This window comes from Cherax quadricarinatus, chromosome 56 (genome assembly GCF_038502225.1).
Source record: "Cherax quadricarinatus isolate ZL_2023a chromosome 56, ASM3850222v1, whole genome shotgun sequence".
Lineage (NCBI taxonomy): Eukaryota > Metazoa > Arthropoda > Malacostraca > Decapoda > Parastacidae > Cherax > Cherax quadricarinatus.
This window is the reverse complement of record NC_091347.1, coordinates 4835577-4979755: the sequence shown is the minus strand read 5'-3', so window position 1 is coordinate 4979755 and position 144179 is coordinate 4835577. Positions and strand designations below refer to the sequence as shown.

The 144179-nt window shown below is 39.4% G+C and overlaps 2 protein-coding genes across 4 annotated transcripts in view; one reads left to right on the top strand and one right to left on the bottom strand.

Moving 5' to 3' along the window:
• The window catches only part of LOC128700668 (Histone acetyltransferase Tip60), a 92968-nt gene extending 63674 nt beyond the window's left edge, over positions 1-29294 (top strand). Inside the window, exons 8-10 of the mRNA XM_070096979.1 lie at positions 25655-25748; positions 26481-26643; positions 28871-29294. Of these exons, the coding sequence (XP_069953080.1) occupies positions 25655-25748; positions 26481-26643; positions 28871-29087 (474 nt within the window). The 3' untranslated portion in view covers positions 29088-29294. The remainder of the gene's footprint in view (positions 1-25654; positions 25749-26480; positions 26644-28870) is intronic.
• A 45027-nt stretch (positions 29295-74321) lies between these two features.
• Positions 74322-143760, bottom strand: Caper (RNA-binding protein 39-like protein Caper). Of its 3 annotated transcripts, XM_070097033.1 has the most exons (12): positions 143591-143688; positions 121554-121615; positions 120853-120932; positions 119579-119920; positions 118969-119033; positions 110828-111319; positions 107564-107762; positions 82253-82519; positions 76101-76263; positions 75244-75412; positions 74870-75054; positions 74322-74749 (listed from the first exon to the last, which is right to left on the bottom strand). In XM_070097033.1, the coding sequence occupies exons 4-12, from the start codon at positions 119813-119815 to the stop codon at positions 74655-74657; spliced, it is 1872 nt and encodes a 623-aa protein (XP_069953134.1). In that variant the 5' UTR covers positions 119816-119920; positions 120853-120932; positions 121554-121615; positions 143591-143688; the 3' UTR covers positions 74322-74654. The 3 variants fall into 3 exon arrangements, with proteins under 3 accessions (XP_069953134.1, XP_069953135.1, XP_053649933.1); XM_070097034.1 differs by lacking the exon at positions 120853-120932 and having other exon boundaries at positions 143591-143675; XM_053793958.2 differs by lacking the exons at positions 119579-119920; positions 120853-120932 and having other exon boundaries at positions 143591-143760.
• Between the last annotated feature and the right edge of the window lie 419 nt (positions 143761-144179).

Here is a 144179-nt window from a genome sequence, read left to right as displayed (position 1 = left end):
ATTAACTCCACACCTTCTAATTTCCACACTCCAAATTTTCTGCATAATATTTACACCACACATTGCCCTTAGACAGGACATCTCCACTGCCTCCAACCGCCTCCTCGCTGCAGCATTTACAACCCAAGCTTCACACCCATATAAGAGTGTTGGTACTACTATACTTTCATACATTCCCTTTCTTTGCCTCCATAGATAACATTTTTTTGTCTCCACATATACCTCAATGCACCACTCACCCTTTTTCCTTCATCAATTCTATGATTAGCCTCATCCTTCATAAATCCATCCGCTGACACGTCAACTCCCAAATATCTGAAAACATTCACTTCTTCCATACTCCTCCTCCCAAATTTGATATCCAATTTTTCTTTATCTAAATCATTTGATACTCTCATCACCTTACTCTTTTCTATGTTCACTTTCAACTTTCTACCTTTACACACACTCCCAAATTCATCCACTAACCTTTGGAATTTTTCTTTAGAATCTCCCATAAGCACAGTATCATTAGCAAAAAGTAACTGTGTCACTTCCCATTTTGTATTTAATTACCCATAATTTAATCCCACTCCTCTCCCAAACACCCTAGCATTTACTTCTTTTGCAACCCCATCTATAAATATATTAAACAACCATGGTGACATTACACATCCCTGTCTAAGACCTACTTTTACCGGGAAGTATTCTCCCTCTCTTCTACACACCCTAACCTGAGCCTCAGTACTTACTGAGATATGAGGCTGCAGAGTTGGCACTTAATGCTCAACTGACGGCAACATAGAATCCTGCCACTTGCAGAAGTGTTGCCTATATACCATTTTTTCTCATTTTTACATTATTTTATATAATTTTTATACTCTGATAATTATAGTTTATTGTAGTTCTTGTCATTTCATAACCTTTTTCATAATCTTTTTTCTGACACTAATATTAGGTACTGAAATTGTACTCAGATTGTCACAAACACATTGACAGGTGGACATTTACACCTGCCTTGGTCATTTACTATTGTCTAGGAATATATACAGTGGACCCCCGCATAGCGACCTTAATCCGTGCAAGAGGGCTGGCTGTTATGCGAAATGTTCGCTATGCGAATGAATTTTCCCCATAAGAAATAATGGAAATAAAATTAATCCGTGCAAGACACCCAAAAGTATGAAAAAAAATTTTTTTTACCACAAAAAAATGTTAATTTTAGTACACACAAACTGAAAAAGGCATGCACAATTACATGACACTTACTTTTATTGAAGATCTGGTGATGATTGATGGGATGGGAGGAGGGGAGAGAGAGTGTTAGTGTTTAGAAGGGGAATCCCCTTCCATTAGGACTTGAGGTAGCAAGTCCTTTTCTGGGGTTACTTCCCTTCTTCTTTTAACCCTTTGAGGGTTTTCGTCGTACTAGTACGTCTTACGTGTAGGGGTTTTTGACGTACTAGTACTCATAAATTCTAGCGGCCTCAAATCTAGTGGGAGAAAGCTGGTAGGCCTTCATATGAAAGAATGGGTCTATGTGGTCAGTGTGCACAGTCTAAAAAAAATCCTGCAGCACACAGTGCATAATGAGAAAAAAAAAACTTTGACCATTTTTTTTTAATAAATCAGCGACTTTGCAGTGTATTTTCGTATGGTATTTATTGTTGTATTCTAGTTTTCTTGGTCTCATTTTATAGAATGGAAGACATATTACAGAAATTGAGATGATTTTGACTGGTCTTACAAAGAAAAGTGCCTTGAAATTGAGCTCAAAGTAGCAGAAATGTTCGATTTTTACCAAACTTCAAAAGTAAACAAATTGTGCCAAGCGTGCAATACACGTCAACTGGTGAGTCTAATATTCTTTCACAAGTGCACCAATAATATTTATACCATTTCTTACACTAATGCAGTAGTCTGCATAACAGTAAATCTTCAATTTTTTGTGAGAATAAAAATTCAAAGTGGAAAGCAAAAGAATATAAGAGGGGCCTTGAGACGTGACTAATGACCAGAGGAAATGTCATTTTAGTGCCAGGAATGTCTTTCTTGTTTATTCTGGACCCTATTCGGAAATTGGCATCTTTTGAAATTTGTGTGAAATTGGCAAAATTGCTATATTCTGACCACTGTATTGGATAGTTGAATTTCATAAATGAGTGGTTTCTTGCACCCATTCGATAGAAAAAATGGAGTTCTAGCGAAATATTCATGTTTTTTGTCGACTAGTACAGTGAAATTGGCCGAAAATGGGGCTCAAAGTGGGCAAAATCGCCGATGCGTAAACATCGCCGAGACCGTTAACTTTGCGAGAGCATAATTCCGTAAGTTTTCTATCAAATTTCAAACTTTTGGTGTCTTTATGATCGGGAAAAGATTCTCTATCTTTTCATAAGAGAAAATAATTTTTTTTTTTTTTTTAAATTTGGCCGACCCTGAGAACGAGTTTCGGAGAGGGCCTGTCGACCCTCAAAGGGTTAATGCCACTAGGACCAGCTTCAGAGTCACTGGACTTCTTTCGCACAACATATCTGTCCATAGTGGCCTGTACCTCTCGTTCCTTTATGATTTGTCTAAAGTGGTTCACAACACTGTCATTGTAACAGTCACCAGCACGGCTTGCAATAGCTGTGTGAGGGTGATTTTCATCAAAAAAGGTTTGCACTTCAAGCCATTTTGCACACATTTCCTTAATCTTTGAAGTAGGCAATTCCTTCAATTTCTCTCTCCCCTCCTTTGAACCAGTTTCCCCAGGTCTGGCCTCTTGCTCTTGAAGTTGATCTATCAGCTCATCAGTGGTTAGTTCTTCATTGTCCTCCTCCACCAACTCTTCCACATCCTCCCCACTAACCTCCAACCCCAAGGACTTCCCCAATTCCACAATTGATTCCTCAACTGGTATACTCCTCTCAGGGTTAGCCTCAAACCCTTCAAAATCCCTTTTGTCTACACATTCTGGCCACAGTTTCTTCCAAGCAGAGTTCAAGGTTCTCTTAGTCACTCCCTCCCAAGCCTTACCTATAAGGTTTACACAATTGAGGATATTAAAGTGATCCTTCCAAAACTCTTTTAGAGTCAATCGAGTGTCTGTGGTCACTTCAAAGCACTTTTGAAACAGAGCTTTTGTGTACAGTTTCTTGAAGTTGGAAATGACCTGCTGGTCCATGGGCTGCAGGAGAGGAGTGGTATTAGGAGGCAAAAACTTCACCTTAATGAAGCTCATGTCCCCATAAAGTCGCTCTGCCACGTCTGTAGGATGACCAGGGGCATTGTCTAACACCAGGAGGCACTTAAGGTCTAATTTCTTTTCAGTTAGGTAATCTTTCACATTGGGGGCAAATGCATGGTGTAACCAGTTATAGAAAAATTCCCTAGTGACCCATGCCTTACTGTTTGCCCTCCACAGCACACACAAATTATCCTTGAGGACATTCTTTTGCCTGAACGCTCTGGGAGTTTCAGAGTGATACACTAATAAAGGCTTAACTTTGCAATCACCACTAGCATTGGCACACATCAACAAAGTAAGCCTGTCTTTCATAGGCTTATGTCCTAGGAGTGCCTTTTCCTCCTGAGTAATGTAGGTCCTGCTTGGCATTTTCTTCCAGAACAGGCCTGTTTCATCACAATTAAACACTTGTTCAGGTTTCAGTCCTTCAGTTTCTATGTACTCCTTGAATTCATGCACATATTTTTCAGCCGCTTTGTGGTCCGAACTGGCAGCCTCACCATGCCGTATCACACTATGGATGCCACTACGCTTCTTAAATCTCTCAAACCAACCTTTGCTGGCCTTAAATTCACTCACATCATCACTAGTTGCAGGCATTTTTTTAATTAAATCGTCATGCAACTTCCTAGCCTTTTCACATATGATCGCTTGAGAGACGCTATCTCCTGCTAGCTGTTTTTCATTTATCCACACCAATAAGAGTCTCTCAACATCTTCCATCACTTGCGATCTTTGTTTCGAAAACACAGTTAAACCTTTGGCAACAACAGCTTCCTTGATTGCCGTTTTCTTGCCCACAATAGAAGAGATGGTTGATTTTGGTTTCTTGTACAACCTGACCAGGTCGGTGATACGTACTCCACTTTCATACTTATCAATGATCTCTTTCTTCATTTCAATAGGAATCCTAACCCTTATTGCTGTAGGGTTGGAACTAGAAGCTTTCTTGGGGCCCATGGTCACTTATTTTCCAGAAACAGCACCGAAAACACTGTAATAATACGAAATATTCCGAGTGTATGCTTGAATGTTACCGCGGAGGCTGGCTGGTAAACAATGGCACAGGCGGCACATGTGAGGCTGGCTGAGGGCGCACATTGGACGCGTCTCGGACGAAGGCCGCTGAGCGGGTTTTTGTCCACTATGCGGGGCAAAATTTTAGCGAACAAAGCGTCCGCTATGCGGATTGTCCGCTATGCAAGGCGTCCGCTATGCGGGGGTCCACTGTACAAAGTATTTATAGATCCCAGCAATGTTTTGGATACATGGGAGTATAGAAGAAGAAGGAAGAAGGAAAGAGGAGGAGGAAGAAGGAAGAAGGAAAAAATTGACTTGAAGCAATGTGTAAGACAAGTGTTCAGTGACAAGCATCCGGGAGGGCAGTGATAAGATCAAATATGAGATGACATTTGATGGGTGTCAGCGAGAGTGCAGAGATAAGATGAGATAATGCAGAGATAAGAGGAGATAAGCTATGACATTTGATGGGCGCCAGCGAGGGTGCAGAGATAAGGGATGACATTTGATGAGCTCGTATCTCTGATTATCTGTCTCTCTGTCTTATTTCTCTGTCTGCTGTCTCCATCTCTCTGTTTGTCTTAGAGAAAGCCACTGTGAACCAACAGGTATTCTTATGCATTATATCTACAAGCACAGTATAGCACTTCGGATTTTTTAGGTTATTCTAGGTAATTTACACTATGTATAATTGTATTTGTGTGTACCTGTGAGACAGAGACAGAGATAGACAGAAATAGACAGAGACAAATAGACAGACCCTAAACTTGGGGTTAACATCACTTTCCTCTTAAAAGGGGAGTATTAATATAACATTACATCAGAGAATCCTTGGTGTTTGCCCCACTGTTTGCTCTAGCTGGCGCTCAGAATAACTGGTGCTCCCACAAGGTACTGAGTGGTCCCAGATTTTTTTAATACTGCGCACACCGAGTGTTAAGATCCATTCTTTGCTGACCAGGCATCTCAGGCCAGTCATGCCAAATTTGGAGGCAGGAAAATTAAAACGTATGTATACGTTTGGGGTGCTATGCGTAAGAACATATATATACGTTTGGACCATTTAGGGGTTAAGGCACACGGAATAGGAGAAATTTTTTCCTGGGTAGAGGCATGGTTAACAAATAGGCAGCAGAGAATTTGCATAAATGGGGAGAAATCAGAATGGGGGCACGTCACAAGCGGTGTTCCACAAGGGGTCAGTGTTGGGCCCGTTGTTGTTCACAATTTACATAAATGACATAGATGAGGGAATAAATAGTGACATAAGCAAATTTGCTGATGACACCAAAATAAGCCATCCAATTCATTCTAATGAGGACACTAGAGCACTCCAGGATGATTTGAATAGACTGATGCAATGGTCGGAGAAGTGGCAGATGCAGTTTAATATAGACAAATGCAAAGTTCTAAATGTTGGACAGGAAAATAACCATGCCACATATAAACTAAATAATGTAGATCTTAATACTATTGATTGCGAGAAGGATTTAGGAGTTCTGGTTAGCAGTTCAATTCAATTCAATTCAAGTTTATTCTCTATAATGGTTACAATGTGGGGTTTACAGGTTTTGGGTATTTTGTGGTTTACATGTTATAAAATACTAATTACAGAGGGGGCCACTAGGACACCTAGCATGGCTAGGCATTTCAAGCAGACTTAGATTAAATCTTAACATTAAATCCTTACAGATTATGGTATTAAGGCTAAGTGACTACATCATAATTTGTGAGTTTAGCAATGTGAATGCTTTTGTTTTGGCACAATACAAGGTGTCTATATTTGAGTATCATAGGTAAACTTGTGATTAGTTAGAATTTATTATTTTAAGATTAAGATTAGTATTTCTGGGTTTATAGTCAGTGGGTGAGTGAGTGTAATTTTGAACCACCAGTTAGTTGTTGGGGTGGATCAGGGAGATAAGATGTTTTCTAACTGTAGTTTTGAAAGTGATGAATGTGTCTGCAGTTCTAGAGTTTTCAGGTAGGGTGTTCCAGATTTTAGGTCCTTTGAAATACATTGAATTTTTGTAAAGGTTTAGTCGAACACGGGGAATGTCATAGAGATGTTTGTGTCTGGTGTTATGCCTGTGGGTCCTGTCACAACTATCAAGAAAGCATTTTAGGTCAAGGTTAACATTGGAATTTAAGGTCCTGTAGATATAGATTGCACAGTAGTAAGTGTGGATGTTCTGAACAGGGAGTAAGTTTAGATCTATGAAGAGTGGGGGGTGTGTTGCCAGGGATGGGATTTAGTGATTATTCTTACTGCGGCTTTTTGTTGGGTTATTATTGGCTTTAGGTGTGTTGCTGCAGTTGAACCCCAAGCACAGATAGCATAGGTGAGGTATGGATTTATAAGTGAATGGTATAGTGTGAGAAGGGCAGTTTGCGGTACGTAGTATCGTATCTTGGAGAGGATCCCCACCGTTTTGGATACTTTTTTCGTTATGTGTTGGATATGGGCGCTGAAATTTAGGTTGTTGTCGAGGTAAAGGCCAAGGAATTTGCCCACATTATGTCTGGCAATTAGAGTGTTGTCGATCTTAATGTTAAGTTAATGACAACAGTGCATTAGAGTTCGCAATAAAGTTAACAGAATCCTTGGCTTCATATCTAGAAGTATAAATAATAGAAGTCCTCAGGTTGTTCTTTAACTCTATATATCCGTGGTTAGGCCTAGTTTAGATTATGCTGCACAGTTATGGTCACCCTATTACAGAATGGACATAAATGCACTGGAAAACATACAGAGGAGGATGGCAAAGTTGATCCCATATATCAGAAATCTTCCCTATCAGGACAGACTGAGGGCCCTGAATCTGCACTCTCTAGAAAAAAAAATAGAATTAGGGGGGATATGATCAAGGTGTATAAATGGAAAACAGGAATAAATAAAGAGGATGTAAATAGCGTGTGCTGAAAATTTCCAGCCAAGACAGGACTCGCAGCAATGGTTTCAAGTTGGAAAAATTCAGGTTCAGGAAGGATGTAGGAAAGCACTGGTTTGGTAATAGAGGTGTGGATGAGTAGAACAAACTTCCGAGTACAGTTATAGAGGCTAAAACATTGTGTAGTTTTAAAAATAGGTTAGATAAATACATGAGTGGGTGTGGGTGGGTGTGAGTTGGACCTGACTAGCTTGTGCTACTAGGTCTGATGCCGTGCTCCTTCCTTAAGTGGAAGTGACCTGACTAGGTGGGTCATTGGGCTAATCCGGGGGTGGGGGGGGAGGCATGGACCTGCTTTGCATGGGTCAGTAGGCCTGCTGCAGTGCTCCTTTCTTATGTTCTTATTATGAGTCCAAAGAAGGATAATGAGATGAAAGCAAAGAGAAAAGTTGTAAAACAGCTCTGTTGAGTTTAAAAAAGAAGTTATTTGAAGTATGAAGATAGGCTCTGTGTGGTCAATATAGTAAAACTTTTTGATAAATCAGCATCTACTATCAGCATGATACTGGGCCAAAGGGAAAAAAAATAAGGCAGCTGACCTTGTGAAAGCCGTGAAAGTGATATCAAGGCAAAGGCCGCAAATGGTTAAGGAGGTTGAAAAACTCTTGTTGATTTGGATAAACAAAAAAGCTACAAACTGATAGTGGTTCAGAGGCCATTATTTGTGAAAAAGTGAGGCAGTTGCATGATGACCACCTGAAAAAAAATGAAACAAGTGCTGAAATGCAATCCTTCAAGGCTAGTAGGGGTTGGTTTGATAATTTTAAGAAAAGAAGTGGCATTCATAGTGTGACTAGGCATGGGTGGAGGGGGCTGCCAGTGCTGACAAAGTGGCTGTTGAAAAGTCCGTTACTAAATTCCAAGCGTGCGTAAAGGCTGAGGGATTTCTCCCCAAGTGTTTAATTGTGATGAGACAGGCCTCTTCTTGAAGAAAATGCCCAAGAGGATTTACATAACTAAAGAGGAAAAGTCAGTGCCAGTACACAAGCCAGTGAAAGACAGGCTCACTCTGTTATTGTGTAGTAATGCAAGTGGGGACTTGAAATTGAAGCCCTTACTTGTTTATCATTCCAAAAATCCATGAGGTTTTAAGAGGAACAATGTTATATTGTATCCCTGGGGAAGACCTTGGGCCTAGAGGTGACTGAATATGATGTGTAGGAGCTGGTAAAGGAGCATAGAGCTGAACTCACCACAAAAGAACTTGTAGACCTTCAGAAGGAGCAGCAACAGATTGCAGCAGAGGAGCTGTCATCAGAGGAAGAGGAGGGAAAGGATGATGTGCCCATTGCACTTGTCAAGGAAATGTGTGCTAAATGGCATGAAGTGCAGGAGTTTGCTGAAAAATACCATCCAGACAAAGCAGTGGCCATCCGTCTCTTTAACATGTACAATGACAGTGTAATGTCTCAATTTAGATAAGTGTTAAAACAAAACATAAAGCATACCTCACTGCACAGGTTTTTAGTGAGACGAAGATTCAGTGAGCCAGAACAAGGTGTTAGTGGTGAAAAGAGACAAAGAAGAGAAACAACACCAGAAGGACATATCAGGTGACATATCAGGTGACTCTCCTTCTAATCAATAACATACCCCCCTTCCTCTCCTACACCACCTGTTTTCAGTATGCCATTAGCTCTTCTCTGACAGGTAAGAGGCAGTTAAATTTTCATTTACTGTGCAGTTATCAGTTAAAGTTTCTTTTAGTATTCATTTTTACAGTTTTATATAGTAGTTAGTACATTTTTAATAAATTATATTGTCATTTGTGGTCTGGAATGGATTAATTCTATTTACATTATTCTTGCTGGAAAAAATTGCTTTGGATGTCGAATTGACCTTTGAAACAAATTAAATTCGACAACTGAGGTTTCACTGTACGACTGTTACGCAGAAAGTGGGATCCCCTGGGGGCTAAGGCCTTGTCTGTGGGCAAAGGCAAAGTTACACACATCTCAGGCAGAAACAGGCCACCCAGGGCTATCTCAGTCAAAACAGTAAGCACTAAACCAGCATTTATTACTTCAGTGGATTGGTTCACAGAGGGTTATGCAAAATTTCTAGTTAGGAAAATAGACGTTTATTAGGCATAACACTGTATACACTCTCTAGAAGAACATCTTCCTGTATCTCCTATCCTCAACGCCCAAATAATGGTACACAAGGAGCAGGCGGCTGGAGAGTCCAGCAAAACATAAACACTTAGCCCAGCGAGGCCCGTCCTTCTCTTCTCCACTACCGACCCCATTTCCTCTTATGTCCTCACTCATCCCACAGAACCCTGACCATATCAGAGCCTAGGGAAGCATAAAGGTGAACCATAGAAGAGCCTATGGCTTGAGTTAGCTAAACAAAAGGGGTACACAACTACAAAACTTAGCTTAAATACACGGCATCCCAGACACCAGCCTTCAGTCTATGCTGCCTCCACATGACTGTCCCAAGCCACGCCACTCAGGCTTACCCGCTCACCAAACACAGTTGGAAAATAAATCCCTGGCAGGATTTCCTTGCATTTACCATTTAAAGTACTTTACAGTACCCCCAAATGCACATTATGAATTATAAAATTGAGCTCTACAATTATAACATTCATACTATTATGGCACACTTCTCACTATATATACATACGGTGTCATGCAGAACCCTGCATAACAACGACTAAATGCACACACTTACATTTTTATTCTTTCATGCCAATCTCACCATAAGTTTTCATCATAAACACAACTTCTAAACATGTCTTGCTCTCATTTTCTTCAATAGTCATAGACTCACACTTATTATTCTTGTACCTCCATCATCACTCTATGTTCCTCTTGGGTGCCATGGTAAATGTCAAGAGACCCATTAGTGAAAAAAATATCCAGATTTACTTGATAAACAGAATGGGGTGGAAGACTTCCATAATGCAACTCTAGGTGGTGTGGGTTATCAACAGGAGGGAAGTCATGTTCATGATTTGCAGTGCTCAAATTTTTGCATGCAACTTGATGATATAGCATATGGTACCATTATTTTGTGTTAGGTGATTATTTTATCCTAGGTAGTAGGTTGGTAGACAGCAGCCACCCAGAGAGATTCTACCATCCTGCCATGTGAGTGTAAAATGGAAACCTCTAATTGTTTTACATGATGGCAGGTTTGCTGGTGTCTTATTTTGGTCTCATAAACATGCAAGGTTTCAGGTACATCTTGCTACTTCTACTTACACTTAGGCCACATTACACATGCATGTACAAGCATATATATACACACACCCTTTTGGGTTTTCTTCTATTTTCTTACTAGTTCTTGCTCTTATTTATTTCCTCTTACCTCTATGGGGAAGTGGAGCAGAATTCTTCCTCTTAAGCCATTCATGTCGTAAGAGGCAACTAAAATGCTGAGAGCAAGGGGCTAGTAACCCCTGCACCTGTATACATTACTAAAGTTAAAAAGCGAAACTTTTGTTTTTCTTTTTGGGCCACCCTGCTTTGGTGGGATGTGGCTGGTTTGTTGAAAGAAGAACTGGTATACAAATCCTTGGCTGTCATATTACCTAAGGGCAAATGGTACAGAAGTGTGGAACAGTCAGAGCAACAAGGAAACATATGCCAAAATAATTTTTCTTCTTTCAACACACTGGCTGTATCCCACTGGGGCAGAGTGGCCCAAAAAAGAAAAATTAAAGTTATATGCCAAAATTAAGAACACTAAATAAAGAAAAAATGCTGGTATTTGTTGATGACTACTTCATGTCAATTTGTTGGCATAATAAATGTAATGTGACAGTGTTGACAGCTATTCACAAGAATGAGTTGCAATGGATGGGCAAGAAAAACAGAAACGGGTGAAGACACAATGTGCATTTGGTAGACAAATGTGATATGCAGATTCGTTATGTTGACTGTGAGCGTAGGAGTAATGAGTGGTACCTTAAACTGTTCTTTCACCTTCTTGATATTGTCATGTTGAATGTGTATATGTACCTGATGAAGAGCAGCAGTAGACCAGCCTACCAGAAATTCAATGAAAACATCATGCATAAAACTTGCAAAAATTCCACTGTATATGGAACCTTATTATGAAGAGTTTCATAAACTCTAGCAACTGTAATTGGCATAGTAAACAGTAAGTATAGAGTGAGTGTGCAGTGTCTAGTGCATATATACAGTAGGGCCCTGCTTTACGGCGTTCTGCTAATACGGACATTTCAAATTATGACCAAAACTCGCTATACGACTACCCTCCTCTAATATGGTCACTGCACCCCACCCGGTTTGTTTACATTTTCCATGAGCTTCTTAAGCACCACGTCTCTCCATTATGTATGGAAACTCCAAAATTTCAAGTTTTTTAAAAGTTATTGTAGAGGAGAGAGAGAGATTTTGGGAAATGTTGAGTGAATGCGTGGGGAGTTTTGAATCAAGTGTGAGAGTAATGGTGGCTGGGGATTTCAATGCTAAAGTGGGCAGAAATGTTATGGAGGGAGTAGTAGGTAAATTTGGGGTGCCAGGGGTAAATGTAAATGGGGAGCCTTTAATTGAGCTATGTGTAGAAAGAGATTTGCTAATAAGTAATACATATTTTATGAAAAAGAGGATAAATAAATATACAAGGTATGATGTAGCACGTAATGAAAGTAGTTTATTAGATTATGTATTGGTGGATAAAAGGTTAATGGGTAGGCTCCAGGATGTACGTGTTTATAGAGGGGCAACTGATATATCGGATCATTATTTAGTTGTAGCTACAGTTAGAGTAAGAGGTAGATGGGAAAAGAGGAAGGTGGCAACAAGAAGTAAGAGGGAGGTGAAAGTGTATAAACTAAGGGAGGAGGATGTTAGGGTGAGATATAAGCGACTATTGGCAGAAAGGTGGGCTAGTGCAAAGATGAGTAGTGGGGGGGTTGAAGAGGGTTGGAATAGTTTTAAAAATGCAGTATTAGAATGTGGGGCAGAAGTTTGTGGTTATAGGAGGGTGGGGGCAGGAGGAAAGAGGAGTGATTGGTGGAATGATGAAGTAAAGGGTGTGATAAAAGAGAAAAAGGTAGCTTATGAGAGGTTTTTACAAAGTAGAAGTGTTACAAGAAGAGCAGAGTATATGGAGAGTAAAAGAAAGGTAAAGAGAGTGGTGAGAGAGTGCAAAAGGAGAGCAGATGATAGAGTGGGAGAGGCACTGTCAAGAAATTTTAATGAAAATAAGAAAAAATTTTGGAGTGAGTTAAACAAGTTAAGAAAGCCTAGGGAAAGTATGGATTTGTCAGTTAAAAACAGAGTAGGGGAGTTAGTAGATGGGGAGATGGAGGTATTAGGTAGATGGCGAGAATATTTTGAGGAACTTTTAAATGTTAAGGAAGAAAGAGAGGCAGTAATTTCATGCACTGGTCAGGGAGGTATACCATCTTTTAGGAGTGAAAAAGAGCAGAATATAAGTGTGGGGGAGGTACATGAGGCATTATGTAGAATGAAAGGGGGTAAAGCAGCTGGAACTGATGGGATCATGACAGAAATGTTAAAAGCAGGGGGGGATATAGTGTTGGAGTGGTTGGTACTTTTGTTTAATAAATGTATGAAAGAGGGGAAGGTACCTAGGGATTGGCAGAGAGCATGTATAGTCCCTTTATATAAAGGGAAAGGGGACAAAAGAGACTGTAAAAATTATAGAGGAATAAGTTTACTGAGTATACCAGGAAAAGTGTACGGTAGGGTTATAATTGAAAGAATTAAGAGGTAAGACAGAATGTAGGATTGCGGATGAGCAAGGAGGTTTCAGAGTGGGTAGGGGATGTGTAGATCAAGTGTTTACATTGAAGCATATATGTGAACAGTATTTAGATAAAGGTAGGGAAGTTTTTATTGCATTTATGGATTTAGAAAAGGCATATGATAGAGTGGATAGAGGAGCAATGTGGCAGATGTTGCAAGTATATGGAATAGGTGGTAAGTTACTAAATGCTTTAAAGAGTTTTTATGAGGATAGTGGGGCTCAGGTTAGGGTGTGTAGAAGAGAGGGAGAATACTTCCCAGTAAAAGTAGGTCTTAGACAGGGATGTGTAATGTCACCATGGTTGTTTAATATATTTATAGATGGGGTTGTAAAAGAAGTAAATGCTAGGGTGTTCGGGACAGGGGTGGGATTAAATTATGGGGAATCAAATTCAGAATGGGAATTGACACAGTTACTTTTTGCTGATGATACTGTGCTTATGGGAGATTCTAAAGAAAAATTGCAAAGGTTAGTGGATGAGTTTGGGAATGTGTGTAAAGGTAGAAAGTTGAAAGTGAACATAGAAAAGAGTAAGGTGATGAGGGTATCAAATGATTTAGATAAAGAGAAATTGGATATCAAATTGGGGAGGAGGAGTATGGAAGAAGTGAATGTTTTCAGATACTTGGGAGTTGACGTGTCGGCGGATGGATTTATGAAGGATGAGGTTAATCATAGAATTGATGATGGAAAAAAGGTGAGTGGTGCATTGAGGTATATGTGGAGTCAAAAAATGTTATCTATGGAGGCAAAGAAGGGAATGTATGAAAGTATAGTAGTACCAACACTCTTATGTATATGTGTGAAGCTTGGGTGGTAAATGCAGCAGCGAGGAGATGGTTGGAGGCAGTGGAGATGTCCTGTTTAAGGGCAATGTGTGGTGTAAATATTATGCAGAAAATTCGGAGTGTGGAAATTAGGAAAAGGTGTGGAGTTAATAAAAGTATTAGTCAGAGGGCAGAAGAGGGGTTGTTGAGGTGGTTTGGTCATTTAGAGAGAATGGATCAAAGTAGAATGACATGGAAAGCATATAAATCTATAGGGGAAGGAAGGCGGGGTAGGGGTCGTCCTTGAAAGGGTTGGAGAGAGGGGGTAAAGGAGGTTTTGTGGGCAAGGGGCTTGGACTTCCAGCAAGCGTGCATGAGCATGTTAGATAGGAGTGAATGGAGACGAATGGTACTTGGGACCTGACGATCTGTTGCTTAGACCACTGTACGATCTACACAAAATGTGCTTCAAATTTTAAACTGTCTGCCTGCTGTACAGTGGAACCCCAGATTTCGGTTGTAATCTGTTCCAGAAGGTTGGCCTAAATCTGAAAAGGGCGAAAACCGAAGTAATATTTCCCTAAGAATTAATGTAAATACATGTACATATAAAGGTAGTAGGTTGGTAGACAGCAACCGCCCAGGGAGGTACTACCGTCCTGCCAAGTGAGTGTAAAACAAAAGCCTGTAATTGTTTTACATGATAGGATTGCTGGTGTCCATTTTTCTGTCTCATAAACATGAAAGATTTCAGGTACGTCTTGCTACTTCTACTTACACTTAGGTCACACTACACATACATGTACAAGCATGTATATACACACCCCTCTGGGTTTTCTTTCTAGTTCTTGTCCTTGTTTATTTCCTCTTACCTCCATGGGGAAGTGGAACAGAATTCTTTCTCTGTAAGCCATGCGTGTTGTAAGAGGCGACTAAAATGCCAGGAGCAAGGGGCTAGTAACCCCTTCTCCTGTATATACTGTATTACTAAATGTAAAAGGAGAAACTTTCGTTTTTCCTTTTGGGCCACCCCCGCCTCGTTGGGATACGGCTGGTGTGTTGAAAGAAAGAATAATAATAATCACTGAATCTCATTAAATGTTATATATTATGTTAATATACACATTTTCATTGATCCATCTATGATATTTTTTTAAATTATATAATGAGCACGATATGTAACACATAAACATGGTAAATACACCCACAGTAGAATAAATTAACATAAATATGAGATGTGGTAGGCAGACGACTTGTAAAAATGACGGCAAGAATAACGTTTTCTCTAGCCCAACATCAGAAGATTATTCCTTTCGTACGCCTTCACTCAGAGTGTCATTTCTTCTAAAAATGGTGTTACATGAGAATGGGAGTGTTCCTCTTTATTTATTGTACTGTATCAACGTAGAGACAACTTGTACACAATGTAACTTGTACACAAACATACTCATCTTATTACTTTTCCTTTTATATCCACGGGGAAGTGGAATAAGAATCTTTCCTCCATAAGCCATGCGTGTTGTAAAAGTCAACTAAAATGCTGGGAACAATGGGCTAGTAACCCCTTTTCCTGTAAAGATTACTAAAAAGGATAAGAAAATTGTCAAAGTGGGAAGTCTGAATGTGCGTGGATGTTGTGCAAATGATAAGAAAGAGATGATTGTGGATGTTATGAATGAGAAGAAGCTGGATGTCCTGGCTTTAAGTGAAACAAAGCTGAAGGGGGTGGGAGAGTTTCAGTGGAGAGGAATAAATGGGATTAGGTCAGGGGTTTCAAATAGTGTTAGAGCTAAAGAAGGAGTAGCAATAATGTTGAAGGATAAGATATGGCAGGAAAAGAGGGACTATAAATGTATTAATTCAAGGATTATGTGGAGTAAAATAAAGGTTGGATGTGAAAAGTGGGTTATAGTAAGTGTATATGCACCTGGAGAAGAGAGAAGTGTAGAGGAGAGAGAGAGAGATTTTGGGAAATGTTGAGTGAATGTGTGGGGAGTTTTGAACCAAGTGTGAAAGTACTTGTGGTTGGGGATTTCAATGCTAAAGTGGGTAAAAATGTTGTGGAGGGAGTAGTAAGTAAATTTGGGGTGCCAGGGGTAAATGTAAATGGGGAGCCTTTAATTGAGCTATGTGTAGAAAGAGATTTGGTAATAAGTAATACATATTTTATGAAAAAGAGGATAAATAAATATACAAGGTATGATGTAGCACGTAATGAAAGTAGTTTATTAGATTATGTATTGGTGGATAAAAGGTTAATGGGTAGGCTCCAGGATGTACATGTTTATAGAGGGGCAACTGATATATCGGATCATTATTTAGTTGTAGCTAAAGTTAGAGTAAGAGGTAGATGGGACAAGAGGAAGGTGGCAACAACAAGTAGGAGGGAAGTGAAAGTGTATAAACTAAGGGAGGAGGAAGTTCGGGTGAGATATAAGCGACTATTGGCAGAAAGGTGGGCTAGTGCAAAAATGAGTAGTGGGGGGGGGGGGGGTTGAAGTGGGTTGGATGAGTTTTAAAAATGCAGTATTAGAATGTGGGGCAGAAGTTTGTGGTTATAGGAGGGTGGGTGCAGGAGGAAAGAGGAGTGATTGGTGGAACGATGAAGTAAAGGGTGTGATAAAAGAGAAAAAGTTAGCTTATGAGAGGTTTTTACAAAGCAGAAGTGTTATAAGAAGAGCAGAGTATATGGAGAGTAAAAGAAAGGTAAAGAGAGTGGTGAGAGAGTGCAAAAGGAGAGCAGATGATAGAGTGGGAGAGGCATTGTCAAGAAATTTTAATGAAAATAAGAAAAAATTTTGGAGTGAGTTAAACAAGTTAAGAAAGCCTAGGGAACGTATGGATTTGTCAGTTAAAAACAGAGTAGGGGAGTTAGTAGATGGGGAGAGGGAGGTATTAGGTAGATGGCGAGAATATTTTGAGGAACTTTTAAATGTTGAGGAAGAAAGGGAGGCGGTAATTTCATGCACTGGCCAGGGAGGTATTCCATCTTCTAGGAGTGAAGAAGAGCAGAATGTAAGTGTGGGGGAGGTACGAGAGGCATTACGTAGAATGAAAGGGGGTAAAGCAGCTGGAACTGATGGGATCATGACAGAAATGCTAAAAGCAGGGGGGGTGGGATATAGTCTTGGAGTGGTTGGTACTTTTGTTTAATAAATGTATGAAAGAGGGGAAGGTACCTAGGGATTGGCAGAGAGCATGTATAGTCCCTTTATATAAAGGGAAGGGGGACAAAAGAGACTAAAAATTATACAAGAATAAGTTTATTGAGTATACCAGGAAAAGTGTACGGTAGGGTTATTATTGAAAGAATTAGAGGTAAGACAGAATGTAGGATTGCGGATGAGCAAGGAGGTTTCAGAATGGGTAGGGGATGTGTAGATCAAGTGTTTACATTGCAGCATATATGTGAACAGTATTTAGATAAAGGTAGGGAAGTTTTTATTGCATTTATGGATTTAGAAAGGGCATATGATAGAGTGGATAGGGGAGCAATGTGGTAGATGTTGCAAGTATATGGACTAGGTGGTACGTTACTAAATGCTGTAAAGAGTTTTTATGAGGATAGTGAGGCTCAGGTTAGGGTGTGTAGAAGAGAGGGAGAATACTTCCCAGTAAAAGTAGGTCTTAGACAGGGATGTGTAATGTCACCATGGTTGTTTAATATATTTATAGATGGGGTTGTAAAAGAAGTAAATGCTAGGGTGTTCGGGTGAGGGGTGGGATTAAATTATGGGGAATCAATACAAAATGGGAATTGACACAGTTACTTTTTGCTGATGATACTGTGCTTATGGGAGATTCTAAAGAAAAATTGCAAAGGTTAGTGGATGAGTTTGGGAGTGTATGTAAAGGTAGAAAGTTGAAAGTGAACATAGAAAAGAGTAAGGTGATGAGGGTATCAAATGATTTAGATAAAGAAAAATTGGATATCAAATTGGGGAGGAGGAGTATGGAAGAAGTGAATGTTTTCAGATACTTGGGAGTTGACGTGTCGGCGGATGGATTTATGAAGGATGAGGTTAATCATAGAATTGATGAGGGAAAAAAGGTGAGTGGTGCGTTAAGGTATATGTGGAGTAAAAAAAACGTTATCTATGGAGGCAAAGAAGGGAATGTATGAAAGTATAGTAGTACCAACACTCTTATATGGGTGTGAAGCTTGAGTTGTGAATGCAGCAGCGAGGAGGCGGTTGGAGGCTGTAGAGATGTCCTGTCTAAGGGCAACGTGTGGTGTAAATATTATGCAGAAAATTCGGAGTGTGGAAATTAGGAGAAGGTGTGGAGTTAATAAAAGTATTAGTCAGAGGGCTGAAGAGGGGTTGTTGACGTGGTTTGGTCATTAAGAGAGAATGGATCAAAGTAGAATGACATGGAGAGCATTTAAATCTGTAGGAGTAGGAAGGTGGGGTAGGGGTCGCCCTCGAAAAGGTTGGAAGGAAGGGGTAAGGGAGGTTTTGTGGGCAAGGGGCTTGGACTTCCAGCAGGCGTGCATGAGCGTGTTCGATAGGAGTGAATGGAGACAAATGGTATTTGGGACTTGACGATCTGTTGGAGTGTGTGCAGGGTAATATTTAGTGAAGGGGTTCAGGGAAACCGGTTATTTTTATATAGCCGGACTTGAGTCCTGGAAATGGGAAGTACAATGCCTGCACTCTAAAGGAGGGGTTTTGGGATATTAGCAGTTTGGAGGGATATGTTGTGTATCTTTATACATATATGCTTCTAAACTGTTGTGTTCTGAGCACCTCTGCTAAAACAGTGATTATGTGTGAGTGAGGTGAAAGTGTTGAATGATGATGAAAGTATTTTCTTTTTGGGGATTTTCTTTCTTTTTGGGTCACCCTGCCTCAGTGGGAGACAACCGACTTGTTGAAAAAAAAAAACTCACATGGTCATTGCACCACTCATTTTCTTACTGCACCTATTCTGACATGATAGCTAATACAGAGTTCTTTCATATTTGTTCTTTACTACTTTAGTAATCTCTGTGTTTTAGTTGGAGAGCAGTAGAGGAAATTCATATTACCCATAATGGTTTTTCTGCCTTTCAGTACCCACAAAACAGCTATCACAGACCATTGTCACATTACCTTCCCAGACACGCTAATCATTGTTTTCAGCCATTGAATCCTGTTTATCTGAGTTTTTCCTTTGGCCTTCTCATTCTTCATTCATATACAGGTTTGACCCCTCTCTTTATCCAAATTTCCTTTTATGAGGTAACCTCATTTCTGCTGATATTTTCCCATTTGTGGTATAAATTTGCTCTTATGCAATCACCCAAGCCCAGCGCCACTGAATATCACTAAATAGGTTTATATTGACATTTTAAAAAAAATTCTCGAGGGCGCTTCCTTCATGCGAGTGAGGGGGCTCTCGATCAAAGGAATTAGACCTGTGCTCTTATTCCATAAATCAGACCTAAATGCCTCACATTCTCCCAGGTCCTGTATAACCCCCATGAATGTAAGTAATAATATACAATAAATTTGGGAATGGGAAATCCAATGAACATATCTTTAATGAAATCCTATTGCTGGTTTTCAATTAAAATCTTGCACCAAGTCAGAAAAAAAAATTAGGTACATGCCTCAGCTGGTGCCATCACAAAGTCAGAGGAAGGAGGGATAAAAGATAAGTAGGGAGATCACCATTCACATGGTAATAAATGCACTTCAACCTCAACAAAGAGGCCAGTTGGTTGATGGAAGAAGGGAGGGTAAAGACAAGTGGATTGGGAGTGAATTTTAAATTTTATTTTTTCTCATTTGTTTTTGAACAAAATTAGCTTGTTGTTGTATAGCTATTTAATGCTTATGTGGTATGCTCATAATATTTTGGTAAAAAATAAGTCAATAAATATGGAAGCTTTTACCAATTCTGGCTGTTAATTTTGCATTATAGGGATTATGATTAAATTTCGGATTATAATTTTTTTCTGCTTTTTGACCAAGTTCATTTTTTATATGATCATTTGGTTCATGTGCAGTGATTTCTTTTTTTAAGCATTCGTCAAGAAATGTGGAATTTGAAAAGTCATTGAATGTATTTCTACATTGTACATGTTATATTGGGTTTGCTTTATGCACCATATTCCAATAATGTATTTATTGCCAAAATCGAGGGACTCCTGCACTTTATTTCAACAATCATCCTTATCATATGTCTAGGATTTTCAAGTTTCTCTTCTCTTCTTTTTTAAGTAAGTAGTAGATTAGTTGACAGCAATCATCCAGGAAGTGTTATTGTCCTGTCAGATGAGTGTGAAATGAAAGTATGTTGAATACTTTTTTTGTATACTTGTTGATCTTTTCTTTCTGTCTAATAAACATGTAGGATGACAGGTAAATCTTGCAAACTTCTACTTACATTTAGTATATGTACACATTTCTTTATTGAGGTAGTAGGTTGGTAGACAGCAACCACCCAGGGACGTACTACCATCCTACCAAATGAGTGTGAAACATAAGCCTGTAATTGTTTTGCAGATTGCAGGTATGTCTTGCTACTACTACTTACACTTAGGTCACACTACACATGCATGTACAAGCATATATATACTAACCCCTCTGGGTTTTCTTCTATTTTCTTCCTAGTTCTTGTTGTTGTTTATCTCTACTTATCTCCATGGGGGAAGTGGAACAGAATTCTTCCTCCGTAAGCTATGCGTGTCGTAGGAGGTAACTAGATGTCGGGAGCAGTGGGCTAGTAACCCCTTCTCCTGTATAAATTACTAAAAAGAAAGAAAAGAAGAACTTTATAAAATTGGGATGTTTGAATGTGTGTGGATGTAGTGCAGATGATAAGGAAGAAGTGATTGCAAAGGTTATGAATGAGAAGTTGGATGTCCTAGCTCTAAGTAAAACAAAGCTGAAGGGGATAGGGGAGTTTCAGTGGGGAGAAATAAACGTGATTAAGTCAGGAGTATCTGAGAGAGTTACAGCTAAGGAAGGGGTAGCAATAATGTTGAAGGAGTGGGTGAGATATCAACAAATTTTGTTGAAAATAAGAAAAAGTTTTGGAGTGAGATTAATAAGTTGAGAAAGCCTAGGGAAAGAATGGATTTGTTAGGCAAAAATAGTTGAGGAGAGTTATTAAATGGAGAGTTAGAGGTGGAAATATAAACACATATGCAGTATAATGTGATCCTTTATTGACAACATTTCACCCACACAGTGGGCTTTTTCAAGTCACAAACAGATCTACCTGGGGTGGAAGGTACGCGAGTATTTATAGTCATGTTCAGAATGCTGAGGTCAGGTGGAGAATGCTGCATCTGATGATGTACAGAGTGGGGTTATAGAGTCTAAAATCTTGGGTAGCTTGGAAGGGAGATTGGATAAGTTTGTGAGCAGACAATCTGCAGTGTTCTTCCATTCCTTTGTTCTTATGTGGGATAGCGATGAAGAAGTTTCTTGGCAAGTGGTTCAGCTATGTTATAGAAGCCATTATTCTGGTTGAAGTTGTCAGATATAGAGATAAGCGATGATTCCAGGATTCTTCGTTATTGAGTGTTGTCTTCTCTGGCGATAAGTCTTGAGTTTCTGTAGTTTATTAAATGGTTGTGTGAACTACAGTGTTGTACACAGGCATTCCTTGTATCGCCAGACCTGCTTGCGTATTGGTGTTCTAAAATACGTGTTTGGAGGTCCCTTGATGTTTCGCCCACGTATAATTTGCTGCAGTCATTACAAGGGATTATGTATATCCCTGCAGAGGATGGAAGCTTGTCCTGTCTATTACTGGTAATGTCCTTGATGGTCGTGGTTGTTGAGATAGATACTTGGAATGAGGTATTGGAAAAGATGTTGGAAATGTGTTTGGCAATGGAGTTGGTGGGGAGGACTGTGTATCTCTTCTCGGCAGTGTCTTCTCTGGGTGTGTTGAAGATGCTTAATGCCCGTCGTCTGCAGTCTCTGATGAAGTGACGAGGATAGTGGAGTTTGGAAAATACTTGTTCAATTATAGTGCATTCTTTCTCAAGAAACTCATTGCTGCAGATTCTGAGTGAGTGCAGGAAGAAGCCTATAATTACACCACGTTTAGTTTTGGTGTTGTGGTGAGAGTAGAAGTGGAGAAGATCATTTTGGTTGGTGGGTTTTTGATAGACTTGAAAACGAAGTTCATGGTCAGCTTTGCAGAGAAGAACATCAAGGAAAGGAAGAGTGTTGTCGACTTCTTCAAGTGTGAATTGGATTGAGGGCTCAACCTGGTTGAGCTTGTCTTGGAGAGCTTGAACGTTGAAGCGTCTAGGAGTTATGAGGAGAATGTCGTCAACATAACGGAGCCAGGTGACAGACGAAGGAATAATGGTGGAGAAACGCTCGGCTTCTAGATGTTCAATGTATAGGTTCGCCAAGACTGCACTAAGTGGCGAACCCATGGGTAGTCCAAAAGTCTGCTGAAAGAAGTGATTTTTGAAAGAGAAACATGTAAAGCCAACACATAGTTCAACAAGGTTGATGAAATCGCTGGCTGGAATAGGAAGGTCAAGTGAATCGTCAATTTTCCTGAGCAAGAGATCGATGGCTTGTGTAGTAGGTACTTTGGTGAATAGGGAAGTTACGTCAAGGCTGGAAAGTTTCTTGTTCCTGATGTTGATGTTGCAAATGCGATTGAGAAGATCACCCGAGTGTTTGAGATGTGCTGGACTGATAGTGCCCAAGAGTTTAGAGAGGTGTTTTGCGAGAATTCCTGAGAGGTGATGGGGAGCACTGCCTATTCCCGAGGATATGGGCCTCAGTGGGATACCAGGCTTGTGAGTTTTTGGCAGGCCGTACATTCTGGTAGGTCTGGTGTTGCTGGGTATGGTGTGCAGAAGTTTCTTCCCTTGTTCTGAGTCCCTCAGAATGTGGCGAGTCCTTTGAAGAAAAGTTTTAGTAAGGTTGTCCACTTGGTTAGTTGTGAGAGGTTTGTAGGTATCTGGGTCATTAAGTAGATTGAGCATTTTGTTCCTGTAATCGTCAGTGTTCATGATAATAACACCACCTCCTTTATCAGCGGTGGTGACCCTGATGGCCGTGTCTTCTGCTAAACCTTTAAGTGCATTGATGTAACGTCGAGGTATGACTGGGGAGCTGTGTGTTGAGATGGCTGCTGAGATGATGCCTTGAAGATAACCTTTTTGGAAGTCGGAGTCATTGTGTCTGTAGTTTTTGGCGATGAAATTGAGGTCTTGTTTTGGTTTCGTAATTCCTGTTGCGAATTTGAGGCCTAAGCTGAGGGCTTCAGTTTCTGTGGTTGACAGTGGACGAGATGGAAGATTTTGAATAATTTCAGGTCTTCCTAAACTTTTCCAATGACTATTATTGCAGAGGGTTTGTAGTTTCCTAGTAAGTCTGATCTTCTGTTGAACATTCGCTGTGGTAACTCTGCTGCGAATGATTTCGGCGGTGCGTCTGTTCATGTTGCCCCGGAGTGCTGTGCCTAGTGTTCTGGCTTGGAGAAAAGCTTCCTTTGTAGCATTGTTTAAGTCATCTGCACACTCTTCAAAGTAGGTCCGAGCTGTAGCGGATAAAGGAGATTTGATGTTGGCAATTTGAGGAGGAGTAGATCTTGGTAAGACCATTTCTTGGATGCAATCACGAAGAAAATTGTATCTGTTGCGAAGTGAGTAAGCTTTTAGAAGAAGGAGAGTTAGAGGTATCGGGAAGATGGAGGGAATATTTTGAGGAATTGTTAAATGTTGATGAAGATAGGGAAGCTGTGATTTCGTGTATAGGGCAAGAAGGAATAACATCTTGTAGGAGTGAGGAAGAGCCAGTTGTGAGTGTGGGGGAGTTCGTGAGGCAGTGGGTAGAATGAAAGGGGGTAAGACAGCTGGGATTGATGGGATAAAGATAGAAATGTTAAAAGCAGGAGGGGATATAGTTTTGGAATGGTTGGTGCTATTATTTAATAAATGTATGGAATTGGGTAAGGTACCTAGGGATTGGCAGAGAGCATGCATAGTTCCTTTGTATAAAGGCAAAGGGAACAATAGAGAGAGTAAAAATTATAGGGGAATAAGTCTGTTGAGTATACAGTGGTACCTCAAATTTCAACCGTAATTCGTTACAGAAGGCTGTTTGAGTGCCGTTACCAAGCGAATTTGTTCCCGTAAGGAATAATGTAAATTAGATTAGTCCGTTTCAGACCCCCAAAAATACACTTTCAAAAATACACTTACATAATTGTTCGAGTTGGGAGCTGTTCGAAATTCAAGATACCACTGTACCTGGTAATGTGTATGGTTGAGTTATTATTGAAAGAATTATGAGTAAGATGGAGAGCAAGATAGCAGATGAACAAGGAGGCTTTAAGAAAGGTAGGAGGTGTGTAGACCAAGTGTTTGCAGTGATACATATAGGTGAACAGTATTTAGATAAGGGTATAGAGGTTTTTGTGGCATATATGGATTTGGAAAAGGTATATGATAGGGTAGATAGGTTGGCAGTGTGGCAGATGTTACAGATGTATGAAATAGGAGGTAGGTTATTGAAAGCAGTGAAAAGTTTTTACGAGTATAGTGAGACTCAGGTTAGAGCACATAGGAGAGAGGGAGATTATTTCCCAGTAAAAGTAGGCCTTAGACAGGGATGTGTGATGTCACCATGGTTGTTCAATATATTTATAGATGGAGTAGTAAGAGAAGTGAATGCTCGGATGTTGGCAAGAGGTGTGGGGTTAAAAGATAAAGAATCTAACACAAAGTGGGAGTTGTCACAGTTGCTCTTTGCTGATGACACTGTTTGGGAAATTCTGAGAAGTTGCAGAGGTTGGTTGATGAGTTTGGTAGGGTATGGAAAAGAAAGAAGTTAAAAGTGAATATAGGAAAGAGTAAGGTGAGGAAGATAACAAAAGAATTAGGTAATGGAAGATTGGATATCAGATTGGAGGGAGAGAGTATGGAGGAGGTGAATGTGTTCAGATATTTGGGAGTGAATGTGTTAGTAGATGGGTCTATGAAGGATGAGGTGAATCATAGAATTGACAAGGTGAGTGGTGCACTGAGGAGTCTGTGGAGACAAAGAACTTTATCCATGAAGGTAAAGAGGGGAATGTATGAGAGTATAGTTATACCAACACTCTTGTATGGGTGTGAGGCATGGGTTGTGAATGTTGCAACAAGGAGAAGGCTGAAGGCAGTGGAGATGTCATGGCTGAGGGCAATGTGTTGTATTCTGGGCACTTCTGCAAAAGCAGTGATTATGTGTGAGTGAGGTGAAAGTGTTGAATGATGATGAAAGTATTTTCTTTTTGGGGATTTTCTTTCTTTTTGGATCACCCTACCTCAGTGGGAGATGGCCGACTTGTTAAAAAAAAAAAATCTGTAGTTTGGAGCTTAGGAGGAAGTGTGGGATTACCAAAACTATTATCCAGAGGACTGAGGAGGGGTTATTGAGATGGTTTGGACACGTAGAGAGGATGGAACAAAATAGAATGACTTTGAGAGTATATGAATCTGTAGTGGAGGGAAGGCGGGGTAGGGGTCGGCCTTGGAAAGGTTGGAGGGACGGGGCAAAGGAGGTTTTGTGTGCTTGGACTTCCAGCAAGCGTGCATGAGTGTGTTAGACAGGTGCAAATGGAGACAAATGGTTTTTAGGACTTGGCGTGCTTTTGGAGTGTAAGCAAGGTAACATTTATGAAGGGATTCAGGGAAACTGGCAGGCCGGACTTGATTCCTGGAGATGGGAAGTACAGTGTCGGCACTTTGAAGGAGGGGTGTTAATGTTGCAGTTTTATAACTGTAGTGTAAGCATGTCTCTGGGAAGACAGTAATGGAGTGAATAATGATGAAAGTTTTTCTTTTTCAGACCACCCTGCCTTGGTGGGAAATGGCCAATGTGTTTCTTAATCAGATTATATTTCCTATCCAACTTAATAGGTTTGGTCTGAGACCAGACTATGGAGAACATGTGTCCCAGAACTGCTAAAAGATAACAGATGACTTAGTTTAATTTTGTTTCCAGGAGAAAGAATCATCAGAAGACTACAATGTGGCCTGTATATTAACTTTGCCTCCTTATCAGCGAAAAGGTTATGGAAAGCTTCTTATTGAATTTAGTAAGTTCAAGTTTTTTATTTTGGATAACTCTTTGAAAATTAACAATTTCTCAAAAAATTGGTGCAAAATAGATTTTAAATATTTTCCACATAAAAGCACTGTTTTATCCATTTTCAGTTTACTCATAATTTGGTGTCAAATTTTCTTGAAAAAAAAAACAAAAAACAAAGTGCTTGAATTCCACTTGTACAGTGTTTTACACCTCACTCTCCTTTTAGGTAACAAAAATAACTAATCTAGCATAAGCCTCATATTGTGTAAATTTTTGATGCATATGTACATACATAGTGTATTATTATTTGAGATTATAAACTTCCATTTGAAAGTCTGTGGGGATTATTGTTTTTCTTTAAGAATTCATCTCTGTTGTAAATACAGCCTCTCCTCACTTAGCGACGTACTCGTTTACAGATGATTCAGTATGCATATTTAAATAATGTATATTAGAGCTGCTTTCCTCTATCCTGTTTATTACAATATACAGTACACTGCTGTATAAACATTTAAAAATATACCAGAAATGTTATAAATGCTGCAGAGGTGACATTAAAACAATATCAAAGATGGTTGACACAAACCCACTACCATTATAGTATGCTCCTCACTTAGTGACAAATTTGTTTACCAAAGTGGTCTTAAGAATGGAACTCCATTGTTAAGTGAGGAGAGGCTGTAGTAGGAATTCATTACAGTAAGGTTTGATTTCAATTTCTTGAAATTTATATTTGCAGGTTATGAACTTTCAAAATTTGAAGGCAAGACAGGGTCACCAGAAAAGCCACTCAGTGACTTGGGATTACTCTCTTACCGATCTTACTGGAAACAGACTATACTCGAGATCCTAATAGCACTCAAACCTCAAGAAGGGCAAGAAAAGCCGCAATTAACAATCAAGTGGGTCTGCTTTTGGTTGAAGTTAGTTTTATAATTGCCTCTGTTTGTTAAATGTTAGTTGCTGTTTTATATACTACATAGAAAGGTAATAGATACTCCAAGGTCAAGCCCCTGGTCTGCAAACTAAAATAACGTAGTAGGGTGAGAAATACAGTAGATGTAGAATCTAGTCAGAAAGGAATTAGAGGTTTTTAATCAATTGGGTTGATATCTGTGGGCCTGCAGACCACAAATGCATTCACCAAAGCATAGTCTTAGGACTAGATTGATTTTGATAACCATCAAAATTTAATTTCACAGATAATCTAATAAGCATGGAGAAAAGGTAGAATGTTGGGTTACACAGATGGTAATGATTATTGAAAATTTTTGCAAATTCCAGTGGCTGAAATCATTTATGATAAAAGCATTATTTTTGCTTATGTGTAGGAATAGTGTCAGAATTAATAGTGGATGTCACTGTCTTGTATGAAATTGCTGTGTTAAAAACAAAATACTGTAATGATAAATTAAAGGATGAATACCTGTTACTTAACAAAGAGTGACAGCACCTCATACTAGGTAGGGCTTACAACACTACTTGCAATGAGTTAAGAACATTACTTTTTAAAAAGTTCATCCCACACAAGAAATTTTTTAAAATTAGTCATAAAGTTACTTATTGTTTAAACAAAAATTAAGCAGTTTAAATATAAATCTGACCACTTTTGTGACGTGCAATTTTTTTATTTTTTAACTACACCAACCATCTCCTCCCAGGGTACGTTGACCCAAGAAGGAAATATTTGCTATCATTCATTCAAAAGCTGTCTTGCCGTAAGTGTATAGACATAACAGTTCAAATTATATGATACGTGAAATTGCAACACTCACACCTCGTTTAGGATACAGGCACTGCATTCAGCATCTCCAGGATTCCAATCCTTTTGTATAAACAATGGCATAAGCTGACAGGTAGTGAGAATGACAATGTTTTGACACTGACAATACTTTGTTCAGGGACTGAACTTTGAGTATTTCTTGATCAAGTCCAGTCCTGGGCGAAACATCTTAACCCTTTGACTGTTAGTGTCATATGTATACGTCTTACGAGCCAGTGCTGGTGACGTATTAATACGCCAAAATTCTAATGGCTTCAAATCAAGCAGGAGAAAGCTGGTAGGCCCACATGTGAGAGAAGGGGTCTGTGTGGTCAGTGTGCGCAGTATAAAAAAATTCTGCAGCACGCAGTGCATAATCAGAAAAAAGAACTCAAACCGTGTTTTTGGATTAAAACACTGACTTTGAGGTGTATTTTCATGTATTTATGGTTATATTCTCATTTTCTTGGTCTCATTTGATAGAATGAAAGACATATTACAGAAATAGAGATAGTTTTGATTGGTTTCATGATGAAAAGGACCTTGAAATTGAGCTCAAAGTAGTGGAAATGTTCAATTTTTGCCAATGTCCAAGAGTAAACAAATGACGTCACCGTCCAGTAAGTGTCCAACTAGCCATTCTTATAAGCAGTCACAAATGCGTTGACATTATTTATACAATTATTACAGTAATGTAGTAGTCTGCATAACAGTAAATCTTCTGTTTTTTGTGTGAATAAAAATTCAAAATAGAAAGCAAGAGTAATGTAAGAGGAGCCTAGAGACGTGACTAATGAACAGAGAAAATGTTATTTTAGTGCCGAAAATGTCTGCATTGTTTATTCTGGACCCTATTTTGAAATTGGCATCTTTTTTAATTTGCTTGAAATTGGCTGAATTGCCAATTTCTGACCATTTTATTGGGTAGTTGAAATCGGTAAATGGGCAGTTTTTTGTACTCAATCAATAGAACAAATGGAGTTCTAAAGGAAAAGCTATGAGTTTAGTCAACTGGAGCAATGGAATTGGCTAAAAATAGGGCTCAAAGTGGGCAAAATCACTGATGCATATATATCTCCGAGATCACTAACTTTGCAAGAGCGTAATTCCATAAGTTTTCCATCAAATTTCATACTTTTTGTGTCATTACCATCGGGAAAAGATTCATTTCATAAGATAAAATAATTTTTTTGTTTTCGAATATTTTGTGACACAGACACTTCAGGATTTGGGGTCTCGACAGTCAAAGGGTTAATAATGGTTTCCCTTTACACATTGTCTTGTATTAATATTAATGTTTATTGTAGTGTATATAAAAAAATTAAGAGATATTAACAAACATTTATAATACTTTTTCATATTTTCAGTGAGATCTGCGAGCAGACAAGCATCAAGAAGGAAGATGTTATATCGACACTAACTAATTTAGAATTAATAAATTATTATCGTGGGCAGTACATTTTAACTTTAAATAAAGATTTAGTTGAAAGCCATAGAAAAATTATGGAGAAGAGAAAAATCAGAATTGACTCGAAATACTTACACTGGACCCCGAAAGACTGGGCGAAGAGAGGAAAATGGTAATTAATAGAGGAATCGTAAAAAAAAAAAATTGCCTCAGTACAGTACATTACCTGAATTGCATGTATGCATACCAATAAATACATAGTGCAGTGATAATGTATATAAATATTGTAAACTTAGAAATAAATATATCTACATGTACAGTATTATACACAAGTGAAATAAAATATTGTGCATTTTTTAACCAATAAATTAAAATAAAAGTCAGTACTCTGTATATTTATTTACAAATAGTATGTCAGTACTAAACAGTCAGACTTCGTTAATTAAATACATATTCCACCAAAATATCCCAATACTGTAAATGGTTCAAGTCAGACCGAAATGTCGTCGTAAGCTCCTCTCTCCTTTGTGCGGGTTATTTGTGTACTGCTATAAGTACAGTGGACCCCCGCATAACGATCACCTCCAAATGCGACCAATTATGTAAGTGTATTTACGTAAGTGCGTTTGTACGTGTATGTTTGGGGGTCTGAAATTGACTAATCTACTTCACAATATTCCTTATGGGAAAAAATTCGGTCAGTACTGGCACCTGAACATACTACTGGAATGAAAAAAGATCGTTAACTGGGGGTCCACTGTATTTGTACTACATGCTTATTGGCATCTTTACGCCTTTCAGATCTTTTCTACTATTTTTTTTAACACACTGGCTGTCTTATTGCAATAGGATGACCCGAAACAGAAAAAACGCTTTCACCACTTTGTAACTGTTTTGTTGTAGATGTGCTGACATTACAGCTCAGATGCCTCTCCAGATTGCAATATCTCCACCCCTCTTTCAGAATATAGGCACTGTACTGAGGTGAGGAGGAATAGGTTCAGATAACTTTGCACCTGTACATAAATGCAGCTCAGGATAAGACATTATAATTGCTTGTGAGTTTTGAGAGAGTGGTCAGTCAGTTGCTTCCCCTTCTTAGATTTTTTTTTAAATATACAGGTTTAATGTGACACTTTAATGTCTTTGAGATAATTCCAGTGAAACTATAGGGAGACGAGTATTTTACTCTTGTACGTTATAGTGGGATACACATTTCACCTTTTTCTTTGTAAATTGTAGTAAGATGAACTTTTTACTTTTCTTTCTTGCATATTGTCTTTGACTGGACTAACTTTATGCTTGTTACAGGTGTAGCTCAATGACTGGACTAACTTTATGCTTGTTACAGGTGTAGCTCAAGGTTCACACAACTAATAATTATTTTTCCTGTAATTGATTTTGAGTAAAGTGATTAATATGAACTTCAAGCCACAACTTTGTGACACATCCAGTTACCCTGCATGCAAGGGCAAGGATATTGAGGTAACCCACAAAGCTTTTCCTATCCAGGAGAGAAACTAGAAACACAAACAGAAGGTGGTGCACTGTGTATAGCTGGGGGAGAGAGATCATCAATAAATAGAGCTGTTGCCCAACTGGAGACAGGAGATGGTCTGCAAGCTGAGAATGACTATGGCAGCTTACTTCCTCAGTTGTTGTGCAATTAAAATACCGTGTAAATTTTTTTTTTTTTTTTTTTTTTTTTTTTTTTTTTTTTTTTTTTTTTTTTTTTTTTTTTTTTTTTGCACATATTCAATTTCACTTTTGTCATTGGAGTAAAGGGCTACAACTGCCTGACAAGCTGTACGAACCCTACTGCTTTACGTCCAGAACCTTGGCTTATGTCATGTAACAGGTCAGTTTTCCTGCTTGGCTTACATACCCAATTACTGTAATATTAAAGGCCTGTATGTGTTTGTATTGCATCTTACACTACAGTGAGTGCTTCTCTTAATCATCCAATGATTAATTGGATGTCATTGTGACTGACCAATATGAAAACTTGACATGAAGACAGATATCTCTCGTAATTAGGCTATGTGAGGAGGAGGAGTTTTTTTTTTCCGTAGTTTAGTATGTTTATCTTTATTATGAGAGAAATATAAAATAATTTTGGATAACAGCTTTAGAAAAATATAATACAAAATATTTCACATTTCTGGAAAAAATTGGACCAAACCAATAGGAACCCACCACACCTATACCAAAGGATTATGCAGTGAAAAACCTCTGTATAATGGATTAATGGGGAAGGGGTGTCCATTGTAGTGAAAATCCATTATAGTGAAAGTTTTGATTAAGCAGACAGTCCACTTAATCAACTACTGGACAAACAACCAAGGAAGCAGACATAGTCGACTGTATTAATGAACTACTGGACATTGTAAGAATAAACCAGAGTACAGTATTACAATGCAATACTGTACAGTACAGTACCTGTACCAGAAAAGAAAAAGAGTTAAAAGTATTGTACAATGCATAGTGTACAGTAACAGTGACTTTTCTTACGTTTTCTGATTGATAGATGAGCTTACAGATGAACAGTATTCCTGTGTGATCTAGTGGTGACACAGAATAACTTATTCCAAGTCAGAGAAGTGTAAAACTCCAGTAGTAACATCACAGCTGGTGTGGAAGATATAGACAGTTCAGCAAATAGAGATGACTGAGGTTACATAGATGGCTTGGGCCTACTGGTAGATGGTTTGGGAGGTGTTGAATGAAGAACAAGTCTCAAAAATGAACCTAGCTTCATTTGTTTGGCATGTTGATGCTATGCCCTTATATGTTTCCCCAAAGTGCAGAAGTTCTGATAATAGGCCTGTGCTTCTCTTTTTGCAAGAGGACAGTGTATGTGATGAGGACATTAGTCACATCTCAAACTGTTGACAATTTTGGTAACCTTAGTCTCTTCTTTGTCATCACTATCCTGTTCATATGTGGAGTACCAATAGCTTTGTCTCTTTCTCTGTAATGTCTATATCTCCCACCCTCTGAAGGGTTTGATGAAAATCAGTGGCCTGGAACCCCTCAAAGTCCAACTTAATGTCAACATTATTTAACAATTTCTCCTAACCATTAGCTAATGTTTTCTTTTTCAGTTCCTTCCATGATGCCGCAACATTGAAGACAGCAGACTTTAGGTTATACTTGGTATTTTCCTATGTCCATTGGCCTCTGCTATCTCTTTCCAAATCTTCAATATTTCATCAAAGTATTCTGACTAGTACAAGATCTTGCAGGCTGCAATAATTCCCTGATCCATAGGTTGTATCAGGGAGGTGGTATTAGGAGGTAGCAACATGGTCTTAAGTCTATCATAACTACTGATTAATTTTTAGTCCTCGGATGAACAGATACATTATCAAACACGAGCTGACTGTTGACTCTGTCGGGATCAAGTGTAAGGTTCACTAGTTACTACTTGCTTATTTCAAAAACAAAATGTTTAAAAAAATGTCAAAAAATATATCCCTGTCAAACCATCCTTTCTTACTCTTGTAATACTGGACTGGCAACTCTCTCATTTCCTGTCAAGGAAGGTTCCTTGATGCTGGTGAGGGGCTCTTGATTTAGGGAATTGGATCTGTGCTCCAGTTCCCTGAATTGAGCCTGAATACCTTCCATGCACCCCCCTCCCCACAGGTGCTGTATAATCCCTATGGGTTTAGCGCTCCCCATGATTATAATAACTCATTCAGTTCCTTGAAGACTGTGGTCATGCTGATTTGCCAGTGACCTTAAGTTTCAAGCATTGCATACTGTCAGCATTACCACAGCATAATAATGAGAAGCAGTCCTTACTAAGTGTACGGCTTAGTATCCTTTCTGCATTCTTAAAGGCTGAGGTATGGAAAGGTAGTGAATACAAAGAGACCAGTATCATCAGCATTGTTCAGTTGAGATAGAAGGATCATTTCATTCTCCATCAGATCATTTAACAATCTGAATGAGTCATTTTTGTCTTGGTGTGCACTGCCAGCCTCACCCTAAGTTTTTCTGTTATTATTATTATAATAATCAAGGGGGAAGCGCTAAACCCATAGGATTATACAGTGCCTATGGGGGGATGTGGAAGGTATTCAGGTTTAATTCAGGGAACTGGAGCACAGATCCAATTCCCTAGATCAAGAACCCCTCACCAGCATCAAGGAACCTTTATTGAGGGTTTTTTTCTGTTAAGCCATATTATTTATGGAAGTGACTAAGCCAACTACAACTTGCCCCGAGCTCTATGCCCCTGTGACTTACTAGCTTCTTATCTATAGAGTGAAGTTCAACAGAGCAAACATTAACACAGCAGTGTGCTGTTGAGCATACCATTTATGCACTGCTGCTTCAATCTTTGTATCTTGGGCCATTGTTATATGTACTTCCTAGGAAGTAATGAAGAACCTTTTAGGTTTGCCTACACTGTCCTTTATAGCATATACTGTAAGTTGTTCCTTGCATCTACCGTTAGAGACTTGTTTTTTCTATATCATATTCCTCTCATATCTGGGCCACTAAAATACCTGCTTCCAGCTTCCTTATTAATTCAAGTTTCTGCTTAACAGTCAAGGCACTATCACTTGCTTTAGAGGCCATGGTTAATAATACTCAATAGAGTGCTTTAATAAATTAATGGAAAACACTGTAAATCAATGGAAAATTGGAATCAAAATGATGATAGTATGTGAGTGTGTGAGCAGACAATAACAAACACATGGGCTGAGTCACTGGTCCTGCTTCCATGGAACAATGAAAATGGACATGTCCATGGTGAAACTTGGACCGGACAAACTTGCAGTTAATCAGACTTAATCCAACTTATTGATGGTGTGACCAATCCAGACAGCTGTGCAATATGGCAGATTTGGTTTGCTGCATTCCTATTTTTATCAGATGCCTCATTAAGCAGACATGTTGAGCCTTTGGTCAATTTTTTTTGTCTGTTTTACCAGATAATCACTTTGTAGAGCTTTCTTTTACCAAGGTTTTACTGTACATAATAATAATAATAGTAACAATAATAATTTAATGTACTCTATATAGTAGAATCTCATATTTTGGGTATCCAGGGATTGCATTTTGAATTAATCACTATTGAAATACATAAAGTACTTAAGTTGTTAAGTAAAAGGACACAAATGCAACTAATGTGACATTTTATTGTGGTAACGTTTTGCTCTCCAGGAGCTTTATCAAGCCATTACAAACAAGACATGGACACAGGGGGTATATATAGGCTGAGAGTGAGGTGTAATACTAGTGGTAGTAGTAGTAATAATATTAGTAGTAGTAATACAATACAGGCTCTACAAATAAACCTATGGCATGGGAATGGGGTCCCCCATCAGTGCCGTCTTAGCCAACTTGTACATGGAACACCTAGAGGCTGAACACTTCACCAACATCATTCCATCAAGCGTCACTTGGTTACGTTACGTGGACGACGTCCTCGTAATAACTCACCAACGTTTTGATACACGGAATCTTCAAGCAAGGCTCAACGCAGTTGAACCAGTGATCCAGTTCACACTAGAGTCCAATGACAAGCTACCTTTTCTAGACATCCTCATCCACAAAGCAGATAATCTAAGATTTCAAGTTTACCAGAAACCTACAAATAAAAATGATCTCACACATTTCTATTCCAGTCAAGATACTAGGACCAAAAGAGGCATCATCATCAGATTTTTCCTAAGAGCTTACCAAATTTGTAGTCCTGAGTTTCTTGACAAGGAATGTACATACATTCACCAAATCTTCACTGATTTACATTTTCCTTCCTTTTTCATCAAAGACTGCAAGAAAGGAGCTCTTCAGATCATTAATTCTCCACGCACCAACACCACTCCTAACAAAGTTATAATTCTTCCCAACAGCCAGGTTGCACTGAATGTTTCTAAAGTACAGTGGTACCTCAGGATACAAACAGCTCAAAACTTGAACAGTTGTGTAAATGTATTTATGTGAGTGCTTTTGTAAGTGTATTTTTGGGGGTCTGAAATGGATTAATCTAATTTACATTATTCCTTATGGGAACAAATTCGTTCGGTATCGGCACTCAAACAGCCTTCTGGAACAAATTAAGTTAGTATCCCAAGGTACCACTGTACTAGCACAAGCTAACACTAGTCGCCATCACTTCCAACACTTCAATAAAGGATCTAACCAGGACAAAATCCAAGCACCATGAACCAGTCAATGCAGGGGTTTACACTATACCCTGTGGAGGCTGTGACAGGATTTATGTAGGCGAAACCTCTTCAAGGGGGGCTCCTTGGCGTGGTGAAGAGGCTCTTGGTCTGAGGAATTAGACCTGTCGGTCTACTTCCTCAGACCGAAGCTAATTACCCCCCAATCCCCCATTCCCTATCCCATCCTCCCCTTTTTCCTTTCCTCCTCCTCCTCCTCACCCCTCCCTTTTGCCCTTCCTTTTTGGCCTTTTTTTTTTTTTTTTTTTTTTTTTTTCCACAGGCACGCTAGTTCCTAGGTAGGGGAAAGGGCACCAGGGTCCATCCCATTCCGTTGAGGTTCTTGGCGGTGGCGTAGTTTGCCGTGGAATCTGGATTGCCTGGGGATGCCCCGAAATTACCTGCTGATGATATTCTCCACCTTTCGTTCTTCTCAAAAAAGATACCGTCCTTCACTCCCTTTTCCCCGCTCAGTTTCGACGCACAATGGACTAAATTCTTCCTTTCAACCGCTTCCTTTTCCCCTATCTTTCTCCCCACGTTTGGAAGGCACTCCCGCCATGTTGAAATATTTTTTTTCATGCTCTTAAAGGGCCCCGGCACTTCAGAAGCTCCAGGCTCTTAAAACCCTTTCTCTTCCCATTCAATGTTTTAAACCCTTAAAAAGCATCTTTCCCTCAATACTTGTGTGGTCGCTTTCCCCCCATACCATAGTTCAAAAAAATTTCCCGACATGGCACTACATTTTGAAAGTGGAACCCCAGATCTTAAATCCTCAGGTGAAACCCGTTCTTCCTCCCCATGGGGGAAATACCCACAATGTGGCTGTTAACCGCCCCGGAACTCCCATCCCAGTTTATGTAGCGGACATTTTTTCAAGTTAAATATCCCAGGTTAAAATTGGGTTTTGGCCACCCGCAAATTTTTGGACCCTCCCCGATCCCCAGTCTGGGGTCGGACCATTCTTCCCCAATGACCCCCCTTTTCCTTTTTGTAAAACCTCACCTTTCGCAGGTTTAAAGCCAAAAGGCGGAAATCAACCTAAAAGAGGCAGAAGGTCCCTTTATCCATGGCATTTTTCATCCCCGCCCCCAAGGGCCCCCTTTTTTTTCCCTTTTAAAACGCCCCCCTTTCCGGTACCCCATCTTCTGCACCCACCCTGGGGCCCCTCTCCCATGTCACCCTGTACTAATTCTTTGCTGTCCCCAGACACCCCACTTCCCTCAGTCGTCTTGTTTCTTTGTTTCTAAAGACCCGTTTTTTCCCCCCTGCCCTCTTCTCAAAGAAAAAAAGGGTTTCACCCCCACCCATCTTCCACCCCCTCTTTTTCCTTCCTGTCTCTGTCCTGGTTCCCTCATTGGCTCTTTACAAGTGAGGGTTCACCCCTCCCCCAAGTTTCCCTTTTTTATTTTTCCTCTTCTACCTCCCGGTTTCTGCCTCTTTGTCCTTCAGCTTTCCCGTTCCTCCACCCTTTTCCCCCTGGTAAATCCCTTACAGTTCCAATCCCTTTTCCCCTACCATTTAATTTTTATGGCTCAAAATTTTGAAAATGAAACCTGAATATTTGCAGAGACCAAACCATCAATGGGCACGTCACCCTCCCCCTTTTCTCCCTCTCCATCTGTCAACCCTTTCCCGCACCCCCTTCCTTCGGGAACGTTTCCCCCGCCCCTGCATCGGCTTTTCTCCCCCTATCCTGAACCCCCCGGATTTCAGGGATCTTTTATTCAATTGCCAACGGGGCCCATTTGGGGTTCTTTTTTGTTTTCCTTTTTTGTTTTAAGAAAAATTACATCGCCTTTTTCTCCATCTCAGGCCTAATTTTTTTTTTAATCCCTTTTTTTTATGGATTTTTTTGAAAGTGCCCTTTTCCCCCCATACCCTACCATCACATTTGTTGATTCCCGCATTCCACAGCCGATCCCCCTTTCATGGTGGGATCCCCTTTTTCTTTATTCTTCCTCCTCGGCATTATCATTCGATATTTTTCTTGTTTCAATACCCCCGATTCTTTTTTGGATTTTAAAGCCCCCCATTTCTTGGGGTACTGGATTCCCCTGGCATTCAGTTAGAGGGTTTTTTTTCCACCCCCCTCCGTTTTAAAAACATATCACCCCTTTTTATCCGGGTCACCTCTTCTTTATCTCTCAGTCTTTTTCCCGCATTAACTTACTTGGTCTGTTTCCGGTTAAAGGGAAATTCCCCCTCATTTTACTTCCCCTTCATTCCCCCCTCTTCGTCCCCCTTTTTTGATCAAAATTTGGAAACCCTTTTCCACCCAACTGTTTTGGTTCCCTTTTTCCCCATCGATGACTTTCCCCCTTTTCCTCGTTTAACCCAGCTTTCATTCTAACCCCAAGGGGAAGCATTCTCAAAATTTTTTGGGGGGGTTCTCTTTTCTCGTGATTGTTTAAACCCATTTTGGGACCGGCTTAAAAAACTTTTGTTTTTGAAAGCCTCCGATTTCGGGGGCCACTTTTCGGGGAGATTTTTCCACCATCCCCCCTTCCTCTAAATATCTGGAAAAAAAAAAACGGGGGTAAAATTTTTGACCCCTGTTCCCAAGGGGTTTCGGGGGATAAAACCAGATTTGCCCAAAAAAGGAATCATCTTCCAATTTTTCAGGGGCTCCCCCCTCATTTCTTTCAAAGTTAAAAATTCCCTGGACTTTCCTAGAAAGGCAGTATAATTGCCCCAAAACAAGCTGGGGGAAACACTCTCAGCTTGCCGATCATGCAGCTGGGCCGGGGGGGCATTCATTTTATGAAAAATTTCATGTAAAGTCACGCCTTTCTTTATTTGGTCAAGGTTCTTCCGCTGTGAAACCCCTTTTCTCCCTTTCCCAAAAACCAAAAACCCCGGGGCATGGCCCCCCCACTTCGCCCCCTTGCCAAAGCAGTTGAAGTGATGGGCCCTAGTAAAAAAGCGTTGTGTGGTTTAAGCACAAAATCTCTCACTTCCCAAAATCTTTTTTGGGGGGCCCCCATAGACCCCCACACCTTGGACAAATTTGTAATTTTTGGAAAAAACCCAGTTATTCCAAAAATTTTTTGGACCCCGGAAAAATTTTCCCAACCCCTAGTCCCCAGGGAATCCATCCTTCCTTTGAACTTTTCAACAGGATTTCCCCGTTGTTTTGCTCTCCCCGGTTATCCCAAACTGGGGGGCCCCGGATTTTTCTGAACCAAAATTTTTCTTTCTTTTGTTTTACCTTAGTTTCCATAAAATTTGGTACACTCTATTTGTGCTTCATTTTGCGGCTGCTGTCACCGTTTAGTTTTTCTCACATGCAGTCGCCCTGTTTCCAAAATTTTACACGTGGTTAAATTTTTTCACTAAACCCCAAATTACTTTTCCAGGCCCTTCATCTCGTCTCCCTTTTTTCCTCTTCCCCGTTCCCCCACTGTAAATCGTTTCTGGGCCTCTTTGATTTGGGGTTTCCGGCCCATTCCTCTGAAAGGGAACTTGTCGCCGTGAACCCTTAAAAACCCTTTCTCATCTTTCATGAGCTGATCGGGAAACCCCTTGCCCACACCACCCCTTTTTTTTTACAGTTTTTGACCCGATCTATTCAAACGGCATTCTCACTCTCGAAACCCCTTCATCACCAAGGGTTAGTTTTGTTGGTGTTTTCTTCCCGTCGAGCCCCTTGCGGGGAGCGTTCTACCATCGCAGTGCCATTGCCTTCCACTATTCTCTCTCATGATCTCTTCCCCATTTTGAATGGTCAGTATTAAGAGATTCTTTATTTTTTCGCCCCTGTTTTTTGCCCTTTCTCTTGCCTTCATTCTTTTCTTTTTTATTAAACCCTTTTGCATGATTATTTTCCCCTGGGGAAATTCCCGCTTTAGTCGTTTTTCTCTCCTCCCAAAACCAACTGTCTTGCTTTCCCCCTTTTTTTTGACCACTTTCACCCCATTCTCAACCATTTCTGGGTAAAAGATGGCTCTATCTTTTGGGGGGGATTGCACAGGTTTTTAGGACAGCGAACGGGCATTTACTTCCCCGTTTTTTCTCTTTGATCCATCCTTTCAATTTTCCTTTGATCTATGCCGGTCATCATTTGTGGTTGTTCCCCTTAGGTTTACAGGGATACAGAAAATTTTTAAACCCCCCCTTATCCTCCCGATTTAACTTTCCCGTTTTTTTCCCAAGCATAAAGATATTGTTTTTTTGGGGCCCCGGGCTTTGACGTGGGGGAATGAACAGGCAACCTGCTCGTGTCAGCAGCAGGCCTACCAGTTTCTGTAGAGGATTCCCTTTGGATATTTTGCTGTTTTTTCCCTTTCCCCCTTGGGAAACCGTTTTCTATAACCAACAAACTTCAATCTATTCCGGTATAGGGTTCGGCCTTTCACCAGTGCGAGGTTGGGGCTCTCTCTCCATCTTGCGATTTTCATTTCATTTGCTTAGCTAATGATGGGGTGTTAGGGAGGTAAGATGTTTTTGACAGTAGTTTTGAAAATGGTGATTGAGTCTGCAGTTCTAGTTTTCAGGTAGGGAGTTGCAGATTTTAGGCCCTTTTATGTACATCAAATTTTTGTAGAAGTTTAGCCAGACACGAGGAATGTCATAGAGATTTTTGTGTTTTAGTTCAGGCTAATATTAGAATTTATGGCTTTGTAAATGTAGGTTGCACAGTAGTAGGTGTGGATGTTCTGTACAGTGACTAAGTTTAAGTTTTTGAAGAATGGGGAGGTTGCCTAGGATTGGATTGCGAGATAATTCTTATTGCGGCTTTTTGTTGGGTTATTATTGGCTTAAGGTGGGTTGCTGCTGTTGAACCCCAGGCACAAATAGCATAGATGAGGTAGGGATAGATGAGTGAATAGTATAGTGTGAGTAGGGCTCATTGTGGTATGTAGTAACGTATTTTAGAGAGGATCCCAACCCTTTTGGATAATTTTTGTGTTGTGTGTTGGACGTGGGTGCTGAATTTCAGGTTGCTGTCAAGGTGCAGGCCCAGGAATTTGCCCTCATTTTGTTTAGCAATAAGAGTGTTGTCAATCATAATGTTCAGTTGTGCAACACCTGCTCTGTTACCAGAACGATAACTTGAACAACGCCTGCATACAACACCAAAATTCCGCTAATCATCTCATGAAATTCAGGGATGCCCGATTAGTGATCACAGAAACTAATTTCCGCAGATGCAAGTGCCTTAAATCAGCATTAATCACTGTTTCTAAGACAAAACAAAGGCAGCTTCATCATCTCTGAAGTCTTAGCAAGAATCCTCCTGAAACATAGTCTCTCCTGCTAATACTACACAAGCACATTACAGAGGAGGAACACTGAAACAGGCATTCTTTGATCCAACCTCCAACAGAAATATTTGTCTAACCTATTTTTATGTTGCCCAAGTAATAGCTTTTATAACCTTTTACTCATGTGCAAGTTGATTATTCCACCATATTGTATTACTACTTCTACAACTAATATTATTACTACTACTACCACTAGTATTACACCTCACTCTAAGCCTATATATACCCTGCATCCTTATATTGTTTAATGGCTTGATAAAGCTCCTGGAGAGTGAAACAGTGCTACAATAAAATGTCACATTAGTTGCATTTGTGTCCTTTTACTTAACATATTGTCATTAATTCTACCAATATTAATACATACTTCAGTTTTTGTGGTTAAGTGGCTGTGTGATTGTGCCATGAAATTTTAAAAAATAAGCACATGAGAGAAATTTCTCTGAGTTGTTGGAAACTGTTTCTAAGATGCTCCGTTATACTGGTAAATATGCAGACTTTCTGACAGAACAAGATGCTGGCACATTTAATAGCATTACATTTCTTAAAGAGCACTGTAGTATGCCTACTGGCCAATGATATGCAGATCCTACTTTTAGCCATTTATGCACATTATTATTATAATCAAAAAGAAACGCTAAGCCACAAGGGCTATACAGCCATTTATGCACAATATTGCTAAACCACTGCTTTCCTAAATAATAACAAAGCACTGCAGTAGGCATGTACTATGCAGATCCTGTTTTCATTCATACTCAACTTCATTGCTAAACTATTGTTATTATTAACACACTGGCCAATTCCCACCAAGGCAGGGTGGCCCAAAAAAGAAAAACTTTCACCATCATTCACTCCATCACTGTCTTGCCAGAAGAGTGCTTTACACTACAGTTTTTAAACTGCAACATTAACACCCTTCCTTCAGAGTGCAGGCACTGTACTTCCCTTCTCCAGGACTCAAGTCCAGCCTGCCGGTTTCCCTGAATCCCTTCATAAATGTTACTTTGCTCACACTCCAACAGCACGTCAAGTATTAAAAACCATTTGTCTCCATTCACTCCTATCAAACATGCTCACGCATGCCTGCTGGAAGTCCAAGCCCCTCGCACACAAAAACCTCCTTTACCCCCTCCCTCCAACCTTTCCTAGGCCGACCCCTACCACACCTTCCTTCCACTACAGACTGATACACTCTTGAAGTCATTCTGTTTCGCTCCATTCTCTCTACATGTCCGAACCACCTCAACAACCCTTCCTCAGCCCTCTGGACAACAGTTTTGGTAATCCCTCACCTCCTCCTAACTTCCAAACTACGAATTCTCTGCATTATATTCACACCACACATTGCCCTCAGACATGACATCTCCACTGCCTCCAGCCTTCTCCTCGCTGCAACATTCATCACCCATGCTTCACATCCATATAAGAGCGTTGGCAAAACTATACTCTCATACATTCCTCTCTTTGCCTCCAAGGACAAAGTTCTTTGTCTCCACAGACTCCTAACTGCACCGCTCACCCTTTTCCCCTCAACAATTCTATGATTCACCTCAAATTTCATAGACCCATCCGCTGACACGTCCACTCCCAAATATCTGAATACATTCACCTCCTCCATACTCTCTCCCTCCAATCTGATATCCAATCTTTCATCACCTAATCTTTTGGTTATCCTCATAACCTTACTCTTTCCTGTATTCACTTTTAATTTTCTTCTTATGCATACCCTACCAAATTCATCCACTAACCTCTGCAACTTCTCTTCAGAATCTCCCAAGAGCACAGTCTCATCAGCAAAGAGCAACTGTGACAACTCCCACTTTATGTGTGATTATCTTTTAACTCCACGCCTCTTGCCAAGACCCTCGCATTTACTTCTCTTACAACCCCATCTTTAAATATATTAAACAACCACCGTGACATCACACATCCTTGTCTAAGGCCTACTTTTACTGGGAAATAATCTCCCTCTTTCCTACATACTCTAACTTGAGCCTCACTATCCTCGTAAACTCTTCACTGCTTTCAGTAACCTACCTCCTACACTATACACCTGCAACATCTGCCACATTGCCCCCCTATCCGCCCTGTCATACGCCTTTTCCAAATCCATAAATGCCACAAAGACCTCTTTAGCCTTATCTAAATACTGTTATCTAAATATGTTTCACTGTAAACACCTGGTCCACACACCCCCTACCTTTCCTAAAGCCTCCTTGTTCATTTGCTATCCTATTCTCCATCTTACTCTTAATTCTTTCAATAATAACTCTACCATACACTTTACCAGGTATACTCAACAGACTTATCCCCCTATAATTTTTGCACTCTCATTTGTCCCCTTTGCCTTTATACAAAGGAACTATGCATGCTCTCTGCCAATCCCTAGGTACCTTACCTTCTTCCATACATTTATTAAATAATTGCACCAACCACTCCAAAACTATATTCCCACCTGCTTTTAACATATCTATCTTTATCCCCTCAATCCCGGCTGCCTTACCCCCTTTTATTTTACCTGCTGCCTCACAAACTTCCCCCACACTCACAACTGGCTCTTCCTCACTCCTACAAGATGTTATTCCTCCTTGCCCTATACACAAAATTTATTTATTTATTTAGAAATTTTAGCATACATACAGAGGTACAAAAAAATACAGGTATGAGCAGCATGCCAAAGCCACTTATATGCATAGCATTACGGGCTGGCTTAAAATTAACTTAAGATTAACTAAGCAATGATGAAATCAGTGATAAGACATTATTGTAAACAGATAACTATAAAGCACAAATGAGTATTACAAAGACAGGTCATATGGTTGCATGCATTGCTGTTCATTCAATAGAATGGAGTATTCTGTTAGGTAGTGTATTTAAAAAAATAACAAAGTTAGATTGGGTCCTAGGTTTAACATTTATGTGATATAATTGTGAGTAACATTTTCGATATACAATTTATAAGGTTCAGTTATTCAGTATTTATTTGGTTTTGAGTGAGTAAGTGAACTTTGAGAAGAGACTTGAATTTATAAACAGGTAGTGTTTCTTTTATATTTACAGGTAATGAATTCCAGATTTTAGGGCCTTTTATGTGCATTGAGTTTTTGCATAGCGTGAGATGGACACGAGGAACATCAAAGAGTGATCTGTGCCTTGTGTTATGGTCATGTGTTCTGTTGAGGTTGGCAAGGAGATGTTTGAGGGGAGGGTTAATATCAGAGTTAAGTGTTCTATGTATGTAATAGGTGCAATAATAAGTATGGATGTTTTGTATGGTGAGTAGGTTGAGTGTTTTGAATATTGGTGGAGTGTGTTGCCTGTAGTGAGAATTTGTTATTCTAACTGCAGCCTTTTGTTGGGTAATTAGTGGTCTGAGATGGTTAATTGTTGTTGAGCCCCATGCACAAATTCCATAGGTGAGATAGGGGTAAATAAGAGAGTGATAAAGGGCCAGGAGGGCTGACTGTGGAACATAGTACCGTATCTTCGATAGTATGCCTACAGTCTTGGAAATTTTCTTAGAAATTTGTTGTATATGTGTATGAAATTTGAGTCTATTATCGAGGTGGATTCCTAAGAATTTTCCCTCTGTTAGCTTTGTGATAGGTGATCCGTTTATCGTTATGTTAAGAGGTACATCTGTAGCTCTGTTACCAAACTAATGAAGTAGGTTTTGTCATTGTTTAGTGTAAGTTTGTTAGTCCTCATCCAGGTAGATATTTTCTGTAATTCGGTGTTTACAGTATTGGCTAGCGTGACTGGGCTCGGGTGAGAGAAGACGTATGTAGTGTCATCTGCAAAAAGTGTGGGTTTGAGTAATTGCGAAGCATTTGGTAGGTCATTTATGTATAGGAGAAAGAGAAGAGGGCCAAGGACACTTCCCTGTGGGACACCAACTGTAATTGGTTGTGCGGAAGAGCTTGCCCCATTTGCGTACACATATTGGCTTCTGTTGCTGAGGTAAGACTTGAGGTAGTTGAGGGAGTGCCCTCTAATACCATAGTGTGACAATTTTACGTGGAGCAAGTCATGGTCAACTGTATCAAAAGCTTTACGTAAGTCAATGAAGATCCCCAGTGGGACTTCTTTTTTCTCTATTGCAGTGTATATATGTTCTAGCATGTGTATAATAGCATCATTAGTATTTTTATTAGGCCTGAATCCAAATTGGCAGGGGTTGAGAATGTTTTGGGAGATGAGGTAGGAGTAGATTCGTTTACGAATTAATTTTTCGAAGATTTTTGAGAGAGGGTGTAAATTGGATATTGGCCTATAGTTATTCAACTCTGTTTGGTCTCCTCCTTTATGGATCGGGGTGACCCTTGCTATTTTGAGAACTGTAGGGAAGGTGGAGGATTCAATGAATTTGTTAAAGAGTGTTGTAATGATTGGTGATAGTACTTGTGACACTTTTTTGTATATAAAGGGTGGTAAGGTATTTAAATCTCCTGCCTTGTTTTTCAGTGCGTTGATAATAAGGGAGACTTCGTATGGGTTAGTCGGAGCTAGGAACAGTGTGTTCGGGTAGTTGCCAGTGAGGTAGTCATTTGGTGGGGTATCTGAGCTTGGGATTTTATTGGCAAGGTTTTGACCTATAGTGGAGAAGAAATCATTGAGTCTGTTTGCTGTTTCTGTTGGTGGGAGTTGGGGTTCATCTGATTTTGCTAATTTTATTTCGCTATGTCGTGATATCTTTTTTGTTCCCAGAATTTCTGATAGGGTCTTCCAGGTCTTTTTTATATCACCTCGTAAGTTGGATAATCTGTTCTCATAATACAATTTTTTTGCCCTTCTTATCAGGCTGGTTAGGATTGACGAGTAACAGTTTTGTTTGGTCTCTGGTTATGTGACCCATTCTGTACTGTTTTTCATATCAGTGTTTTGTATTTATGGATTTGAGAATGCTGGGTGTTAGCCAGGGACTGTTCAGTCTCTTAGCTGTCATCTGTTTAGTTTTTTTAGGGCAGTGCTTGTTATAAAGGTATTGGGTCTTTTTTAGAAAATTATTAAAACATTCGTCAATATCTGTATAGATTTCTAGCTCAGTGTGCCAGCCAATGTTTGTTACTGCTGTTGTGAAGTTATTAATGGCTGCCTCATTGTGAAGTCTGAAGGTGACTTTAGTAGTGTCTTGGGGTATTTTACCAAGAGTTGTTATGAGGAAAGTAGGGTAGTGGTCTGTGGTATTATCTGTAATTATGCCTGATTTTGAAGGGGATATGGTGTTGGTCCAGATGTGGTCAAGTAGGGAAACACTAGTCTCTGTAACTCTTGTAGGTTTTGTTACTGTTGGTAGCAGCATGCAGTTACTCATTGTGTTTGTGAATTCAGTAATGTGTGGGTCCTGGTCTTGCAGGAGATTTATACTGAAGTCACCTGAGAGTAGTAAGTGATCTTTGTTCATGCGTGCATCAGTTATCATACTTCCTAGGTTTTGACTAAATTGGCTAATGTTTGATTGTGGAATTCTGTAGATGTTTATCACTGTGAGAGGTTTTTGTAGGTATTTGGATTTGAATTTAGCTATTATATATTCCCCATGTTCATCCCTTGTGCAAGTATTAGTGATACATTCTAGTTGGTCTGAGTAGTATATAGCTGTGCCACCCCCTAGTTGGTCTGGCCTACAGTTGTGTATGGCTGTGTAACCAGGAATGGCATAGACATCTGTAGTATCAGGCTTTAGCCAGGTTTCAGTTAGTGTAATGATGGACATATTGGCATGCAAGGAATTTAGTAATGCTAGGAGGTCATCGTAATGCTTGCTTAAAGATTTGATATTGTAGTTAAAGATAGTTATGTTGTTGTTGGCTCTGAGAAGTGCCTTTGATTGTTCTGCTGTGTAGTAATTACAGTAACTGTTTGAATCATTTAAGTCTTTAAATAAGAGGTTGGTATCAGGATCAATGCTTGTAATCATAAGATTTGTAGTGAATCTATAGTTAGAATTAAGTAAAAAATAAAGTAAATATTCTAAAGCTAAAAAAAAAATAGCACCTGAATTATTTAACAAATGTAAAAATAATGAGCTAAGGTAGTTTTTTAAAGCTAAAATAAAGGAGACAATATAAAAGGGACTAAAATAATTTGTGGTGAACAAATAAAGTGATCAAATAATGGAGCTTGGGAATATGATAGTAGGTAGTACTTTAAAGGTAATTCTTTAAAGTTAGAATTATAATATAAAATTATAATATAAAACTGACTAATGTAAGTTGTGGTGAATAATAAAGTGGTAATCAAATAAATGAGCTTTGGAGTATAATGGCAAAATAGTGAACTTATTAACTTTAGCACCTGAGAATAGCACCTTGATTATTTTAACAATTGTGAATATATGAGCTAAGGTAGTTATATAAAGCTAAAATAAAGGAAAAAAAAAATATATAAGGGACTACAATTAAGTAATGGTAAACAAGTTAAATGGACAGATAGTCACTATGAAATAATATTGGTTTAGGAGTAAGATCTGATTTGTAATATTAAATAAGTTGAGCAGTTTATTGCACAATAAAAAGTAAAAAAAAAATGAGGTAGTTGGTACTAGCTAGCAAAAGATAGTTTTGGTACTTGCAAAAAAGTAATTGGAATATACACTAATTGCACACACAATAAAAAGTGACTAAAAAAACAAGTACGTAGTGGCAAACAAAATTAAATGGACAGGTAAGAACAATGAATAATATTAATTTGGAGTAAGATTTGACTTGTAACATAAAATTATGAGCAATTAATAGCAGTAAGAAAGAAGTAAAAAAGTATTGGAGGTAGTTTGCATTAGCTTGTGATGAAAAAAATAATAATGCACAATATAATAGTAAGGTACACTATATGCACCACACGTATATATGTATTAAGGGCACTTATCTAATCTGTTACAGAAATGACAGCTTTTCTAAGGAAGGTAGAGAAATCGTGTTCGTTTGAGATAGTATATTGTTGTCCTGTTGATGTTTTCCTTACTAGTATTTTCCCATCTCGCGTGAAACACTGACGTATTTTGTTTTCCTGTTTAAGTTTTCTCAGCCTGAACAGAAGGTTTTGATGTTTTCTTGTTAGACACTCATTTATGTACACTCCATTTTTCATTGTAATTGCTGATTTAATTAGGTCCTTTCTTTTATCGTATGAATGAAGTTTGATCATTATACTGTGTTACTTCCTGGTTTTCCTAACAAACGTGTTTCTTTGATTTCATTGTTTTGCACGATGACTTGTACGTGGTCCTGTATTATCCTGACAGCAGTTTCTTTGCACTGAGCTTGTGTTATGTCACTTGGAATGTGTGGACTGTTTATTATAACTGCATCAGACAACTTATCTTGTTCAGTTTTGTCGTCTTGGAAATCAAGGTATTCATTTAGTCGAGTGTGCATGTTCTGATTCCAGTCCTTGATTGCTTCTTCAACTTTCATATTTATTGTAGTTATTTGTTCGGTGTGACTGGCTATAGCTGCTTTCAGAGTATTTTCTGTGTATTTCTTTCTGTGTATTTTTTCACAGCTTTGCTATCTTCAACATTTAACAATTCCTCAAAATATTCCCTCCATCTTCCCAATACCTCTAACTCTCCATTTAATAACTCTCCTCTCTTATTTTTAACTGACAAATCCATTTGTTCTCTAGGCTTCCTTAACTTGTTAATCTCACTCCAAAACTTTTATTTTCAACAAAATTTGTTGATAACATCTCACCCACTCTCTCATTTGTTCTCTTTTTACATTGCTTCACCACTCTCTTAACCTCTCTCTTTTTCTCCATATACTCTTCCCTCCTTGCATCACTTCTACTTTGTAAAATCTTCTCATATGCTAACTTTTTCTCCCTTACTACTCTCTTTACATCATCATTCCACCAATCGCTCCTCTTCCCTCCCGCACCCACTTTCCTGTAATTACAAACTTATGCTGAACACTCTAACACTACATTTTTAAACCTATCCCATACCTCTTCGACCCCATTGCCTATGCTCTCATTAGCCCATCTGTCCTCCAATAGCTGTTTATATCTTACCCTAACTGCCTCCTCTTTTAGTTTATAAACCTTCACCTCTCTCTTCCCTGATGCTTCTATTCTCCTTGTGTCCCATCTACCTTTTAATCTCAGTGTAGCTACAACTAAAAAGTGATCTGATATATCTGTGGCCCCTCTATAAACATGTACTGTACATCCTGAAGTCTACTCAACAGTCTTTTATCTACCAATACATAATCCAACAAACTACTGTCATTTTGCCCTACATCATATCTTGTATACTTATTTATCCTCTTTTTCTTAAAATATGTATTACCTATAACTAAACCCCTTTCTATACAAAGTTCAATCAAAGGGCTCCCATTATCATTTACACCTGGCACCCCAAACTTACCTACCACACCCTCTCTAAAAGTTTCTCCTACTTTAGCATTCAGGTCCCCTACCACAATTACTCTCTCACTTGGTTCATTTAACATCTCCCAAAATCTCTATCTCTCTCCTCTACATTCCTCTCTTCTCCAGGTGCATACACGCTTATTATGACCCACTTTTCACATCCAACCTTTACCTTAATCCACACAATTCTTGATTATTATAATAATCAAGGGGAAGCGCTAAACCCGGAGGATTATACAGCGCCTGGGGGGGGGGTGATGTGGAAGGCATTCAGGCTTAATTCGGGGAACTGGAGCACAGATCCAATTCCCTAAATCAAGAGCCCCTCACCAACATCAAGGAACCTTCCTTGAGGGGACATAATTCTTGAATTTACACATTCATATTCTCTTTTCTCCTTCCATAACTAATCCTTCAACATTATTGCTACCCCTTCCTTACCTCTAACTCTCTCAGATACTCCAGATTTAATCCCATTTATTTCTCCCCGCCGAAACTCCCCTACCCCCCTCAGCTTTGTTTCGCTTAGGGACAGGGCATCCAACTTCTTTTCATTCATAACATCAGCAATCATCTGTTTCTTGTCATCTGCACTACATCCACGCACATTCAAGCATCCCAGTTTTATAAAGTTTTTCTTCTTCTCTTTTTTAGTAAATGTCTACAGGAGAAGCGGTTACTAGCCCATCGTTTCCGGCATTTTAGTCGCCTCATACGACACGCATCGCTTACGGAGAAAAGATTCTTTTCCACTTCCCCATGGACAATAAAAGAAATAAAGAAGAACAAGAGCTATTTAGAAAAAAGAGAAAAACCTAGATGTATGTATATATATATGCATGTGCGTGTCTGTGAAGTGTGACCAAAGTGTAAGTAGGAGTAGCAAGATATCCCTGTTATCTAGCGTGTTTACGAGAAAAAAAGAAACCAGCAATCCTACCATCATGCAAAACAGTTACAGGTTTCTGTTTCACAGTCATCTGGCAGGACGGTAGTACTTCCCTGGGTGGTTGCTGTCTACCAACCTACTACCTGCTAAACTATTGCTTTCCTAAATAAGAACAATGTAGTAGGCTTACTGGCTCATGCTAGGCAGGTCATCCTCAAACCCAACCCTTCTCACTTATTAGCCATTAGCTTTGATTCTACAGTACTTTGTCAGTCTGTCTCACTCATTAACAATACTTCAGTGTCAACAAGCACTGCAACCACTCCACTCTTAGGCGAGATAAGATTTCGTTCGGATTTTTAACCCCGGAGGGTTAGCCACCCAGGATAACCCAAGAAAGTCAGTGCGTCATCGAGGACTGTCTAACTTATTTCCATTGGGGTCCTCATTATTATTATAATCAAAAAGAAGCGCTAAGCCACAAGGGCTATACAGCGCTGCAGGGTAGGGAAGGAAGCAAGGGAATTGGATGGCAGAAGGGAGGGGGGATGATCAGCAGGTTACAGAAAACAGCGGGGCAGGGGATAGTACGGGGGTAGAGGGTAGCAAGAGATACAAGTAGAAAGGGCTGAAAGTATCAGAATTTGTGAAGTAAGTCAGTCGTTGTCAAAAAGTCAATGAGAGAGTCCGGATGAAAGGTGGGTCCATCAGCGAGAAGGGAAGGTAAAGAGAGAGCAGCGGGGCGAAGACGACGACAGAGGTAAATTCTGCGTGCTCGTTGATAAAGTGGGCAGTCCAACAGAATGTGGCTGACTGATAATGGAGCTTGGCAATTCTCACAGAGAGGAGCAAGACGCCTCTCCATGAGATATCCATGAGTAAGACGAGTATGGCCAATGCGAAGACGGGAGAGAGTAGTCTCCCAACCTCGACACTGGTGATAAGAAGACGGCCAGTAACCTATACTCGGTTTAATAGACTGAAGTTTGTTGCCGAGCATAGTAGACCAACGTTGTTGCCAACGGGTGTGAAGGTGGGAAGATATTACAGCAAAATAGTCCGTACATGGAATACCTCTATAAGAAACTGGTAGGTCATGTACTGCTGACCGCGCAGCAGTGTCTGCCTGTTCATTGCCCTGTACGTCAACATGACCAGGGACCCAACAAAAAACAATATCTTTATGCTTAGTAAAGATGCGGCGTAGCCAAAGTTGGATACGGAGGACTAAGGGGTGAGGTGTATCAAATTTTTGTATAGCCTGTAAAGCACTAAGGGAGTCTGAGACAACCACAAATGATGACACAGGCATAGATGCAATACGGATAAGTGCTGTAAGGATGGCATATAATTCAGCAGTAAAAATACTAGCTGAAGATAGTAAATGCCCTTGTACGACGCTGTCCGGAAACACTGCTGCGAATCCTACGCCGTCAGAAGACTTAGAGCCATCTGTGTACACAGCAATGGCATGAGAATGAGAGTGAAAGTGGTCAAGAAAAAGAGAGCGGGAAGCGACCGTAGACAGTTGGGCTTTCGAGCAAGGGAGGGAGAAAGAACAGACTCGAACAGCTGGAACTTCCCAGGGGGGTAGGGAAAAGTGAGATGCTACATGTACATAGAAAGGTGGTAGTTGAAGAGAAGACAAGAGCGAATGAAGGCGAAGAGAGAAGGGACGGAGTAAGCAGGGGCGGCGAACAAATAAAGAATGTCTACTAATATCAGTGACCATTCTATAAATGGAAGGATTGCGGAGATCATGAGAGCGTACATAGTAGCGCAGGCAATGGGCATCACGGCGATCGGATAAGGATGGAACGTTCGCTTCTGCATAGAGGCTTTCGACAGGGGAAGAGCGAAAAGCACCAAGGCATAAACGTAATCCTTGGTGATGAATGGGGTTAAGGCTAGAGAGAGTAGCAGGAGATGCCGCTGAATAGATCTGGTCACCATAATCAAGTTTCGATAAAATAAGGGTGGAATGTAGGTGAAGGAGGGTTCGACGATCAGCTCCCCACGAAAGATGAGCAAGGGTTTTAAGAAGGTTCAGCCGGCTGTGACAAGTTGCCTTCAGAGAGGTAATGTGAGGTTTCCAGGATAACCTACGATCAAAGAGGAGGCCCAGAAACTTGACTGTATCACGTTCAGGGATACGTGAGCCATAGAGGTACAAAGGATGATCAGAGATGACAGAGCGTCTAGTGAAAGTGATTTGGTGGGTTTTAGTGCTGGAAAATTTAAACCCATGTGTGGTGGCCCAATTGGAAACACGGTCGACTGCATGCTGGAGAGAAACTGTAAGGAGGTGACAGTCAGCGCCTGCACAGGCAATAGCGAAGTCATCAACATAGAGTGATGACCAAATATTTGATGGAAGACTAGAGGCCAAATCATTAATAGCAAGGAGAAAAAGTGTTGTGCTCAGAACACATCCCTGGGGGACACCTTCAGCTTGGACAAAGTCCGGGGAGAGCACATTATTAACCCGAACACGGAAATGCCTGTCAGTTAAAAAGTTCTTAAGGAAGGATGGTAGATTGCCTCGAAGGCCTAAGGAGTGGGCTTGGGCTAAAATATTATACCTCCAAGTTGTGTCATATGCCTTCTCAAGGTCAAAAAATATGGCAATAACTGAGTGGTTATTCGCAAAGGCATTACGAACATACGTATCCAAGCGCAGTAAGGGGTCTATGGTAGAACGTCCCTTACGAAAGCCATATTGACGAGTGGAGAGACTGTTGTGTGTCTCTAAATACCACACTAAACGTCTATTTACTAGACGTTCCATTACTTTGCAAACTGCACTGGTAAGAGCAATGGGACGATAGTGGGAGGTTTCATGTCCCGTAGTGCCTGGTTTGCGGAAAGGGAGAACAATGGCGGATTTCCACAGCTGTGGAAGAACTCCTTGTGACCAAATAAGATTGTAAAGGCGTAATAGGACTGCAAGGGCTGACTGATGTAAATGTTGTAGCATACGAATATGAATGTCGTCGGGCCCAGCTGCCGATGATCGACAAGCTGAGAGTGTTGCCTCCAGTTCTTGAAGTGTAAAAGGCACATTATACTGTTCTTCTCTGAGAGAAGAAAAGTCCAAGGGTGCTAACTCTCTGGCAGACTTTGAGGAAAGAAATGAGGGGCATAGATGGAGTCCCTGAGAAATACGGACCAGATGATTGCCAATTTCATTGGCAACATCTAGTGGGTTTGCTATATCAACACCGGCAACCCGCAGAACAGGAGCCGGGTCAGGAGAATATTTACCACTCAGTTTTCGTACTTTTTTCCAGACTGCACTCATAGAGGAAGCAGAGGTGATGGTGGAGACATAATCTCGCCAGCAAGTGCGTTTAGCGTCACGGATGACACGGCGAGCGATCGCACGCTTCTGTTTAAAATCAAGGAGTCGCTCTGTGGTTCTATTGTACCGGTACCTGCCCCATGCAGCGCGTTTCAAACGTACTGCACGAGCACAAGCAGGAGACCACCAAGGCACGCATTTCTGAGAATGCCTGCCCGAAGTTTGGGGTATAGAATGAGAAGCTGCGGTGAAAACGGAGGACGAGAAGAGGTGTAAAAGCTCATCGATGGAGGACGAAGAAGGAACCTCTTTAAAAACAGTCAGGTGTGAGTAAAGGTTCCAATTTGCCCGATTAAATTGCCAGCGTGGGGTGCGAAGAGGTGGCGAATATGAAGGGGAAGTAAGAATGATTGGGAAATGATCACTGTCATGTAAGTCCGGGAGAACAGACCAAGTAAAGTCTAATGCGGCGGAGGAAGAGCAAACTGAGAGATCGATGCAAGAGAGAGTATGAGTCCGAGGATCAAAATGGGTGTGAGTACCTGTATTTAAAACATGGAGGGGGTGGGTGGCAAGAAAAGCCTCTAACTGAATTCCACGGGAATCACAGTGAGACCCTCCCCAGAGGAAATGGTGGGCATTAAAATCACCAAGTAACAGAATCGGTGGCGGTAATGACGAAACAAGGAAGGCAAAATCCGGAATAGATAATGCCCGAGAAGGAGAGAGATATAAAGAACAGAGCGTATACCACCTATGTAAGTGGATACGGGCTGCTGTGTAATGCAGCGAAGTATGAATAAATAGCTGATGGTACGGAATATCAGTGCGGAGAAGAAGGGCACTTTCATTAAAGGTCCCATCAGGAAAAGGATCTGAAGAATACAATAAATTATAGCCTGAGATGTGAGAAATAACAGCAGAGTGTAATTTTGGTTCCTGTAAGCAAACACCAACAGGGGCAAACTGGGAGAGTAACATCTGAAGCTCACCCCGATTACCCCTGAGGCCGCGTATATTCCACTGTAAAAAGGCCATGATTGGCAATGATAAAGATACTTGAAATCCGCAGGTAAGGGTTCCTACGGACTAGAAGGGTTAGAAAAGTCCACATGCGGAGGCAGTGGAAAATGTTCAAGCAGCGAAGGAACGGTGCGCTGTGAAGAAAGGAGTTGCGCAGATGGAGCAGAGGAGAGAGAAAGAGCGGAAGGTGGATCAGTGTCCATTGATGGTTTGGTCTCTGCAATATATTCAGAGATTGCTTCAAGTGTTTCGGAATTCAGAGATGTCGTATGGGAGACAATATTGGGAATGGTAGGGGGAGGATGAGTAAAGATTGGAACTGTATTGGACTGTACCAAGGTAGGGGGGGGCGAAAGGGTGGAGGGAACTGGAGAAGCGTGGCAGGGGACAGAAGAGACAGGAACCTGGGAGGTGGCAGAAGAGGAAGAAACTTGGGAGGGAACAGGGGAGGAAGGTACATTACGAGGAGGAGGGTGAACCTCTGCACTTGTAACTGAGCCAGTGAGAGGGGAAGAACTAGGGACAGAGACAGGGAGGGTAAAATGAGGAGGTGGAAGATGGGTAGGAGGTGTTACCGGACCTTTTTTTGACTTTTGAGAAGTAGAGGGACGATTGGGAAGAGGTGTCGTACGAGGTCTCGTCGATACTGAGGCTTGTAAGAGAGAACTCGAAGAAGCGAGATTAGACTGAGGCGTTGAAGTAGGGACGTCTGAGCCGAGGACAGCAAAAGGATTAGATACAGGAGTGATTATGGGAGAGGTAACCACAGAGGTGGGTGTAGAAGATGGGATACCAGAAGTGGGGGGACGTTTTGAAACACGGGAATAAGAAACACGTGGGAGTCTCCCTTGGAGGCGGAGATGAGAAACTGCCATGGCATAAGGGAGACCTTCTGTCTCTTTGAGGTAACGGATTTCCCGCTCGTTTAAATAGACCTGACAACGGCGAGAGTACGAAGGGTGAGCCTCATGACAGTTAAGGCAAGAGGGAGATCGATTGCAAGACGTATTAGAATGGTCATCGGCACCACAGACTGGGCATTCGGCGATAGATCTGCAATATTTCGCTGGATGGCCAAATCGCCAGCAATTTCTACACTGTTGTGGTGTAGGGATCACCTTTCGAACTTGTAACCGATGTCCTGCTATATAAACGGAGGATGGGAGTTCTCGGCTGTCAAAAGTTAAACGAGCCACATTGCTAGGGTATCGTCTCCGCCCACGGGCAGGAAGAACGTAAGTGTCTACCTTGAGGATTGGGAGATCTTGGAGTTCCAGCTGTTCTAGAATGTCGGTGCCACATGTCTGGAAATTTTGTTGAACTATGGTATGGGGCAGAATAACGGTACCACTACAAGAATTGAGGGAATGATGTTTTTCAAGGGTGACAGGAACAGTATCTATATGGGAAAGACGAGAGAGCTCACGAGCCTGGGTAGCATTCTGTACGGTAATGATGCGCGTACCGCTCTTAAGAGCATGAAAAGAAATATCTTTACCAACATGGCGTAGGAGTGCCTTGCCAATACTATGGTCAGAAAGATAGGCAGTAGAGGAAGTTGGTCGTAAAGTGAAGAATTTAGTCCACTGTTCAGTCTGAAACTGAGCGTGGAAAGGTAGTGAAGGACGTGTCGATCGTTTCTGAGAAGAACGAGAAGGTGAAGGTGGAGAAGTATCATCAGCAGGTAATTGTCGTTGACGTTTAGGCGTGGGACCAGAGTTGGTCCGACGTGGAACGGGTCGGCGATTTGAAAATTGCCGCACCGTAGAGGGAGAGGCCGGAAGCATAGTCAGAGGAGAGCGAAGGTCTGATAAATCGAAGGAGTCAGTCGAGGCCTCAGTACCTGAAGCGGGTGAGGAAACAGCACCGGCAATAGGTACAGAGGCATGAGGAATGTCTGAAGAGTGGTCCAAAGACGAGGCGGGGTCAGAACGGGGTGCGGTATCAAGAAGGGGCCCGGGGGTACCAGGTTCATGGACTAGGGCTGCCATGGTTAGGTTACTTCTTTCTTTTTGTTTTTAAGAAAAAAAAAGAAAGAAGAAAAGAAAATAAAAATAAAAAAAAGAAAAAAAAAGGGGGGACCGGGGAGGGATAGTTCCTAGGAGGAATGAAAGGGCCAGAAATCTCCCTCCGCGCCCAAGAGGACTCGACACCGCTAGTAGCGCAGATGCAGCATGGAACCCGTGCCATACCCTACCCTTCATGCCAGTAAACCAGCAATCTGGGATAGCAACCTCACATCTGCCGAGCTACCTCGGTGGACAAAAGAGAGGGCGGCCGGATATCCGCCACAAAGCATACCTCCTTCAGCCACCACCCCCGGAATCCGAAAGGTGGCTTCCAGAGATACACCCGTCGCCCAAAAGACACCCAAAGCTACTCCGGGATACCGGAGAGGGATCGGGACATCCCTAGGCAATCCAGATTCCACGGCAAACTACGCCACCGCCAAGAAACCTCAACGGAATGGGATGGACCCCGGTGTCCTTTCCCCTACCTAGGAACTAGCGCGCCTGTGGGAGAAATCACGAAGGCTAAAAAGAGGAAGGGCAAAAGGGAGGGGTGAGGAGGAGGAGGAGGAATGGAAAAAGGGGAGGATGGGGAGGATGGGATAGGGGAGGGGAGAATGGGGGGTAATTAGGTTCGGTCTGAGGAAGAAGACCGACAGGGCTAATTCCTCAGACCAAGAGCCTCTTCACCACGCCAAGGAGCCCCCCTTGAAGAGGTAAGACCCGTCATTCCTTGCGAGTTCCCCCTCCCTCAGCCTGATTACCCAGTCCTTTACTGTTGTCTTCCTGATGTGGTTATACATGTAGTAACTTTTGGTAGGATTGGGCTTTTTATCCTATCATTTTCAAATTATCATTGAACCTGTCTTGCTCTCTCTCTTCCATGCATAACTGTTTGTCTCTGGCTCAATTCCTTATTTTCCTGAGTTTTTTGCTTGGACATGCAGCAGGCTTGTGTGAGCATGTTAGGAGTGAATGAAGAAATTATTTTTGGGACCTGACAAGCTGTTAAGAGTACGAGCAGGGTAATATTTTGTGAAGGGACTCGGAGAAACTGGTTAGCCAGACACGGGTCCCCGAGGTGGGAGGTATAATGCCTGCACTTTAAAGGGAGTTTGGGATATTGACTGTTGGGAGTGACATCTAAACTGCTGTATCTCAGTGCCTCTGCAAAGACAGTGATAGATTATTATAATCAAAAAGAAGTGCTAAACCTACAAGGGCCATACAGCGCAGCAGGGCAGGGAAGGGTGCAAGGGTATTGGGTAACAAGAGGGAGAGGGATTATTATTAGGTCATGGAGTAAAGCAGGGCAGTGGATAGTGCAGGGGTAGAGGGTAACAAAATATATACATAGAAAGGGCTGTGGGAAGTACTGGATAGAGATCCATCCATCGATGTAAATTTTCTTTACTGTTTGCTGTATATCAAGAAGTTGAGCAACCTTTCTTCCTTCTATATTCTAGCTCTATTGATTATTACATTAATAGGAGTACTAAATGCATAGGAGTCATAGTGCCTGGGGAAATGGAAGGCATTCAGACTCAATTCAATGGAGCACAGGTCTAATTCCTTAGATCAAGAGCCCCTCACCAGCATCAAGGAACTCCCCTTAAGAGATCAAAAAATTAGAGCATTTGATCCAATAGCTCTAATGGTGATTGATCTTTTAGGCTTTCTCTGAGTTTTTAATTTAGTTGCATTGTGAGAAAATTATCATATTATTATTATAATCAAAAAGAAGCGCTAAGCCACAAGGACTATACAGCGCTGCAGGGCAGGAAGGAAGCGAGGGCATCAGGTGGCAAAAGGGAGATGAATGAGTAATAGGTTACGGATAACAGCGGGGCAGTGGATGGTGAAAGGGTAAAGGGCAGCAAGAGACTGAACTAGAAAGGGCTGAGGGGAGTGCGAAAAGTATCATCAGAGTTTGTGGAGTAAATCAGTCGTTGTCAAGAAGTCAATGAGAGAGTCAGGATTAAAGGAGGGTCCATCAGCAAGAAGGGAAGGTAAAGAGAGAGTAGTAGAACGAAGACGACGTTGGAGGTAAATTCTGCGTGCTCGTTGATAGAGAGGGCAGTCTAACAGAATGTGGCTAATCGATACTGGAACTTGACACTGCTCACAGAGAGGAGCAGGGTGCCTCTCCATGAGATACCCATGAGTAAGACGAGTGTGGCCAATGCGAAGGCGGGAGAGAGTGGTCTCCCAACCTCGGCACTGATGACAAGAAGACGGCCAGTAACCTATGCTCGGTTTAATAGAATGAAGTTTGTTACCGAGCAGAGTTGACCAACGTTGTTGCCAACGGGTGCGAAGGTGGGTAGCTATTGTAGCAAAATAGTCCAGAAATGGAACACCTCGATAGGAAATTGGTAGGTCATGTACTGCTGACCGCGCAGCAGTGTCTGCCTGTTCATTGCCCTGTACGTCGACATGACCAGGGACCCAACAAAAAACAATATCTTTATGTTTGGTAGAGATACGGCGTAGCCAAAGTTGGATACGGAGAACTAGGGGATGAGATGTATCAAATTTTCGTATAGCCTGTAGAGCACTAAGGGAGTCTGAGACTACTACAAATGATGACACAGGCATAGATGCGATACGAATAAGTGCTGCAAGAATGGCATACAGTTCAGCAGTAAAAATGCTAGCTGAAGATAGTAAATGTCCCCGCACGACGCTGTCCGGAAACACTGCTGCGAATCCGACGCCGTCTGAAGACTTAGAGCCATCTGTGTACACAGCAGTGGCATGAGAATGGGAATGGAAGTGATCAAGAAAAAGAGAGCGGGAAGCCACCGTAGGCAGTTGAGCTTTCGAGCAAGGGAGTGAGAAAGAACAGACCCGAACAGCTGGAACTTCCCAGGGGGGTAGGGAAAAGTGAGATGCTACATGAACATATAAAGGTGGTAACTGAAGGGAAGACAAGAGTGAATGTAGGCGAAGAGAAAAGGGACGGAGCAAACAGGGGCGGCGAACGAATAAAGAATGTCTACTAATATCGGTGACGATTCTATAAATGGAAGGATTGTGTAGATCGTGAGAGCGTACATAGTAGCGAAGGCAATGGGCATCACGGCGATCAGACAAGGATGGAACATTCGCTTCTGCATAGAGGCTCTCAACAGGGGAAGAGCGAAAAGCACCAAGGCACAAACGTAAACCTTGGTGATGGATAGAGTTAAGGCTAGAGAGAGTAGCAGGAGAGGCCGCGGAATAAATCTGGTCACCATAATCGAGTTTCGATAAAACGAGGGCTGAATGTAGGCGAAGCAGAGTTCGACGATCAGCTCCCCAGGAAAGATGAGCAAGGGTTTTAAGAAGGTTTAGCCGGCTGTGACAAATTGCCTTCAGAGAGGTTATGTGAGGTTTCCAGGATAACCGACGGTCAAAGAGAAGGCCTAGAAACCTGACTGTATCACGTTCGGGGATACGGGAGCCATAGAGGTACAAAGGATGATCGGAGATAACAGAGCGTCTAGTGAAAGTAATTTGGTGAGTTTTGGTACTTGAAAATTTAAACCCATGCGTGGTGGCCCAAGTGGAAACACGGTCGACCGCATGCTGGAGAGAAACTGCAATAAGATGACAGTCAGCGCCTGCACAAGCAATAGCGAAGTCATCAACATAGAGTGATGACCAAACATTGGGTGGAAGAACAGAGGCCAAATCATTTATAGCAAGGAGAAAAAGTGTTGTGCTTAGAACACATCCCTGAGGGACACCTTCAGCTTGGACGAAGTCCGGGGAAAGAACATTATTGACTCGAACACGGAAATGTCTGTCAGTTAAAAAGTTCTTAAGGAAGGATGGTAGATTGCCTCGGAGGCCTAAGGAATGGGCCTGGGCCAAAATATTATACCTCCAAGTTGTGTCATATGCCTTCTCAAGGTCAAAAAATATGGCAATAACTGAGTGATTATTCGCAAAGGCATTACGAACATACGTATCCAAGCGAAGTAAGGGGTCTATGGTAGAACGACCCTTACGAAAGCCATATTGACTAGCGGAGAGACTGTTGTGTGTCTCTAAATACCACATTAAACGTCGATTTACGAGACGTTCCATCACTTTGCAAACTGCACTAGTAAGAGCGATGGGGCGATAGTGGGAGGCATCATGTCCAGTAGTACCCGGTTTGCGGAAAGGAAGAACAATGGCAGATTTCCACAGCTGGGGAAGAACTCCTTGTGCCCAAATAAGATTGAAGAGGTGTAAGAGGACTACAAGGGCTGACCGATGTAAATGTTGTAACATACGAATATGAATGTCGTCAGGCCCAGCTGCCGATGATCGGCAAGCTGAGAGCGTTGCCTCCAGTTCTTGAAGTGTAAAAGGCACATTATACTGTTCTTCTCTGAGAGAAGAAAAGTCCAAGGGCACTAACTCTCTGGCAGACTTTGAGGAAAGAAACGAGGGGCATAGATGGAGCCCTCGGGAAATACGGACCAGATGTGTGCCAAGTTCAATGGCAACGTCGAGAGGGTTTGCTACATCAACACCAGCGACCCGTAGAACAGGAGCTGGGTCAGGAGAGTATTTACCACTCAATTTCCTCACTTTTTTCCAGACTGCACTCATAGAAGAAGCAGAGGTGATGGTGGAAACATAGTCTCGCCAACAAGTGCGTTTAGCTTCACGGATGACACGGCGAGCGATCGCACGCTTCTGCTTAAAATCAAGAAGTCTCTCAGCGGTTCTATTGTACCGGTACCTGCCCCATGCAGCACGCTTCAAACGTACTGCACGAGCACAAGCGGGAGACCACCAAGGCACGCACTTCTGAGAATGCCTGCCTGAGGTTTGGGGTATAGAATGAGAAGCTGCGGTATAAACTGACGTCGAGAAGATGTGTAGGAGCTCATCAATGGAGGATGAAGAAGGAACCTCACTAAAAGCAGTGAGGTGTGAGTAAAGATCCCAATTTGCCCGATCAAACTGCCAGCGAGGGCTACGGAAAGGTGGTGAATAGGAAGGAGAAGTAAGAATGATCGGAAAATGATCGCTGTCATGTAAGTCTGGTAGAACAGACCAGGTGAAGTCTAGTGCAGTGGAGGAAGAGCAGACTGATAGATCGATGCAAGAGAGAGTATGAGTACGAGGATCAAAATGGGTGGGAGTACCCGTATTTAAAACATGGAGGGGGTGAGAGGCAAGAAAAGCCTCCAACTGAATGCCACGTGAGTCACAATGAGACCCCCCCCAGAGGAAATGGTGGGCATTAAAATCACCAAGTAACAGAAGTGGTGGTGGTAAGGATGAAACAAGAAAGGCAAAGTCTGGGATAGAAAATGCTCGAGAAGGAGAGAGATATAAAGAACATATTGTAAACCACTTATTCAAGTGGATACGGGCTGCAGTGTAATGCAGCGATGTATGGACAAATAGTTGACAGTACGGAATATCATTGCGTAGAAGAAGGGCACTTTCATTAAAGGTCCCATCTGAGAAAGGATCCGAAGAATACAATAAATTATAGCCTGAGATAGGTTGGAAAACAGCCGAGTTTAATTTTGGTTCTTGTAAGCAAGCACCAACAGGGGAAAACCTGGAAAGCAACATCTGAAGCTCACCCCGATTACCCCTGAGGCCGCGGATATTCCACTGTAAATAGGCCATGATTGGCGATGAAGAAAATATCAGGAATCTGTAGGTAAAGGCACCTACGGACTAGAGGGGTTAGAAAAGTCAACGTGTGGTGGCATTGGAAGATGTTCAAGTAGCGAAGGAACGGAGCGTTGCGAAGAATGGGGTTGTGAAGATGGAGGAGAGGGAAGAGAAGGAACAGGAAGTGAATCAGTGTCCATTGAAGGTTTAGTCTCTGCAATATATTCTGAAATGGCTTCAAGTGTTTCTGAATTCAAAGATGTATGGGAGACCATATTGGAGATAGGAGGAGGAGGGTGAGTAAAGATTGGGACAGTAATGGACTGTACCAAAGTAGAGGGGGAGGGAAAAGTGTAAGGGACTGGAGATGAAGTGTGGGGGGGGACAGAAGAGGCAGAAACCTGGGAGGTGACAGAAGAGGGAGAAACTTGGGAGGGGACGGGGGTGGAAGGCATAGTACGAGGAGGAGGGTGAATCTCCACACTTGTAATAGAGCCAGAGAGAGGGGAAGAACTAGGTACAGAGACTGGAAAGGTAAAGTGTGGAGGCGGAAGAAGGGAAGGAAGGGGCAAAGAAGATTTGAGCAATGTGGATTTTTTGGACTTCTGAGTAGAGGGGCGATTGGTATTAGGTGTCGTACGAGGTCTTGTCGATACTGGGGCTTGTGAGGAAGGACGCGAAGATGTGAGAACAGACTGAGTTGTAGTCGGGACGTCAGAGCCAAGGACAGCAAAAGGATTAGATGCCGTAGTGGCTATGGGAGGGGTAACAACAGAGGAGGCTGCAGAAGATGGGACCCCAGAAGTGGGGGGACGTTTGGAAACACGAGAATAAGAAACACGGGGTAGTCTCCCTTGGAGGCGGAGATGAGTAACTGCCATAGCATAAGGGAGACCTTCTGCCTCTTTGAGGCAACGGATTTCACGTTCATTTAAGTAGACCTGGCAACGGCGGGAGTACGAAGGGTGAGCTTCATTACAATTAAGGCAAGATGGAGGTTGACTGCAAGATGTATTAGAATGGTTGTCGGCACCACAGACTGGGCATTCGGCCATAGATCTGCAATATTTCGCTGGGTGACCAAAACGCCAGCAATTTCTACATTGTTGCGGTGTAGGTATCACCTTTCGAACTTGTAACCGATGTCCCGCGACATATACAGAGGACGGGAGTTCTCGGCTGTCAAAAGTTAAACGAGCCACATTGCAAGGGTAACGTCTCCGCCCCCGGGCAGGAAGGACATAAGTGTCTACTTTGAGGATTGGGAGATCCTGGAGTTCCAGCTGTTCAAAAATGTCATTGCCACATGACTGGAAATTCTGTTGGACTATGGTATGGGGCAGAATGACAGTACCACTACAAGAATTGAGAGAAAGATGTTTTTCAATAGTGATAGGAGTAGTATCGATATTCGAAAGGAGAGAAAGATCATGAGCTTGGGTAGCATTCTGGACAGTGACGATGCGCGTACCGCTCTTGAGAGCGTGAAATGAAATATCTCTGCCAACATGACGCAGGAGCGCTTTGGCAATACTATGGTCAGAAAGGTAGGCAGAAGAAGAAGTTGGTCTTAAAGTAAAGAATTTAGTCCATTGTGTGGTCCGAAACTGAGCGTGGAGAGGGAGTGCTTGACGTGTCGGTCGTTTCCGAGTAGAATGGGAAGGTAACGACGGAGCATCATCAGGAGATTGACGTTGGCGTTTAGGAGTAGGACCGGAGTTGGTCCGGCATGAAATGGGTGGGCGATTCGAAAATTGCCGTACCGTAGAGGGAGAAGCCGGAAGCATAGTCAAAGGAGAGCGGAGTTCAGACAAATCGAAGGAGTCAGTCGAAGCCCCGGTACCTGAAGCGGGTGAGGAAACAGCACCAGCAAGAGGTACAGGGGCATCAGGAGTGTCCGAAGAGTGGTCTAAACACAAGGCAGGGTCAGAATGGGGTGCGGTATCAAGAAGGGGCCCGGGGGTAGTGGTTTCATGGACTAGGGCTGCCATGGTTAGGTTACTCCTTTGCTTTTTGTTTTTAAGAAAAAAAAAGAAAGAAGAAAAGAAAATAAAAACAAAAAAAAGAATAAAAAAAGGGGGGAGCGGGGAGGAATAGTTCCCAGGAGGAATGAAAGGGCCGGAAATCTCCCTCCGCGCCCAAGAGGACTCGACACCGCTAGTAGCGCAGATGCAGCATGGAACCCGTGCCATACCCTACCCTTCATGCCAGTAAACCAGCAATCCGGGATAGCAACCTCACATCTGCCGAGCTACCTCGGTGGACAAAAGAGAGGGCGGCCGGATATCCGCCACAAAGCATACCTCCTTCAGCCACCACCCCCGGAATCCGAAAGGTGGCTTCCAGAGATACACCCGTCGCCCAAAAGACACCCAAAGCTACTCCGGGATACCGGAGAGGGATCGGGACATCCCTAGGCAATCCAGATTCCACGGCAAACTACGCCACCGCCAAGAAACCTCAACGGAATGGGATCGACCCCGGTGTCCTTTCCCCTACCTAGGAACTAGCGCGCCTGTGGGAGAAATCACGAAGGCTAAAAAGAGGAAGGGCAAAAGGGAGGGGTGAGGAGGAGGAGGAGGAATGGAAAAAGGGGAGGATGGGGAGGATGGGATAGGGGAGGGGAGAATGGGGGGTAATTAGGTTCGGTCTGAGGAAGAAGACCGACAGGGCTAATTCCTCAGACCAAGAGCCTCTTCACCACGCCAAGGAGCCCCCCTTGAAGAGGTGGTTTGCTAGTATTATTATTATAATAAAAAAAAAAGTGCTAAACCACAAGGGCCATACAGCACTGCTGGTTTGCTAGTAGCTTTCCTGTCTCCTTTTGAGAATACTTCCCTAAACTATTTCGATTCTCACAGACCCGTCATTCCTTGCGAGTTCCCCCTCCCTCAGCCTGATTACCCAGTCCTTTACTGTTGTCTTCCTGATGTGGTTATACATGTAGTAACTTTTGGTAGGATTGGGCTTTTTATCCTATCATTTTCAAATTATCATTGAACCTGTCTTGCTCTCTCTCTTCCATGCATAACTGTTTGTCTCTGGCTCAATTCCTTATTTTCCTGAGTTTTTTGCTTGGACATGCAGCAGGCTTGTGTGAGCATGTTAGGAGTGAATGAAGAAATTATTTTTGGGACCTGACAAGCTGTTAAGAGTACGAGCAGGGTAATATTTTGTGAAGGGACTCGGAGAAACTGGTTAGCCAGACACGGGTCCCCGAGGTGGGAGGTATAATGCCTGCACTTTAAAGGGAGTTTGGGATATTGACTGTTGGGAGTGACATCTAAACTGCTGTATCTCAGTGCCTCTGCAAAGACAGTGATAGATTATTATAATCAAAAAGAAGTGCTAAACCTACAAGGGCCATACAGCGCAGCAGGGCAGGGAAGGGTGCAAGGGTATTGGGTAACAAGAGGGAGAGGGATTATTATTAGGTCATGGAGTAAAGCAGGGCAGTGGATAGTGCAGGGGTAGAGGGTAACAAAATATATACATAGAAAGGGCTGTGGGAAGTACTGGATAGAGATCCATCCATCGATGTAAATTTTCTTTACTGTTTGCTGTATATCAAGAAGTTGAGCAACCTTTCTTCCTTCTATATTCTAGCTCTATTGATTATTACATTAATAGGAGTACTAAATGCATAGGAGTCATAGTGCCTGGGGAAATGGAAGGCATTCAGACTCAATTCAATGGAGCACAGGTCTAATTCCTTAGATCAAGAGCCCCTCACCAGCATCAAGGAACTCCCCTTAAGAGATCAAAAAATTAGAGCATTTGATCCAATAGCTCTAATGGTGATTGATCTTTTAGGCTTTCTCTGAGTTTTTAATTTAGTTGCATTGTGAGAAAATTATCATAATTAAGCACTAATAACCCATATTTTAATCAAAAAGAAGCGCTAAACTCACTAAGGCCATACAGTCTAAACCCATAAGGGTCATACAGCAGTCATTGTGAGAAATTTCAGCAAACAATGTTCTATACATGAAATAATTTCGTCCGATAACACCAAGAACCTAATGGAGTAACCTGTAGGCTTAGTGCCTAGTTCTGATAACAATATATACATGTATCATGGAGTAACCTATTTTCCACCGAGTGTAGCTAGTTTTCCAGGTATAGTGGAACCTCTACATACGAGTTTAATCCATTCAGTGACCTTGCTCATATCCCGATTTGCTTGTTACGCCGAGTCAATTTTCTTCATTTAAATTGAAATGCAATTAATCCGATCCGGCTCTCAGGGGGCATGACAAAATACATCAATATTTCGCTAATATCAACTCTATGGCTTATTTATCTAGCAAAATTCATCTAATATGACATAATAAACAATATAAATGACAAACCTGATATATACTCTAACATGAATAAAATGTCATTATGTGACAGGTGGAGGCGGGCCTAACAGCTCCCACATTGTGCAAGTCACGGTCATCCAGTGACAGCCTTTCGAAGCTGCCTATTATTATAATTTTTTTTTTTTTCAACAAATCAGTCATCTCCCACCAAGGAAAGGTGACCCAAAAATAAAGAAAATCCCCCCAAAAAGAAAATACTTTCACCTCACTCGTACATAATCACTGTCTTTGCAGAGGCGGCCAGATACAACAGATTAGAAGCATATATAAAGATATACATATAAAACATATCCCTCCAAACTGCCAATATCCCAAACCCCTCCTTTAAAGTGCAGGCATTGTACTTCCCATTTCCAGTACTCAAGTCCAGCTATATAAAAGTAACCAGTTCCCCTGAATCCCTTCACTAAATATTACCCTGCTCACACTCCAACAGCTTGTCAGGTCCCAAAAACCATTCATCTCCATTCACTCCTATCTAACGCTCATGCACGCTTGCTGGAAGTCCAAGCCCCTCACCCACAAAACCTCCTTGACCCCCTCCCTCCAACCTTTTTGAGGACGACCCTACCCCACTTTCCTTCCCCTACAGATTTATATGCTCTCCATGTCAGTCTACCTTGATCCATTCTCTCTAAATGACCAAACCACCTCAACAACCACTCTTCAGCCCTCTGACTAATACTCTTATTAACTCCACACCTTCTCCTAATTTCCACACTCCGAATTCTCTGCATAATATTTACACCATACATTGCCCTTAGACAGAACATCTCCACTGCCTCCAACCACCTCCTTGCTGCAGCATTTACAACCCAAGCGTCACACCCATATAAATGTTGGTACCACTATACTTTCATACATTCCCTTCTTTGCCTCCAAATTGATTTTTGTCTCCACATATACCTCAATGCACCACTCACCTTTTTTCCTTCATCAATTCTATGGTTAACCTTATCCTTCATAAACCCATCTGCTGACATGTCAACTCCCAAATAACTGAAAACATTCACTTCTTCCATATTCCCTCTCTCCAATTTTTATCTAAATCGTTTGATACCCTCATCACCTTACTCTTATCTATGCTCACTTTCAACTTTCTACCTTTACATACCCTCCCAAACTCATCTACTAACCTTTGCAACTTTTCTTTAGAATCTCCCATAAGCACAGTATCATCAGCAAAAAGTAACTGTGTCAACTCCCATTTTGTACTTGATTCCCCACAATTTAATCCCACCCCTCTCCTGAACAACCTAGCATTTACCTCCTTCACATCCCCCATCCATAAATATATTAAACAACCATGGTGACATTACACATCCCTGTCAAAGACCTACTTTTCCCGGGAAGTAATCTCCCTCTCTCCTACACACCCTAACCTGAGCCTCACTATCCTCATAAAAACTCTACAGCATTTAGTAACTTACTACCAATTCCATAAAATTGCAACATCTGCCACATTGCTCTTACATATGCCTTTTCTAAATACATAAATGCAATGAAAACTCCCTACCTTAATCTAAATACTGTTCAGATATATGCTTCAATGTAAACACTTGACCTACACATCCCCTACCCACTCTAAAACAACCTTGCTCATCCGCAATCCTTGTCTGTCTTACCTCTATTTCTCTCAATAATAACCCTACCATACATTTTTCCAAGTATACTTAGTAAATTTATTCCCCTATAATTTTTATAATCTCTTGTCACCCCTTCCCATTATATAAATTAACTATACATGCTCTCTGCCAATCCCTAGGTACCTTCCCCTTTCATACATTAAACAAAAATGCCAACCACTCCAACACTATCCCCCCCTGCTTTTAACATTTCTGTCATGATCCACTCAGTTCCAGCTGCTTTACCCCCTTTCATTCTATGTAATGCCTCACACACCTCCCCCACACTCACATCCTGCTCTTCTCACTCTTAAAAGATGTTATGCCTCCCTGGCCAGTGCATGAAATTACCACCTCCCTTTCTTCATTGACATTTAAAAGTTCCTCAAGATATCCCCGCCATCTACCCAATACCTCCAGCTCCCCATCTAGTAACTCCCCCTACTGTGCTTTTAACTAACAAATCCATTCGTTCCCTACGTCTTTTTAACTTCTCACTCCAAAATTTTTACTTATTTTCTGCAAAATTGCTTGACAGTGCCTCTACCATCCGTTGTCCTTTTGCACTCTCACCTTTTTTTTACACTCCATATACTCTGCTCTTCTTACAACAGTTCTGCTTTGTAAAAACTTCTCATAAGCTATCTTTTTCTCTTATCAAACCCTTTACTTCATTATTCCACCAATCACTCCTCTTTCCTCCTGCTCCCACCCTCCTATAAAGACAAACTTCTGCTCCATATTCTAATACTGCATTTTTAAAACTATTCCAACTCTCTTCAACCCCCCACTACTCATATTATACGTATAACATTTTTTTTTTGCCAACAAGTCGGCCGTCTCCCACCGAGGCAGCGTGACCCAAAAAGAAAGAAAATCCCCAAAAAGAAAATTTTCATCATTCAACACTTTCACCTCATTCACACATAATCACTGTTTTTGCACAAGGTGCCCAGAATACAACAGTTTAGAAGTATATACGTATAAAAATATACAATATATCCCTCCAAACTGCCAATATCTCAAACCCCTTCTTTAGAGTGCAGGCATTGTACTTCCCATTTCCAAGACTTAAGTCCTGTTATATAAAATAACCGGTTTTCCTGAATCCCTTCACTAAATAACTCTGCGCTCACTCCCAACAGCTCGTCAGGTCCCAAATACCATTTGTCTCCCTTCACTCCCATCTAACACGCTCACGCACGCTTGCTGGAACTCCAAACCCCTCGCCCACACCACCACCTTTACCCCCTCTCTCCAACCTTTTCGAGGATGACCCCCTACCCCGCCTTCCTTCCCCTACAGATTTATACGCTCTCCATGTCATTCTACTTTGATCCATTCTCTCTAAATGAGCAAACCACCTCAACAAACCCTCTTCAGCCCTATGACTAATACTTTTATTAACTCCACACCTAATTTCCACACTCCAAATTTTCTACATAATACAGTATTTACACCACACATTGCCCTTAGACAGGACATCTCCACTGCCTCCAACCACCTCCTCATTGCAGCATTTACAACCCAAGCTTCACACCCATATAGGAGTGTTGGTACTACTATACTTTCATACATTCCCTTCTTTGTCTCCATAGATAACATTTTTTGCCTCCACATATACCTCAATACACCACACCTTTTTTCCTTCATCAATTCTATGATTAACCTCATCCTTCATAAATCAATCCACTGACACGTCAACTCCCAAATATTTGAAAACATTCACTTCTTCCATACTCCTCCTCCCCAATTTGATATCCAATTTTTCTTCATCTAAATCATTTGATACCCTCATCACCTTACTCTTTTCTATGTTCACTTTCAACTTTCTACCTTTACACACACTCCCAAATTCGTCCACTAACCTTTGCAATTTTTCTTTAGAATCTCCCATAAGCACAGTATCATCAGCAAAAAGTAACTGTCACTTCCTATTTTGTATTTAATTCCACATAATTTAATCCCACCCCTCTCCCGAACACCCTAGCATTTACTTCTTTTACAACCCCCATCTATAAATATATTAGACCACCATGGTGACATTACACATCCCTGTCTAAGACCTACTTTTACCGGGAAGTAGTTTCCCTCTCTTCTACACACCCTAACCTGAGTCTCACTATCCTCATAAAAACTCTTTACAGCATTTAGTAACTTACCACCTATTCCATATACGTACTTTACTTGCAACATCTGCCACATTGCTTCTCTATCCACTATCATATGCCTTTTCTAAATCCATAAATGCAATAAAAACTTCCCTACCTTTATCTAAATACTGCTCACATATATGCTTCAATGTAAACATTTGATCTACACATCCCCTACCCACCAAAACCTCCTTGCTCCTCCGCAATTTTACATTCTTTCTTACCTCTAATTCTTTCAATAATAACCCTACTGTACACTTTTCCTGGTATACTCAGTAAACTTTTTTTTTTTTTTTTTTTTTTTATTATTATCACACTGGCCGATTCCCACCAAGGCAGGGTGGCCCGAAAAAGAAAAACTTTCACCATCATTCACTCCATCACTGTCTTGCTAGAAGGGTGCTTTACACTACAGTTTTTAAACTGCAACATTAACACCCCTCCTTCAGAGTGCAGGCACTGTACTTCCCATCTCCAGGACTCAAGTCCGGCCTGCCGGTTTCCCTGAATCCCTTCATAAATGTTACTTTGCTCACACTCCAACAGCACGTCAAGTATTAAAAACCATTTGTCTCCATTCACTCCTATCAAACACGCTCACGCATGCCTGCTGGAAGTCCAAGCCCCTCGCACACAAAACCTCCTTTCCCCCTCCCTCCAACCCTTCCTAGGCCGACCCCTACCCCGCCTTCCTTCCACTACAGACTGATACACTCTTGAAGTCATTCTGTTTCGCTCCATTCTCTCTACATGTCCGAACCACCTCAACAACCCTTCCTCAGCCCTCTGGACAACAGTTTTGGTAATCCCGCACCTCCTCCTAACTACCAAACTACGAATTCTCTGCATTATATTCACACCACACATTGCCCTCAGACATGACATCTCCACTGCCTCCAGCCTTCTCCTCGCTGCAACATTCATCACCCACGCTTCACACCCATATAAGAGCGTTGGTAAAACTATACTCTCATACATTCCCCTCTTTGCCTCCAAGGACAAAGTTCTTTGTCTCCACAGACTCCTAAGTGCACCACTCACTCTTTTTCCCTCATCAATTCTATGATTCACCTCATCTTTCATAGACCCATCCGCTGACACGTCCACTCCCAAATATCTGAATACGTTCACCTCCTCCATACTCTCTCCCTCCAATCTGATATTCAATCTTTCATCACCTAATCTTTTTGTTATCCTCATAACCTTACTCTTTCCTGTATTCACCTTTAATTTTCTTCTTTTGCACACCCTACCAAATTCATCCACCAATCTCTGCAGCTTCTCTTCAGAATCTCCCAAGAGCACAGTGTCATCAGCAAAGAGCAGCTGTGACAACTCCCACTTTGTGTGTGATTCTTTATCTTTTAACTCCACGCCTCTTGCCAAGACCCTCGCATTTACTTCTCTTACAACCCCATCTATAAATATATTAAACAACCACGGTGACATCACACATCCTTGTCTAAGGCCTACTTTTACTGGGAAAAAATTTCCCTCTTTCCTACATACTCTAACTTGAGCCTCACTATCCTCGTAAAAACTCTTCACTGCTTTCAGTAACCTACCTCCTACACCATACACTTGCAACATCTGCCACATTGCCCCCCTATCCACCCTGTCATACGCCTTTTCCAAATCCATAAATGCCACAAAGACAGCCTTATCTAAATACTGTTCACTTATATGTTTCACTGTAAACACCTGGTCCACACACCCCCTACCTTTCCTAAAGCCTCCTTGTTCATCTGCTATCCTATTCTCCGTCTTACTCTTAATTCTTTCAATTATAACTCTACCATACACTTTACCAGGTACACTCAACAGACTTATCCCCCTATAATTTTTGCACTCTCTTTTATCCCCTTTGCCTTTATACAAAGGAACTATGCATGCTCTCTGCCAATCCCTAGGTACCTTACCCTCTTCCATACATTTATTAAATAATTGCACCAACCACTCCAAAACTATATCCCCACCTGCTTTTAACATTTCTATCTTTATCCCATCAATCCCGGCTGCCTTACCCCCTTTCATTTTACCTACTGCCTCACGAACTTCCCCCACACTCACAACTGGCTCTTCCTCACTCCTACAAGATGTTATTCCTCCTTGCCCTATACACGAAATCACAGCTTCCCTATCTTCATCAACATTTAACAATTCCTCAAAATATTCCCTCCATCTTCCCAATACCTCTAACTCTCCATTTAATAACTCTCCTCTCCTATTTTTAACTGACAAATCCATTTGTTCTCTAGGCTTTCTTAACTTGTTAATCTCACTCCAAAACTTTTTCTTATTTTCAACAAAATTTGTTGATAACATCTCACCCACTCTCTCATTTGCTCTCTTTTTACATTGCTTCACCACTCTCTTAACCTCTCTCTTTTTCTCCATATACTCTTCCCTCCTTGCATCACTTCTACTTTGTAAAAACTTCTCATATGCTAACTTTTTCTCCCTTACTACTCTCTTTACATCATCATTCCACCAATCGCTCCTCTTCCCTCCTGCACCCACTTTCCTGTAACCACAAACTTCTGCTGAACACTAACACTACATTTTTAAACCTACCCCATACCTCTTTTGTCCCCCTTCCCTTTATATAAAGGGACTATACACACACACTGCCAATCCCTAGGTACCTTCCCCTCTTTCATACATTTATTAAACAAAAATACCAACCATTCCAACACTATTTTCCCCCCTGCTTTTAACATTTCTGTCATGATCCCATCAATTCCAGCTGCTTTACCCCCTTTCATTCTATGTAATGCCTCACGCACCTCCCCCCCACTCACATCCTGCTCTTCTTCACTCCTAAAAGATGGTATACCTCCCTGGCCAGTGCATGAAATTACAGCCTCTCTTTCGTTGTCGACATTTAAAAGTTCAAAATATTCTCTCCATCTACCCAAAACCTCCATCTCCCCATCTACTAAATCCCCTACTCTGTTTTTAACTGACAAATCCATTTGTTCCCTAGGCTTTCTTAACTTGTTTAACTCACTCAAAAAAGTTTTTCTTATTTTCATTAAAATTTGTTGACAGTACCTCTCCCACTCTACCATCCACTCTCCTTTTGCACTCTCTTCACCTTTCTTTTACTCTCCATATACTATTGGCAGAAAGGTGGGCTGGTGCAGGTATGAGTAGTGGGGGGGGGGGGGGTTGAAGAGGGTTGGAATAGTTTTAAAAATGCAGTATTAGAATGTGGGGCAGAAGTTTGTGGTTGTAGGAGGTTGGGTGCAGGAGGAAAGAGGAGTGACTGGTGGAATGATGAAGTAAAGGGTGTGATAAGAGAGAAAAAGGTAGCTTATGAGAGGTATTTACAAAGCAGAAGTGTTATAAGAAGAGCAGAGTATATTATTATACGTATTATTTATTAGTACATACGTATTCTTGTAATAATACTCTTGCTTACCATTTGGAATTTTTCACACACAAAAAAAAAAAAAAATAGAAGATTTACTGTTATGCAGACTACTGCATTATTGTAATAATTGTATAAATAATGTCAACCCATTCGTGACTGTGTACAATACTGGCCAGGTGGACACACACTTGAACATCGGCGAAAATCTAACATTTCCACTACTTTGAGCTCAATTTCAAGGTACTGTTCGTTGTGAAAACAATCAAAATCATATCTACAGTATTTCTGTAATGTATCTTCCATTCTATCAAATGAGACAAAAAAAAAAAGAATACAAGCATAAAACCAAACGAAAACATACCGCTAAGGAGTGGCTAATGGCCAAGAAGTGAACTCGGTTATTCATGGTCCGATTTCTTCCAATTTTGATGTTAAGAAGCATCTTTCCATCATACATTGCCGAGGGAATGACTAACAGGACCTTGAACTCTGCTTGGAGGAAATTGTCCAGCCTCTCACACCCAGGCTGACACCACTGTGTCAACCTGGGTGTCCAACAAACAACTGAGGTCCAATTCCCTAGATCAAGAGCAAGAGCCCCTAACCAGCATGAAGGAACCTCCTTTGAGGCCCACTCGCATCTGGAAGCAAAGAATCAACTGAGCGACTGCTCGTATCTTGAAAAACTCACACGTTGGGGCACTCATAAGTAGAGGTTCCACTGTAATGCCTTGTCCATTACTGCAGGTTGAAGATATCACAGGAGTCTTGCCAATGGGGGAGTGCTAAACCCATAGGATTATACAGTGCATGTGGGGGATGGAAAGTATTCAGGCTCAATTCAGAGAACTGGAGCAGATCCAATTCCCTGGATCAAGAGCCCCTCACCAGGTAATCCTGTAGATTATACGGCACCTGGCAATGGTAAGCAATCAGATTTGATCCACAGAAAATTTCAGTTCCTTGAATCAAGAGCCCTTCACAATTATAATCATGGGGGAGTGCTAAATCCATTGGATTATACATTGCATGTGGGAGGGGGAATGGAAAGTATTCAGACAATTCAAGGAACTGGAGCATAGATCGAATTCCCTAGATGAAGAGCCCCTCACCAGTGTCAAGGAACCTCCCTTGAGGGGCACCCTTCTGCATGCTTAGCAGTTGAAAACCTTTTTTTTTTTTTTTTACATTCTGAAGAGTACATAACACCTTAACTTATATGGTTTAAGGAAAATTAATTAAATTTACAATTTATTTATACATGCACAAAATGACTCAAATGCAAGGATTCATACACATCCATCTATACATATATATATATATATATACACACACACACACCAACCACACAGGCCATATCAAATAACTGTGCAGCATGATCCACATAAATCCTCTTATCAACAAAGTACGTACATTCACTTTACTTGAAAAAATAGTACTGTAATATATAACTAATGACTACAGAGCCACTTGTGAAAAATCTCCAGTAAAAAGCTCTCATCATTGATTAGACCTAATACATTCAAAAAGATTTACTGTAGACTGCCATCAGGATTCTGAGAGTTGTCAGTTCATCGTGGATACACTAGTTGTGATGCAGTCATCGCTTCAGGGAAAAGGGAATGGTAACTCATAACAGGAACATATGCTGCAGTTATCATTTTACCTGAAAAATATAAATTTTCTACAATGTGTTTTAAGCATTATTTAATAAAATTACAATTTACACATATGAAAATGCTGTACAGAATTTATAAAAAAATTCATAAATAAGAAACAATCTTACCTGCAAACCATCGTCCATGGAGTGCATTTACAGAGGCAGCAGCTGTTGCAATGGTGGGGCATTTGACATAAACATTACCCTGAGCAGACTGTCTATCCACAAATATATGCAGAACACCACCATGTTTGTTACATTCTTCTAAAACATCATCTCTTATTTCATCAGACCAATTTGGATTAGATTCACTGAAACAAATTTAAAATATACAATGAAAATAAACTGTATACATGTACTGTAACCTACAAGTTTGTGTTTTGAATCCAATACTTCCATCTCTTCCAATTAACTTTGCAGTCTTCTGTATCACACATTTGTAATAAAGTCATGTTTTATGTTCACTGGCAAATAAAACACTAAGAACAGATGCTACTAACGTTGATGGATCAAACATATTAGATAGAAGAAAACACTGGGTAGCAATAGGTGGTGCTGGCTGTTGCTGAGGCGTGGCTGGCATGTGTAAAGCATTTGCAGCTGCTGCAGGAAGCTGAAGGCCAGTTCCCTCAGCCAACTTCGCCATCAACTGAAGGCGTCCTGTTGCACCTGTAAAATGCAACATTGTGAGGAGGAGGCTGGAGGCGTGTCTAAGGGCAATGTGTGGTGTAAATATTATGCAGAGAATTTGTAGTGTGGAAATTAAGAGGTGTGGAGTTATTAAAAATATGAGTCAGAGGGCTGAAGAAGGTTTGTTGAGGTGGTTTGGTCATTTAGAGAGAATGGAACAAAGTAATATGACTAAGAATGTATAAATCTGTAGGGGTGTGGACTTCCAGCAAGCGTGCACGAGCGTGTTAGATAGGAGCTAATAAAGACGAATAGTTTTTGGGGCCTGATGAGCTGCTGGAGTGTGAACAGGGTAATATTTTGTGAAGGGATTCAGGGGAACAGGTTAGCCGGACCCGAGTCCTGGAAATGGGAAGTACAATGCCTGTACATCAGAGGCGTTTAGGATATTGGCAGTTGGAAGGGACGTCTAAACTGTCGTATCTGAGCACCTCTGCAAAGAAGTGACCACATGTGAATGATGAAAATGATTCTTTGTTGGGTCACCCTGCCTTGGTGGAAGATGGCCAATGTGTAGGAAAAAAATATTAAATTTAAAAAGAAATACTTTTGTTTTTCTTTTTAGGTCATCCTGCCTCAGTGGGATACAGCCAGTTCATTAAAAAAAATATATGTATATATATGTATGGAGATTTAAAGTCATAAGCTAAACCAAGAAAAGACTTACCTAAATCAATGCCTGCCCTTTCCATTTCATCTGAATCTAGAAGAGATGTTCCCTGCTGAGTTTCCGAGCGTTCAGTAACATGATTTACTTTCATCGGCCTCCCAGCTAATTCAAATCCATTCAACTGTTCAAGAGCTTTTTTGGCATCATCAGAGTTGTGGAACTGAAATGATAGCATCTTAATTCACTAAATGAATTACAAAGGCAATAAATTCCAAAAGCTAAGTATTATATACAATTTCTCTAATAATAAGTCAATAGTATTCGCAATCTTGAAGGTCATGTACTGATGTGTTGGCCACAGCATATACAAGTTATTTATTGTTATGCACTTTGTGTGATGCAAGAGTTATTAAACATGTAGACATACTATTGAGCTGTGAAAATATTTTTTCTAGCTTTATTAGCCAATAAAAAAACAGTATACACTTACAATAACATGCAGTTTCTTGAACATAATATGCAACTTCAATGCGAGTGCACCAGAAAATAGACTTCAAGAGAATAATTTTTTCCTTACATAGGGTACTTCAACTCTTCCTTTTCACTTTCTAAACAGTACAGATACTGAACAATATTCAGATAAGAACAACCATTATTTTTGAAGAATTAAGAGGAAACTTAATTAGCTTCTTTGAAGGTGTAAAGAATATAGCCCTAATTTTCACCATTTTTTTTTTTCACAAGTACAATGCAAGTAGTGCAGATTTCCAGGAATGCAAGCCATGGAAATTATGTCTACTGTAATTCCAACTCTGGAAGCAGGCCAAATCATTCTATGCAACTGTGATTATTTGAATATGTGCTGGCATGGGACAGAGCAAGCACAGCTCATGATGGAGGGGCATGAATGAAAACTGAGTACACACCAACGTACCTTTCTGAAAAATTTGGTTGCTTTCAATTTCTTTCTTTCAACTCACCAGCCGTATCCCACCGAGGCGGGGTGGCCCAAAAGAAAAAATGAAAGTTTCTCCTTTTACATTTAGTAATATATACAGAAGGGGTTACTAGCCCCTTGCTCCCAGCATTTTAGATGCCTCTTACAACACACATGGCTTACGGAGGAAGAATTCTGTTCCACTTCCCCATGGAGGTAAGAGGAAATAAACAAGAACAAGAACTAGAAAGAAAAAAGAAAACCCAGAGGGGTGTGTATATATATGCTTGTACATAGAGTAATGGTGGTTGGGGATTTCAATGCTAAAGTGGGTAAAAATGTTGTGGAGGGAGTAGTAGGTAAATTTGGGGTGCCAGGGATAAATGTAAAAGGGGAGCCTTTAATTGAGCTATGTGTAGAAAGAGATTTGGTAATAAGTAATACATATTTTATGAAAAAGAGGATAAATAAATATACAAGGTATGATGTAGCACGTAATGAAAGTAGTTTGTTAGATTATGTATTGGTGGATAAAAAGTTGATGGGTAGGCTCCAGGATGTACGTTTATAGAGGGGCAACTGATATATTGGATCATTATTTAGTTGTAGCTACAGTTAGAGTAAGAGGTAGATGGGAAAAGAGGAAGGTGGCAACAACAAGTAAGAGGGAGGTGAAAGTATATAAACTAAGGGAGGAGGAAGTTTGGGTGAGATATAAGTGACTATTGGCAGAAAGGTGGGCTAGTGCAAAGATGAGTAGTGGGGGGGTTGAAGAGGGTTGGAATAGTTTTAAAAATGCAGTATTAGAATGTGGGGCAGAAGTTTGTGGTTATAGGAGGGTGAGGGCAGGAGGAAAGAGGGGTGATTGGTGGAATGATGAAGTAAAGGGTGTGACAAAAGAGAAAAAGGTAGCTTATGAGAGGTTTTTACAAAGCAGAGGTGTTATAAGAAGAGCAGAGTATATGGAGAGTAAAAGAAAGGTGAAGAGAGTGGTGAGAGAGTGCAAAAGGAGAGCAGATGATAGAGTGGGAGAGGCACTGTCAAGAAATTTTAATGAAAATAAGAAAATTTTGGAGTGAGTTAAACAAGTTAAGAAAGCCTAGGGAAAGTATGGATTTGTCAGTTAAAAACAGAGTAGGGGAGTTAGTAGATGGGGAGAGGGAGGTATTAGGTAGATGGAGAGAATATTTTGAGGAACTTTTAAATGTTAAGGAAGAAAGGGAGAAGGTAATTTCATGCACTGGTCAGGGAGGTATACCATCTTTTAGGAGTGAAGAAGAGCAGAATGTAAGTGTGGGGAAGGTACGTGAGGCATTACGTAGAATGAAAGGGGGTAAAGCAGCTGGAACTGATGGGATCATGACAGAAATGTTAAAAGCAGGGGAAGATATAGTGTTGGAGTTGTTGGTACTTTTGTTTAATAAATGTATGAAAGAGGGGAAGGTACCTAGGGATTGGCGGAGAGCATGTATAGTCCCTTTATATAAAGGGAAAGGGGACAAGAGAAACTAAAAATTATAGAGGAATAAGTTTACTGAGTATACCAGGATGTGAAGAGAGTAGTAAGGGAGAAAAAGTTAGCATATGAGAAGTTTTTATAAAGTAGAAGTGATGCAAGGAGGGAAGAGTATATGGAGAAAAAGAGAGGTTAAGAGAGTGGTGAAGCAATGTAAAAAGAGAGCAAATGAGAGAGTGGGTGAGATCTTTTATTATTTTATTATCACACTGGCCGATTCCCACCAAGGCAGGGTGGCCCGAAAAAGAAAAACTTTCACCATCATTCACTCCATCACTGTCTTGCCAGAAGGGTGCTTTACACTACAGTTTTTAAACTGCAACATTAACACCCCTCCTTCAGGAGGCTTTAGGAAAGGTAGGGGGTGTGTGGACCAGGTGTTTACAGTGAAACATATAAGTGAACAGTATTTAGATAAGGCTAAAGAGGTCTTTGTGGCATTTATGGATTTGGAAAAGGCGTATGACAGGGTGGATAGGGGGGCAATGTGGCAGATGTTGCAGGTGTATGGTGTAGGAGGTAGGTTACTGAAAGCAGTGAAGAGTTTTTACGAGGATAGTGAGGCTCAAGCTAGAGTATGTAGGAAAGGGGGAAATTATTTCCCAGTAAGTGGGCCTTAGACAGGGATGTGTGATGTCACCGTGGTTGTTTAATATATTTATAGATGGGGTTTTAAGAGAAGTAAATGCGAGGGTCTTGGCAAGAGGCGTGGAGTTAAAAGATAAAGAATCACACAAAGTGGGAGTTGTCACAGTTGCTCTTTGCTGATGACACTGTGCTCTTGGGAGATTCTGAAGAGAAGTTGCAGAGATTGGTGGATGAATTTGGTAGGGTGTGCAAAAGAAGAAAATTGAAAGTGAATACAGGAAAGAGTAAGGTTATGAGGATAACAAAAAGATTAGGTGATGAAAGATTGGATATCAGATTGGAGGGAGAGAGTATGGAGGAGGTGAATGTATTCAGATATTTGTGAGTGGACGTGTCAATGGATGGGTCTATGAAAGATGAGGTGAATCATAGAATTGATGAGGGGAAAAGGGTGAGTGGTGCACTTAGGAGTCTGTGGAGACAAAGAACTTTGTCCTTGGAGGCAAAGAGGGGAATGTATGAGAGTATAGTTTTACCAACGCTCTTATATGGGTGTGAAGCATGGGTGATGAATGTTGCAGCGAGGAGAAGGCTGGAGGCAGTGGAGATGTCATGTCTGAGAGCAATGTGTGGTGTGAATATAATGCAGAGAATTCGTAGTTTGGAAGTTAGGAGGAGGTGCGGGATTACCAAAACTGTTGTCCAGAGGGCTGAGGAAGGGTTGTTGAGGTGGTTCGGATATGTGGAGAGAATGGAGCGAAACAGAATAACTTCAAGAGTGTATCAGTCTGTAGTGGAAGGAAGGCGGGGTAGGGGTCGGCCTAGGAAAGATTGGAGGGAGGGGGTAAAGGAGGTTTTGTGTGCGAGGGGCTTGGAATTCCAGCAGGCATGCGTGAGCGTGTTTGATAGGAGTGAATGGAGACAAGTGGTTTTTAATACTTGATGTGCTGTTGGAGTGTGAGCAAAGTAACATTTATGAAGGGGTTCAGGGAAACCGGCAGGCCGGACTTGAGTCCTGGAGATGGGAAGTACAGTGCCTGCACTCTGAAGGAGGGGTGTTAATGTTGCAGCTTAAAAACTGTAGTGTAAAGCACCCTTCTGGCAAGACAGTGATGGAGTGAATGATGGTGAAAGTTTTTCTTTTTCGGGCCACCCTGCCTTGGTGGGAATCGGCCAGTGTGATAATAAAATAAAATAAAACCAGGAAAAGTGTACGGTAGGGTTATAATTGAAAGAATTAGAGGTAAGACAGAATGTAGGATTGCGGATGAGCAAGGAGGTTTCAGAGTGGGTAGGGGATGTGTAGATCAAGTGTTTACATTGAAGCATATATGTGAACAGTATTTAGATAAAGGTAGGGAAGTTTTTATTGCATTTATGGATTTATAAAAGGCATATGATAGAGTGGATAGAGGAGCAATGTGGCAGATGTTGCAAGTATATGGAATAGGTGGTAAGTTACTAAATGCTGTAAAGAGTTTTTATGAGGATAGTGAGGCTCAGGTTAGGGTGTGTAGAAGAGAGGGAGAATACTTCCCGGTAAAAGTAGGTCTTAGACAGGGATGTGTAATGTCACCATGGTTGTTTAATATATTTATAGATGGGGTTGTAAAAGAAGTAAATGCTAGGGTGTTTGTGAGAGGGGTGGGATTAAATTATGGGGAATCAAATTCAGAATGAGAATTGACACAGTTACTTTTTGCTGATGATACTGTGCTTATGGGAGATTCTAAAGAAAAATTGCAAAGGTTAGTGGATGAGTTTGGGAATGTGTGTAAAGGTAGAAAGTTGAAAGCGAACATAGAAAAGAGTAAGGTGATGAGGGTATCAAATGTTTTAGATAAAGAAAAATTGGATATCAAATTGGGGAGGAGGAGTATGAAAGAAGTGAATGTTTTCAGATACTTGGGAGTTGACGTGTCGGCGGATGGATTTATGAAAGATGAGGTTAATCATAGAATTGATGAGGGAAAAAAGGTGAGTGGTGCATTGAGGTATATGTGGAGTCAAAAAACGTTATCTATGTAGGCAAAGAAGGGAATGTATGAAAGTATAGTAGTACCAACACTCTTTTATGGGTGTGAAGCTTGGGTGGTAAATGCAGCAGCGAGGAGACGGTTGGAGGCAGTGGAGATGTCCTGTCTAAGGGCAATGTGTGGTGTAAATATTATGCAGAAAATTCAGAGTGTGGAAATTAGGAAAAGGTGTGGAGTTAAAAGTATTAGTCAGAGGGCAGAAGAGGGGTTGTTGAGGTGGTTTGGTCATTTAGAGAGAATGGATCAAAGTAGAATGACATGGAAAGCATATAAATCTATAGGGGAAGGAAGGCGGGGTAGGGGTCGCCCTCGAAAGGGTTGGAGAGAGGGGGTAAAGGAGGTTTTGTGGGCGAGGGGCTTGGACTTCCAGCAAGTGTGCGTGAGCGTGTTAGATAGGAGTGAATGGAGACGAATGGTACTTGGGACCTGACAATCTGTTGGAGTGTGAGCAAGGTAATATTTAGTGAAGGGATTCAGGGAAACCGGTTATTTTCATATAGTCGGGCTTGAGTCCTAGAAATGGGAAGTACAATGCCTGCACTTTAAAGGAGGGGGAGTTGGGATATTGGCAGTTTGGAGGGATATGTTGTGTATCTTTATACGTATATGCTTCTAAACTGTTGTATTCTGAGCACCTCTGCAAAAACAGTGATAATGTGTGAGTGTGGTGAAAGTGTTGAATGATGATGAAAGTATTTTCTTTTTGGGGATTTTCTTTCTTTTTTGGGTCACCCTGCCTCGGTGGGAGACGGCCGACTTGTTGGAAAAAAAAAAAAAAACCCATGTATGTGTATTGTGACCTAAGTGCAAGTAGAAGCAGCAAGACGTACCTGAAATCCTGCATGTTTATGAGACAAAAAAGACACCAGCAATCCTACCATCATGTAAAACAATTACAGGCTTTTGTTGTACACTCACTTGGCATGACGGTAGTACCTCCCTGGGCGGTTGCTGTTTACCAACCTACTACCTAGGTGCTTTTAATTTATTAGTCAGAAATCTTTACAAAATCAGTATATGATCTCGTGAAAAACTACTTTCTAATTCTCTGTTTCTAAATTCTATATTTTTAATAATTTAATATTCCCAGACTACAGCAACCCTTGTAGATAATGAATACAAGCACACTTACTGTAATGAACCCATATCCTTTTGATCTTCCAGTTTCAGAGTCCATAATTAGTTGTATGTGATCAATTTTTCCGAAGGGTTCAAAAATACCCCTGAGCATATCTTCTGTGATGTTGAAATGTAAAGAGCCCACATACAGTCTCATAGGTCCTGTAGCTGCTTTCTGGTCTTGCACGGCTGCTGTCGAGGCAGCACGGTTTTTTTCGGCTTGTGTTGGCTGACACACAATGGGAACACCAAGTATTTTCTGCCCGGAAAGTCCCAAAGCCTGTGCATAAAAACAATGTACTTTCAATAACACTCATCATTACACATTAATCACAGAGCAGCTGCTTTAATATTAACATCACTCACACACATTCTAACAAGATACATTTGACTACTTGCATATTACAAGTACAGCATGACATTCTCAAACATCCAGGTATAACCACCACCACCACAACATACAGAGCATCATTACATTTCCTTTCTGAAAACATTTCCACCAAAATATCAATATGCATTCCACATTAACACTAATTGTCACAGGTTCTGCATTTTTAATTCCCATGTGGCAAAAATTTTTGGTGGGAAAAAAAAAAAAAGTCTGAAAGAGCTCATTTCTCTAAATAGAAGCACAGTATGAAAAGAAAAATGAAACCAAAACAAATTTATGGTTTTATGGCAGGTCAACATTTGCAAAAAAAATAATCGCTCATTAACAACTGTCATAAATGCAACTAGTGGTATTTGTATTTTAAAATTTAATGCCAAATTATGATTGTTTTCATGCCTAACACTGTGTACAATAGTTTTTTATAATACTTATTTCAATGTGCTTTAGTACTTAAAACATGGACACACATTGTTCATACCAGAATGAGTCATTATAATTAGTGTCACAAAGAAACAACACATCTCTGAAATAGTCTTCGAAGTCTTTCTACTGTTGAAGCTGAGATTTCACTAAAACAACTGTATTAGCCAAACTTTAGAACACGTACGATTTTTTTTTTTTTTTTTTTACACAGGGTTTGACAAGGTTAAGGATCCCTAGTTTTATTGACAAGCTATTTACAGGTTAAGGATTCCTAACTTTATTGGCAAGCTAATAGCTGTTACCTACATCAGCTCATTTGAAAGCATTTTTATTGTTATGAGACATACAAGTAGGGAACAGGATGAAGTTGGAGCCATCTGTGGGCCAGCATTTTCTTTGATCAACTGACTATCTCGCTGACATCATTATGCTGTACGAATGTGTTCCATACTCGAGTCATCCTGGGTATATAGGATCCTTTTTCTTGAGTTTACTTTCTTCTGCCTTGGTGTTCTGTCCTTCATTTCCTTCCCCTCACGTGTCTTTGTCTTACCCATTGTGGTCCCTTAGCTCTCCTGCAGTGCTCCTCTTTGTTGGCCTTTGAATGACTCCACTACTATTTCCTTTCCTATTACCTTTGGCCCCCACCTGCACTTTTGTCTCTTTTCACACTTCCCCTTTCTATTCTTGTCCCACCTATCACTCTTCCAACTTTATACTTACACTACTGCTACTTCCACTACCAGCTTTACCACTACCACTACTAGAGGAACACCTGAGTGGAGCACATAGGTGTGTGTGGGCTCAGTCTCCTTAACCCTTTCAGGGTTTCGGCTGTACCAGTACGGCTTTAGCGCCAGTGTCCATGACGTACTAGTACACATAAATTCTAGCGCCTTCAGATCTAACGAGAGAAAGCTGGTAGGCCTACATATGAAAGAATGGGTCTATGTGGTCAGTGTGCACAGTATAAAAAAAAAATCCTGCAGCACACAGTGCATAATGAGAAAAAAAACTAACCGTGTTTTTGGATTAAAACAGCAACTTTGCACTATATTTTCGTATGGTATTTATTGTTGTATTCTAGTTTTCTTTGTCTCATTGTATAGAATGGAAGACATATTATGGAAATTGAGATGATTTTGACTGGTTTTAAAATGAAAAGTACCTTGAAATTGAGCTCAAAGTAGCAGAAATGTTCTATTTTTACCAAAGTTCAAAAGTAAACAAATCATGCTAAGCGTCCAATACACGTCAACTGGTGAGTCTAATATTCTTTCACAAATGCGCTGATATTATTTATACCATTTCTACACTAATGCAGTAGTCTGCATAACAGTAAATCTTATTTTTTTTTTTTTTGTGAGAAAAAAAATTCAAAGTGGAAAGCAAAAGAAATGTAAGAGGGGCCTGGGGACATGACTAATGAACAGAGGAAATGTTATTTTAGTACCAGGAATGTCTTTCTTGTTTATTCTGAACCCTATTTGGAAATTGGCATCTTTTGAAATTTGTGTGAAATTGGCAAAATTGCTAAATTCTGACCACTGTATTGGATAGTTGAAATCGGTAAATTGATGGTTTCTTGTACTCATTCGATAGAAAAAATGGAGTTCTAGCGAAACAGTTATGATTTTTGTCGACTAGTACATTGGAATTGGCCGAAAATAGGGTTCAAAGTGGACAAAATTGCTGATGCTTAAACATCATCGATACTGCTAACTTCGCGAGAGCATAATTCCGTAAGTTTTCCATCAAATTTCATTCTTTTTGGTGTCATTATGATCGGGAAAAGATTCTCTATCTTTTCATAAAAATTTTTTTTTTTTTTTTTTTTTTTTGGAAATTTGGGGGACCCTGAGAACAAGTCTCTGAGAGGGCCTGTGGACCCTGAAAGGGTTAAGCATTAGCGGTTGTCCTTAAAAGAGCAAAAACGGTAGAAAAGAATCATTAATGCCGTGAATGGCTAATCTGTCGAATGTGAGCAACATGTGTGATCCTTGCATTCTTTAAGTGGAAATCAAACAAAATATTGGAAGTGACAAGGACCCAGACTAAGCTCAGTGTTGGTGCAAAACAGGAAGTGTTGCCATTCGAGGGAAGCAGTCAATCGTATTACTGTTGAGTGAAAATGGATAAACCTGGACAACTATTAAGGGTAACCATAGTGAAGGAAGTAGACTAGCTAGAAAAAAAAAGCACAAAAAACTGCCACCACTGAGAAATCAGCATGAAACAAATTTAAATGGAAGTGTAAGGGGAAAATTACCGTAGGCCTAGCTGCCGTGAGCAATAAAAACAATGATCCAGTATAGTGCAGTGAAAAGAAAAGTGCATCTTGAATAAACACAGTGAACCCTCGGTTACTGGCTGTTCAGCTTATCGGCCAACTCGCTTATCAGCCGGTTTTTCAGCTTCCGGTTATCGGCCATATTGGACGCTTATTGACCGGCGACACTCGCATGTTCCTGAGTCATTGTAGCCGTGTCGCTGGCCGAGTGAGGAAGCTCCTGCTCATTCATCCAAACATTTCGCTATAAACCAGTGTTTTTCTTTGTTATTTATTAAGTGCAATTGTGAAGTAAGCATGGCCCCAAAGAAAGTTCCTAGTAAAGTTCCTGTGGTAAAGAAAGTGAGAAACACAATGGAATTTAAGAGAGAAGCGACTGAAAAATTTGAGTGGCATGTGAATGTTGGAACTTGCCAGGATGTATGGGAAAAACAAATCTACCATCACTTCCATCCTGGCAAGGAAAGAACAAATCAAGGAAGCCGATGTTACGAAAGGAGTAAATGTGATAACAAAACAAAGGTCACCAATAATGGAAGATATGGAAAAGTTATTATTGTTGTGGATCAGGGAAAAACACTTAGTGGGAGATAGTGTTGTGGAGTCAGCAATTTGTGAGAAGGCAAAGCAGTTGTATGTGTATCTTGTGTAAAAAAAAAAAAAAAAAATGCCTGGAACAAGTGCTGCTGTAAGTGAATGAGAGATTTAAGAAGCATAGTGGCATACAGTGTGGTAAGGCATGGAGAGGCTGCAAGTTCTGATAAATGTGTGGCTGAAAAATTTGTGCAAGATTTCAAGGGGTATGTAGAGGCTCAAGGATTCCTCCCCCAACAAGTGTTCAATTGCGACTAAACCGGCCTGTTTTGGAAGAAAATGCCAAAGAGGTACATTACACAGGAGGAAAAGGCCCTGCCTGGACACAAGCCTATGACAGACAGGTTTACTCTTGTTCTGTGCTTACGCTACTGGGGATTTCAAAGTGAAGCCTTTACTGGTGTATCACTGAAAATCCCTGTGTTCAAGAAACAATGTTTTCAAGAGTAAATTGTGTGTGATGTGGAGGGCTAACAATAGTGCATGGGTCACAAGGCAAATTTTCAAAGAGTGGGTGAAAGATGTGTTTGGCCTGAGTGTCAAAAAGTACCTCCTGGAACAAATTTCCACTCAAGTGCCTCCTAGTACTGGACAATGCTCCTGCTCATCCTCCAAACTTGGTAGACCTATTGTCTGTGGAATTCCGTTTCATCACGGTGAAGTTCTTGCCTCCTAACACCACTTCTCTCATCCAGCCCATGGACCAGCAGGTCATTTTTAGCTTCAAAAAACTGTACACCAAAGCAGTGTTTCAAAGGTGCTTTGAAGTAACCTCAGACACAGATTTGATCCTAAGAGAGCTCTGGAGGAATCACTTCAATATCCTCCACTGCACAAGCCTTATAGTGTGTACCTTACAGTTAAGGCTTGGGAGGGAGTGACTTCCAGGACTTTGAACTCTGCTTGGAGAAAATTGTGGCCAAAATGTGTCCAAGAGAGGGATTTTGAAGGGTTTGGGGCTGACCCTGAGGACCCTATGCCTGTTGTGAAATCCATTGTACCTCTGGGCAAGTCCGTGGGGTTGGAGGTTAGTGGTGAAGATGTGGAAGATTTGGTGGAGGACCACAGGGAATAGCTAACCACTGAAGAGCTGCAAGAGCTTCATCTGGAAGAGCAACAGACCACAGCTCAGGAACTTGCTTCAGAGGAGGAAGAATGAAGGAGGTGCCTTCTGGAACTGATTACGGCCGATAACCGAGGGTCCACTGTACAGTGTATATCCTTTAGGATAACCAGTGTACTTTTTTTTTTTTTTTTTTATCACACTGGCCGATTCCCACCAAGGCAGGGTGGCCCGAAAAAGAAAAACTTTCACCATCATTCACTCCATCACTGTCTTGCCAGAAGGGTGCTTTACACTACAGTTTTTAAACTGCAACATTAACACCCCTCCTTCAGAGTGCAGGCACTGTACTTCCCATCTCCAGGACTCAAGTCCGGCCTGCCGGTTTCCCTGAATCCCTTCATAAATGTTACTTTGCTCACACTCCAACAGCACGTCAAGTATTAAAAACCATTTGTCTCCATTCACTCCTATCAAACACGCTCACGCATGCCTGCTGGAAGTCCAAGCCCCTCGCACACAAAACCTCCTTTACCCCCTCCCTCCAACCCTTCCTAGGCCGACCCCTACCCCGCCTTCCTTCCACTACAGACTGATACACTCTGGAAGTCATTCTGTTTCGCTCCATTCTCTCTACATGTCCGAACCACCTCAACAACCCTTCCTCAGCCCTCTGGACAACAGTTTTGGTAATCCCGCAACCTCCTCCTAAGTTCCAAACTACGAATTCTCTGCATTATATTCACACCACACATTGCCCTCAGACATGACATCTCCACTGCCTCCAGCCTTCTCCTCGCTGCAACATTCATCACCCACGCTTCACACCCATATAAGAGCGTTGGTAAAACTATACTCTCATACATTCCCCTCTTTGCCTCCAAGGACAAAGTTCTTTGTCTCCACAGACTCCTAAGTGTACCACTCACTCTTTTTCCCTCATCAATTCTATGATTCACCTCATCTTTCATAGACCCATCCGCTGACACGTCCACTCCCAAATATCTGAATACGTTCACCTCCTCCATACTCTCTCCCTCCAATCTGATATTCAATCTTTCATCATCTAATCTTTTTGTTATCCTCATAACCTTACTCTTTCCTGTATTCACCTTTAATTTTCTTCTTTTGCACACCCTACCAAATTCATCCACCAATCTCTGCAGCTTCTCTTCAGAATCTCCCAAGAGCACAGTGTCATCAGCAAAGAGCAGCTGTGACAACTCCCACTTTGTGTGTGATTCTTTATCTTTTAACTCCACGCCTCTTGCCAAGACCCTCGCATTTACTTCTCTTACAACCCCATCTATAAATATATTAAACAACCACGGTGACATCACAAATCCTTGTCTAAGGCCTACTTTTACTGGGAAAAAATTTCTCTCTTTCCTACATACTCTAACTTGAGCCTCACTATCCTCGTAAAAACTCTTCACTGCTTTCAGTAACCTACCTCCTACACCATACACTTGCAACATCTGCCACATTGCCCCCCTATCCACCCTGTCATACGCCTTTTCCAAATCCATAAATGCCACAAAGACCTCTTTAGCCTTATCTAAATACTGTTCACTTATATGTTTCACTGTAAACACCTGGTCCACACACCCCCTACCTTTCCTAAAGCCTCCTTGTTCATCTGCTATCCTATTCTCCGTCTTACTCTTAATTCTTTCAATTATAACTCTACCATACACTTTACCAGGTACACTCAACAGACTTATCCCCCTATAATTTTTGCACTCTCTTTTATCCCCTTTGCCTTTATACAAAGGAACTATGCATGCTCTCTGCGAATCCCTAGATACCTTACCCTCTTCCATACATTTATTAAATAATTGCACCAACCACTCCAAAACTATATCCCCACCTGCTTTTAACATTTCTATCTTTATCCCATCAATCCCGGCTGCCTTACCCCCTTTCATTTTACCTACTGCCTCACGAACTTCCCCCACACTCACAACTGGCTCTTCCTCACTCCTACAAGATGTTATTCCTCCTTGCCCTATACACGAAATCACAGCTTCCCTATCTTCATCAACATTTAACAATTCCTCAAAATATTCCCTCCATCTTCCCAATACCTCTAACTCTCCATTTAATAACTCTCCTCTCCTATTTTTAACTGACAAATCCATTTGTTCTCTAGGCTTTCTTAACTTGTTAATCTCACTCCAAAACTTTTTCTTATTTTCAACAAAATTTGTTGATAACATCTCACCCACTCTCTCATTTGCTCTCTTTTTACATTGCTTCACCACTCTCTTAACCTCTCTCTTTTTCTCCATATACTCTTCCCTCCTTGCATCACTTCTACTTTGTAAAAACTTCTCATATGCTAACTTTTTCTCCCTTACTACTCTCTTTACATCATCATTCCACCAATCGCTCCTCTTCCCTCCTGCACCCACTTTCCTGTAACCACAAACTTCTGCTGAACACTAACACTACATTTTTAAACCTACCCCATACCTCTTCGACCCCATTGCCTATGCTCTCATTAGCCCATCTATCCTCCAATAGCTGTTTATATCTTACCCTAACTGCCTCCTCTTTTAGTTTATAAACCTTCACCTCTCTCTTCCCTGATGCTTCTATTCTCCTTGTATCCCATCTACCTTTTACTCTCAGTGTAGCTACAACTAGAAAGTGATCTGATATATCTGTGGCCCCTCTATAAACATGTACATCCTGAAGTCTACTCAACAGTCTTTTATCTACCAATACATAATCCAACAAACTACTGTCATTTCGCCCTACATCATATCGTGTATACTTATTTATCCTCTTTTTCTTAAAATATGTATTACCTATAACTAAACCCCTTTCTATACAAAGTTCAATCAAAGGGCTCCCATTATCATTTACACCTGGCACCCCAAACTTACCTACCACACCCTCTCTAAAAGTTTCTCCTACTTTAGCATTCAGGTCCCCTACCACAATTACTCTCTCACTTGGTTCAAAGGCTCCTATACATTCACTTAACATCTCCCAAAATCTCTCTCTCTCCTCTGCATTCCTCTCTTCTCCAGGTGCATACACGCTTATTATGACCCACTTCTCGCATCCAACCTTTACTTTAATCCACATAATTCTTGAATTTACACATTCATATTCTCTTTTCTCCTTCCATAACTGATCATTTAACATTACTGCTACACCTTCCTTTGCTCTAACTCTCTCAGATACTCCAGATTTAATCCCATTTATTTCCCCCCACTGAAACTCTCCTACCCCCTTCAGCTTTGTTTCGCTTAGAGCCAGGACAACCAGTGTACATCAGTGATAAAATACAAGCAATAAAATAAAGAAGCCAAAATAGTGAAGTGTAGCAGTGTGCAACAATCTGCTCATCCTGGTGTTGTCATGTGTTTCAGTGTACACAAAGGTTTGAGTTACCACATATAATGAACTGACTAGATTACCAATACATAGTGGAAAGACCTAGTGAATCAAAATTGTCAGTGAAATTACTCAAGGATAGTGATTAAACATAATGGAAGTGTTTTAAACTAAAATGTGGCATTGCATGCGAGAAGTGCCATGTACCCTGGGGTGGTGTGTTACAGTCATATGTCAGGCAGTGCTACCAGGCAACAGTCACAGTATTGTGCCTTTTTTTGTTACCAGGCAACCACACAGGCCTACCATATACTACAACCATATAACACCATATACCCCATACCGCAAAACCCAATCTAGTTCAGTGTGAGGAACTCAGTAAGATCAATAAATTAAAACACAGCCTCTCCTCACTTAATGACAGAGTCCCATCATTAAGTGAGGAGAGGTTGTATTTTTAACAAATTCATCGTTAAGTGAGAAGCATATGTACTATGATGGTAACGAGTTTTTGTCAACCATCTTAGATATTGCTTTAATGTCACCTTTGCACCATTTATAACATTCCTGGTATATCTTTAAATGTTTATACAGTAGTGTACTGTATACCAAAATAAACTGAATACAGTATAGGAAATAAACTAATATACATTATATATGTATTAACCCTTTGACTGTCGCGGCCGTATATATACGTTTGTGAGGTACCGTGTTTGACGTATATATACTCATAAATTCTAGCGGCTTCAAATCAGGCAGGAGAAAGCTAGTAGGCCCACATGTGAGAGAATGGGTCTGTGTGGTCAGTGTGCACCACATAAAAAAAATCCTGGAGCACGCAGTGCATAATGAGAAAAAAAAAACTCCGACCGTTTTTTTTAATTAAAATGCCGACTTTGTGGTCTATTTTCGTATAGTATTTGTGGTTGTATTCTCGTTTTCTTGGTCTCATTTGATAGAATGGAAACTATATTATAGAAATGGAGGTGATTTTGATTAATTTTACTATAAAAAGAACCTGGAAATGGAGCACAAAGTACAGGAAATGTTTGATTTTTGCCGAAGTTCAAAAGTAAACAAATGATGTCATTGTCCAATAAATGTCCAAATAGCCATTCTAATACGCAGTCATGAATGGGTTGATGTAATTTTTACAATTATTACAGTATTGCAGTAGTCTGCATAACAGTAAATCTTCTATTTTTTGTTTGAATAAAATTTCAAAATAAAAAGCAAGAGTAATATCACAGGGACCTGGAGACATGACTGATGAACAAAGAAAATGTTATTTTAGAGACAGGAATGTCTGCATTGTTCATTCTGGACCTTATTTTGAAATTGTTGTATTTTTTAATTTTCGTGAAATTGGCCAAATTGCAAATTTCTGACCAAGTTATTGGGTAGTTGAAATCGGTAAATGGGCAGTTTCTTGTACTCAATCGATAGAAAAAATAGAGTTCTGAAGAAATAGTTATGAGTTTGGTTGACTGGAATAACGGAATTAGCCGAAAATAGGGCTCAAAGTGGGCGAAATTGCCGATTTTTAAATATCACCGAAGTCGCTAACTTCGTGAGAGCGTAATTCCGTCAGTTTTCCATCAAATTTCGTTTTTTTGGTGTCTTTACAATCGGGAAAAGATTCTCTATCATTTCATAAGAAAAAATAATTTTTTTTTTCGAATATTTTGCGACACCAGAAGCAACTTCAGGATTTGGCCCTTCGACAATCAAAGGGTTAATACTGGTCAGAGACCCCATCGTAATTCCAAGGCGTTGGTAAACGAGTACATCGTTAAGTGAGGAGAGGCTGTATACGAGTGATCAGTGAGGAATGAATCCGGAAGGTTATACAGTGAACAAAACAAGATTAACCCTTCGACTATTTTGGTCGTATATACATGTCTTACGAGCCACATGTTTGACGTATATATACTCAAAAATTCTAGCGGCTTCAAATCAAGCAGGAGAAAGCTGGTAGGCCCACATGTGAGAATGGGTCTGTGTGGTCAGTGTGCATGATGTAAAAAAAAATCCTGCAGCACGCAGTGGATAATGAGAAAAAACTCCGACCGTGTTTTTGGATTAAAACGCCGACTTTGTGGTCTATTTTCGTATAGTATTTATGGTTGTATTCTCGTTTTCTTGGCCTCATTTGATAGAATGGAAAACATATTATAGAAACAGAGGTGATTTTGATTGGGTTTACTATGAAAAGAACTTTGAAATGGAACTCAAAATAGGGGAAATGTTTGATTTTTGCTGATATTCAAAAGTAAACAAATGATGTCATTGTCCAATAAAAGTACAAGTAGCCATTCTAATATGCGGTCATGAATGGGTTGACATTATTTATACAATTATTACAATATTGCAGTAGTCTGCATAACAGCAAATCTTTTATTTTTTGTTTGAATAAAAATTAAAAATAGAAAGTAAGAGTAATATCAGAGGGGCCTGGAGACGTGACTGATGAACAAAGAAAATGTTATTTTAGAGCCAGGAATGTCTGCATTGTGCATTGTTAATTCTGGACCCTATTTTGAAATTGGCATATTTTTTAATCTGCATGAAATTGGCCAAATTGCAAATTTCTGACCACGTTATTGGGTAGTTGAAATCAGTAAATTGGCAGTTTCTTGTACTCAAACGATAGAACAAATGGATATCTAACGAAATAGCTGAGAGTTTGGTCGACTGGAACAATGGAATTAGCCAAAAATAGGGCTCAAAGAGGGCGAAATCGCCAATTCGTAAATATCACCAAGGTCGCTAACTTCGCAAGAGCGTAATTCCGTAAGTTTTCCATCAAATTTCGTTCTTTTGGTGTCATTACCATTGGGAAAAGATTCTCTATCATTTCTTAAGAAAAAAATTTTTTCTTTCAAAAATTTTTCGATACCAGGAGACACCTCAGGATTTGGGGTTGCAACAGTCAAAGGGATAAATGCAGAGGAAATATGTAACATGTCCACCCCGAGGAGGAAAACAAGATGTCATGTGACCTTTGACCCCCTCCACCCATGACCCCTACCCATCACCGTAATAGTCATCAAATTCACCCACTACCCACATACCACAAGCCTCGGTTTCTATAAATACATCTCGCATATTACTGTCACTAGTGCAGAGAAAGGTAAAGTGGAAATCAGTTTTTTTCATGGCATACAGAGTGTAGTAGTATACAGGCAAGATGTCAGTACAGCACACATGTGGGACATGTAAAAAAATCTTTGGAAGGAAATCCAGGATCATAGGCAACCTGTGCTTTTCCACGCATCATATCTCTTGTGCAAGAATAAACAATGCCTCAAAAAATGACCTCGAATTGGCAAGGTGCTTCTGGTTGTGCAATAAAGATATAGAATTTTGGGCAGGTATCAAAAAGGTACTAAGGAGGGTAATAAATAATAAAAATAAGCAAGAAAATAAAGATGAACCCTTGGACAGTCTACCAAAGATATATAAAACATGAGAGGAAGAGATAGGAGGAGTGAACCAAAAAATGTAGAATGCCCATATCACAACAGATGACTTGAAACTATATAGTCACCCACTGACTGGGAGTGGTAATGTATAAGGATCTTACTTTCAACGATTACAACAGTGCTACAATCACAACTGCAAAGAAAATGAGGATGAATAATGAGAATGTTCAAAACAAGAGATGCCAAGCCAATGATGATCCTTTTTAAATTTCTTGTTCTCTCTAGACTGGAATACTGCTGTACATTAACACTTCCATTCAAAGCAGGTGAAACTGCAGATCTAGAGTGTACAGAGAACCTTTACTGCACATATAAGCTCCATCAAACACCTAAACTACTGGGAACGCTTGGAAGCACTTGACTTGTACTCGCTGGAATGCAGGCAAGAGATCATAATCTACACTTGGAAAATCCTAGAAGGAATGGTCCCAAATCTGCACACAGAATCACTACCTACAAAAGTAAAAGACTGGGCAGGTGGTGCAAAATACCCCCAATGACGAGTAGGGGCACCATTGGTACACTAAGAGAAAACACAGTAAGTGTTCAGGGCCCAAGGCTGCTCAACAGCCTCCCACCATGCATAAGAGGAATTACCAATAGGCCCCTGGCTGCCTTCAAGAGGAAGCTGGACAGATACTTAGTCAGTGCCAGATCAGCCAAGCTGTGGTTCATACGTTGGACTACGTGCAGCCAGCAGTAACAGCCTGGTTGATCAGGCCCTGATCCACAGGGAGGACTGGTCATGGACCAGGCCGGGGGGGCATTGATCCCCGGAATACCTTCCAGGTAAACTCCAGGTACTACTACTACTATTCCCACCTTTCTGGTCCTGTCCCTGCCAGCTGGCCTATATATATACTGCCTCCATCTCTTTCGTCTGTTAGTGTGACTTTGTAAAATAGTCCAAGTTGGACCGAAATGTTGTCATAAGCTCCTCTCTCCTATGTTCTAGTCACAGTACTGTGCCTTTTTGTTCTTTAGCTAATGTTTACTGGTAATACTTGTTTGCCTAAGCCACAATAATACAAGTCTCTTCAGAAAAAAATAAATGGAAATACTCGAGTTAGAATTACGAGGAAGGTTTTATTTGGGCTTCGAGTACATAAATATAAATATCTCCATGGAGAAGTGGAACAAAAAAGTTCTTCCTCCATAACCCATGCATGTCATAAGAGAAGACTAAAATGCCGGAAGTGAGGGACTAGTGGGATACGACCGGTGTGTTGAAAAAATATAAGTATTTCTTTTTACACCTAGGTAGTAGGTTGGTAGACAGCAACCGCCCAGGGAGGTACTACCGTCCTGCCAAGTGAGTGTAAAACGAAAGCCTGTAATTGTTTTACATGATGGTAGGATTGTTGGTGTCCTTTTTTCTGTCTCATGAACATGCAAGATTTCAGGTACGTCTTGCTACTTCTACTTACACTTAGGTCACACTACACATACATGTACAAGCGTATATATACACACCCCTCTGGGTTTTCTTCTATTTTCTTTCTAGTTCTTGTTCTTGTTTATTTCCTCTTATCTCCATGGGGAAGTGGAACAGAATTCTTCCTCCGTACGCCATGCGTGTTGTAAGAGGCAACTAAAATGCCGGGAGCAAGGGGCTAGTAACCCCTTCTCCTGTATATATTACTAAATGTAAAAGGAGAAACTTTCGTTTTTCCTTTTGGGCCACCCCGCCTCAGTGGGATATGGCCATGTGTTGAAAGAAAGAAAGATTTCTTTTTACAATAGTCTTGAGGGAACACAGGTGTTATGGACATAAAAATACACTATGGAGGATGAGCCTGGACATAGAAATCATTCCAAAAGCCCCTAAAAATACCACAAAAGTGGCAATAAAGCAATTACAAAATACTAGATCGATAGTATTAACATCTCGCATCTACATCTTTAGTCTCAACCCTTTTCACCACTTTTCTCCTCACATCCCCAAGTTAAAACCCCTTCTGTGTAACAATTTTAAAAAATCTCATGGTAATAAAACTTAAGCAAAGTGATAGGGTTAAGCAGCAGGACTGTTAATCACATGGAATCTCAACAACTGCACAACCCAAGGCAGCATGGGTTTAAAGCAAGTCACTCCTGCCTCTCAATTGCTTGACCATTACAACATGGTCTTCACTGCAATAACAACGTAATAATTTGGGATTTCATCATTCTTGAACGCCTGTTCTTTTGAAAAATTCACACGTGCTCGAGCATCAAACTATATATTCTACTGTTTAATAATACTAAAGTTTATATTCACATGTGACGGTACAACTGTCAAGATCATAAACTCTGAAAAAGAGGTGTGTTTTCAACTATGACTTAACCCTTTCAGGGTCCAAGGCCCAAATCTGGAGTCACGCACCAGTGTCCAAGAATTTTCAAAAAAAAATTTATTTTTTCTTATGAAATCATAGAGAATCTTTTTGTGAAGGTAATAAAACAAAAAGTACGAAATTTGGTGGAAAATTGACGAAATTATGCTGTCGCGAATTTTGATGTGTCAGCGACATTTACGAATCGGCGATTTTGCCCACTTTGACTCCCATTTTAGGCCAATTACATTATTCCAATCAACCAAATTCTTAGCTATTTCACGAGTATTACTTCTATTCTATCGATTGAGCACAAGAAATCGCCAAGTCAACTGTTTCAACTACAAAATAAAGTGATCGGAAATTGTTAATTTGGCCAATTTAACACAAAGTTCAAAATATTCCAATTTCAAAATAGGGTCCAGAATAAACAATGTAGGCATTCCTGGCACTAAACTAACGTTTCCTCTGTTCATTAGTTATGTTTTGAGGCTTTACAAATAAATTCCATTTTGATTTTTTATTCACATAATGAATTTTTATTCACACCAAAAAATAGAAGATTTACTGTTATGCAATACTGTAATAATTGTATAAATATCATCACCATATTTGTGAATGTATATTAGGCCCACCAGCTGACGTGTATTAGACGTGTGAGGTCGTTTGTTTACTCTTGAATATCGGCAAAAAATTAACATTTCCGCTACTTTGAGCTCAGTTTCAAGCCATTTCCAGTGCTAAAACCAATCAAAATCATCTCTATTTCTGTAATATGTCTTCCATTCTATCAAATGAGACCAAGAAATCGCAAATACAACTATAAGAAACATACGAAAAAACACTGCAAAGTTGCTGTTTTAATCGAAAAATCATGATTTAAGTTTTTTTCTCTCATTATACACAGTGTGCTGCAGGATCTGTTTTATGTGGTGCACACATACCACATAGATGTATTCTCTCATATCTAGGCCCAAATGTACCACTCACAGTTTATCAGAGTGAGCCGAGCTCATGGCGTAGATCTACGGTTTGGACCCTGAACGTAAAGCCGTAGATCTACGGGACGGACCCTGAAAGGGTTAAAAGCATACAGATGCCTGACTCTGAAGAGACACTGGTAACATTAATACAGTCCGGGAACTACAAGAGTTCTTTCTCCAAATGATTTCTCCCCAACAGCAAGGTCAGTCTACAAGGGTCCATAGCAATTTTTAGAAACATTCTGAGCCTCACGTAAAAAAGGTAAAGGCACATTAACAGTGATCCTATAGACTGTACACTGCCAGCACCACAATCAAAAGAACCAAAATCTCCAATCCGTATGAAGACATTCCCTGATGATCAAAATCTGTTTTACCTTTACTTAGTTTCAATTCTATATTTGTCATCTAAGTCCGAACATCAAGCAGAAGAGAACCAAATGAGCTTTTGATCTTTCACATTCAAAACCCATATGTAAACCTGGGTATCGTCAGCATAAATATGATAATGAACCACATGGACATTTAGCAGTACCAAGTAAACAATGACCAATAAACAACACAACAGGGCAGAGGAGATGGCTCAAATACAAAATCAATGACTACCGCTCTTTACGACCGCCCAAAAAGATATGATTTCAGAAGCGACAAAGCAGTATCTCTAAGACCACAACTGAGAGATCACTTACCAGTAATCTATGATTAGTGGTGTGAACGGCAGCAAAAGAGGTCCAACATGATTTACAGTGATGCATTTCTTAAGGTCCAAGAAAATTAACATCAATGAATATCTTAAACAAGTGTTTAGTACCAGATTATAAATTTTTTAAAAGTACTCAGTTGAATGATACAGTCTATATGAAGATTGAAAACATGGTAAAAACTATTTGATTCCAGAAAAGAAAACAATTTATCAATAATAGTACTTTCAATCAATTTATATAGGAATGCAAGATCTGAAATAAGAGAATAGTTTAACACATTTTCTGAATCAAGGAAGGGCTTGAGGAGAGGATGAACCAAAGGCCTTCCCCCAGTAGAAGTAAAATACAGATGAAATGAACAAACTTGGTTAAAGCCTTGGAAAAGTGTCAACATGGTGTAATAGCCTACAAAATGCATGCAAAAGAATAAATGGAAAAGTGGACAGATGTATAATTTCTTAAATAGAACCCAAAATGTAATAGTGAACTGAGTAATATGAAAGTGAAAAGCTGTTCCCCAAGACAGCACTAACCTGTTCTCTTTCTCATTCTTATATCCGACAGGCACAAACCATAGCACTATCTTGCTCTGCAGATACCAGAATGTATACAAAAGTAAAATCTATCAAAGACTTTTTTTTTTTTTCAACAAGTTGGCTGTCTCCCACCGAGGCAGGGTGACCCAAAATGAAAATACTTTCATCATTATTCAACATTTTCACCTCACTCATACATAATCACTGTTTTTGAAGAGGTGCTCAGAATACAACAGTTTAGAAGCATATATAAAGATATATAACATACCCCTCCAAACTGCCAATATGCCCAGGGGTGAGAGGAGCAACTCTCATTGCTGAGATCCAGGGAATAAACCCTGGACTTTATAATAAAACAAAATTCTAGCATCTCCTCAAGGGAATTTCTTTGATGCCAGTGAGGGGCTCTTGATCTTTATTATCACACTGGCCGATTCCCACCAAGGCAGGGTGGCCCGAAAAAGAAAAACTTTCACCATCATTCACTCCATCACTGTCTTGCCAGAAGGGTGCTTTACACTACAGTTTTTAAACTGCAACATTAACACCCCTCCTTCAGAGTGCAGGCACTGTACTTCCCATCTCCAGGACTCAAGTCCGGCCTGCCGGTTTCCCTGAACCCCTTCATAAATGTTACTTTGCTCACACTCCAACAGCACGTCAAGTATTAAAAACCATTTGTCTCCATTCACTCCTATCAAACACGCTCACGCATGCCTGCTGGAAGTCCAAGCCCCTCGCACACAAAACCTCCTTTACCCCCTCCCTCCAACCTTTCCTAGGCCGACCCCTACCCTGCCTTCCTTCCACTACAGACTGATACACTCTTGAAGTTATTCTGTTTCGCTCCATTCTCTCCACATGTCCCAACCACCTCAACAACCCTTCCTCAGCCCTCTGGACAACAGTTTTGGTAATCCCGCACCTCCTCCTAACTTCCAAACTACGAATTCTCTGCATTATATTCACACCACACATTGCTCTCAGACATGACATCTCCACTGCCTCCAGCCTTCTCCTCGCTGCAACATTCATCACCCATGCTTCACACCCATATAAGAGCGTTGGTAAAACTATACTCTCATACATTCCCCTCTTTGCCTCCAAGGACAAAGTTCTTTGTCTCCACAGACTCCTAAGTGCACCACTCACCCCTCATCAATTCTATGATTCACCTCATCTTTCATAGACCCATCCGCTGACACGTCCACTCCCAAATATCTGAATACATTCACCTCCTCCATACTCTCTCCCTCCAATCTGATATCCAATCTTTCATCACCTAATCTTTTTGTTATCCTCATAACCTTACTCTTTCCTGTATTCACTTTCAATTTTCTTCTTTTGCACACCCTACCAAATTCATCCACCAATCTCTGCAACTTCTCTTCAGAATCTCCCAAGAGCACAGTGTCATCAGCAAAGAGCAACTGTGACAACTCCCACTTAATGTGTGATTCTTTATCTTTTAACTCCACGCCTCTTGCCAAGACCCTCGCATTTACTTCTCTTACAACCCCATCTATAAATATATTAAACAACCACGGTGACATCACACATCCTTGTCTAAGGCCTACTTTTACTGGGAAATAATTTCCTTCTTTCCTACATACTCTAACTTGAGCCTCACTGTCCTCGTAAAAACTCTTCACTGCTTTCAGTAACCTACCTCCTACACCATACACCTGCAACATCTGCCACATTGCTCCCCTATCCACCCTGTCATACGCCTTTTCCAAATCCATAAATGCCACAAAGACTTCTTTAGCCTTATCTAAATACTGTTCACTTATATGTTTCACTGTAAACACCTGGTCCACACACCCCCTACCTTTCCTAAAGCCTCCTTGTTCATCTGCTATCCTATTCTCCGTCTTACTCTTAATTCTTTCAATAATAACTCTACCATACACTTTGCCAGGTATACTCAACAGACTTCTTTCTTTCTTTCAACACACCGGCCGTATCCCACTGAGGCGGGGTGGCCCAAAAGGAAAAACGAATGTTTCTCCTTTTACATTTAGTAATATATACAGGAGAAGAGGTTACTAGCTCCTTGCTCCCGGCATTTTAGTCGCCTCTTACAACACGCATGGCTTACGGAGGAAGAATTCTGTTCCACTTCCCCATGGAGATAAGAGGAAATAAACAAGAATAAGAACTAGAAAGAAAATAGAAGAAAACCCAGAGGGGTGTGTATATATGTGCTTGTACATGTATGTGTAGTGTGACCTAAGTGTAAGTAGAAGTAGCAAGACATACCTGAAATCTTGCATGTTCATGAGACAGAAAAAAGGACACCAGCAATCCTACCATCATGTAAAACAATTACAGGCTTTCGTTTTACACTCACTTGGCAGGACGGTAGTACCTCCCTGGGTGGTTGCTGTCTACCAACCTACTACCTATAACTCAACAGACTTATCCCCCTATAATTTTTGCACTCTCTTTTATCCCCTTTGCCTTTATACAAAGAAACTATGCATGCTCTCTGCCAATCCCTAGGTACCTTACCGTCTTCCATACATACACTGCCTGTACTCTCATTAGCCCATCTATCCTCCAATAGCTGTTTATATCTTTCCCTAACTGCCTCCTCTTTTAGTTTATAAACCTTCACCTCTCTCTTCCCTGATGCTTCTATTCTCCTTGTATCCCATCTACCTTTTACTCTCAGTGTAGCTACAACTAGAAAGTGATCTGATATATCTGTGGCCCCTCTATAAACATGTACATCCTGAAGTCTACTCGAGAGTCTTTTATCTACCAATACATAATCCAACAAACTACTGTCATTTCGCCCTACATCATATCTTGTATACTTATTTATCCTCTTTTTCTTAAAATATGTATTACCTATAACTAAACCCCTTTCTATACAAAGTTCAATCAAAGGGCTCCCATTATCATTTACACCTGGCACCCCAAACTTACCTACCACACCCTCTCTAAAAGTTTCTCCTACTTTAGCATTCAGGTCCCCTACCACAATTACTCTCTCACTTCGTTCAAAGGCTCCTATACATTCACTTAACATCTCCCAAAATCTCTCTCTCTCCTCTGCATTCCTCTTTTCTCCAGGTGCATACACGCTTATTATGACCCACTTCTCGCATCCAACCTTTACTTTAATTCACATAATTCTTGCATTTACACATTCATATTCTCTTTCCATAACTGATCATTCAACATTACTGCTACCCCTTCCTTTGCTCTAACTCTCTCAGATACTCCAGATTTAATCCCATTTATTTCCCCCCACCGAAACTCCCCTACCCCCTTCAGCTTTGTTTCGCTTAGGGCCAGGACATCCAACTTCTTTTCATTCATAACATCAGCAATCATCTGTTTCTTGTCATCTGCACTACATCCACGCACATTCAAGCATCCCAGTTTTATAAAGTTTTTCTTCTTCTCTTTTTTAGTAAATGTCTACAGGAGAAGGGGTTACTAGCCCATTGCTCCCAGCATTTTAGTCGCCTCATACGACACGCATGGCTTACGGAGGAAAGATTCTTTTCCACTTCCCCATGGACAATAGAAGAAATAAAGAAGAACAAGAGCTATGTAGAAAAAGGAGAAAAACCTAGATGTATGTATATATATATGCATGTGCATGTCTGTGAAGTGTGACCAAAGTGTAAGTTGGAGTAGCAAGATATCCCTGTTATCTAGCGTGTTTATGAGACAGAAAAAGACACCAGCAATATATCCCTCCCAAATGCCAATATCCCAAACCCCTCCTTTAGAGTGCAGGCATTGTACTGCCCATTTCCAAGACAAGTCCAGCTATATAAAAACTGGTTTCCCTGAATCCCTTCACTAAATATTACCCTGCTCACACTCCAACAGATCGTCAGGCCCCAAATACCATTTGTCTCCATTCACTCCTATCTAACACGCTCACGCATGCTTGCGGGAAATCCAAGCCCCTCGCCCACAAAACCTCCTTTACCCCATCCCTCCAACCTTTTCGAGGACGACCCCTATCCAGCCTTCCTTCCCCTGCAGATTTATACCCTCTCCATGCCATTCTACTTTGATCCATTCTCTCTAAATGACCAAACCACCTCAACAACCCCTCTTCAGTCCTAACTAATACTTTTATTAACTCCGCACCTCCTAATTTCCACACTCCGAATTTTCTGCATAATATTCACACCACACATTGCCCTTAGACAGGAGATCTCCACTGCCTCCAACCGCCTCCTCGCTGCAGCATTTACAACCCAAGGTCCACACCCATATAAAAGTGTTGGTACTACTGTATTTTCATACATTCCCTTCTTTGCCTCCATAGATAACATTTTTTGTCTCCACATATACCTCAATGCACCACTCACCTTTTTTCCTTCATCAATTCTATGATTAACCTCATCCTTCACAAATCCATCTGCTGATACGTTAACTCCCAAATATCTGAAAACATTCACTTGTTCCATACTTCTCCCCAATTTGATATCCAAGTTTTCTTCATCTAAATCATTTGATACCCTCATCACCTTACTCTTTTCTATGTTCACTTTCAACTTCCTATCTTTACACACACTCCCAAACTCGTCCACTAACCTTTGCAATTTTTCTTTAGAATCTCCCATAAGCACAGTATCATCAGCAAAAAGTAACTGTCAATTCCCATTTTTTATTTGATTCCCCATAATTTAATCCCACCCCTCTCCCGAACACCCTAGCATTTACTTCTTTTACAACTCCATCTATAAATGTTAAACAACCATGGTGACATTACACATCCCTGTCTAAGACCTACTTTTACCGGGAAGTAGTCTCCCTCTCTTCTACACACCCTAACCTGAGCCTCACCATTCTCATAAAAACTCTTTACAGCATTTAGTAACTTACCACCTATTCCATATACTTGCAACATCTGCCACATTGCTCCCCTATCCACTATCATATGCCTTTTCTAAATCCACAAATTTCATCAGGAGCACTGCAATTTAACCATCTGTACACTGTTAGCTGATAGTCTTGACATATGGAAACAAATCCCCTACAACCCTTTTCCTCATTTAATCTCCAATTAAAGTAAGCAAAACTCCCAAAAAATGAATAAGCTTTAATAATCATTTGCATCAGCATTCTGAGCTTGCTAAATACCAGTCAAGAATCCCTGGAAAAAGCATACATCAGCAGGTACTGGACACCACACACAAAACAAGAAGCAGAAGAAAATAAAATGATGGAGCTGGATACATCAAAGGCAGTGGGTCATGACTCACCACTTATTCTGCGAGGGGAAACAGCAGTGTCTAAACCGCTAGCTGTCATACAAGTCGAACATGGAACAGTTGCCCGAGATGTGGCAAAGCTAATGTAGTATCTACATTTATGAAAGGAGACAGGTGGGTGGTACTAAACTAAATGCCAGTTTCACTGACATGAATATCATGCAAGGTAATGAAGATAGTCAGAACTGTAGAAGAGCACTTGGAGAAAAGTGGTTTCACAATAACAACCAGTGTTGGTTCAGAGATGGCATGTCTTAGTTTACCAACCTTTAGAAATTGACAAACTAACTTAAGTTCAATAAGACGAGGGTTGGGTAGATCACATTTTATTAGACAGCAAGAACACATTTGATGCTGTACCCACACAAGATTGAGGCAAAAACTTGAGAAGCAGGTAGGAACAACTGGGAACGTACTCCAGTGAATCACAGAGTACCATACGGAAAGTTAGCAGAGCGATTGTCCAGGAAGAGATGTCAGAATGGGGAAGAGTAACAAGGGTACCACAAAGATTGGTATTAGGACCAGTGATGTTTCTGGTTTATGCAGATGGAACAGTCAGATGTATTTCTATTCATTGACTATGTAAATCTAATGAGAATACACAGAAGAGAACGAAGAGGACAAAAATGAAGAATAATCCAATCCCAGCAAATGAAAGGTTATGAAGGCTGGGGAAGAGCCCAGAAGACCAGATAGTACAGACCTGTGGGACAGAGGCTGTAGACCACATTCAGAGACGACCTGCAAATAAGCACAGTGCCTAACAACCAAACAACCTGTAGCCAATGTTCCCTTGCCAAATCTGAGTGTGCCCTCCACGAATCTCAACAGTCATTCTGGGTGCTTTATGCAACATACGTTAGGCCCGTCTTGGAGTACGCAGCACCAATATGGAACCCATGCCCAAGGAAATATGTAGACACTGGAAAATGTGCACAAATAGGCAATGAGACTAGTCCCAGAGCTAAGGGGTATGAGTTACAAGGAAAGGCTTGAAGAATTGAATCTAATGACCCTGTTGGACAAAGGGACCAGAGTAGACATAACATACAAAATGCTCCTATGAACTGATAGGACAGACGGGCAACCTGTTTCAGAGGTGGGAAATAGTAACTTTGGGGCACAGCTGGAAGCTAAAGACAGATGAGTCACAAGGATGTTTAAGAGTAGTATTTCTTGTCTCAGGGTGGTCAGGAAGTGGAGTGACTTCATTGAAGTGGGCTAGGAAAGTGAATTTGTCAAGAGGCAAGAGGTGGAGCCAGGAACTAAGACCCGGCCCCTTAACCCTTTGAGGGTTTTCGTCGTACTAGTACGTCTTACGCGTAGGGGTTTTTGACGTACTAGTACTCATAAATTCTAGCGGCCTCAAATCTAGTGGGAGAAAGCTGGTAGGCCTTCATATGAAAGAATGGGTCTATGTGGTCAGTGTGCACAGTCTAAAAAAAAATCCTGCAGCACACAGTGCATAATGAGAAAAAAAAAACTTTGACCATTTTTTTTTAATAAATCAGCGACTTTGCAGTGTATTTTCGTATGGTATTTATTGTTGTATTCTAGTTTTCTTGGTCTCATTTTATAGAATGGAAGACATATTACAGAAATAGAGATGATTTTGACTGGTTTTACAAAGAAAGCTGCCTTGAAATTGAGCTCAAAGTAGCAGAAATGTTCGATTTTTACCAAACTTCAAAAGTAAACAAATCGTGCCAAGCGTGCAATACACGTCAACTGGTGAGTCTAATATTCTTTCACAAGTGCACCAATAATATTTATACCATTTTTTACACTAATGCAGTAGTCTGCATAACAGTAAATCTTATATTTTTTGTGAAAATAAAAATTCAAAGTGGAAAGCAAAAGAGTATAAGAGGGGCCTTGAGATGTGAATAATGACTAGAGGAAATGTCATTTTAGTGCCAGGAATGTCTTTCTTGTTTATTCTTTACCCTATTCGGAAATTGGCATCTTTTGAAATTTGTGTGAAATTGGCAAAATTGCTAAATTCTGACCACTGTACTGGATAGTTGAATTTCATAAATGAGTGGTTTCTTGCACCCATTCGATAGAAAAAATGGAGTTCTAGCGAAATATTCATGTTTTTTGTCGACTAGTACAGTGAAATTGGCCGAAAATGGGGCTCAAAGTGGGCAAAATCGCCAATGCGTAAACATCGCCGAGACCGCTAACTTTGCGAGAGCATAATTCCGTAAGTTTTCTATCAAATTTCAAACTTTTGGTGTCTTTATGATCGGGAAAAGATTCTCTATCTTTTCATAAGAAAAAATAATTTTTTTTTTTTTTTAAATTTGGCCGACCCTGAGAACGAGTTTTGGAGAGGGCCTGTCGACCCTCAAAGGGTTAAACCACAAACAAGATAGTACAGGTCTCCCTCAACATTCACGTTTTCAACTTTCACGGGCTTCACACATTCATGAATTCCCAACCGCCAAATTCCCAGCCACCAAATTCCCAGCCACCAAATCATATTTAAGCTTCCCGCCACCTGCGAGTCCCTACTACCCTCCCTCTGACCCCCGCAACTGGCAGCCAGCCCTCCCACCACTCAGTGTGGCGAGTGTTTTGTTTGTTCATTATTTGCTATTAAACTACAGTATAAATAATGTAAACCCATTCATGACTGCATATTGGAATGGCTATTCGGACAGGTATTAGACTGTGACATCATGTGTTTACTCTTGAACACTGCAAAGAATTAAACATTTCTGCTACAGCTAATAATAATAATGATAATGATAATAATAATAATAATAATAAATAATAAATAATAAATAATAAATAATAATAATAATAATAATAATAATAATAATAATGAATATGATATAATTGAAGAAGGAAATTGTACGAAAATACGAGGGAGTGGTTGACACATCGTCAGTGTGACTTTGTTTATGCTGGAGTGAACATTGTCTCCCTGCTCTTCCAAACATTTCACAATAATTCATTGTGTTTGGTGCTTGTAGACTGAGTGTGACTGGAGTGGTAGAGGCAGTGATGATTGAGGCAATGGTATTTAATAACATACATGTTAATAACAATACAAGTTATTAATAATAACATGTACTATTATTATTTATAACATGTATGTTATTAAATACCACTGCCTCAACCGCTGAATTATTGTGAAATGTTTGGAAGAGCAGGGAGACTAATGTTCACTCCAGCATAAACAAAGTCACACTGACAATGTGTCAACCATTCCCTCGTATTTTTGTACAATTTCCTTCTTCAATTATATCATATTTATTATTATTATTATTATTATTATTACTATTGTTATTATTAGCAATAGCAGAAATGTTCGATTCTTTGCCGTGTTCAAGAATAAACAGATGATGTCACCGTCTAACACCTTTCCTAATAGCCATTCCAATATGCAGTCATGAATGGGTTTACATTATTTATTCTGTAGTTTAATAGCAAATAATGAACAAACAAAACACTCGCCACACTGAGTGGTGGGAGGGCTGGCTGCCAGTTGCGGGGGTCGGAGAGAGGGTAGTAGGGACTCGCAGTGGTGGAGGCAGTGGTGGAGGCACTGGTGGAAGCAGTGGTGGAGTCTGTGGTATTTAATAACATACATGTTATTAACATACATGTTATTAAATAACATACATTATTAAAGCATAACATGTATATATTTAGTACAATTTACGACGTTTTCATGTATTTTATGATTATTCATGGTTCAACAAGTTAAGGAAGCAGTACTGTAATATATTTCCCTACAATATATTGGGGCACCAAACATTCACGGTTTTTCAACATTCGTGAGGCTCTTGATCCCCTAACCCTCGCGAATGTTGAGGGAGACCTGTACACAACTATAGTATCATGTATCAAATAAGAGAAATCTCTGTACAGCATATAGCAAACACATTTTTGCTTATAAATAATTGAAGCAGATTAATACAGAACTTACCAATGGTACGGATTCTACTTCACAAAATTCAACATAAGCAATTCCCTTTGATCTGCGTGTCTTAGTGTCTGTGATGATACGAACATCATTCACCTTCCCTACAACACTGAAGAAGTCCTCCAAATCTCGCGAGCGAATACGAGATGAAAGTTGCATGCAGAACACAGTTCGAGCATCTCTCTCTTCTACAGACAGTTCTCTGGAAAAAATGGTAACTTAATAATTTGTGTAGCAAATATATATTAAGTCAAACATGGTACTTAGTAACCACACTCTTTTTTGGACTAATTCAATATGAATCATAAATAACCCCAATGAATACTGACAACAGGAAGGGTTGATTGTGCTTGAAATAAAACAGTGCAACAGGACTATTTTACTGACATACAGAAAAACAATAACGTGATGAGTGTGTACGGTGAAAATGGGCGATTAAAATGCAGAAAAGGTTAGGCAATTAATATTTTGAGATTAACAATTTGCATACATGGAACACAAAAGAAAATTATGGAAAAGAAAGGGTAAGGATAATCGGAGATTTTACGTTATGAAAAGTAAAAGGCATAACTATGGATGAAAGAAATCTAACAAATATAAATAATGTTTGAAACTGAAATCTGGATATAAGAAGATACTATATACTTGTTAAGATTAGAGGACGCTGGAGGCAATAGACATGTCATGCCTGAGACCAAAGTGCTATGTAAGCCATTACGTAGTGAATTAAGAGCTTAGAGATTAGAGGGTTACCAAAAACATTATTCAGCAGGCTAATAAGGGGATGTAGGGGTGGTTTGGATATTCAAAGAATGGAGCAAAGCAGGATGACTAGGATGATGTATGGATCTAGGTGGAGAAAAGGAGTAGGAGTCATCCCAGGAAATGGAGATGGGAAGGGGGGAGTTGTTTTGGATCCTAGTGGCTTGGATATCCAACAAGTCTGTGAGAGCTCATTAGACTGGAATGGAGAATCTTCATAGAGGTGTAAAGAAAAATTAACACTACATGGATAATTAGCCCTTTCACTGTTACTAACAAAGATCAGTAACAATAATAGCACCTTCAAATATTCTGTGATCAGTAAATTTTGTCCTAGATATTAGAAAATGGGTCTATACAGTGGAGGGTGTACAGCATAAAAACAAATCCTGCCCTATGCAGTGCATGTTGGGAACATCAAACCTTTGAAACTGTGGTTAAGTAAAAATAGTGAGTAATTGTCTAGTGTAGTTTTTATGCTTTATTGGCATTTCTTGGCATCAGGTACACTGGAAAACATAGTGAAATGATGATTTGGTTGTTTCAGAGAGGAAGTAGCCTGAAACAGCCCTCAAAGAGCAGTAATATGCATTAGATTTATAGCAATTTACCTGAGGAAGGGTAAGTGTCCCCCCTCCTATTTGTTTTATGGGTTTTTACTAGGTTTCCTTCAATTATTTAGACAGTCGAAACTATGATCAATCAACCTATTCTAGGAATAGGATGACGTTTATTTGTGATGATGGATTCAATATAGAGAGCTAATGTTATACACAAACCTGAGAACGTGATTAATGAAAAGAAGGACTGTAGTGACTGGAATGCCCGGTGCTTATTTTGGACTTTTAAATCTGAATTTACAATATTAGCCAAATTACCAATTCTAGGCCCTTTTAAGGTAACTCTGTTCGCTGAATCAGTAGCTCTTGTGTTCAACTGATAGAATGGAACATATAGCATAACAGCCAGGAAATGGGTCAGTGAGTAAAAATAAGCCTCAAATTGGGTGAAATCACAGTGTTCTTGACTTCCAACCTTGTGCTTGTGTTAATCCATAAGTTTTCCATCAAATTTCACATTTTTGGTGTATGGTGTAGGAGGTAGGTTACTGAAAGCAGTGAAGAGTTTTTACGAGGATAGTGAGGCTCAAGTTAGAGTATGTAGGAAAGAGGGAAATTTTTTCCCAGTAAAAGTAGGCCTTAGACAAGGATGTGTGATGTCACCGTGGTTGTTTAATATATTTATAGATGGGGTTGTAAGAGAAGTAATGCGAGGGTCTTGGCAAGAGGCGTGGAGTTAAAAGATAAAGAATCACACACAAAGTGGGAGTTGTCACAGCTGCTCTTTGCTGATGACACTGTGCTCTTGGGAGATTCTGAAGAGAAGTTGCAGAGATTGGTGGATGAATTTGGTAGGGTGTGCAAAAGAAGAAAATTAAAGGTGAATACAGGAAAGAGTAAGGTTATGAGGATAACAAAAAGATTAGGTGATGAAAGATTGAATATCAGATTGGAGGGAGAGAGTATGGAGGAGGTGAATGTATTCAGATATTTGGGAGTGGACGTGTCAGCGGATGGGTCTATGAAAGATGAGGTGAATCATAGAATTGAGGGGAAAAGAGTGAGTGGTGCACTTAGGAGTCTGTGGAGACAAAGAACTTTGTCCTTGGAGGCAAAGAGGGGAATGTATGAGAGTATAGTTTTACCAACGCTCTTATATGGGTGTGAAGCATGGGTGATGAATGTTGCAGCGAGGAGAAGGCTGGAGGCAGTGGAGATGTCATGCCTAAGTGAATATAATGCAGAGAATTCGTAGTTTGGAAGTTAGGAGGAGGTGCAGGATTACCAAAACTGTTGTCCAGAGGGCTGAGGAAGGGTTGTTGAGGTGGTTCAGACATGTAGAGAGAATGGAGCGAAACAGAATGACTTCAAGAGTGTATCAGTCTGTAGTGGAAGGAAGGCGGGGTAGGGGTCGGCCTAGGAAAGGTTGGAGAGAGGGGGTAAAGGAGGTTTTGTGTGCGAGGGGCTTGGACTTCCAGCAGGCATGCGTGAGCGTGTTTGATAGGAGTGAATAGAGACAAATGGTTTTTAATACTTGACGTGCTGTTGGAGTGTGAGCAAAGTAACATTTATGAAGGGGTTCAGGGAAACTGGCAGGCCGGACTTGAGTCCTGGAGATGGGAAGTACAGTGCCTGCACTCTGAAGGAGGGGTGTTAATGTTGCAGTTTAAAAACAGTAGTGTAAAGCACCCTTCTGACAAGACAGTGATGGAGTGAATGATGGTGAAAGTTTTTCTTTTTCGGGCCGCCCTGCCTTGGTGGGAATCGGCCAGTGTGATGATAATAAATAAATTCCTTTCAGAAATAGATTCTTTACCATTTCAGATAATTTCTTTTTAAATCACAACAGTCAGCATTTTTTATTATTGGGGAAAGCAAACGAGTTAATGATACTTACTCTAAAAGTGTGCAAGTTAAAAAAAAATTACATGAAGGTTAAACTCACGTTTTTGGCGTTTTGCTCCTAGATCTGGAACGTCTATGTTCCTTGCTTCGACTTCTCCTACGACGATCATGGCTACGACTCCTACTGCGCCGACGATCCCTGGACCGTGATTTACGACGTCTGTCACGAGATCTGGACCGAGATCTCTTCTTGCGATCCTTATCTCGAGAACGTGAACGAGACTTCCTCCTCTTGTCCCTAGACTTACTCCTAGTCCTCTTTCGGCGATCTTTATCACGTGACTTGCTGCGAGTTCTTCTTCGTCTGTCTTTGTCTTTGTGTCTGTCTGTATCCCTATCCTTGTCCTTGTCCCTATCTCTGTCCCTATCCTTGTCTCTATCTCTATCTTTGTCCCTGTCTCTATCCTTGTCCCTACCTCTATCTTTGTCTCTATCTCTAACTTTATCTCTGTCCCTGTCCCTATCCCTATCTTTCTTATCTCTATCTTTTTCCCTATCCCTGTCCCTATCTTTGTCCCGGTCCTTGTCTTTTCTGAAAAGAAAAAATACAAATGTAAAAAAAAAAAAAATGTGAAAATGAGAAAGGAACAGCAAGTGAGAGAAAGGGAAAGAGAAAAGATTCTCTTGTGCATTGAGACATAGCTAATCAGAAGCAAAGGGTTTGCATAAAGGGGAGTAAAAAAAAAAAAAAAAAAAAAAAGACAACCTACCACAAGTGACATTCCACAAGGATCAGCATCTTACCAGAAGATATCAGAAACACTGCTGGAACCAGTGTAGAAGCCTTCAAGAGGAAACTGAACAAGTATCTTCACCAGGTGCCAGATCAACCAGCTGTGATGGACATGTTAGGCAGCAGACCTCCAGCATCAACAGCCTGGTTGACCAGGCAAGCACCAGACGAGCCTGGCCCATGGCCGGGCTCAGAGTAGATAAACTCAAAACTCTTCAAAGGTATATCAAAGGTAAGGTATAGGCCCTTGTTCATAATTTACACAAGTGGCCTTGACAAGAGAGTGAATAATGATGAGGAAATACAGACACAAAAATAAGCTGAACAGATTAGAGCTCTAATACACTGCTTGTCATTCAAGTACACTGGCCCCACTCTAACCTAACTGCATAATAGATCATCCTTAGCACTTTAGGGTACAGTCAACTGTCTTAAGAGATTAGCACACTTCTTTCAGGGTTTCATGGGGTAAATTTCCTCATGACTTATGGTGTCCATAAACCATGGGAGTGGACTGATATCCTTCCCTTAGTACACCTCAATATCAGCTCAAAGGGTCTCACAACTGGGTTTAATTCTTTCCTGGCCAGTCATCAAAGGGTACCTCAGTCATGAAGCCAGTGAACAAAAGATTTTGTGACGTGGCAAGGACCACTGTTTCATATAAAAACCTTGTACCACATTAAGTGAGTTTTGTGCAAATAATAACAGACCAATTCTAGATAGGTTAGTGCAGTTAACATTAGTTCAGATGTTTTTCTAGGCTTCCCAGGATGTGCTTTCGGTGTGGACATGTCATGAACACTGTCCTCGAGGAAACGATGCAATCAATAGACACACACACACACACATCACTGGCTTCTACTATTTCCTTTCTTTGATGGCCTACCTTATGTAATCCAATGATCTCTACAATTGTTTTATGTTGGATACTAACTTTTGCCCTTATTTTGTCAATAGCCAAAAATGTCTGGCAAATTCAGCCCTCAGAACCACAGTACAGGGGGGATTATAAAAACAACTGTACATCACGCAAGTTCAGAAGACACTTAGGATGCAGGCAGTAGCCATAGAGAATCCTCAGACATTCAGCATCAAGCTGCCAGGCCAATATATTTTGTCTTATCGACAAATGTACCAGGGCAGTGTATTACTTTGGTCATTAAATTAAGAAAGGTGTCATCCATCCAGCATTCTTTAATGACAAGCACTGTATTCTCAAAGGAGGATACCACAGAACTTCAGGAAAATTTTACAAGCTTAAGTCACAGTCCAAAAAGTAACAGATGCAGTTCAATGTGGGAGAAAAAAAACAGTCCTAAAACTTGGAAATGAAAACAATCCTCTCATTTATAAACTAGATGAGCCAAAGCATAATCATATGAAAAAAAGACTGAAGAGTCATGGTAAGCAGAAACCTGAAGCTAAGACAGCAGTGACTAAGCATGCACAATAACACTAACAGACTACTTGGATTTATATCCAGTGTAAGTAACAAAGTCAAAACCCATAATAATTTTAAATAATATATTAAATTTAAAATTTAATTTTTTAAATTGGATTATATAAAAAAAAAGATTTTTACTATATAATTTTTTATAAAAATTTAAATTATAATTTTAAATAAAAAGTTTAATATTATAAATTATTTATTTTTCATAATTTTTTAATTTTATAACATTTAAAAATAATAATAAAAAAAAAATAATTTTTTATATTTTTTTTATATAATAAATTTTTAAATTTTTTATTTATATTAATTTTTTTATTTTAATAATATAAAATAAAAAAATTTAAAATTAAATAAAAAGTAATATTTAAAAAACATTATATATATAATAAAATTTTAATTTTAATAATTATTTTTAAAATATTTTTAATTTATATAAAAAAATAAAATATTTTATTTTTTTTAATTAAAAAAAATAATAGCAAATATAAATTATTTAATAATATAAAATTAGTAAAAAATTTTAAAATTAAAATAAAAATAAAATAAATTAATTAAAAAAAAATTAAAATTTAAATTAATTTTTTATAAATAATAAAAAATATATAAAAAATAAATATTAAAAAAATTAATTAAAAATATAATTAAAAATAAAATATATTTATATAAATAACAAATATATTATATATAATTTTATTATTAAATATAAATTTATTTTAATTTAAATAATATAAAATATTAAATATATAATAAAAAAAATAATATAAAAATATTTTATAAATATATAAATTAATTTATTTAAATAAATAAATAATTATATTAAATTAAAATAATAAATAAAAATTTTATATATATATATATATATATATATATATATATATATAATATATATATATATATTTTATAAATTTTAATATTTTTATATATATATATATATATATATAATAAATATATATATATATATATTATATTATATATATATAAAATATATATATATATATATATATAAATATATATATATATATTTTAATATTTATATATATTTATATATATAATAAAATATATATATTTTATATATAATATATATATATATATTTATAATATATATATATATATATAATATATATATATATACAAATATATATAAAAATATATAAAATATATATAAAAATACATAATAAAATATAAAATAATAAAATATATAAAATAATATATAAAATAATATAAAATATAATTTTAATATATACATAAATATATATATATAAATATATATAAATATATATATATATAAAATATATATAAATATTATTTTAATAATATAAATATATATATTAATAATAATATATATATATAATATAATATTTTTATATATATAATATATATATAAAATTATAATATATCAAAATATATAATATAAATAATATATATATAAAAATATATATAATAAAATATATTTTTAATAAAATAATATATATATATTTATATAAAATTTATATATATATAAAATATATATAATATATAAAATATATATATATATATATATATATATAAAATATTATATATAAATATATATAAATATATATTATATTATAATTTTTATTAAAATATTAAAAAAAAATTTCCCCATATTATAATATATTTTAATTTTAAAATACATTAAAATAAAAAATTATTAAATATATATATATATAATATATATATTAATAATATATATATAATATATATATATATATAATATATATATATATTTTAATATATATATAATATATATATATATAATAAATATATAATATATATATAATATAATATAATATATATTTATATTTTTTTTTTTTTTTTTTTTTTCAAAAGCCTTGCCTCCTCCCCGGGGCAGGGGGGACCCAAAAAGAAAGAAAACCCCCAAAAGAAAATACTTTCATCATCATTAAACCACCCCCAAATTTTTCCCATTATCACTGTTTTTAAAAAGGTGCTAGAATAAAAAGTTTAGAAGCAAAACATAAAGATACAAACATATCCCCCCCAAACTCCCAAACCCCAAACCCCTCCTTTGGTCCCGGGGATTGAAATTCCCCCCTTTTTGGGGGGGACCCCAAGTCCACTAAAAAGGAAAAAAACCCGGGTTTTCCCTTGAACCCCTTCACTAAATATTACCCTGCTCACACTCCAACAGATCGTCAGGTCCCGGACCATTGGGCCTCCATTCCCCTTCCATCAACACCCCCCACGTTTTTAAGGGGAAGTCCAAGTTTTTACCCACAAACCCCCTTTTTACCCCTTTTTAAATTTTTTTCCAGAGGACCCCACCCCACCCCCCTTTCCTTCCCTCATAGATTTATATGTTTCCCCATGTCATTCATTTGATCCATTCTTTTTAAATGACCAAACCACCCCCAAAAACCCCTCTTCTCCCCTCGGGACTAATTTTTATTAACTCCACACCTTTCCCAACCCCACACCCAATTTTCTGCAAATATTTACACCACAAGGCCCCAAAAAACCCCCCTTTCCCCCCCCTCCCGGGTGCTTTTCCCCAATTTCCCCCCCCCTTTTTTTTTTTTTCTTTTTTTTAAAAAAAATTTTTTTTTTCCCCCCCCAAAACCCCCCCCCTTTTTTTTTTTTAAAAATTAATTAACCCCCCCCCCCCCCCTTTTTTGAAAAAACCCTTCCCTTTTTCCTCCCCCCAAAATTTTAAAAATTTTTTTTTTTTAAAACCCCCTTTTTTTTCCCTTACCTTTTTTTTTTCCTTTAATTTTTCCCCCCCCCTTTTTTAAAACCCCCCCCTTTTAATTTTTTTTTAAACCCCCAAAACAGTATCATCAGCAAAAAACGTTTTTTTTTTGGAAATTTTTTTAAAAAAACCCCCCCCCCAAAACCCCCTTTTTTTCCCTTTTTTTTTCCCTTTAAAAAATTTTTTAAAAAAAGGGGGGCCCCCCCCCCCAAAACCCCTTTTTTAAAAAATTTTTTTAAAACCCCTAACCCCCCAAAAAAAATTTTTTTTTTTTTTTTTCCCCCCCCCCCCTTAAAATTTTTTAATTTTTTTTTTTTTCCCCCCCTTTTTTTAAAAAAAAAAAAAAAACTTCCCCACTTTATCTAAATAAACCCCAAAATATTTTTTTTTAAAAAAAAAAAACACATCCCCCCCCCAAAAACCCCCCCCCCCCAAATTTTCTTTTTTTTCTTTTAAAAAAAATTTTTTTTTTTTTTAAAAAAAATTTTTTTTAAAAAATTTTTTCCCCTTTTTTTTGGGGAAAAAAAAATTTTTAAAAAAATTTTAAAATTTTTCCCCCCTTTTTCCCCCCCTTTTTTTAAAAAAATTTTTTCCCCCCCCAAAAAATTTTTTTCCCCTTTTTTTTTTTAAATTTTCCCCCCCCCCTTTTACCCCCCCCCCTAAAAAATTTCCCCCCCCCCCAAAAAACCCCCCCCTTTTTTTTTTAAAAAAAACCCCCCAAAAAAAATTTCCCCCTTTTCCCCCCCCATTTAAAACCCCAAAATTTTTTTTTCCCCCCCCTTTTTCTTAATTTTTTTTTAAAAAAAAAATTTTTTTTTTTTTTTTTTAATTCCCTTTTTTAAAAATTTTTTTTTTTTTTTTTTACCTTTTTTTCCCTTTTTCTTTCCCCCTTTTCCCCCCCTCTTCCCTTTTTAAAATTCCCTTTTTTTAAACCCTTTTTTTTTAAAATTTTTTTTTCCCCCCCCCCCCCCTTTTTCTTTTCCCCCCCACCCCCAACCCCCCAAACCCCCCCCCCCCTTTTTTTTAAAAAAACCCCCTTTTCCCCCCCAATTTTTTAAAAAATTTTTTTTTAAACCCCAAACCCCCCTTTTCCCCCCTTTTTTTTTAATTTCCCCTTTTTTTTTTTTTCCCCCCCCCCTTTTTTTTTTTTTTAATTTAATTTTAAAAAATTTTTTTAAAAAAAAAAATTTTTTATAAAATTTTAAAAAAAAATTTTTTTTTTTTTTAAAAAAATTAAAAATTTTTTTTTAAAAAAAATATTTTTTTTTTTTTAAAAAAAAAATTTTTAAAATTTTTTTTAAAAATTAAAAAATTTTTTTTTTAAAAAAAAAAAAAAAATTTTTTTAAATTTTTAAAATTTTTTTTTAAAAAATTTAAAAATTTTTTTTTTAAAAAAAATTTTTTTTTTTAAATTTAAAAAATTTTTTTTTTTTTTTTTTAATTTAAAAAAAATATAATTCCCCTTTTTTTTTTTTATTTTTTTAAAAAAAAATTTAAAATTTTTAATTTTAAAATTTTTTTTTTTTATTTTTTAAAAATTTTTTTTTAATTTAATTTTTTTAAAAAATTTAACCCTTTTTTTTTTTAAATTAAAAATTTTTTTTTTAAATTTTTAAAAAAAAAATTTTTTTTTTTTTTTAAAAAAAAATTTTTTTTTTATTTTTTAAAAAAAAAATTTTTTTTTTTTTTAAAAAATTTAAAAAAAATTTTTATTTTTAAAATTTTTAAAAAAAATTTTTCCCAAAAATTTTTTAAAAATTTTTTAAATAAAAATTTTTTTTTTAAAAAAAAAAAATTTTAAAAAAAATTTAAAAAAAAAAATTTAAAAAAATTTAAAAAAAAAAAATTTTAAAAAAAAATTTAAAAATTTTTAAAAAAAAATTTTAAAAAAATTTTTTTAAATTTAATTTTAAAAAAAATTTTTTTTAAAAATTTTTTTTTAAAATTTAAATTTAAAAAAATTAAAAGGGGGGGTTTTTAAAAAATAATAATTTTTAAAAAATTTTTTAAAAAAATTAAAATTTTTAATTAAAATTTTTAAATTTTTAAAAAAAAAATTTTAAAAAAAAAAATAATTTTTTAAAAAAATAAAAAATTTTTAAAAATTTTTAAAAAAAAAAATTTTAAAAATTTTAAAAATTTAAATTTTAAAAAATAAAAATTTTTTAAATAAAATTTTTTAAAAAAAAAATTTTTTATTAAAAATTTTTTTTTTTTAAATTTAAATTTTAAAAAATTTTTTTTTTAAAATTTTTAAAAAAAAATTTTTTTTTAAAAATTTTTTTTTTTTAAAAAAATTTTTTTGGGGGAAAAAAAAATTTTTTTTTTTTAAAAAATTTTTTTTTTTTTTTTATTTTTTAAAAAAAAAAATTTTTAAAAAAAAATTTTTTTTTTAAAAATTTTAAAAAAAAAATAAAAAAAAAAAAAATTTTTTTTTTTTAAAAAAAAAAAATTTTTTTAAAAATTTTTTTTTTTAAAAATAGGGTTTAAAAAAAAAAAAATTTTTTAAAAAATTTAAAAAAAAATTTTTTTAATTTTTAAATTTTTTTTTTTTGTTTTAAAATTTTAAAAAAAGGGGGGTTTTATTTTAAAATTTTTTTAAAATAAAATTTTTAAAAAAAAAAAAAAAAAATTTTTTTAAAAAAATTTTAAAAAAAAAAATTTTTTTTTTAAAAAAAAAAAAAAAGTAATAGAGTTGTCAATGGGTGGAACAGGCTGCCAAGGTAGATGTAGATCATTCAAGCCAAAACCTTAGGTACTGTAGTGCTTTAAAAATAGGTTGAACAAATATACAAGAAAGAAGGGTTTGATTAGAGAAGGCCATGCTTAACATGTGCCAGCAGGCCTGTTACAGTGCTCCTCCATTCTTATGTTTTCACATTTAGTGATGTTGATATCAGGTGATGGTTGACTGTGGTAGTAGCTAGTACTGCCTGTTACATATGTACATGTATTTTCCACAACAACCCTCTCCACACACCCTTCAGTATCAACAAGCAATGACAACTATAATACAAAACATTATAAACTTATTATTTTTAACAGATTAAGAAAAAAAAAAAAAAAAGGCTTGTTGGCAGTGTAAATAACTATATTTTTCAAATATATTCTCTACCTCACATTATAAATATACATCACATAGCACCATTTCAGGAGCATTACCCAAGAAATGTTTAAGAGTTTACTGTCCCCTCCCAAGAAATTAAAATAGTTTGTCAATTAATGAAATAATTTTTGTTACATTATACAAGTGCTTTGAAAACTCACTTGTCTTTTGAGGACGTGTGTCCGTTTTCCTTTGGTTTGGCGTCTACTGACGAACTGCCTCCGTCCTACGGGAGCACAAGAGACGGTGTAACGGCAGCACCAGCCAGAGGTGGGTGGTGGGAGAAGGGCAAGGGTGGGGAGAAGAAAACAGAACAGCCACGCATTAGTTCACTACATAATTATGAAACCTATCATTACATTCTCCCACCAAGTACCAAAACCTGGTTATAAAAACTGAATTCAGACACGGTTAAAGCTACACGTAATACCTTGTAGGAAACTCCTGTAGTGGTATGTAATGGGACATACACAGAAAAGCCCAAGAGTTTCTCAGCAAGGTCTGCACTACAAAATCTTTCAGAAAAATCACAACCATACCACACTTTCATTTGGTGTAACAGTCAGAAATGACTAATGAATCATACATAAACATGCATTCGAATAATCATCACACACTTCCGATAACAACACTAAACATGTTGGGTCACTGTCAAAACCACAAGGATACACTACATTAAGTGCACCCTAAGAAAATTTCACACCAGTGCACCTTCTATTTCTGTGCACCAATTTAGTAAACATAATGCAGTATCCTCCAGCCCGCTAGTACCTGAAGTCTCTCTAGCCGTAGGGTCCAACCAAGGCACGGCCGCCTGCAAAACGCAAACTTTAGACTGGAGCCTTGACGCCACGTGTAGTTATATTGCATCAATATACAACACATGCACCAGTCACAGCACAAGAGGAAAATTAATAATAAAAAAAAGAGGAATATAAGATCAGACTGACCACAGCATAACTTAACATTTTTCTTCAAGGTTATACCTGTTTTACTGACTGTCCTCATGACACATAAACAACAAATATTGTGGTCAATTTAAGGTGGTGGGTGTTGAGTGGAGTGAGTAACGAGCGAGATCCCTCGGTGTTGTGAGCTTGCCAGCGCCAGCATCTGAGTGGAGATACCAAGTTGTCAGTACCAGGCCACCACGGACACACTGAAGCTTCACCAATAACCACTTTTCTTCACTTTGGTACCATTCTTTTAGCACAGCAGTGTTCACTACTATTTCTTCATTTGCTTGGAAACTTCAGCAATTCACAAGTTGTTATTTAACTTTTTATTTAGGAAACTAAGCTTTAAACAATTTCAAAAATTCCTCCAAAGTATTCTGCACGAAAAAATTAAAAACAGTTATAAAAAGATAACACAGCAAGCTTATGAAAGAATTCCTTGAAAGCCTTGAGAGGGTTGTCATGTTCAAGAAAACGTCTATTCAAGATATCATGATCATCTTACAACTTGATATCTAAATATCCAAGAAAAGACAAAAACAAGATATCCTGATAGCAACTTCATAAGGCTTGCTACATTGTCTTCCTATACTTATACCCTATACTTGAAAATTACTGAATTACAAAAATTTGAAATCCAGGATATTCATTTGGCTCCATATATTGTATATCATATATAGTTACTTCTGGAACTGCTGATGAACTACCACTATGGCTGATCTATGTTTGAAACACTGAATATCTTACTTTTAACTGATGTACATGGATTAAAATTAATTTAATTGAAAACAATATTTGCTACAAACTACTACTCTGAGCAAGACCATAGGTAAGATGAAAGTTTTAATGAGAATACTAGCAATGACTTACAGAGGTATAACTGTTCATAACTAGACAAAACACATTAAAGATAATACAAGCCACCAGACTCTACTCTCACAACAAAACATTATGCTGGAGAAAGCAAAGTTAGACCATATATCTTCAACATGTACTCCCTCTAATGTGTCTTGGCCAATTAGGGAACAGTTTACATGATACATCATTGTGTCTTCATCAACAAGAGGTATAACTTATGACTACCAGTACCTGGCGATGGTGGGAGCACAGTATTCGAGCTCACGACCGTTTTATCATGGAGGGTGGGAGACAGTGACTGAATAGGTTATCTAAAACAACAGAGAACGGGGAGAGAAGATCAGCGAGGCACACGGCTGATTCACACTCACCAACTTACAGCCTTGATAAAAATATTTATAAAACACATCTACTAAAGCATTAAGAGTTTTACCTAACAGTAGATGATTGAGGATCAAATTTCAACATCTAAACTCATGATAAAATACCAACAATACTCTTAATATCTTCAACAAGGCTGCAAGATTATATATATACCAACACACACACACACATCCATACTGATACTTCCATGTAACTAATATCCATACTGCAGTCACCCACATATTCATTATACTCATGTTCTTTATATAAGTATACACCTGTATCACATAAAACACAAGTAAATATGGAGAATGGCTTCGAACACTTTCTGCAAAAAACAAGTACGGAGTGTAAATCTTAGCTGACAGTAAATTATGTACTATATATATGTATATTTATTGAACCTTAGACTTTTAAAAGTCACTTCAAATGTAGACATAATTGAAAAACTATTATATCAACCTGCTTAAAATTCACAGCATATCATACTCAAATTCAAAGTGTCAATCATTCTATTAACAGTGACATTACCTGAAAATAAGAAATACTCATCCTTTTATACCACTTACCTCCTTTTTGAATGGAGCTTCTAACATGGCATCCACATCAAGGTCATCGGTCATTTCCGACTCTGTAAACCGAGAAAGAAAAACTTCCATCAATCACTCCACTACTGTCTTGCCAGAGGCAAGCTTACACGTGTATACAGTCATAAAACTGCAACATTGACACCCCTCCTTCTAAGAGCTGGCACTGTACTTCCCATCTCCAGGAACCAAGTCCGGCCTGCTGGTTTCCCTGAATCCCTTCATAAATGTTACCTTGCTTACACTCCAACAACACGTCAAGTCCTAAAAACCATTTATCTCCATTTACTCCTATCTAACAAGCTCACTCAAGCTTGCTGGAAGTCCAAGCCCCTCGCACACACAACCTCTTTTACCCCCTCCCTCCAACCTTTCCTAGGCCAACCCCTACCTAACATGCCCTCTACTAGAGATATACATGTATACACAAAGTCATTCCATGCATGAATAATCAAGCCATACCTTTTTTTAATACTAAAATTAAATGACAAGGCTGTACCATTAAGCTAGGGACCAGGAGACCTGTGTTAACCTGCCATGGCCAGTACATAGTGTATATAAAAAGGAAAAAGAACATGAAAATCACCTTTCCATGTAAACTTAATTAGTGTTAAATACTAACACACAACATGGCATCAAAACATATAATATACGTATAGCATAATAATACAATACAGTAAAATCTCTTAAACTTCTATTTAACATTTTTCAGCAAATTAAGGAAAAAATGGCCAGACAAATGTTAGAATCATAGGATAAAATAGAAAAAAATGCATAACTCCAGATTTTGTCCATAGCAGTTGTCTGGTTGTATTCTGAATCATCAGACCAAGTCAAACAACTTCAACACGTGTCCGTACGGGCCAGAGCGGCTACATTCTGGACCTGCATTTTTTCTTCAAGCCATTGGTCACCTGTGCCAGTTCATTGTTTGTGCTCGCTCACACATACATGCATCACTCAGTCTCCATTTTCCCTGCATTCAGTGTAATGAACATTAACCCTCTCAGGGTTTCCGACGTGCTAGTACAGCTTACGCACCAGGGTTATCGACGTACTAGTACGCCTAAATTCTAGCGCCTTCAAATCTAGTGAGAGAAAACTGGTAGGCCTACATATGAAAGAATGGGTGTGTGTGGTCAGAGTGCACAGTATAAAAAAAATCCTGCAGCACACAGTGCATGAGAAAAAAAAACTCCAACCGTGTTTTTTGTTTAAAACAGCGACTTTACAGTGTATTTTCATATGGTATTTATAGTTGTATTTTAGTTTTCCTGGTCTCATTTTATAGAACAGAAGACATGTTATGAAACTTTAAATGATTTTGATTGGTTTCATAATGAAAAGTACCTTGAAATTTAGCTCAAAGTAGCAGAAATGTTCGATTTTTACCAAAGTAAACAAATCATGCCAAGCGCCCAATACACGTCAACTGGTGAGTCTAATATTCTTTCGCAAGTGTGTTGATATTACTTATACCATTTCTACACTAATGCAGTAGTCTGCATAACAGTAAATCTTCTATTTTTTGTGAGAATAAAAATTCAAAGTGGAAAGCAGAAGAGATGTAAGAGGGGCCTGGGGATGTGACTAATGAACAGAGAAAATGTTATTTTAGTGCCAGGAATGTCTGTCTTGTTTATTCTGGACCCTATTTGGAAATTGGCATCTTCTGAAATTTGTGTGAAATTGGCAAAATTGCCAATTTCTGACCACTTAACTGGATAGTTGAAATTGTTAAGTGGGTGGTTTCCTGTACTCATTTGATAGAAAAAATGGAGTTCTAGCGAAACTGATATGATTTTTGTCGACTAGTACACTAGAATTGGCTGAAAATAGGGCTCAAAGTGGGCAAAATCACAGATGCATAAACATCGTCGAGACCGCTAACTTCGCGAGAGCATAATTCCGTAAGTTTTCCATCAAATTTCATACTTTTGGTGTCATTATGATTGGGAAAAGATTCTCTATCATTTCACAAGAAAAAATTAGTTTTTTTTTTTTTTTTTTTTTTTTAAAAAATTTTCGACCCTAAGAACGAGTCTAGGAGGGCCTCTCAACCCTGAAAGGGTTAAGTAAGGTGCAGTAAACAATGGCTTCTAATGTAAGTGGTGGTGCCATGAGAAACATGGTTCTCAGTGTTATGTAGAAACTTGAACTAATAAAAGAGGGCTGAGTTTAGAAACTTAGTGGCATGAATATGTGAGCATGAATACAGTGGACCCTCAACCAGCGATGGCATCGATTAACGATAAATCTGACTAGCGATACATTTTATCGCAAAAATTTTGCCTCGATTAGCGCTAAAAAACTTGACCAACACTATTCGTTCCGTCTGAGACGCATCCACTTCTGGCCAGTGTTTACAAGCCAGCCAGCCACCGCGGTCGCTTCCAAGCATACAATCGGAACATTTCATATTATCACAGCCTTTTTAGTGATTGCACCTGCAAAATAAGTCACCATGGGCCCCAAGAAAGCTTCTAGTGCCAACCCTACAGCAAAAAGGGTGAGAATTACTATGGATATGAAGAAAGAGATCATTGCTAAGTATGAAAGTGGAGTGCATATCTCCGAGCTGGCCAGACTGTACACAAAACCCCAATCAACCATCGCTACTATTGTGGCCAAGAAAACGGCAATCAAGGAAGCTGTTCTTGCCGAAGGTGCAACTATGTTTTCGAAACTGAGATCGCAAGTGATAGAAGATGTTGAGAGACTGTTATTGGTATGGATAAACGAAAAACATAGCAGGAGATAGCATCTCTCAAGCTAGGAAGTTGCATGACGATTTAATTAGAAAAATGCCAGCAACTAGTGGTGATGTGAGTGAATTTAAGGCCAGCAAAGGTTGGTTTGAGAGATTTAAGAATCGTAGTGGCATACATAGTGTGATAAGGCATGGTGAGGCTGCCAGTTTGGACCAAAAAGCAGCTGAAAAGTATGTGCAGGAATTCAAGGAGTACATAGACAGTGAAGGACTGAAACCTGAACAAGTGTTTAATGGTGACACTGACAATGTTGTGAAACACTTTAGGAATGTCATAAAGGAACGGGAGGTACAGGCCTCTATGGGCAGATATGTTGTGCAACAGAGGTCCAGTGACTCTCAAGCTGGTCCTAGTGGCATTAAAAGAAGGGAAGTAACCCCGAAAAAGGACTTGCCACCTCAAGTCCTAATGGAAGGGGATTCCCCTTCTAAACACTAAGACCATCAACACACTCCCCTCTTCCCATCCCATCAATCATCACCAGATCTTCAATAAAGGTAAGTGTCATGTAACTGTGCACGTCTTCTTCAGTTTGTGTGTATTAAAATTAATATTTCATGTGTTAAAATTTTTTTTTTTTTCAATGCTTTTGGGTGTCTTGCACAGATTAATTTGATTTCCATTATTTCTTATGGGGAAAATTAACTTGACCAACGATTATTTTGACTAACGATGAGCTCTCAGGAACGGATTAATAGCGTTAGTCGAGGGTCCACTGTATATGGTGTTAAGAAACAGAAATGTGTGAAATCCATGGAAGAACAAACTAACAGACAGTATTCTCAAGTTTAGTGCAGATGCTGGTCAAAGGTTCAACAGTTGGTCTTAGAAAGCATATGAATGACCAACAATAAAAAGTTTGCACTGCATATATGGTGCGGAAAATATTTTTCCAAAATTATATTGTATAATTTTTATAATGTAAATGTACATGATTAACACATTACTGTTGGTCTGAAGTGTACGTATATTTGAAAGTGGAAGAGAACCAACAGATAAACCCTGCGCATGCGCTGGGGTGCGCAAGGGTAGAAGAGGAGACGCAGGAGTGTTTTGACTGGGGTTAACATGCTGGTCAAAAAATGGGACCGGGAAATTGGCATCAACAGCGGCCTTAGGATTAATATAGGCCTCACTTCATAATAGGAAGTGTTGCAACTGTTCCCAGTTTAGAATATGGGACAAAGTGAATGAAACCACCATAATAGGGTAGTGAGAATGGGAAATAGTGAGGGACACATGCTTGGAGATGGTGGAGGTGGTGACAACAAACTTGTCTAATTTAATCAAGCTTTATCGAGGACAGATAACAGTGAATCGACCTTCAATGAACAGAAAATAATACGGGAATGTAATATACTGTGAATTGTGAAGAATATACGTGGAAAACACTCAACTAAGGTGATATTACATGAAATAGAGAGTTCACCATATTGAAATTCCAGTGTGGATACCTGGTAACCTGGCATCCCATTTCCGATATCCACGGAGGTTTTTAACCCTTTCAGGGTCCACAGGCCCTCTCAGACTTGTTCTCAGGGTCCCCCAAATTTCAAAAAAAAAAAAAAAATAAAAATAAAAAAAAAAAAAAAAAAAAAAAAAATAGAGAATCTTTTCCCGATCATAATGACACCAAAAGTATGAAATTTGATGGAAAACTTATGGAATTATGCTCTTGCGAAGTTAGGGTCTCGACGATGTTTAAGCATCGGCAATTTTGCCCACTTTGAGCCCTATTTTCGGCCAATTCCAATGTACTAGTCGACAAAAATCATAACTATTTCGCTAGAACTCCATTTTTTCTATCGAACGAGTACAAGAAACCACCAATTTACTGATTTCAACCATCCAATACAGTGGCCAGAATTTAGCAATTTTGCCAATTTCACACAAATTTCAAAAGATGCCAATTTCCAAATAGGGTCCAGAATAAACAGACATTCCTGGCACTAAAATAACATTTCTTCTGTTCATTAGTCACATCCCCAGGCCCCTCTTACATTTCTTTTGCTTTCCACTTTGAATTTTTATTCTCAGAAAAAAAAAAAAAGAAGATTTACTGTTATGCAGACTACTGCATTAGTGTAGAAATGGTATAAATAATATCGGCGCACTTGTGAAAGAATATTAGACTCACCAGTTGACGTGTATTGGACGCTTAGCATGATTTGTTTACTTTTGAACTTCGATAAAAATCAAACATTTCTGCTACTTTGAGCTCAATTGCAAGGTACTTTTCATTGTAAAACCAGTCAAAATCATCTCAATTTCTGTAATGTCTTCCATTCTATACAATGAGACCAGGAAAACTAGAATACAACAATAAATACCAAAGAAAATATAGTGCAAAGTTGCTGTTTTAATCCAAAAACACAGTCAAAGTTTTTTTTTTCTCATTACGCACTGTGTGCTGCAGGATTTTTTTTATACTGCGCACACTGACCACACAGACTCATTCTTTCATATGTAGGCCTACCAGCTTTCTCTCACTAGATTTGAAGGTGCTTGAATTTGTGTACTAGTACGTCATGGACACTGGTACGTAAGCCGTACCAGTACGGCCGAAACCCTGAACGGGTTAATGAGCTCAGCCTCCTGTACTGGAATAAAACAAATCGGAAATAGTGTCTTGCTGAAGTTGCATCATATCAACTTAGCAAGACTTCAAAATGAGATGGTGAATGGAGGAAATAAGGAGCATCAACTACCCACAGCTAAGTACACCTTGTTATGTTGAGTTAGCTGGCCAGTTTAATTAATTTCTATGTAATATGATAAGTATTATGGGTGATCCAGCTGCATCAAGTGACCACCAGAGAAAATCTGATAAGTGGTGGTATTATATACAAGTATTTTTCCTTGATGGATATAAATGTACATGTGTCTAACCCCTCCCCCCTTTTCTTCAGTCTAATATAATCCATACAGTCCACAACTAATTAGTAGTGCCGTACTTGTGGGTGCTATCCACATCTAAGTTATAATACTGGCCAAGGATAGATGTGCCTAGTGTGTGTGGCATCAGAGGGAGTGACTCAACGCGGCCAGGAGTGACAAGTTTTCCCACACGTTTCTGCAGGGTAACTACTGTGAATAGTATATGACTTACCTCCCAAGGAGATTATTTGTATGAATGTAATGATGAGGTTCATACAGGTAACCCCTTATAAATTTTCCACATATGGTATGTTTAACCCTTTCAGGGTCCGTCCCGTAGATCTACGGCTTTACGTTCAGGGTCCAAACCGTAGATCTACGCCATGAGCTCAGCTCACTCTGATAAACTGTGAGTGGTACATTTGGGCCTAGATATGAGAGAATACATCTATGTGGTATGTGTGCACCACATAAAACAGATCCTGCAGCACACTGTGTATAATGAGAGAAAAAAAATGAAATCATGATTTTTCGATTAAAACAGCAACTTTGCAGTGTTTTTTCGTATGTTTTTTATAGTTGTATTTGCGATTTCTTGGTCTCATTTGATAGAATGGAAGACATATTACAGAAATAGAGATGATTTTGATTGGTTTTAGCACTGGAAATGGCTTGAAACTGAGCTCAAAGTAGCAGAAATGTTAAATTTTTGCCGATATTCAAGAGTAAACAAACGACCTCACACATCTAATACACGCCAGCTGGTGGGCCTAATATACATTCACAAATATGGTGATGATATTTATACAATTATTACAGTATTGCATAACAGTAAATCTTCTATTTTTTGGTGTGAATAAAAATTCATTATGTGAATAAAAAATCAAAATGGAATTTATTTGTAAAGCCTCAAAACATAACTAATGAACAGAGGAAATGTTAGTTTAGTGCCAGGAATGCCTACATTGTTCATTCTGGACCCTATTTTGAAATTGGAATATTTTGAACTTTGTGTTAAATTGGCCAAATTAACAATTTCCGATCACTTTATTTTGTAGTTGAAACAGTTGACTTGGCGATTTCTTGTGCTCAATCGATAGAATAGAAGTAATACTAGTGAAATAGCTAAGAATTTGGTTGATTGGAATAATGTAATTGGCCTAAAATGGGAGTCAAAGTTGGCAAAATCGCCGATTCGTAAATATCGCTGACACATCAAAATTCGCGAGAGCATAGTTTCGTCAATTTTCCACCAAATTTCATACTTTTTGTTTTATTACCTTCACAAAAAGATTCTCTACGATTTCATAAGAAAAAATAAATTTTTTTTTTGAAAATTCTTGGACACTGGTGCGTGACTCCAGATTTGGGCCTTGGACCCTGAAAGGGTTAACTACATTCTGTTGATTCCAATGTTTGTGGTGTTGATCCTCAGTCTGTTGCTCATAGGCTAGCAAAGCATATGGACATAAAATTTCAAGTGATGACTGGCTTTGGCACTTCTATATTCATGACTTGAGTAATGTTAAGCCTTATGACGAGGCTGGGAGCACACCCACAATGTCGAGCTCCAGACTAGGGGTGGAGACACATGAAAAAAGCAGAAAATCTACCACCTTGGTTTTAACTGAATTTTACTCTTTCATGAAGCTTTAACTAGGTAGCATTCCAGCAAGCTCTGCTACAATGGAGATCATCTACTTTTGGGCAAATTCATAATAAATTAAAAAGTTAACATTTTGTTCGGATTTTTAACCCTGGAGGGTTAGCCACCCAGGATAACCCAAGAAAGCCAGTGCGTCATCAAGGGCTGAGTTATTTCCACTGAGATCCTTAAATCTTGTCCCCCAGGATGCGACCCACACCAGTCAACTAACACTCAGGTACCTACTTGCTAGGTGAATGGGACAGCAAGTGTAAGGAAACACACCCAATGTTTCCACCCTTGCCGGGGAATGAACCAAGACACTGAGGCGAGTGTTACCTACCAGACCATGGGACACCACGATTAGATAATGACTGAAAACCTTGCGAGACGTAACACGATGCTTAACCCTTCCCGTCTCTTACATAAATCTACATTACACATGTCAGTGTCACATAGATCTATATTTTGGAGCAGTAAATTTTGACCTAGACATGAATGGGTCTGTGGTGAGTGTGCAAGTTTTGGAAAAAAAAAAAAAATGCCCCACATGATGCATGATGGAGAAAAGCTAACCTCCAACCTTGCATCTGCTTTAAATAGTAAAAAGTTTTTAAGATGGTTTTATGGCTTCATTTATTGTTTCTGGGCATACCAAATAGAATGAAAGACATACTACAGAAATAGGAATGATTCTGTTCAGTTTCAAAACCAGAAGTAGCTTGAAATCAGGCTCAAAGTAGTGAAAATCTTAAATTTTTGAAGATTCTCCTGAGGTAGGGAGGGCATCCCCCCCTCCCCATGATCTGCTTTACAGGTTTTTACTTAGTCTGATCCAAAATGACTAATATTTCTTTCTAGTGATGCAACAATGCTCAGTGGGATCTGACAAAACACACTGGCCTATGTAACCCCCCACCCTTTTTTTTTTGTTTTTGCACTACCCCTCACATAGCGAGCTGCAGGTGCACTCAGGTGTCACAGCAAAATTTGTCAGACCCCAATGGAAATAAGTCACTGTCTGACTTTTTTTGGGTTATCCTAGGTAATTTACATGTGTGAAATGTAATTGTAATGACCTTAATTTGTGTAACTGTACCTACGTGTACCTAAATGAACATACTTGCTTCGGGAAGCAGGTCTCCATACAGTGTAAGCTGCCATTTACCGTTATTAGATTCAGGGAGAAAGGAGAAAAGTAATTCCGAAAGAAAAAAGTAGTTTCCTTTGCAAATAAAAAATAGAACTAAAAATTTCAAATTAGGTCAGATGGACTCCCCTGTAGGTGTCCTGGGTGAAGAAGACACTACCCTACCTGAGTTTAGTAACCAGCTTTCCATCATATCCGTGAAATATTCTCAAGTGGAAAAATGTAGCTGATGAATGGTGCCCATGGCCTGGTGGCTGAAGCCCTCACTTCACATGGCGAGGGTCTGGGTTCAATTCCCAGCAAGGGTAGAAACATTGGGTGTGTTTCTTTACACCAGTTGTCTGTGTTCACCCATCAGTAAAATGGGTACTGGGAGTTAGTCAACCAATGTGGGTCACATCCTGGGACAAAACTGGCCTAATTTGCCCGAAATGCTCTGCATAACAAGCAACTTTCTATATAGTAGTAGTATGTCATTGATGTCAGCTAGGCCTGTATACCTTGTACATGTACTTGTAGTAAATAAAGATATTATTATTTAATAATAATCATAAATAATAAATCTATTTCTACACGTACATGTACAAGGTATACAGGCCTAGCTGACAACGACATACCACTACAGTGGAATATCAGTTGTCAAATGCCTTACTTGCCGAACAAATCAGTTTTTGAATGAGGAATTCAAGAAAAAATGTCCTGTTTTTGTACATACTCTTGGTTGTCGACAGGCAACACTAACAGGACAAAGTAGCTCGCCAGATAATGAGTCAACAGCATGGATGAGTCTGTATAGCCACTAACTTGCATGCTGTAAACATCCCTCCAGTTTTGTTGTGCATCTTGTTAACTTTTTTTATTTTGGGGCTTTGATACAATTTTTTTTATCGAGATAAGCCATCACAAGTCCAAAGAAGGATAACGAGAAGAAATCTAAAAGAAAAGTTGTAAAAAGTACTGCTGTGTTTAAAAGAGAAGTTATAGTGGACCCTTGACCAACGATATTAATCCGTTCCTGAGAGCTCATCGTTAATCGAAATTATCGTTAGTCGAGTTAACTTTCCCCATAAGAAATAATGGAAATCAAATTAATCTGTGCAAGACACCCAAAAGTACTGAAAAAAAAAAAAATTTACAACATGAAATATTGATTTTAATACACACAAACTGAAGAAGACATGTACAATTACATAACACTTAACTTTATTGAAGATCTGGTGATGATTGATGGGATGGGAGGGGTGTGTGGATGGTGTTAGTGTTTAGAAGGGGAATCCCCTTCCATTAGGACTTGAGGTGTCAAGTCCTTTTCCAGGGTTACTTCCCTTCTTTTAATGCCACTAGGACCAGCTTGAGAGTCACAGGACCTCTGTCACACAACATATCTGTCCATAGAGGCCTGTACCTCCCGTTCCTTTATGACATTCCTAAAGTGTTTCACAACATTGTCAGTGTCACAATTAAACACTTGTTCAGATTTCAATTCTTCACTGTCTATGTACTCCTTGAATTCCTGCACATATTTTTTCAGCTGCTTTTTGGTCCGAACTGGCAGCCTCACCATGCCTTATCACACTATGTATGCCACTACGATTCTTAAATCTCTCAAACCAACCTTTGCTGGCCTTAAATTCACTCATCACCACTAGTTGCAGGCATTTTTCTAATTAAATCGTCATGCAACTTCCTAGCCTTTTCACATATGATCGCTTGAGAGATGCTATCTCCTGCTATCTGTTTTTTGTTTATCCACACCAATAACAGTCTCTCAACATCTTCTATCACTTGCGATCTCAGTTTTGAAAACATAGTTGCACCTTTGGCAAGAACAGTTTCCTTGATTGCCGTTTTCTTGGCCACAATAGTAGCGATGGTTGACTGGGGTTTTGTGTACAACCTGGCCAGCTCGGAGACACACACTCCACTTTCATACTTAGCAATGATCTCTTTTTTCATATCCCTAGTAATTCTCACCCTTTTTGCTGTAGGGTTAGCACTAGAAGCTTTCTTGGGGCCCATGGTGACTTATTTTGCAGGTGCAATCACTAAAAACGCTGTGATAATATGAAATGTTCCGATTGTATGTTTGGATGGGACCATGGTGGCTGGCTGGCTTGTAAACACTGGCCACAAGTGGACGCATCTCGAACGGAACAAATCGTGTTGGTAGAGTTTTTTAGCGCTAGTCGAGGCAAAATTTTTGCGTTAAAATGTGTCACTAGTCGGATTTAACGTTAGACGATGCCATCATTGGTTGAGGGTCAACCAACGATGCCATCGTTGGTTGAGGGTCAACTGTATTCGAAAGTATGAAGACAGGCTCCACATGGTTGATATAACAAAACTTTCTGGTAAATCAGCATCTACATCAGCAAGATATAGGGTCAAGGGAAAAAAAAAATTAAAGCTGACATTGCGAAAGGTGCAAAAGTGATATCAAGGGAAAGGTCACAAATGATTGAGGAGGTTGAAAAAAAACTTGATTTGAATAAACAAAATACAGTTTCATGTTGATAGTGTTTCGGATGCCATTATTTGTAAAAAAGCAAGGCAGTTGCATGATGACCTCCTGGGATAAAAAAAATGGAACAAGTGCTGAAATACAATCCTTCAAGGCTAGTAGGGGTTGGTTTGCTAATTTTAATAAAAGAAGTGGTATTCATATGTGGCTAAGCATGGGGGGATTCTGCCAGTGATGAGAAAGTGACTTAAAAAGTATGTCACTGAATTCCAAGCATATGCAGAGGCTAAGGAATATATCCCTCAAGTGTTTAACCCTTTCAATGCCCATGCCGTAGTTCTATGGCTTTGAGTTGAGGGTCCAAACTGTAGATCTACGCCATGAGCTCAGCTCACTCTGATAAGCTGAGAGTGGTAAATTTGGGCCTAGATATGAGAGAATACATCTGTGTGGTATGTGTGCACCACATGAAACAAATCCCACAGCACACACTGCATAATGAGATAAAAAAAAAAAAAAAGACCTTAATTTTCGATTAACCCTTTGAGGGTCGACAGGCCCTCTCCGAAACTCGTTCTCAGGGTCGGCCAAATTTAAAAAAAAAAATTATTTTCTCTTATGAAAAGATAGAGAATCTTTTCCCGATCATAAAGACACCAAAAGTTTGAAATTTGATAGAAAACTTACGGAATTATGCTCTCGCAAAGTTAGCGGTCTCGGCGATGTTTACACATCGGCGATTTTGCCCACTTTGAGCCCCATTTTCGGCCAATTTCACTGTACTAGTCGACAAAAAACATGAATATTTCCCTAGAACTCCATTTTTTCTATCGAATGGGTGCAAGAAACCACTCATTTATGAAATTCAACTATCCAGTACAGTGGTCAGAATTTAGCAATTTTGCCAATTTCACACAAATTTCAAAAGATGCCAATTTCCGAATAGGGTCCAGAATAAACAAGAAAGACATTCCTGGCACTAAAATGACATTTCCTCTAGTCATTAGTCACGTCTCAAGGCCCCTCTTATATTCTTTTGCTTTCCACTTTGAATTTTTATTTTAACAAAAAATATAAGATTTACTGTTATGCAGACTACTGCATTAGTGTAAAAAATGGTATAAATATTATTGGTGCACTTGTGAAAGAATATTAGACTCACCAGTTGACGTGTATTGCACGCTTGGCACGATTTGTTTACTTTTGAAGTTTGGTAAAAATCGAACATTTCTGCTACTTTGAGCTCAATTTCAAGGCACCTTTCTTTGTAAAACCAGTCAAAATCATCTCAATTTCTGTAATATGTCTTCCATTCTATAAAATGAGACCAAGAAAACTAGAATACAACAATAAATACCATACGAAAATACACTGCAAAGTCGCTGATTTATTAAAAAAAAATGGTCAAAGTTTTTTTTTTCTCATTATGCACTGTGTGCTGCAGGATTTTTTTTAGACTGTGCACACTGACCACATAGACCCATTCTTTCATATGAAGGCCTACCAGCTTTCTCCCACTAGATTTGAGGCCGCTAGAATTTATGAGTACTAGTACGTCAAAAACCCCTACGCGTAAGACGTACTAGTACGACGAAAACCCTCAAAGGGTTAAAACAGCGACTTTGCAGTGTTTTTTCGTATGTTTTTTATAGTTGTATTTGCGATTTCTTGGTCTTATTTGATAGAATGGGAGATATACATGTATTACAGAAATAGAGATGATTTTGATTGGTTTTACTGGAAATGGCTTGAAACCGAGCTCAAAGTAGCAGAAATGTTAAATTTTTGCTGATGTTCAAGAGTAAACAAATGACCTTACACGTCTAATACATGCCAACTGGTGGGTCTAATATACGTTCACAAATGTGATATTATTTATACAATTTTTACAATATTGCATAACAGTAAATCTTCTATTTTTTAGTTTGAATAAAAATTCATTATGTGAATAAAAAATCAAAATGGAATTCATTTGTAAAGCCTAAAAATGTAACTAATGAACAGAGGAAATGTTAGTTTAGTGCCAGGAATGCCTGCATTGTTTATTCTGGACCCTATTTTAAAACTGGAATATTTTGAACTTTGCATTAACCTTTTGACTGCTTTGGTCGTAGTATATATACATCTTACGAGCCACCGTTTTTTACATATATATACTCAAATTCCAGTGGCTTCAAATCAAGCAGGAGAAAGCTGGTAGGCCCACATTTGAGAGAATGGGTCTGTGTGGTCAGTGTGCACCACATAAAAAAAATCCTGCAGCACGTAGTGCACGAGAAAAAAAACTGACCATTGTTTTTAATTAAAATGACGACTTTGTGGTCTATTTTCGTATAGTATTTATGGATGTATTCTCGTTTTCTTGGTTTCATTTGATAGAATGGAAAATATATTATAGAAATAGAGGTGATTTTGATTGGTTTTACTATGAAAAGAACCTTGAAATGAAGCTCAAAGTAGGGGAAATGTTTGATTTTTGCCGATGTTCAAAAGTAAACAAATGGTTTTTTGTCCAATAAATGTCCAAGTAGCCATTCTAATACGCAGCCATGAATGGGTTGACATTTATACAATTATTACAATATTGCAGTAGTCTGCATAACCATGAATCTTCTATTTTTTTGTTTGAATAAAAATTCAAAATAAAAAGCAAAAGTAATATCAGAGGGGCCTGGAGACATGACTGATGAACAAAGAAAATGTTATTTTAGAGCCAGGAATGTCTGCATTGTTCATTCTGGACCCTATTTTGAAATTGTCATACATATGTATTTTTTAATTTTCGTGAAATTGGCCAAATTGCAAATTTCTGACCACGTTATTGGATAGTTGAAATTGGTAACTGGGCAGTTTCTTGTACTCATTCGATAGAAAAAATGGAGTTCTAAAAATATAGCTATGAGTTTGGTCGACTGGAACAATAGAATTAGCCAAAAATAGGGCTCAAAGTGGGCGAAATCGCCTATTCGTAAATATTGCCGAGGTCGCTAACTTCGCGAGAGCGTAATTCCATCATTTTCCATCAACTTTCTTTCTTTTGGTGTCATTACAATCGGGAAAAGATTCTGTATCATTTCATAAAAAAAAATTTGAGGGGGATGGGGGGGGGGAATTTTGCGACACCAGGAGACCTCAGGATTTGGGGTTGCGACAGTCAAGGGGTTAAATTGGGCAAACTGCCAATTTCCGATCACTATTTTGTAGTTGCAACAGTTGACTTGGCGATCTCGTGTTCTCATTCGATAGAATAAAAGTAATACAGTGGACCCCCGCATAGCGACCTTAATCCGTGCAAGAGGGCTGGCTGTTATGCGAAATGTTCGGTATGCGAATGAATTTTCCCCATAAGAAATAATGGAAATCAAATTAATCCGTGCAAGACACCCAAAAGTATGAAAAAAAAATTTTTACCACATGAAATATACATTTTCCTACACACAAAGAGAAGGATACATGCACAATAATAGAGTAGTACATGCTCAATATATATTGTGCATGTACTACTCTACTAAATGAAGAATAAATGACACTTACCTTTATTGAAGATGCAGCAATGACTGATGAGACACTGTGTCCTGGGAGTGCCTTTTCCTCCTGAGTACTGTAGGTCCTGTTTGGTATTTTCTTCCAGAACAGGCCTTATCACACTGTGTATGCCACTACGATTCTTAAATCTCTCAAACCAACCTTTGCTGGCTCTAAATTCACCAATATGAGCACTAGTTCCAGGCATTTTCCCTGTTCACCTGGGTGTTAGTCAACTGGTGTGGGTTGCATCCTGGGAGACAAGATTAAGGACTCCAATGGAAATAAGTTAGACAGTCTTCGATGACACTGACTTTCTTGGGTTATCCTGGGTAGCTAACCCTCTGGGGTTAATTGTTTCTTGGTATTCTCAATAAGCCACACCAACAACGGTGGTACAGCAGCAGCAGCAGCTGACGGTGGTACAGCAGCAACAGACGATGCTACAGCAGCAACAGACGATGCTACAGCAGCAGCAGACGATGCTACAGCAGCAGCAGACGATGCTACAGCAGCAGCAGACGATGCTACTGCAGCAGCAGACTGACAGCAGCAACTACATGCTACAGCAGCAGCAGCAGCAGACGATGCTACAGCAGCAGCAGCAGCTGACGGTGGTACAGCAGCAACAGACGATGCTACAGCAGCAGCAGACGATGCTACAGCAGCAGCAGACGATGCTACAGCAGCAGCAGACGATGCTACAGCAGCAGCAGACGATGCTACAGCAGCAGCAGACGATGCTACAGCAGCAGCAGACGATGCTACAGCAGCAGCAGACGATGCTACAGCAGCAGCAGCAGCTGACGGTGGTACAGCAGCAGCAGCTGACAGTGCAGCAGCAGCTGACGGTGGTACAGCAGCAGCAGCAGCTGTACCACCAATAGTAGCAATGGTTGATTGGGGTTTATTATACAACCTGGCCAGCTCGGAGACACGCACTCCACTTTCATACTTATCAATGATCTTTTTCTTCATCTCCATAGTAATTCTCACCCTTACTGCTGTAGGGTTGGCACTAGAAGCTTTCTTGGGGCCCATGGTCACTTATTTTCCAGAAAAAATCACCAAAAACACTGTAATAATACGAAATGTTCCGATTGTATGCTTGGATGTTACCGCGGAGGCTGGCTGGTAAACAATGCCACCGGCGGAACATGTGAGCGTGGCTCAGGCCGCACATTGGACGCGTCTCGGACGAAGGCCGCTGAGCGGGTTTTTGGGCGCTATGCGGGGCAAAATTTTAGCGATCAAAGCGTCCGCTATGAGGATTGTCCGTTATGCAAGGCGTCCGTTATGCGGGGGTCCACTGTATTAGTGAAATAGCTAAGAATTTGGTCAACTGGAATAATGTAATTGGCCTAAAATGGGAGAAAGCCAGCAAAATCGCCGATGCATAAATATCACCGACACATCAAAATTCATGAGCATAATTTCATCAATTTTCCATCAAATTTCGTACTTTTTGTTTTATTACTTTCAGAAAAAGATTCTCTACCATTTCATTAGAAAAAATAATTTTTTTTTTTTTTTTTTTTTTGAAAATTGTTGGACCCTGGTGCACACTTGGAAATTTGGCCTCTGGACCCTGAAAGGGTTAATTGTGACGAGACAGGCCTCTTCTGGAAGAAAATGCCAAAGAGGACCTACATAACTAAAGAGGAAAAGTCAATGCAAGGACACAAGCCAATGAAAGACAGGCTCACTCTGTTATTGTGTGGTAATGCAAGTGGGGACTTGAAATTGAAGCCCTTACTTGATTGTCATTCCAAAAATCAATGAGTTTTTAAGAACAACAATACGTATTATGAAAAGCAATGGCTGTAATGTGGAGGACCAACACGAAAGTTTGGGTAACAAGACAATTTTTTATTGAGTGAGTTCATGAGGTCACTGCTTCCACTGTCAAAAAGTATCTCATAAAGAAACAATTGCCACTCAGGTCCCGTTTACTTTTGAATACAGCTCCTGCTCACCCTCCATGCTTGGAAACCGAGTTGTCATTTGGGGTCTGGACTAGATTAATTCTATTTACATTATTCTTTATGGGAAAACTGCATTGGGTGTCGTCCATATTGGTTGTCAAATCAACACCTGGAACAAATTCAATTTGACAACTGAGATTCCACAGTATGTATATATATATACAAAGCCCCTCTTGTTATGCAGGGCATTTTGGGCAAATAAGGTCAATTTTGTCCCAGGACGAGACTCGCACCAGTCGGCAAACACCCAGGTACGCATTTTACTGATGGGTGAACACTGGACAGCAGGTATCTCAAGGAAATACATCCTAATGTTTCCAACAGTACCGGGAATCGACCCATGGGCCTCAGCATGCGAGCTGAGTGGCACTATCAAGCTAACGCTACTTACACCAAAGTCATACGGTATATGCATGTACATGTGTATGTATACACATCCATCTGAGCTTTCTTCTATTTTCTTAATAGTTCTGGCTATAATAATTCCTTTCATATCACTGGTGAAGTGGAAAGGATTCCCTCCTCTATAAGCCGTGTGTGTCTTTAATTAACCCTTTGACTGTCGCAGGCCCCTTTCTGAAACTGTCATTGTATGTCGATAAATTTTTGGAAAAAAAAATTATTTTTTTCCTATGAAATGATAGAGAATCTTTTCCCGATGGTAATGACACCAAAAGTATGAAATTTGGTCGAAAACTCGCGGAATTACGCATCAGCGATTTCACCGACCTTGAGCCCTGTTTTTGGCCAATTCCGCTGTTCCAGTTGACCAAACTCATAGCTATTTCTTTAGAACTCCATTTTTTCTATCCGTTGAGTACAAGAAACCGCCCATTTACCGATTTGAACTACCCAATAAAGTGGTCAGAAATTGGCAATTTGGCCAATTTCACGCAAATTAAAAAAGATGCGAATTCCAAAATAGGGTCCAGAATAAACAATGTAGACATTCTTGGCACTAAAATAACATATCCTCTGTTCATTAGTCACGTCTCTAGGCCCCTCTTATATTACTATTGCTTTCTATTTTGATTTTTTATTCATACAAAAAAAAATACAAAATTTACTGTTATGCAGACTACTGCATTATTGTAAAAATGGTATAAATAATATCAATGCACTAGTGAAAGAATATTAGACTCCCCAGTTGACGTGTATTGGACATGTGGTGTAATTTGCTTACTCCTGAACATTGGTAAAAAATCTAACATTTCCGCTACTTTGAGCTCAATTTCAAGGTCGTTTTCATCGTGAAAGTAATCAAAATCATCTCTATTTCTGTAATATGTTTAACATTTTATCACGCGAGACCATGAAAACGAGAATACAACAATAAATACTATACGAAAATACACCTCAAAGTCAGCGTTTTAATCCAAAAAAACGGTCAGTTTTTTTTCTCATTACACACTGCGTGCTGCAGGATTTTTTTTATGTGGTGCACACTGACCACACAAACCCATTCTCTCACATGTGGGCCTACCAGCTTTCTCCTGCTTGATTTGAAGCCGCTAGAATTCATGCGTATAAATACGTCAGGATCAGTGGTGCGTAAGACATACTATACATACGACCAAAATAGTCAAAGGGTTAACCCTTAAACTGTCCAAACGTAGATTTACGTTTTTTCAACACTTGAATGTAAAAAAAACACATTTTTTTTTTTTACATTGGAAAGCGTGTAAAAATTTTGATCTACGTTTATTTTCTTGTTATATTTGAAAATACGTAAAAAAACGTAATCTACTTTTGGAGCACTACGCATGTGAAAGTAGATCTATGTTTGGACAGTTTAAGGGTTAAGGTGACAAATGCTGCGAGCCTAGGTACAAGGCACTAGTAATCTCTACTGTATTAATTGAATTTATTAAGAAAATTTTAAATTTGGATATTTGAATGTGCATAGATCTATGTAGTACAGAAGAGATGATTGTGAATGTTATGAATGAAAAATTGGATATCCTAATTGTATGAGTAACAAAGCTGAAGGGGGTAGATTTTCAGTGAGAGAAATAAATGGAATTAGGTCAGGTGTATCTAAGTATGTTAGAGCCACAGAAGTGGTAATGTTGAATAATCAGAAGAAAGAGAATATAAAAGAATAAATTTAAGGATTATGTGGATCTGAGCAAGTGTTTTGGGAGTTTTGAACCAAGTGAGAAGTAATTGTGGTGGGTAATCTAAATGGTAAGGAGGAGAAACTATTGTGGAGGGCATAGAAGTTAAGGTTGGGGTGTCAGGAGTAAATCATAATGGGGGGGGGGGGGGTCTTTTAGTTGAGCTTTGTATAGAAAGAGGTTTGGTAATAAGTAATACACATATTTTAAGAAAATAAAAAAAAATGGATAAATAAGCACATGATATATGGAGGAGTGTTAATGTTGCAGCTTTATAACTGTAGTGTAAGCTCACCTCTGGCAAGACAGTGATGGAATGAATGATGGTGAAAGTTTTTCTTTTTCGGGTCACCCTACCCTGGTGGGTAACGGCGTTGTGTTAATAAAAATAAAAAATATATTATACAGGGAGCAATGACAGCAGTTTGTTAAACCATGTATTAGTAGATAAAAGGGTGATGGATAGACTTCTGGACACGCATGGTTTAGAGGCAACAAATATCAAATTATTATTTAGTTGTAGCTACAGTGAGAGTATGAGGTAGATGGAGGCACAAGAATGTCAACAGTAAGAGAAATGAAAGTTTATTAATTAGTGGGAGTGAGTTTGGTCAAGATTAAGCAGCTGTCGAGAAAAAGATGGGCCAGCGAGAGTACAGGCACAAAGAGGAAGGTGAAGAGTTACGAGGTAGATTTAAGAGGGGAAGGTGCCTATGGATTGGCAGAGCAAGCATAGTTCTTCTGTTTAAAAGAATGGGGGATAAAGTGTAATTATAGGGATATAAGCCTGTTGCGTATTCCTAGAGTATACCTGGATAGGGTTTTGGGGGTCAACACCCCCACGGCTTGGTCTGTGACCAGGCCTTGTGGTGGACCAGAGCTTGAACAACCAGGCTGTTACTGTTAACCGCACATAAACCGATGTACAAACCACAGCCCGGTTGGTCAGGTACTGACTTCAGGTGCCTGTCCAGCACCTTTTTGGAGACAACCAGGGGTCTATTGTTAATCCCCTTTATGTATGCTGGGAGGTAGTTGAACAGTCGTGGGCCCAGCACTTTTTGTGCCGACTTTCAGCACACTCAAGGCTCCCCTGCTTTTAACAGGTAAATAGTGAATATTCAGAAAAAGGTAAGGGAATTTTTGTTGCATTTATGGATTTAGAAAAGGCACAAGATATGGTAGATATGGGAGCAATGTGGCAGATATTGCAAGTGTACTTATAGAAGTTTCTAGGATATGAAGGCTAAAATTATTTTCCAGTAAAATTAGGCATTAAAAAATAAAAAGGCTGTGACTGGAATAATACACAAATAACCTGCACATGAGAGATAAACTTGTGACAATATTTCAGTCTGACTTGGACCATTAACTAGTCACAATAGTTAATGGCCACACTGATTAAAGGTCCAATTCGGACCAAAGAAAGTCTTAAGTTTCAGTCTCCCATGTGCAGGGTACGTGTGTAAAGGTGAATCTTAGACATGAATGTGTGATGTCACCATGGTTGTTTAACATTTACAGATGGGGTTGTAACATTGGTGGACGAGTCTGGGAGGGTAAGTAAAAGGAAATTAAAAGAATAGGAAAAAGAAAGGTAATGAATAACAAAAAATAAGTAATGAAAGATTGGATATCAGACTGGAAGGAGAAAATATAGAGGAAGTACATCTGTTCAGATATGTCAGCAGATAGATCAACAAAAGATGTGGTGAAATGACTCAGAGGGTGTATAAATGTGTAGGAAGGAAAGAGGGGTAGGGGTTGTCCTAGGAAAGGTTGGAGGAAGGCTGTAAAGGAGGGTTTGAATATGAAGGGCTTAGACATCCAATAGGCATGTGTGTATTAGAAAGGAGTGAGCGGAGGCAAGTGGGTATTTACAACTATGTGCTGTTATGAAGGAATTCTGGGTAACTGGTTAGACAAGAGTCCTGGAAGTGGGAACTGCAGTGCATGCACTCCAATGGAGGGTTGAGGATACTGCAGTAAGTAGGGGCATCTGAGCTGTAGTATCAGCGGCGCTGTGACAAGACAGTAATGAAATTAGCGATAAAAGTTTTGCTTCCTTTTCGGGTCGCCCTACATCAGTGGGAGATGGCCAGTCATATGGGGAGCACTGAACCCATAGGGATCATACAGTACCTGGGTGATTGAATGACATTCAGATTCCATTCAAGGTAAGTCCAAGTTCTTAGATTGAGCCCGTTACCAGCATTAAGGTACATTATTTCCCTTAAGGGGTGGTAAGTATGATAGCCATTAAAGTTTTGTCGCCCATGTTCCATAAACGAGTGCCAATGGATTATCTGGAGTTTATCTGGAGAGAGTTCCGGGGGTCAACGCCCCCGCGGCCCGGTCTTTGACCAGGCCTCCTTAGGTCAGTGTCCCAGGATGCGACCCACACCAGTCGACTAACACCCAGGTACCCATTTTACTGATGGGGAACATAGACAACAGGTGGAAAGAAACACTTCCAATGTTTCTACTCTGGCTGGGAATCGAACCCAGGCCCTCACCGTGTGAAGCGAGAGCGTTAACCACCAGGCCACCAGAGCCTGGATTATTGTAAAAGCCTTAAAAAAAAATACCTATATTCTATTGGATATTTCATCCCCATATTTTTTTCCAGAAATGTCAGTGACTTATTTCCAGTGGGGTTCTTGTATTTCCAATGAGGTGAATATGATCATCTCATCAAGTCAGACTCATACACCATCACATTCCACCTTATAATTAATCATGATAATATAAACACATAAGCAGTTTAATGTGATACTTTATTGACAACGTTTCACCCACACACTGGACTTCATCTTCAAACCATTCATCACATCTTCATAAAGCTTACTGTGCGGGCGAAACGTCAATAAACTATCACATTATACTGGTTGTGTGTTTATATTTCCACTGTGTCAGTATTTTATACCATTTATTTCCTATTATAATCATAAGCGATAAACCCACAAGGGTCATACAGCTACCTTATTTAAATATAATCAAAACGAAGCGCAAAACCTAGAAGGGCCATACAGCCTTTATTTAAATAGTGGAAATTATAGGCTAATACAAACATTTAATAAACACGCTACCCTTTGAAAAAAAGTAAAAAACTCATGGTTTAAGAGATTTCCTGATCAGTTTCCGGACACGTAACAGATCGATGCCTCCTCCTCCTCATTTTTTTCCTCAGAGAAATACCAGACTGGTGTTAAAAAAATTATTTTCCTGCATTCAGATACACAAGAGATGTATCAAGCACAAAAAAACATAAGGTAGTACAAGTCACTCATTACTAGTAGTGTGCACATAAGTAATGCTTTGTGGCGAGGGTCGCCATTATGCACACACCAGCCACCACCTTACTTCTCAAATATTACATTCACCAACCATAAAACACATACACACTTCCAACAAACACAAAATTGTGTGGTAAACCTCGTGCATGGCTCCTGCCAGGTGACCAACGGTAACAAAGGCAATAGACTCACTCATTTGCGGAGATATGGTGGAGTTTGTGAGCGTAGAGGAGAAGGGTGAGTGATAGAAGATCCACACGGGGCTCACATCACCTCTACCAGGGCGGCACGGTGGCGGCGGCGGCGGTGGCAGCGGCGGCGGCGGCGGCGACGGTCGTGGTGGTGGTGGTGGTGGCAGTGACGGTGAGGCCAGACATGTGAGCTACACCACCCGTCTTGCCATTCATCACACACATTCCCACCCATCTTACAATACCACCCATCATACATTGCCACTCATCATACATTGCCACCCATCACACATTCCCACCCATCTTACAATACCACCCATCATACATTCCCACCCATCTTACAATACCACCCATCATACATTCCCGCCCATCTTACAATACCACCCATCATACATTCCCACCCATCATACATTGCCACCCATCACACATCCTCACCCATCTTACAATACCACCCATCATACATTGCCACCCATCTTACAATACCACCCATCATACATTCCCACCCATCATACATTCCCACCCATCTTACAATACCACCCATCATGGAAACAATGTTGATCCCCTGTATCAGAAACCTTCCCTTGAGGAAG

Coding starts and splice junctions, on each gene's coding strand:
- Caper (XM_070097033.1), bottom strand. CDS start 119,815: ATGAGGACAGTCAGTAAAACAGGTATAACCTTGAAGAAAAATGTTAAG. Junction 119,034..119,578: donor TACGGCTAGAGAGACTTCAG/GTACTAGCGGGC, acceptor GTGCTCCCGTAG/GACGGAGGCAGTTCGTCAGT. Junction 82,520..107,563: donor AAGTAGAATCCGTACCATTG/GTAAGTTCTGTA, acceptor TTTTATGCACAG/GCTTTGGGACTTTCCGGGCA.